General features: G+C 39.9%; 1 protein-coding gene and 1 long non-coding RNA gene across 14 annotated transcripts; both read right to left on the bottom strand.

Annotated features, from left to right (window-relative positions):
* Positions 1 to 42,501: 42,501 nt before the first annotated feature.
* chl1a (cell adhesion molecule L1-like a) lies at positions 42,502 to 118,637 on the bottom strand. 13 transcript variants are annotated; one of them, XM_054745819.2, is made up of 30 exons: positions 118,293 to 118,637; positions 118,138 to 118,205; positions 94,626 to 94,788; positions 94,432 to 94,540; positions 94,155 to 94,342; positions 93,940 to 94,062; positions 89,952 to 90,122; positions 89,715 to 89,735; positions 89,484 to 89,595; positions 89,215 to 89,396; positions 88,968 to 89,102; positions 86,939 to 87,079; positions 86,553 to 86,664; positions 85,927 to 86,090; positions 85,087 to 85,249; positions 74,525 to 74,649; positions 74,344 to 74,448; positions 70,278 to 70,475; positions 69,948 to 70,018; positions 69,621 to 69,843; positions 69,424 to 69,459; positions 68,866 to 68,981; positions 67,154 to 67,358; positions 64,909 to 65,031; positions 63,108 to 63,290; positions 54,225 to 54,338; positions 53,788 to 53,949; positions 52,437 to 52,607; positions 49,127 to 49,196; positions 42,502 to 43,350 (listed from the first exon to the last, which is right to left on the bottom strand). In XM_054745819.2, the coding sequence occupies exons 3-30, from the start codon at positions 94,705 to 94,707 to the stop codon at positions 43,149 to 43,151; spliced, it is 3,807 nt and encodes a 1,268-aa protein (XP_054601794.2). In that variant the 5' UTR covers positions 94,708 to 94,788; positions 118,138 to 118,205; positions 118,293 to 118,637; the 3' UTR covers positions 42,502 to 43,148. The 13 variants fall into 13 exon arrangements, with proteins under 13 accessions (XP_054601794.2, XP_070401251.1, XP_054601796.2 ...); XM_054745822.2 differs by adding an exon at positions 48,885 to 48,954 and having other exon boundaries at positions 43,266 to 43,350; positions 118,138 to 118,637; XM_054745824.2 differs by adding an exon at positions 48,885 to 48,954 and having other exon boundaries at positions 43,266 to 43,350; positions 52,482 to 52,607; positions 118,138 to 118,637.
* Positions 118,638 to 133,607: 14,970 nt separating this feature from the next.
* Positions 133,608 to 134,796, bottom strand: LOC129164692 (uncharacterized). The gene is made up of 3 exons (XR_011516735.1): positions 134,598 to 134,796; positions 134,348 to 134,447; positions 133,608 to 134,268 (listed from the first exon to the last, which is right to left on the bottom strand). It is a non-coding gene; the product is annotated as an uncharacterized lncRNA (long non-coding RNA).
* Positions 134,797 to 144,179: the final 9,383 nt, after the last annotated feature.

Genomic DNA, 144,179 nt, shown 5'->3' with positions numbered 1-144,179 from the left:
TAGAATAGAAAATCCCTTTATTGTTCCTCAGTGGGGAAAGCTAGACGTCACAGCAGCGATGACACTTATTACAGGAGAAAAAAGGAGAATAAAAATAAGAAAAATGAATAAACAAGAAAGCATAAATCATGAATAGATTTTAAAAATGCTGAATATACCACAAGTAATGAATACCACTGATGCCTTTTATTTAAAACTGACTTGTCGTGTGTAATTTGGTTATTCCACATTCAGTGTTAATGCAGAAATATGTTTGTTTCCAAATTTAAAGGTTCAAAATTGCATACATGTTGATAAAGAAAACGTGCAAATTTGCCGTCACTTTTTCAAAAAATATTAAGTTTGGCCCTCAACTCCGTCCCAGAGTTTCATTTCGGCCCCTTGTGAGTTTGAGTTTGACACCCCTGCTCTGGAGGATGCCACCAAAATAACTACAAAAGAAACAAACATTATGTCTTCATTATGCCGCTGACCATAACCATTACTGGTCTATTTCTTTCCCTATCTAAAAGTTAATTCCCACCATACCTCTATCTAAAACCAAGTATTAGGGTTTTAGATTATTAAATAAAGTGGACAATTGCATGGTTCCTACATTTTCAAAATGTTCACTGCCATTGACAACAAAAGTCGTCAATTGCATTTTTTAACAGGGGTTTTGTTTGATTGGAAACAATTTTGCACACCTTGAGTGTATACATCACACCTCTAAAAAATGTGTGTCATATGTGACATGATCACGAAGCAGGCAATCCATGAATTAGGAGATCATTTTGGGATGTTGCTATGCCTAAGGCAAGGTGCAAACTGGAAATTGTTCTGCTGCTCACATGGAAGGGAAAAAGCTAGAAACATACTGATTCTTTTGATGCAAGAAGTGGTCTTTTTTTGTAGTTTTGGTGTTTACAGTACGTGGTCATAGAGAGCAACATCCTGTGACTCTTCAAAAAATAGTAAAAATGCTAAAAAAAAGGCTAGCAGTCAGGGGCTTTCTGTTCTGAAAATGGCGGACAGTGAATGAGTTAATGGTTAAATGTGAAAAAATGTATCCATAATGTAGTGCATTCAAAATACACACACATGTCTGTCTTTCTATCATAGTGAGGACCATTCATTGACTACCATTCATTTTTGTGACCGTAGAACACCAAACTCATACCCTAACCCCAACCAATGTCACTGTATTCCTAATCTTAACCTTAACTAAAACCCAATTCACACCATACCACTAAACCATCTGGAAAGCTTTTTAAAAAAGTGATGACCTCAAAAATGTCCTCACTTTGAAAAATGTCCTCACTTTGTTGGTTAAAATCTCATGATGGTCCCCAGTAAGTGGTAAGTACAAGAACACATGAAAACACACTCACACACAGATGTTTGTCTTTCCATCATAGTGAGAACCATCTATTGACTCCTATTCATTTTTGTGACTGTATTATGCCTAACCATAATCAATGCTGATCTATTCCTTACCTTAACAAAAACTTCATTCACACCATAGCTCTAAAACCAACTTTTAAGCTTTAAAAAAAAGGTAAGGACCAAAAAAATGTCCTCACTTAGAAAAATGTCCTCACATTATAGGGAAAATAGTGTGGTCCACAGTAGGTAGTAAGTACACGAACACACACACCTGTCTATCTATCATACTGAGGACCCTCCGAAGACTTCCATTCATTTTTGTGACCCCACTATGCCAACCCTAACCAATGCTGATCTAATCCTAACCCTAACCTCAGCTAAAAGGTAATTCACACTATACCTCTAAAACCAACTGGTAAGCTTTTAAAAAAATGCGAGGACCAAAAAAAAAATGTCCTCACTTTGAAAAAGGTCCTCACATTGTGGGAAAAAATGTCAAAATTGCCCTCAGTATACTGAGAGTGTGTTCTTGTACTTAATACATATGTAGTAAGTAGAAGAGCACACACACACACACACACACACACACACACACACACACACACACACACACACACACACACACACACACACACACACACACACACACACACACCATTTTCTTACACAGTCCAGTCTCCATAATGTTGATTAAACTGCCTCTTTTATGTAACTTTATTAGTGATAGAAATGAACTAGTTACCATATTTATTTTTATGTTGTCTGTATTTGTGAAACTTTTGAAAATTAAACCATGTGTCTCAATTAAATTAGCTACATTAATATTTTAGAATATAAATACAATGTGTTAAATGAGCCAAACAGATAAAACTTAAATACAAAGCAATACAAAAACATAAACAAAAACAAACCCAAAAAAAGGCTCATATCAGAAGGTTCCTTCTAAACTTTTCTATATTTTCTGAGCTGAGTATATTGTATGAGACAGTACAAAGCTTGATAATGCTCATTTTTGTGCCAGGTTTCAGGCAGAACACGGAGAAGCAGCTGCATGAAAGTTATGCCATCAGGAAGAAGAACAACTGAAGAAGACGGAGTGCATGGAGGCGGCAAAGAAGATAAGAAACGCAATAAAGAACATCATCCAGTCAGGATGCTCTATCACTTCATGGAAACTGTTTTTACAAGCAGAAGCTCTGTAAAATACATTAAGTGAACGCCCATTACTTGAATTAAATGGATGAATGAATCATTGCACATTGTATTTTCATCTTTCTACATTTGCAATTTTCATTACTGAAGATGTGGGATGCAATGCAAACATAATATCTGCTGCAAATCAGGACTGCTGATTCATTTTTTTTATGATTTTGCCCAATATTTTAAGACATATTCCAACCTAATCTAACATTGTTCTGTAACTACTGCCATTCAAACCTCAAAGAAGCCCTAATGAGAGCAATGGGACCTAGCTGAGGCTATAATGGCAATTTTGGTTTGAAGGGAAGATGTGTTTTCTCTGTGAGGGACAAATTGACATTGGGATTGGTGGGATTGGGGGAAGGCGGAATGGGACTTGTGATGCATTTTTGAGTGGCAGAGAGTGGACTACCATCAATTATTTATCTCCCACACCCACCATTACGTTTGTAATGAGCTGGTTTAATTCACTGGACAAACAGGCTTACAGCAGTCATGTATCAATAAAAGTTAATTGTCCAGGCTCCTGGTTGTGTCTCACGGAGCTGCAGCACTGCAGTGCTGGCCTGATTGCTTCAGCATGGAATCCAATATGTTGAATGTCAATGCCGCATCAACCGAGGAAAGTGCTGTGTGTTGTGCAGACAATTAGGGCCGCCGTTCTGAGTCTTGGATTTCACAACATAAAGTGCACCTTCTACTGCTGGATCATTCTCTGTGACCAGGAGTATTATTCCAGCAATGGATCAATGTCAAATCAGTGTCTTTTTGTCCTATTTTACCATTGAGGTATTTTGCATTTTGTAATAAATCACAGGCAAAATAACAAGAACTGGTCTCAGATTTGAGTTTCACAAATTTGTGAATAAAACCTCATGAAACTTGTGAAATACTGGATTGCATCTTGTTATCATTGTTGGCAATTATCTAACAAAAAAGGTGACTCTTGGTTGGACATGAAGTGGGTGTACATTGAACTTTAATAACTAAAAATACAACTACATGGGAATAAATGGAACTGTGAATTATTTAAACTGATTTAACCAAAACAAAACAAATGAGACCAGGTGCATTAAAGGATAACTATTGAGTAATTGTGACAAAGGGGAGAATAAGTAGACCCACTTGTAAACCTATTTTCATTAAATCAAAAGACGAGTTTACTGGAAAAGTTTGGAGTTTTTCCTTCTGGTGTGGAATGGGTCTTTGCATCATGTGGTGTAGTTTAAATATCATGGAGTATTGTTAGAAAATGGCTGGCTGGAGCAATAGATAGACCAGTCTTTTTTTCTGAGTAATGAAGTCTTGATTTGCTTGCATGTGTACATTCCAACCCACATGTATGGTCACAACATTTAAATTGTGACTGAAAGAACAAGATCCTGGAGAAAAGTAAAGTAGCTGAGCTTAAAGATAAGAGGTAATATGCTATGTCATCCTAGTGTAGGATTGAAGCCACTGCTCCTTTTGTAAGGAGTCCCACATGGTGGTTTGAGGGTCTCTTGGTCATTTTTCTTTAGGGATTTTTCTCAGCAAAGCTCCCATGTGAGGATATCCAAGGGCAGAGCCAAAACTGGCAAGAGGAACATCTTTTCTCTGTCCTTGAGATCCCCCGGAATGAAATGAGTGTTGATGTGTTGCTAAGAAGAAGGAAGTCTGGGATTCCCTCCTGGACCTGCTATTTCACCTAAACTTGGTTGAAACAAAAAAAATTAAAAATAGGTCTCATTATCTTGAGATAACAATGTTAGTTTATTTATTTAAATTTGTTATTTCTAAATTGCATCTACCCAAAAATCCTCCATCATAATTAAGGATAATCATGCAGGCGTCCCAGTACTGTTACAGATCATCTCTAGTGTCATGACAGAAATCAAAAATGATGAAACTGGCTGTCGCACAAGAACCATATACCTAGTTTTCTTGAGTAGACTGGATATCTCTAGATAATGGAGCAATTAATCTGAAATCTTTTAAAAATCACATCAAACTTAATGATCACAGGTCCAGATGTCTTCACTTTCTTCCCATTTCAGAAGCTGTGAAAAGTACTGACTTAGTTTACATGAAATGTAATTAAAGAGACAATTATCAACAAAAATGTGTTGCATGTACTGATAGAACATGATTAGAAATGAGTTCAGCTTACTACACAGACTCTTGGATGCTGGAATTCCTTTAAACAACAATTTTCTTCAAGAGGAGGCAGGTGGACAGCTCACCAGTTCAACCCAGTATGAATCAGAACAGAAAAGCAACCATTACAATCACCAAATTATCAGATATAATTGTGTTTACACTGTTGGTTTAAGTATCATCTGGATCACACAAAAGCGCCGTAAGTTGGAATCAAGAACATTCTTTTTATGCGCTGACAGAACTGAAACTTTTCTCTAAGTCGTTCACTTTTTCATCTAGACCAACTATTTAACATAACACCCCAGACATCCTTTTCTTCTCTTTAATGTTTACGCCGCCATCTTCCAGCAGCAGCGACACAACCTCCCACAAGATTACAGAAGTAGACTTGTGTTTGACACAAATCTACTTCTGCAGAAATTCTCCCCGTCGCTTTCCCTTCCAGGCTGACAGTCAAAGTTGAAAAGTCACTGAAGGTTAAGACACACATATGTGTGCATGTGTTTGTGTGTATCACCAGGTGAGGTGCAGGATGTAACCTGGACACACCTTCAGTCCATTACAGCACCAACGGAGACACATAAGACAATCAAACACATACTTCTACAGACAATTTAGGACCACAGGTCAATTTTGTTCATGAATCTTTGAAAGCAAGCGTTTGCTGACTCTGGATATGTACAAACCCATTTTCTAGTCTTTTCATCAACCCCCTGCTGGTTGTACCTTTTTTCTTATCTTACATACTTCTACTCTCAAATATCTGAAAGTAATATATTAGCGTTTTTCCCTAAAAGAACAGTTCATTCAGTTCATGTAATAAACAGATCAGACAAGGGGATTTTTAATTTGCATCAATCCATAAAAACCTGCTCTGATAAAAAAAAAAGGAAACTAATCATAACATCCAGCCTAGAAACCAATAAAGCAGTCCCTATGAGAGGACTCAGAGCTGGAGTTGTGAAAGATTTACAGCTCAGGCTCGCACTGAAAACATGCTTCGATTTCATTCAATGCCATTCATATGATAAAAGATGTTGTTTGTCTTTTTGTGTAAAAAAAATACCTGATAGTCCGTCTGTGCCCGGCTCATTGAAAGTGACTGTAGAGGAAAATGTATTAAAGTTTGCTGAAGATTATTAACAAGTCTATTAAAAATCTGCCTATTATTCTGAGCAGATTCTCATCCCTGACCTTTTCTAACTATGCAGTCCCAAACATTGCTTTCAAACACTCCAGTTCTGATTCATACAAGAACATACTATATATATATTTGTTTCTAATACACTGATTTTAAATGTTTTATTTGTGTGTCCAGAGACTCATTTTTTCAACATGTGTTGTTAAATCCACAAACAACCCTCTAAGTCTATAATTACAGCAAAGCCACAAAAACGGTTAAGGTACTGGATAAACAGTGATTATGTGAACATGAATTGGTACCCAGGGAAGGGATGAGTCCTGGTTTACATCACAAGGAAATGTTATACTGAGAAAGGAAAGAGGATGTATTCATTCAGAAAGCAAAAATTGAGTTCTATTGTTGTTTTCCAGGTAACGTGGGGCCACATAAACCCTGTGTTTTTCTAAAGAAGACCAATACTTGAGCTGCCAAAGCACCAATGAAGAAAGAGTCTCTGGAATGAATTCCTCCTGTCAATCAAATGAGGGTGTCTCTGTTGAAAGCTTTGTGTTTGCAGTGTTCTGCCACCTATCCCTCCTGACTTACAAGAAACCTTTTGTGGCACTTTGTGCCTTATTGACCGAGCCTTTGGCTGAAACTTTTAAACATCATCATGTCTACCTGAACATCCATGCCATATCTGAACCTTGGCTTTTAATTTGGCGTTGCATAGAGGTAATAAATATGCTTGACTCACGATGAGGAAGGCTGTTGTTTTTTAAGCATCCAGGAAACATCAGAGAACATCTCAGCTAGTAGAAGCTAACTGCATTAGCAACCCCACCACACATCAGAACTCATTCAGGCTTCAGTTATTTGAGGAGAAGTGTAGATCAATGTCGCTTAGCAAATGGAATCAGTGGTAGTCATGTTGATGTTAGCCATATAAGATGTCCAAATATCAGGAAATAAGACTCTGCATCCTATCGTGTTAAGCTCTGCCATGTGGCATTCTAGCCTGGCAAGCTAGACTAAATAACAGTATTATTTAGTCTGGTAACACTCCATTGATGGTTCTTGGTCTTGGGCTGGTTCTACCATTATCTTTCAAACGATCACCGCATGCTACTGGACAATAAACAACGTGACGTACTCACCGCAACAGATGTCTGTAAACGAGGCAGTCTGCTGTTGAAAGGGACTGTAAGGAAGTTTGAAGTTTTTATGCTCGCTATCGCCACTCAGGCCTAACGCGTAACTGCAGCTTCAAAAGTGAGCTTGTGCATGAGGTGTGCATGCTGTACGTGCACACTCCTTAACAAAAATAACAGCTGAGACAGTCCTGTGTGTGTGTGTGTGTGTGTGTGTGTGTGTGTGTGTGTGTGTGTGTGTGTGTGTGTGGCCCGGAGGACAGAAGAGCACTGCAAATCAATTAAAATAATGTGCCTCTGTCTCTGCAGCTGCACTTTCGCGTCGGCCGGACGAACGTGCAGTGTGTGTGTGTGTGTGTGTGTGTGTGTGTGTGTGTGTGTGTGTGTGTGTGTGTGGCCCAGAGGACAAAGGACAGGAAAACACACAGCTAATTAATTAAATAATTTGGTTCTGTACCTTTCTCTTCAGCACAGCTGACAAAGGGTTAAGATGGGTCAGTCCTCCTGCATGCTCAGATCATTCCTTTCCCTTGCTTGAAAAATTGCTCCAAAATGAAAGTTGAACCCACATCTTTTTTATCAGTGAATTCAATGCCTTTTGGCGAGTCTCAAATAAAAATTTGGGTGTCTTATTACTGTAAAAAATATATCATTAATGTAAAAAAGAAACTCAAAATGCCAAAGTATGTTCACAACTAGAGTCGAATCCAGGTCTTCTGCTTGAGAGTCAGACTCCTTACTAGATGAGCTAAAGCACCAATGATGTTCAATCTATCTGTAATATTTATATCCTGGATGACAGCTGAAACAACATCAATCCAAAAAAAAAAAAAACGGTTTGGAGCGAAAATGGCTATTTTGTTGCTAATTTGCAGGAAATATCTAGAAGAAAGTTCTACAGAAAGTAGCTAAGGGTCCTCAGAAATGTAGCTAGGTTTGTCACTAGGCGTTAGGAACAGCGACAACGTCACTGAGTTGGCACGCCCTCTCTCTCTGCTGCTAAAGCTACGGATAGCAAATGCTACGAGCTATGCCTGAGTGTAAACGCTCATGAAGCAGCGTGCTCGACCCGAGCATATCTCTTTTTCTGTGATTTTACAGAAAAACTGCCAATCACAATAAAAATGCCAGGGCTCGTTCTACAGGACCAGGACATTGCTGGATAATTTATGAAGAAGAAATGTATTATTTCTATACATGTTTTGACTATCAAACTTCCTTATAGTCCCTTTGAAGAAGGCGAAAATTCATATTTTTTTCTAAATAAAGGACTTAAATACATCTATCTGCTACTGATTCTAATAAAGCCCAAATAGTCCAAAATTGATGTGAAAGCCATTTTAAAGAAGCTGTCACCATCTTGTTCCACTCTGTTGCATCATCCCGCCCACCAGACGAATAGAGGGCCCTGATTGGCCCACAAAGCAGATACAGCACTGTAATTGGTCCACAAAGCAGAGAGCACTGCAGTTAAAATCTGATGTTAGCCTAGATCTGGACAAGTGGGGGAGTAGAGGGAGGTGGAGTGTACAGTTGGTAAAGACAACTCTCCCTTGCCCTGCCTCCAACATGCCTCCATCTAAAAGGCTAGGCTATCCAGAGTTATCTCTATAGTTATGCTGCTATAGGCTTAGACTGCTGGAGGACACACTGACCACTTTCCACACTTTACTACTTTCTTCTACAATCTGCTCTTTAACTGTATTGTTTCCTGCAATTTCAGCTGTTAACTTTATTTTTTCTCTAAGTGTTTTTCTCCCCAGAAGAAGCTACAATGATATTCTGCTGAGCTGTGGTAGCCTCATGGAGGGGGCCATCATATTGAACACTGTTGCTAACCATTTAAACATTCTCCCTTTCCTGATAATAACACGTTACTTTCCTTGACATTGAATGTGCTACTACTAGTTTACCCATTTAATTATAGATTCACTAGGATAAATACAATAAAGTTTATCTCTCACCAAATAGAATATTTAGTGAGAAATCACAATGTAACCATAGAAACATTAACTGGTGTGTGTGTGTGTGTGTGTGTGTGTGTGTGTGTGTGTGTGTGTGTGTGTGTGTGTGTGTGTGTGTGTGCGCGCGCATCTGCTCTGTCTTCTTGATCCCCAGTGAGTTGTGGCAGATGGCTGCTTATACTGAGCCAGGATCCTCAGGAGGTTACTTCCTGTTAAAAGGGAGTTTTCCTCTCCACTGTTGCTGCATGCTTGCTAAGTATGAGGATTGCTGTAAAGTCAATGACACTAGTCAGTGACTAGATGCAATTTGCTGGGTTCCTTATATAGGAAGCTTTGTTTCTGATTGGCTTAATGAATTATTCTGTATTGGAATGTTTATGGGCTGCGCAGTGGGTTCTCTCCTGGTACTCCGGCTTCCTCCCACAGTCCAGAAACATGACTGTTAGGTTAATTGGTCTGTCTGAATTGTCCTTAGGTGTGAGTGTGTGTGTGCATGGTTGTTTGTCCTGTGTGTCTCTGTGTTGCCCTGCGATGGACTGGCTCTCGGTCCAGGGTGTACCTTGCCTGATTGCCCGTTGACTGCTGGAGATAGCCCCCCCCCCCAACCCCCCCACCCCACCCCGCGACCCTGCACGGACGAAGTGGGTTCAGAAGATGGATGGATGGATGGATGGATGGATGGATGGATGGAATTTTTATCATGTGAAGTGCCTTAAGACGACTCTTGTCAGGATTTGGTGCTATATAAATAAACTTGAATTGAACTGAATTGATTGGCCCATCATTGTGGACCAATCACAGCACTTTATAGGACTGAACCCCCTTTAGAGAGCTGTGACTGGCCAGTCAGAATGCTGCTACGGGCTGCGGAGGTTCCAAAGGAGCGTTTCTAGACCAAACTTTGCAAAGCAATGTAACGTATGAATTGTCCATTTCTGACCTAAAGGCCCTGCTCTGTTTGCTCTGCCCAAGCAAAACCATAAGATTCTGACACAAGCTTAATCTATAAGAGATGGGCCAAGGCCACTCATGCTCAGTGCTCTTATCTAAACTGTTGCTTCCTCGGACAGCACAAGAAAGAAGGAAGACAGAACTCTTTCTCTTTAAATAATAATCAAATAACTTTGTTAGTCCAAATAATCATCTGAAGCTCAATTTTCAATCAATCTGTGAAATGAGAATATTAATTACTTGATTATAATCCTATGACAGTATTTCAATAAGTAATATAACTTTAAATATTTACACTAGACCGATGACACGTAATGCTAAAGTCACATGACACAGTTCCTTTTTCTGATCGAATCAGAACCTTCCAGATCTGACGCGATGCGTGGATTTGTTGGTGTTTATATAATCCCCTTTTGTTGTCAAATTCTGATTCGACAGTAAATCAAAACATCCAAATTATAAAACTATGCCCCACGTCATCTTAACTTCAATTCCAAGCGTTCTAGAGAAGTTATTGGAGTGGCCAATCCGTAACTTTCCTCTTAAAGCCAAAAGAACATAACGAAAAGCTGGATTAAATCTGTTGCATGTTCCACCTGCTGCAACGGTTCCTTCAGAATAAAAGCTGAACCATCACGACCCCTTCAGGGTCTCGCTGATGCCAATAAACTGTCGTGACCTGGGAGTAACTCAAGACTGGAAGGGTCAGCAACCGCTGCATATCTACAGGCGTCTGTTCCAAGAGGGGCCAAGCTGGACCCCCGACATTCTGGATCTAAAAGGGGACTTCTGTTGGCATGCGTAGACCGACAAATGGCATCTCAATGTGTGTTATAATCTCCAAACCAAAGCTTAGAGTGAAACACCCTTTCACTCCCACTCAGAACTAATAGTCTCTCCGGATTTGCTGATTCTGAACATACACCATCCTCAGTCTCACTCCACCTTGGTTACATCATACACATAGTGTTTAGAGTTAGTCTTGTTCAAATTGTTTACAAATAAATCTTATTAAACTTTAAAACTTGACTCTCTCTCTCTTGTCTCTGGGTTAATGCAAAGTGTTATCTAATCCCTGCAATAAAAAGTTCTGATGTTCTGGTTAAAGAAATATTCAAAGATCCACCAAACTGATTTCATATTTCCTTTGGAATCTCACATTCGATGGGTCATTACTTAAGATGTAACTAACAAATCGTTACCGCAAGAATTTGGTCTAGTTTACTAGGCAATTGGCATTCTGCTAGTTCCTGGATCAAGGGCATCTGAACCTAAACAAGTGTCCCACACCTTTAAAAGGTGCCAATGTAAGGAAACCCAGTAGTGTGTATTGAGCCACAGTCATTTTACAGCAGTCCTTCCAAATCTTATGACCACATTTGAGAGATAGAAAAATAAATTACCACTAGAGGCCAATTTCAAAATCTGCACCTGAATAAATATTTTCATAAGTGCTAAAAAGCCCTGCTCTTTGCCTTCACCTTCCATCAAAAAAGAATGTCAATGCCCTTCTTGATAATACGAGTGCACGTAGTTGTATCTCTAAGTACAGCAATAGGCTGTAACAAGTTACACACATGAAGTGTGGTAAATGACCAGAATGGAAATGGAATGAATGTCAAAGTAATGAGTCAGTTTACATGAAATGGAAGGTGAAGATATTTTTATATGTCAGAAAAACCATTGACAATAATTTAATGATTTATCATCTTTTTATCCCCTTGGTGAAATAATTTTACTGCTTTTACCCCATTCCTGAGGAGCAGTGGGCTGCTGTTTATATGGAGCCTTGGGGCCATCTTCAGGGTTCAGTATCAAAATCCTTAGACGTGGCCTGTGGGGCCCAGGATTGAACCATATACATCCAGTCAGTGGTCAACCACTCTCCTCGTTCAACCACACTATTCTGGTTTTGGTTTCTCTGCTCTCCAACTCCATTACTTCACCAAACGTCAATTGATCAGAAGACACATGTTCTAGGGATATTTATTGATTTACAAAAGGCTTTTGATACGGTTAATCATAAAATGTTACTTGAAAAGGTAGAGAGGTATGGGATTAGGGGTGTAGTGTTGAGCTGGTTGACAAGCTATCTACAACAGAGGAGACAGTTTGTGAAGTTTGGAGAATGTTCATCTTCATCTTGGACATTGTTTGTGGAGTACCACAGGGGTCTGTGTTGGTTCCAAAATTATTTTTACTATATATTAATGATTTGAGTAGTGTAACACATACACTGACATTTGTTTTGTTTGCCGATGGTACCACTATTTTCTGTGCAGGAGATAATATTAGTGACTTAGAAAGGATGGTCCAAATTGAAATGTGCATCATTAAAGAGTGGTTTATTGAAAATAAGTTTACATTAAATATAGCAAAAACAAAATGTATGCTGTTTGGTATGGCTAATAAAACTGAGGTTAAGCTGCAAATAGATGGATGTGAAATTGAGCAAGTAACAGAACATAAGTTCCTTGGAATAATAATTGATAATAAATTAAGTTGGAAACCACAAATTAAACATGTATATAACAAGGTTGTGAGAAGCATCTACATAATGAATAAAGCTCAACAGTACTTGGATTATAAATCACTCCATGTACTTTATTATTCATTGATTTATCCCTATCTTATTTACTGTGCAGAGGTATGGGGTAACACTTATAAAACATCTATTGTACCCTTGTCTATCACACAGAAAAGAGCCCTGAGAGTCGTTCACAATGTTAGATTTAGAGAACACACTAATCCATTATTTATGTATTCAAAAATACTGAAATTTAAAGATTTGCTTCAACTATAAACAGCGACGTTCATGTATAAAGTTAATTACATGGAGGACGAGGAAAAGTTGTAAGGGTGTTGCATTTGGGGGGATTATATAAGCTACCAAAGCTTCTTTCCCTTCCTACTGAACATGTTCTACATATTTATATGCATATACATATGTATGAGTTTCTTTTTGAATACTTTTTGAATACTTTAATTTCTCTATTGATTTACATGTTCAATAAAGAAAGAAATAAAAAAAAAACAGAAGCAACAGATGGCATGTCTGAATCAAGAATTGTACTGCATGAGCTTTGGATGGAGGATATTTGAATGGAAATGTCTCAAAATGGCAAATTTTATCTCCAAAACAAGCCAAGACAAACAACAACACGCAAAATGGCAGAAGTGTGGTTGGAGGTAATTTTAGCACCTACCTGTGTATATTCAAAGTGTTCAGCCTGACATGCCATTGTTGTGATGGGCCTGTGTGTGTGTGTGTAGGTGTGTGTTGTACTACAGAGAGAAAAAGGCAGGGTAGACAAAATGTGCCCCTCCAGCCTTTGTAATTATCTGCCAATTTTCTACCCATCAGTTGCCTTTATCATCCCTTTCAGATCTCACCTGGGGGTCGGAGACTGTCACACCGCGACACCTCCATCTCTCAGAGTGTGCCGGATGCACTGTAGAAGTCCTTCCATTGACCTCTGCCTGCCAGCTCCCACTTCCCTTGCCGCTTATTTGTTTCCCTGTAACAGGAGACATTTGGAGATAAGGATAATTATCAGTCAGCTATCTCTGCAGCTATTTACGCAGCCAATGAAGAGGAAGCAGATGGGTGTTACTTTCTGAAGCAGAATCGAGATTGCATGATACATTCTTTTATTGCTTCTCCTTTCACAGTGTACTCATGGGGAGAAAATTGACATTAATGAGGAGGTGCAGAAAAGTATGAGTTGAAAAGGAATTTATCCATCCATCCATCCATCCATCCATTTTCATCCGCTTATCCGGAGTCGGGTCGCGTGGGCAGTAGCATAAGGCGAGAGGCCCAGACTTGCCTCTCCCCAGCCACTTGGGCCAGCTCCTTCGGGGGAATCCCAAGGCGTTCCCTGGCCAGGTGAGAGACATAGTCCCTCCATCGTGTCCTGGGTCTACCTTTAGGTCTCCTCCCGGTTGGACGTGCCCGGAAAACCTCACCAGGGAGGCGTCCAGGAGGCATCCTGACCAGATGCCCGAGCCACCTCAACTGGCTCCTCTCGATGTGGAGGAGCAGCTGGTCTACTCCAAGCCCCTCCCGAACGACCGAGCTTCTAACCCTATCTCTAAGGGAGAGCCCAGCCACTCTTCGGAGAAAACTCATTTCGGCCGCTTGTATCCGCGATCTCATTCTTTCTGTCCCTACCCAAAGCTCACGACCATAGGTGAGGGTAGGAACGTAGATCGACTGGTAAATCGAGAGCTTCGCCTTCTGACTCAGCTCTCTCCTCACCACGACAGACCAGTACAACGCCCGCATCGCTGCAGATGCAGCACCGATCCACCCATCAATCTCAGGCTCCAGTTTTCCCTCACTCGTGAACAAGACTGTAGAAGTCCTCCCATTGACCTCTGCCTGCCAGCTACTTAAAGGGGCATTATGGAAGTTTGACAGCCAAAACATGTATAGAAATAATACATTTCTTCTTCATGCATTCTCCTGCAATGTCCTGGTCCTATAGAATGAGCCCTGGCATTTTTACTGTGATTGTTTTTCTGTAAAATCGCAGAAAAAGAGAGCTGCTCGGGTTGAGCACGCTGCTTCATGCGCATTCACGCTCAGGCATCGCCCGTAGCATTTGCTATCAGTAGCTTTAGCAGCAGAGAGTGAGGTAGTGCCAACTCAGCGACTTTGTCGCTGTTCCTAATGCCTAGTGATGAACCTAGCTACATTTCTGAGGACCCTTAGCTACTTTCTTCTAGATATTTCCTGCAAATTAGCAACAAAATAGCCATTTACGCTCTTTGAACGTTGTTTCAGCTGTCATCAACGATAAAAAAGTTACAGATACAAAAGATGCTACTGGCGCTGTAGCTCATCTAGTGAGATGTTGGACTCTTGCGTAGAGATCTGGGTTCGATTCTGGATGTGAACATAATTTATTTAGAATTTATTTTTTGCATTATATATAAGGTATATTTTTTTACAGTAATAAGACGCCCCAATTTTTTTTGAGACTCGCCAAAAGGCATTGAATTCAGGGAAAAAAAAGATGTGGGTTCAACTTTCATTTTGGAACAATTTTTCAAGCAAGGCAAAGGAATGATCTGAGCATGCAGGAGGACTGACCCATCATAAACCTTTGTGGGCTTGGCTGAAGAGAAAGGTACATAACCAAATTATTTAATTAATTAGCTGTACGTTCTCCTGTCCTCTGTCCTCCGGGTCACACACACACGGGACTGTCTCAGCTGTTATTTTCGTTAAAGAGTGTGCACGTACAGCATGCGCGCCTCGTGCATGAGCCTACTATTGAAGCTGCCGTTACGCTTTTGGCCTGAGGGAGCAATCGTAAGCATAAAAATTCAAAACTCCGTAAAGTCCCTTTCAACTCCTCCACTCGGGGCAGGACCTCATCCCTGACCCGGAGAAGGCATTCTACCCTTTTCCGAATCAAGACCATGGTCTCAGATTTAGAGGAGCTGATACTCATCCCAGCTGCTTCACACTTGGCTGCGAACTGCTCCAGCAAAAGCTGAAGATCACGCTCTGATGAAGCCAACAGGACCACATCATCTGCATAAAGCAGAGACTTGATCCTCAGGCCACCAAAACGGATGCCCTCCACACCTTGGCTGTGCCTAGAAATCCTGTCCATAAAGGTTATGAACAGAATCGGTGACAAAGGGCAGCCTTGGCGGAGTCCAACTCTCTCTGGGAACGAGCCCGACTTACTGCTGGCAATGCGGCTCAAGCTCTGACAACGGTCATACAGGGACCTAACAACCTGAATCAGAGGGCCTGGTACCCCATACTCCCGGAGTACCCCCCACAAGGGCCCCCGAGGGACGCGACCAAACATCTTCTCCAAATCCACAAAACACATGTAGACTGGTTGGGCAAATTCCCACGCACCCTCCAGGATCCCCGTAAGGGTATAGAGCTGGTCCAGTGTTCCACGGCCAGGGCGAAAACCACATTGCTCCTCCTGAATCTGAGGTTCAACAATCCGACGGAACCTCCTCTCCAGAACCCCTGAATAGACCTTACCAGGAAGGCTTAGGAGTGTGATCCCCAAGTAGTTGGAACACACCCTGCGGTCCCCCTTTTTAAATAAGGAATTTATTAAAGATACAATTACTATGATATGCAATAACATTTTTTTAATTCACTGTGCAAATTATAAAGTCTGGCAAATATTTTTGATAGCAGTTCTTTACAAAGGATGCTTTATTCTTTGCATCAGCAAAGAGCTTGACATTTGCAGCCAGACTCTTGGGTTAAACTGATGTCAGTGGCCTCATTGTGCACTAATGCTGAGTTCACCAAAGCAATTCTCAACAAGAAAGTATTAATACTAACAATCCCTGAAATTATGTGACATTTAAACAAGGAAAAATCACCCATTAGGCAAGAACAAAGTGCACATTACTGCTCCAAACACCACATTCCATCCGTCCGGGTCACACAAGGCGACGTAATCCTACTGTAAGCCTTAATTATCTGATATCACTCATTTTAAAATGTCACAACTTTATTGCTCCCACAACATTTCTGTCATCCAAAGGGGACAGGATGTAATTACAAAATGTATGTTCAAACAAAAAAAACATGATGGAACTTGAGGTCTTCAGCATCACTTGATTTCCTAATAAAAAAAGAGGCAATTTTTTGTTTATACAGCAAATCTTGTTTATTCAGCGTCTCTACTTCCAGTGATCCTAATTTAAAAAAATGTCAACTGTCTACAGCATGAGCCTGGTTTCAGGTTAAAGTGAGATAAATGGTCTTATAAGAATATGGTGCTATTTTGGTGAGAGTCACTACTCCAATCAGTCGACCCAAAGAATCCTGGTTGTCCCTACTGAGGGGACTGACCAAATAGTTCTAAGGACTCCGGGAGGATTCTGATTTTTAATCTTGCTGCAACAGTAGTGAGATGTAGTAAGCAGTCCTTTGACAGCACCATTTGCCATCTCAAATTTCCTGTTGGGACCCTCCCCATCACTCATGACTGGTTAGTCTGAGACCAGTCGCACACTTCTTCATCTGAACCCCCTCACTCCCCCGATGGAGAACCTTGTCAGTGCAGTAACCAACCACCACCCCTTCTCTCAGACAGTGCCCAATCCAATACTCGCACTGCGGTCTTCAGCAAAGTGCAATTGGAGAAAGTGCACTGTAAGGCTTTGAGTGCATAATACACAAAAGTGCAAATAATTTCCTAATTGAGATGGGGAGCATTGTGTCATCGATCGCAACACATGCCCTGATGCTGGTTGCTGTGAAACTTGTCTCAAAAACCTTTATTAACAACTTTCAAACAAACAAAAAAACAATCATTTGGAATAAATTTCACTTCATTGCTGTTTTGTCTAAAACATTCAGAGCACCAGCTAATCATCCTAAAAAGAAAATTTCATTAGAAAATGCATATTTTAAGAAAAGGAACTTGAGCCTTTTCTCCCACAGCAATGACTTGTGGGTAATATCCTTGCTCGAGGTCCGCATCTCTGCGGACTTGGGTGAAGTGCAGATTAAGGGTGCAATGAGGTCAACTTCCGCACTTGAGAATTGGGACACCCTACGCACTCGCACCTCTGGCCGGGAATGTACAATTGAAGGGTGCAAGGGTGCAAGTGTGAGTAATGGGATTGGGCCAGAGAAACGGCAGAATGCTCACTTCCCAGTCTGCACCGGTCATTTTGCTTGGGGCTGTATGGCAACCTTGCAGCACCACTGGCTAGAGATGTACAAGTGAAACTCAAGGACGGTGCCGATCAGTCACAAATTTGGCTTTTTTTGTAGATTAAACATTTACTCTACAACTTAAGAGAGTTTAATTAAAATAGATGAAGACTTCAGAAACTTGGAGTTTTGTTTATCAGATGTTTATGAACATCAAAACAAATAAAACCTCAAACAGTTACAAGGACTGAGAGAGTGGTACCCCATGGTCCAAAAGCACTGATGGATATCTGGACATTCTCCAGACTCATTATCTTAACTTTGAAACATTTGAATTAAATGTGACAAGTTTGTAATCTGCCAAACTGTCACTAAGCCATTTAACTGAAATAAATTTAGATAATTTGAACTACTGCATAGATTGGTATTGAAAATACCTGACCAAGATGGCGCCGAGGATGGTCGCCCTGGTGCTAACGTGCGTCGTGTTTTGTTTGTTTTTGTCTGTTAATTGTGTGTCAGCGTGCTCTTACACCCGTGAAGAGCTTCTAAGCGTCAGATTATCAACACCGACGGACCTACTTCCAGTTTTTTTAGTGAGTGTGGCGGATTTGGTCCACTTTTTTATTAAGAAAGTGAGACGCCATAGAAGAGGTAAACATGCGGGAGTGCTCGTGCGTCTACGAAGACGCGGCTCACGTACGCCCTTACCTGGGATCTTTCTCTCAAATGTCCGCTCACTTAGTAACAAGACGGATGAACTGGCGTTGCTGATGAGACGGAACAGAGACTTTTCTTCCTCTTCTGTCTTGTGCTTTACGGAAACATGGCTCAGCGAGCAGATCCCGGACTGCGCGCTCCATTTGGAGGGATTCCAGCTCATCCGCGCCGACAGACAGCGGGTCTTATCCGGAGGAAAGACAAAAGGTGGAGGTGTCTGTTTCTACATCAACAATGCCTGGTGTTCGGATGTGACTGCGATTTCCCAGCACTGTTCTCCTGCCCTGGAATTCCTCTTCATAAACTGTAAGCCGTTCTACTCCCCACGTGAGTTTGCTTCATTCATTCTGGCCGCTGTTTACATCCTGCCTTGCGCGGACGTGCGCGAGGCACAACGTGCGCTCGCGGAGCAGATCCTAAGTGTGGAACAGACCTTGCCGGACTCTCTAGTTATTATCCTCGGGGACTTTAACAAGGCAAATCTGAGCCAGGAATTGCCTAAGTACAAACAATTTGTTAAATGCCCGACAAGAGAGCAGAACACGCTGGATCACTGCTACACCACAGTCAGTGGAGCTTATCAAGCCGTGCAGCGTGCTGCTCTCGGCTTCTCAGACCATGCCATGATTCACCTCATCCCCTCATATAGGCAGAGGCTGAAGCTCTCCAAGCCTGTAGTGAGGACTACTAAAACGTGGACCTGCGAGGCTGTGGAGGAGCTTCGCGTGTGTCTGGACACAACAGACTGGAACGTGTTTGGATCTGCCACAGACAACTTGGATGAATATACAGACACTGTGACGTCATACAAAAAATTCTGTGAGGACAGCATTATTCCAACTAAAACCAGGGTCACTTTTAACAACGATAAGCCCTGGTTCACACCCAAACTGAGAGAGCTGAGGAGGGAGAAAGAAGCAGCCCACAGAGCCGAGGACAGAGAAAGCTACAAGGGCGCTAAGTACAGGTTCTCAAAAGAGTTGAAGAAGGCGAGATCTCTGTACAACAAGCGACTAAAGGAGCAGTTCTCTAACAATGACTCCGCCTCTGTCTGGAGAGGGCTCAGGCAAATCACAAACTACAAGCCCAGAGCCCAACATGCTGCTGACGACCTACAACTGGCTGAAAAACTCAACTCCTTTTATGCAAGGTTTGAAGTGCAACACCCATCCCCCACACCCCCTACTGCACAGGTTTCTTCAGCCACTCTGGTGTCACATGCCTCCCCCACCACCTTCACCCATAGACTGTACATACACCTTCACCACTGTGAATAGTACAGTCCCCACTGACCACCCCTCCCCCTCCATTGCCATCTCAGTGAAAGAAAAGGATGTGCTGAGGCATTTCCGTAAGCAAAACCCTCGGAAATCCCCAGGCCCGGACGGTGTTTCCCCCGCAACCCTGAGACACTGCGCAGAGGTACTGTCTCCAATCTTCACGGACATCTTTGCCATCTCCTTGGAGACCTGCCATGTTCCAGCCTGCTTTAAGCTGTCCACCATTGTTCCTGTGCCTAAGAAACCCCATGTCACTGGACTGAATGATTACAGGCCTGTGGCGCTGACGTCTGTAGTCATGAAGTCTTTTGAGCGCCTGGTCCTCCCTCATCTCAAGTCCTTCACCTCCCCCCTCCTGGACCCTCTGCAGTTCGCATACAGAGCTAATAGGTCTGTAGACGACGCCATCAACCTGGCCCTCCACTTCATCCTAAAGCACCTGGACTCCCCGGGAACCTACGCTAGGATCCTGTTTGTGGACTTCAGCTCTGCGTTCAATACCATCCTCCCTGCTCTGCTCCAGGACAAGCTCTCCATGCTTAACGTACCCAATTCAACCTGCAGGTGGATCACTGACTTCCTGACGGACCGAAGGCAGTGTGTGCGGCTGGGGAAGAATGTCTCCACCATTCAGACAATTAGCACAGGATCCCCACAGGGCTGTGTACTGTCTCCTCTGCTCTTCTCCCTGTACACAAACTGCTGCACCTCGAGCCATGACTCCGTTAAACTGATCGAGTTTGCGGACGACACCACCCTCATCGGGCTCATCTCTGACGGTGATGAGTCCGCCTACAGGAGGGAGGTGGAACGGCTGGCGTACTGGTGCAGCAGCAACAATCTGGAGCTCAATGCTCAGAAGACAATGGAGATGATTGTGGACTTCAGGAAAGTCACAGCCCCATCTCTCCCCCTCGTCCTGACGGACACCCCCGTCACCACTGTGGACTCCTTCCGCTTCCTCGGAACCACCATCACACAGGACCTTAGGTGGGAGCCATCCATCAGCTCCCTGCTCACAAAGGCCCAGCAGAGGATGTACTTTCTGCGGCAGTTGAAAAAGGCCAAGCTGCCGGCCCAGATGATGGTGCAGTTTTACACGGCCATCATTGAGTCCATCCTCACCTCCTCCATCACTGTGTGGTACGCTGGAGCCACGGTGAGGGACAAAAATAGACTGCAGTGCATTGTGCGCTCCGCTGAGAAGGTGATTGGCTGCAGCCTTCCATCTCTCCAGGACCTGTACGTCTCCAGAACTCGGGGGCGTGCAGGCCGGATAGCAGCTGACCCTTCTCACCCGGGACACAGACTTTTCGAGCCGCTTCCCTCAGGCAGGAGGTTACGGTCCATCCAGACCAGAACCTCCCGCCATAAGAACAGCTTCTTTCCACCTGCCGTTAGACTTGTGAACAGCTTATAAATACACAACCATGTTCGTCTGCTGTACTTGACATAACGTCACGTTACCGGCCATATTACCATTACCTGCCTTTTTTATGCTGAATGTTTTATGCTAGTTTTATTATATTTTATTCTACTTATTCTATTTCTGAAATTCATTATTCGTGTTATATGTAGCACATTAGTACCGAAACAAGTTCCTAGTTTGTGAACTGCTTGTTCACTGACAATGGCAATAAACCTTTTCTGATTCTGATTCTGATTTATAGACATTTAATTTTTGTTTTAAAAGAATTATGTTCTTAATTAGCAAGTTTTGCTAAAAATAAAAAATTAAGCTCATTCTGTGAACCTTTTTCTTAATAAGATATTTCAGCTCAGCTTAAGCTTTTTCTTACTACAGGTATGGCATAACTGAATTCCCAGAATAAAAATATGATTTTTTTTTCTTATTTAGAAGTAAAGACATTTAACCACTGCGATGGACTGGCTCTCTGTCCAGGGTGTACCCCGCCTGATCGCCCATTGACTGCTGGAGAAAGGCACCAGCAACCCACCCCCCCACCCCGGCGACCCTTCGTGGACAAGCGGGTTCAGAAAATGGATGGATGGATGGACATTTAACCAACTTTCCAATTTAAGATTATATTTGTGGAAATCTAATGTGGAGTGAAATCTGTGAGATTATTAGCAGAATTCAGTACTATGTTTGGAGTTTCTGTGTTGTTAGTGTCATGATCTGCTGGTCTTTATAGGATAGTTTAAGTTTCCCTCAGCTCCCTAGTCAAACTCTGCACACCTGCTTCTCATTAATTAATCTGCTCACCTGTTTTCACTTGCAATCACTATCACACAGTTTAGAAGCTCCCTGGATGATTCATTGTCCTCCTAATGCTTGCTGCTGGTTTAACCACCATTTAGCTTGGTTTTTCTTGTCCTGTCTTCCTGAAAAGTACTTGGCCATTTCTTGTTCCTGGTTAGCCTCTAGATTAGTCATCGGTGCCAGGGGTCCAACGCCAACCAGTTCATGACAAAATGATCTTGAGTTAACATAAAATTGGGTATTTTAAGTATGCTCCCTGAACCAAATGGTATTTTGTTGCTGTTAATTATTCTCAGAGCTGAGATATAACTTTTGTAGTTGGTTCAATCAAGTAAGAAACAATTCAGTTTCTAGAGAATTTGTGAATTGGTTAAGTGAAAATCTAAATAAGGGTGGAAGCAAATAATTCTTGAAATCAACTTGTTCAAGAAAACAATACTTTTGGAAAATGTTTCTCAATATTAGTAACTTTCCTTGTAAGAAATCAAATTTTCAAACTAATGATTGCTAAATATTAAAATCAGCATAATCAAGTGCGTCTAAAATGCATAAGAAAATATTTTCTTAAGAAAATGTATCAATCTGTAAGAAGCAAAATGTTCTTAGATTATTTGTTGTTTTTGTTTAGAGGCACGCAGCAGTTAAATTTTGGGCTATTTTTAAAGAATTCTAATGTTAAATTACCACCACTTGAATAGCACCTTTCTGAGTCAGAGGACTCCAAAGTGATTTACACTGCAGTGTATAATTAATCCATTCACGCACACATATTCACACCCTGATGGTGATGAGCTACCGAGTAGCCACAGCTGCCCTGGGGCACACTGACGAAGACGAGCAACTTGTGCAACTTATTGCTTATTCCACTGGCAGATCATTTTACTCATAACAACAAAATTCACCATATTTAGGAATATTTATTTACTTATTTCACCCCACGGCCTTGCCAGGAGAATCAGGCATAGAGCATAGATGGATAAATGCCTTATTTCAAGTTTTGCTGATATTACTGTAAAGGGTTTGTTTTAAAGCTTTGTAAGTATCAAGATAAAAATCAAGAATAAAAGTTTAGGTTGTTTTTTATCAGAATCTGTCCAACTGAAGGTTGATGAAAGTCCAGAGAAATCCATTTTCACAAACATATGAAGGTCGGATTCTAAGAAGTCCTTTAAAATTAAAAAGCCACCCACAACCAACCCACTGCTTTACAATCCCAGCGACTGACTAACTGCCTTGACTCACATGCTTTTAACCACTCACTATACAGGATATTTTTTATTCATTAAAGTTTTAATAAAACAAATTAATTTGATCTTGAAATGACTTCAGATGATTTCTTTTAAAGTTTATTGGGGGCAGCAGTAGCTCATGAGTCAGAGCAGGCTGTCTAGCAATCAGAGGGTTGTAGGACCGATCCCAGCTCCCGGCAGAGAACTTTGCTGTTGTGTCCTTGGGCAAGACATGTAACCCACCTTGCCTATTGGCGGTGGTCGGCGGGACCAGTGGTGCCAGTGCTCTGCAGCCTCGCTTCTGTCAGGTTGAATGTGTTTGTTTAAATTACTTATTGTATTGCAAATTGCCTTGGGGGGTTATAGGACTCTATAAGGATACACATATATATGTATATATATATATATATATATATATATATATATATATATATATAGATAGATAGATAGATAGATAGATAGATAGATAGATAGATAGATAGATAGATAGATAGATAGATAGATAGATAGATAGAATGCCATTTACCATTTAGCTGCAGAAATATTTGAACCCTGAAAACAATTAGTATCCATTCTTTTTTTTAAACCTTTTATTTAAAGCACACATAATAATGATGTGTTTTCTTTTCAAATGTCATCATTTTGTTAAGAAAAAACTATTTAAAAAATAATTCACTATTTCCTGCACGACAACAAGCTGACCAAGGTAAGTCCTCTATTCTTCATGGTGGAACATCATGAGAAATAGTTCTGTATTTTGACCTGTGGACGGATTTAAAAAGCATCCCATCCTTCTGATTTAACTTTTGTGGCCCAAACGCGTTTTTCCTCAGCTGTAGAAAATAGTTTTCCCTTTCTTTCTTCAACTGAATATTATTCATCCTTCTTGTATGATGTGACTTCAAAAACAAATGAAAATCCTTCAGTGAGAGAATTCATCATTTCTAAATATACCCATGTCAAGGACATGTTTCCTTTGATGCTTGTTTTTGTTTTTGAGTTGTTTTTGTTGTTCTGTGATTATGAGGTTAGAACTGGGTCATGTGTGAAAGGCAGAATCATAATGTGGTGTATTTGTACTGACTGGACTCAAACGCATAACATCTACAGTAATCGGTGGTGAGGTAAAATATTCAACCAGCCTGTATGAGGTAGAAAACTAAATAAATCCAAATCAAGGAGCTGAGGTTGCAATATTAACTATCAAGGAAGGTGATGTTCCTTCGTCAGAGATGATGCTTTAGTTTTCATGCTGGGCTCACAATGAATCTCTCTTGTTGTTACAGTCACTAAGAATACGTGTCGCAGCTGCCAGAAGGGTGGATGAGAAATGGAGCGGTTGGATTTTTATAAAAGCATAAAACAGCTATTTATATCACCTCTGGGTTCAAGGTGGGATTTATGATTCCTTTAACCTGCCTCTCTAAAATGCACTGCTGTCTGAAGGTCAGACCACAGAAAAAGGCTTTACAGTCAGCAGGTTGGATGCAACAGCAAAAAAGCAATAAAAGTATTACGTTTTTGTCTGTTACACTTAGTGATAAAATCTTCCATAATAATCCTTTCTATATTTCTGTGAGAACAGAACATTTACATATGAAGGATTTCTACATCATGTTATATGGCACTGGTCGCTCAACTGAACCAAACATTGGATCTAAAGTGCTGGTTGGTCTTTTTAAAGCTTAATACATTTTTTTAAATCTGTTTTTTTAATTAAAGATGTGCACCTGCAGTACTTCATTTCTACACCAGATGGATAAAGATATGGATAGGGTTCAACACAGCAAGTGTGAGGAATGTACTCATCATATTGAAAGTTACAGGTCAAACAATACTTACAACGCAAATAATGCATAGTAAGATGCTGTTTATTCGAGTAGCGAGAAGCAGCATTTGTCTCTTGGACATTTGTTTCACATGTGACTGTATTTATTTGTGGTTTAATTATTATGGTGGTGGAAATGTGTGCTCCTGTGTGCTACTATTCAGAAATCTAAAAGCATAAAGGCCAAATTGCACTCTTGAATGGGCATGACCTTTCAATCCCGTCCAACAAAGATGAGTGAGAAACTTGCATGTCATCGAGATCAATAGAGCCAATAAGACCAGGGAGCACCTTTGTCACCCAACACAGTTTAATGCTGCAGAAATGCACGTAACCTGAGGCTACATAATGCATAGAGGAAGTCAAATATCAACTCTGAGTCCAAATGGCACAATGTTCTTTGAGACAAGCTCTTCTAAGATAAAAAGAAAGATGGTAGACACAGCTGTGTGTGTGTGTGTGCGTGTGTGTGTGTGTGTGTGTGTGTGTGTGTGTGTGTGTGTGTGTGTGAGAGAGAGAGAGAGAGAGAGAGAGAGAGAGGCACAATCCAGTCACTAAAATGAATGGAAGTCAATGACAATCCTCACAAATGAATGGAAGGCTGATGGGTCGATGGGTCCTCAAAGTATAATAAAATGTGTGTGTATGTAATCTGAAGAAATAATGAGGTTATGTAATGGTACATTTTTTTCAAAAAGCCTACACTTTTATTTTAAAGGTGTTTAGGGACAGCAGTAGCTCAGGAGGTAAAGTGAGTTGTCCAGTAATCAGAAGGTTGTAGGTTGTAGGTTCGATCCCACCTCTGACCAGGGAATGCTGCTGTTGTGTCCTTGGGCAAGACACTTAACCCGCCTTGCCTGCTGGTGGTGGTTGGAGGGACTGGTGGTGCCAGCATTCAGCAGGCCTCTGTCAGTGCGCCCCAGTGCAGCTGTAGCTACATTGTAGCTCATCAAGTGTGTGTGTGTGTGTGAATGGGACGATGACTGATTGTGTTGTTCAGCGTCTTGGAGGTTGTAGAACCCTAAGAAGGTGGTATGCAAATACATGCCATTTACCATTTATATTCTTAAATTCTAGTGTTATTTCTATTTTTCATAAATTTTGCATGTTGAAAAGAAAATTTGAAAGAATTTCTAAAATGCTGTTCAATGCTTGTTGGTGTTATTCTTTCATTCTTGAAAATATGAAAGTTCCACTGACACTTTCTTAGAAATTTAAAGTAACGAGATCATTAGACTTTCTATATTTTGAACCAAATTTGAAGAGCATTTCTTTTCTGTCTCACTTTATATTTCCTGTCTTTGAAAAAGTCCTTGAAAATTGTATTTGAAAGATTCCCCTGAAGGAGCATAGCTTCAACTCGGTTTGTCGTCAATAACAGCATTAAAATCAATTAAGTCTTGCAGATGTATCTACCTGCAAAGCCAACGCAAATCTTGAATTGTGTTCTGTCTGCAACCGAGCTGCTTTCTTTTCCACAGGCCCATTCTTTAGCAGATCAGCTGTTATTAAGGCATGAAATTACATTTAACTAAAACTGCAGCCTTTTTGGAAAATAAAAAATAAATGTCATGTGTTTGTATTGTGTAACTCGTTTCCCACTGTTTCCCACCCAACTAAACAAGAAGTGTCTGAAGGCAAGCATACTGCAGGTGTGTTTTTGTGCACAACTCTTCTCTCTGGAACAAATCCTCATGCTGCTTTTAATATACTGTCATCTCAGATCCATATCCACTCACTTCACGCATTCCTGGAAGCTATCTAAATAACTCCTTTGTATAAACACCAAATCCTAATCCTGTGAAATGGATCAAAACTGGAGAGAAAAAGCTACATCAGACATTAAAACAGCAGGGGAAAAGGAATACATTCAGCTTTGAATTGAATGAGCATAGAGGGGAAAATGGCACAGGTTAATAACAGGTATAAATCACATCGTTCTCGTAGCTTCAGGCAGCTTCTTGTCGATCTTTCTTTGTCGTTAGTCATCCGCTCTCAAAGAGCTGACAAAAACACAAACCGGTGAACAGAGGAGAATGAAAATCTCTGGCAGCCACTTTAACCTTGCTTCTTAGAAAATGTTTCATGAGGAAAGTGACCTAGAATTAAAGACAGACAGACAGAAGAGCATTGTTCCCGTAAAAGTTTAGTCTCTTTTCAATGCTTGAGAACTTACTTTTCTTATATTTCAAAATTGTAGCGATGCAGGTAATGAACACATAGAATCATGGAAGTTTTGACAAATTCATGAAAGTGTTCTATTTTTGTTTCCAGGATATACAACAAGGAAGCACCTGTTCCCTCTAAAGTCATGACACCGAAAGTGAGACAGCCATAGAAACCTGAACTGATAAAACACTGGTGTTATAGAAATGCGTCCTCGCATAGGGAATTGTTTCTTTATGTTCCAAAATTAGCTGCCACCTAAGTCAGCGCTCAACTCATCTATTAATTTTTCATGTTCAAGGATTCACAGGTAGCAAATTTCACAGCTCATCATGGCAAAGATTGAGTTTCCAGCAGGAGCCTGATGGAAACTCTATCGCTCCAGGGAAATGTGATCTCCTCTGGGGTAAACCTGAGGTTAATAAAGAAAATATGCAGTAGCTTTAATGGGTCTTTGGGTCAGATTCTGTGCTCTCACAATGTTAAGTTTCCACAATACAGAATCAGAAGAGATGAAAACTACATGAATTATGCATGAATGATGACCAATAACTCCACTGCTGCTGAAGATTTAGTGCTGTTATGCACAAAAAATCCCTGAATGGGATGAAAACAAGTTGGCTGTGTTGAACTTCTTAATGATTTTTCATCCAGTGCAGCTGGACATATTTATTGAGTTCTTTGATAGTCACAACATTTTACTTCAACAGTGATATGTCCTTCAGAGATGTTAGTACTCTGCAGGAAATAGACATTTCAAAGTCACCAACATGTTGAAATTCCATTTAAAACTTGGGAATGGCACAGAAATGATAAAATATTCATAAACTAAAGAAATATTTAGAGGTTTTAAAATGTCAGATATAAATTAGAATTGGTACAAGCTCTCATCAAGGAAGGAATGCAATACTGCAAAGAAATGAAAACATAATGATGTTCAAGGCTAAATATCTGCAGAACTACTATTCATGTTTTTAGTTATTCTGTTGACTAGTTTCTATAGAAAATACTTAACTGTAATTACAGCAAAATCGCAAAGATAATTTTCGGACAAACTCACTTAAAGAGGTGGGTCACATCTTGTGAAGTAAGCTTGTGAACAACTTTGTTCGGACAAACAGAAGTTATAATGAGCTATTGGCTAGTAGTAACAATTGGGCCAGTTGACAAACTATTACATTCTAAAAATGTACAATCAATTTATATAAATTAGGGCCGGGCAATAAATCGAAAATTCATTGTAATTGAAATTTCTGACACTTATCGGGATAATTATTCCCATGCCAACAAATTTGATAATAAAAAAATGAAAAGATGTGTGTAGGTTGGCAACGTTCATGTCCCTTTACGAATTACCACCTTGAGTCACGTAAAAATGTGACTCAATGTAATACACGTGGCAGCCCTATCTAGTGGACGACTTTTGTCTCTGCACATACCTGCAGTTATCGTCCATTTATCGTTGTCGAGGTGAAATCCTCAATATATCGTGATATTGATTGTAGGCCATATCGCCCAGCCCTAATATAAATGCTAGTTTATAAATAAATGAATGAATGAATGAATGAATGACCAATTTATTCAGTCAGCCATCTTAAGATAATATGTACAATAACATGTCATACAAATAGATACAAATACCATTTCTCACTAACATATGCATTCATTTGTATATGGTGTCTATTTGGTATCTCATGACTGAATAGGTTTAGGCAGAAGCAATAGCTGTTTCTCCTTCTCTGATACTATTGAGCTGCAAACCTCTAACACCAACGGTGTGTTGTTGCTAAGTATGTGAGCGCGTTATGAATTGAGGACAATGGGAAGTGTGGCGGTTCAGTAAAACTGACAGTCGGATGGTTGCTTTGGGTCCGAAACATGTTATTGGCAAAGGTGAATGTAAGAGAACCACTTTATGATACTAGTTTTTTTGTTTGTTTTTTGTTTATTTAATCCCCACAATATATGTATATCCATAGTTTGTTAGAACGTTTTTAAGAAGAAGTCAATATCATGTGACTTAGTACAAGGAAAACAACAAGCAGATCATTTGTTGTTTTAGTAAATGAGATTAAAAAAGATCACAAACAGGGCATCAGTTCCTTTCACCTCATGAATGTCAATGAAGGTGGGGGTGGTATAGGAGGTTATTTATAGATGAAGATTGAATGCACAGTTGGTCCCTCATCCTGATAGTGCCCCTCTGTTTGTCTTCATGTGGTGATGGAGAGATGTTAGAACTACAGAACCCAAGCTTCACACTCAACACCCAAACACAGGAAGAGGCAAATAAAGGATGAAGAGAGTGTGAAGAAGGCGAGGAGCAAAAAGGACATAAAAACAGGAGATTTGTAGGAAATACTCTTGCATGAGAAAAGCAGCGTGCAATAATTCAGAGTGCGTGGGCCTTGCCCCTTCTGTGATGCCAGATTAGTGGACACACACAGTATGCAGGAGTCATCACTGGCTGCCATGGATAATTACCATAAGGAATGTAAAAGCCCAGACATACAGGCACTACAGCAAAAAATAGCCCTCACGCATATGCAACTCCACAAAAATGACTGCTGACGTCTTGAAATAAATTTTAGACAAGACAATATGTGACACCAGATGATAGCTTCTGAAGTATTCTGCCATCTTCAGGACATTTGACATGTATATTTTCACTGTAATGATGATGGAAGAGCTTTAGCTGAAGACTTCTGACTCAAATTATACATATATATATATATATATATATATATATATATATATATATATATATAGTAAAGGGTTGAAATATTATCTTTGTGCTTCAGAGAACATGCATGCAGATGGCTTGCAAGGGCTTTTTAAGTGCAAATAATCACACATTCTGTTGAATAATGCATGCTTCAAAGGACTATTGCCAGAGATAGCTGGTTGTGTTGATGACAGTCCATCCTTTTTCTCCTCTGTTGATCACAACTCACAAGACTCTTTGTCTAGAAAAATGGGATGTCAAAGTGAAGACTTGAATAGAACATTCTGCTCTGGCATTCCTAGAAAAGTACTCTATGGTGCAGTGCAAGTAGAAATGGCACACCCCACTAGTCCAAACGCTGCAGGGATTGTGCCTTTGGAAAAGCCTGCAAACACCAGTTGCTTTTACAAATAATCATTTTGTTAATGTTTACTCTACATAACTACGTACTCAATTTTATCTTTTTTTTTACTTCCTGCTGTGTAAACTTTTCAGACTGACATGTTCAAATGTGTTTTTAAAATAAGCACATAAAAAAAAACTATGGCAGTCCTATATTGCATTTTTCTTTCAATTGTACCTTTTGAATAGGTATGCTTGAACAAACAATTAGAAAATGCTGATAATATGTATGTTCTTTGAGTTGTATAAATGTAGTATTTTTTTTTAATCTGGTGACTGCTTATCTATATTTTAGTCCATATAGTGATTTAATTGTACTTTCAAACTTTAGGTGGATTTATTCATGACTATCCATTTACATCCACTTATCCTGCGTTGAGTCGTTGGGGCAGTGGCCTAAGTAGAGGTCCCAGACTGCCCTCTTCCCAGCCACTTGGGCCAGCACCTCTGGGGAAATCCCAAGGTGTTCCCTCATGATTATGTAGTTACAACCAAGTATCATTGATAAGATTGTTCCTGCTCTTTCTTTTTTAATTCAAATTTTTATCATTCAAATTAACAGCTTAGCACATTTTAACTGTTTTGAGTAAAATCTAAGATGCAGTCTTCAAGAAAAAAGTCTAACTTACTCTGCATTGTATATAGCATCCCTTAAAATACCTAGAAATGTGCAAAGTGAATTTTGTTTTTTTTATCCATTTCATATGGAGTTGACTTTTTCTAATTCAGATTTTATAAGCATTTAGTTCATCAATCTAGTTATGATTACGTTTCAAGTAAATATGATGGGGAAAAGTTCTCTTCTCTGATATCATTACCTAAAACAAACACTTCTTACTTCAACTACTGTCATCAGTGTATGGCATAGAAGGAAAGAGGCAAACGCAAGTGACGTAAACCAATAATGGGACGACAAGATTCACGCTGAAGTTGCAAAACAGGAACGGAGGTAGAAGCAAATGGAAAAAGAAATAAACAAGCAGAGTACAAATCATAAAACTTATCCGAGTGATAAAGCCAGCACAAAAAGGACAAACTGGTAGAGTGAAGGTGCAATGGGTATAAACACACAAGACAATGAGAAACAAGTGGATAACATTAAGATGAGGCAGGAAAAATGAACAGGAAGAAAGCTTTAATAAAACAAGAGACATCTGTCTACATTATTATAACTTGCAAAGTAACCTTAAGATTTTGTAGCTCCAATCATTTTTGATACATTTACATCCTGTAAGCTGTTTTCTCTATAAAATAAAAACATCTCATTTGTGTAAGAGTGTCCAGTTTGATTTATGTGGTATACCACTAACAGGGAAAGTGCTGCAACAGAGAACCCCTTAAATATTTCAGAGAAAGAAATTGAGCATAAACACTGAAATAGGAAACAGAAGAACAAGAGGAGCATTTTCTTTCATTTAGTTTGAGTGTTGAGAGCCAGTAGTTGATTGGACTCTGTGAATTTGTGTGACAGCCTCCTGAACAGTTTGTTTGTCTGTATTTCATGGAGCAGCTACATCCAGAATGATGGAAACGGTGGCATTAAGCTGCTCCAGAGGCTTTAAAAGGACTTTGATTGCATGCTATAACTACCACCTACTGCATGTTGTCAAATTAGTACTGTGGAGACACGCTGGAGATGGGAACTTTCACTCCAAACACAATCATTCCGATCCAACTACAACAACCTGCTGAATAGGGAAACTTCCTTTTTTTTTGTGAGTTCTCACGAAAAAAAGAAACGCTTTGTTATTGCGACCAAGCTAAAGCTTTTCCGCACTAAATGAGAGCCCTCTGGTTAAAACTGTGATCTCAGTTTGTAATTGAGAAAAGAAAATTCCACCCTCTGCACGCAGTGAAGCAGATGGGAGAGTGACAACATGTGTTTTTGTGTTCAGTCTTATTTTCTTTTGTGGGATGGATGTTTTAGAAAAAAAAACTCCTGCTGAGCTACAGTACCTGCTGCGTAGGAGAGAGGGAATCACAGGACTCTTTAATAAAAGATGGTAATTACCATCCTCTAGTAAAATAACAAGAAAGATCAATCCACAAGTCTCCAGATTGGTTACGCAAGGAGGCTGCTAATTCATTACAATATGACATTTTAGCTTCATGATTACTGTTGTTCTAGGTTCTTAATGTGGAAAAAGCGCATACCTATATCTACCTGCTTTTATACCATCTAGCATGTTTACTTTATTAAAACATAAGCTTCCATAACCTTTTCTAGACTTTTCCTGCAATCAGAACTTATTTTTTTATCTCTGCATGGTGCCTAAAGACCGTGTCGCAACAGTGGCTCTCCCCTTCTATAGCACACAGCAGCTGACGGCAGATAATTGGTTTCTAAGGAGAAAAGTCACATTAAAGTACTGTAATTTTTAAAAAAAGGTGTAGAATATGATGCGTGCACTTTCTGAAGACACAATCCCACTTTGATGTTTGAGCGTGCCGACTTTGTCAGGGAATCATCTGAAATTGATGAATACAGAACCTCAGTGTGAGAGCTCAGCCCTTTATTGGAGAATGGCGGTCTTTTATTTAAAGGTCTGATGGCTCAGTGATAGTCAGTGTTTACATGCATATCTGAGCTGATCTAAAGTAATAAACTGGGAGCGTTTATCCTAGTTTACATGTACGTTAGAAAACCGCTCTCAAATGAAATGTGTTCCACTCTGCTACAGTAGGTGGCGGCATGCTGCCTTTCTTGTCAGCATTCTTCTGGTTAGCTTATAGCAACACAGTAAAGCAGACGAAGTTAAAACAGGACAATGGCTGAAGGAATGGACAACAACAACTCTTCAGAACAGCTCATTTGGTACGATTTTAATCAGAAGACCGCTTCTGTGGTCACTTCTAGGAGTTACTGGTTTCAGCTCAACTTAGCCGTTTACATGTAGGTGAAGTTGGGTTCCTACCACATTATTGGGGTGTTTAAAGACTAGTTTATGCATTTATTACATCGAGGCTGGATTACTGTAATTAATTACTCTCAGGAAGTCCACATAATGTTGTTAAAAGTCTTCAACTTGTCCAAAATGCTGCAGCTAGATTTCTGATGAGAATTATGAAGAGAGATCACATCTCTCATATCTTAGCTTCCCTACACTGGCTGCCTGTTAAATTCAGAATAGAATTTAAGATCCTCCTTCTCACATATAAAGCTCTTAATAATCAAGCTCCATAATACATCAGTGACCTGATTGTTCCATACGTTCCTAACTGAGCACTTCGCTCTCAGATTGCAGGTTTACTGATGGTTCCCAGAATATCTAAAACAAGGATGGGAGGCAGATCTTTTAGCTATCAGGCTCCTCTCTTGTGGAACCAACTCCCAGCTTTAGTCCATGAGGCAGACACCTTGTCTACTTTTAAGACTAGGCTTAAAACATTTTTATTTGATATAGCCTATGGTTAAAATCTGATGTTAGCTTGGATCTGGACAAGTGGGGGAGTAGAGGGAGGTGGAGTGTACAGTCGGTAAAGGCGGCTCTCCCTTGCCATGCCTCCAACATGCCTCCATCTAAAAGGTATCCAGAGTTGTCTCTGAAGTTATGCTGACTATAGGCTTAGACAGCTGGAGGACACACTGACCACTTTCCACATTCTACTACATTCTTCTACAATCTACTCTTTAACTGTGTTATTTCCTGCTATTTCAGCTGTTAACTTTATTTTTTCTCTAAGTGTTTTTCTCCCCAGAAGAAACTACAATGATATTCTGCTGAGCTGTGGCGGCCTCATGGAGGGGGCCATCGTCTTGATTCCAGAAAACACAGGGCTCTAGTCAGTGACTTGATGCAATTTGCTGGGTTCCTTTTATTATGTGAAGTGCCTTGAGACAACTCTTGTCGTGATTTGGCTCTATATAAATAAACTTGAACTGAATTGAATTAAGCATGATTTAGAAACAGTTCGCCTTTACCAAGACTAACGCTTTTACGTGTATTAAAAAACAAGATGTCTGTCTATTTAGGGCAATAGTTTGGTTTCTGATGCACATGTAAACGCACTGACTTGTGTGTGTGTTTCCATGTAGACACCAAAAACATGTCTATTAGTGCTCAAATGCATATGTGCAACAAGAAGAAAGACCAACTCGCTCACTGACTCGCTGACAAGTGATGCCGTCTTGACAAGCAAATATCCTTCCACTTACAGAAAAGGGACATATAGATGAAACTAGAATTTCACACTCCACCTTCTATTGAGCTGAATTAGGCTTCATCACAGCTGAGTAAGTATGATGAGAAAGGACAGCGAGAGGCTTTCTTGTAATCGTGCGTGTCAGGAGAGATTTCTCTCAGGCAGAAAATATGGAATTAAGAAGAGGAGTGAAGTGTGGATAAATGAGGAAGGCTGGGTTTGATGGATTCCAGAGGGGAACGACTGACCATTAACTGATGAAGAAGTACCTGTGTTGTGTCTTGCTGTATGTTGGAGAAAAGAAATGGAGGACATTTCAGGTCTCTTGAAGTCAAATGAGAGACATAAGGTGTGATGGAGTATAATGAAGGCAACTGAAATGAGATGATTTAGACTGAAAGACACAGAGGACACAGCTCCTGGGGGATGATGGCAGCTGCCAGAGTGGCAAAACTTACAGGAACGTGGATATTTTGAGTCCAGACAAGCTGAACTTGTTGGACATCAGAGATGTTAAAAGGAAAGTTTGACAAAGAGTTTTTGCACAATGAAGGGGGATGCTTGTATGTGTGAAGCCTAATTTATTTTGGTTGTTCTCATCACACCTTATGTGTGCTTGACTTCAGCCAAGTGCTAAGCAGCCAGGATACAAGTCATGTCCTCCAAATCTGAGGCTATGATTCTCAACTGGAAAAATCTAAGTTAGGAGTGAATATCTGGCTCGAGTAAAGGAGTTAAGGTATGATGGTGTGTTGTTGGAGAAGGAGGTAGAAATGGGATGACAGATCATAGCTTTATCAGGGCATTGCTCAGTCAGATTAAGTGGAGAAGAAGCCAAAGTTCATCAACCCTCACCAAGGATGACGAGGTTTAGCTCAGAGGTAGGCAACTTCCGTCCTCGAGAGCTGCAGTCCAGCATGTTTTAGCTGTTTCCCTGCTTCAATACAGCTGGTTTTATTCAGCAGATGATTAACAAGCTTCTAAAGACATCAATGAGCTGTTGAGGAGGTGATTCAACTGTGCTGGAGCAGGGAAACAACCAAAACATGCTGGGTAGTGGCTCTCGAGGACTGAAATTGCCTGCACCAGGTTTAGATCAAGAACCCTGGATACAAGTGATTGCCTGAAATAAGTTTCCTCCATAAGCTGCTTAAACTCAGGATTGTTGATAAGGTTAAATTAATATTTAAGAGACTCACTGCATGCAAAGCGAGATATTTCAAGCCTTTATTGTTCTACATGTGATAATGGCTTACAGTTTGTGAAAACCCCAAATTAAAAATCTCAGACAATGAGCCTAAAATATTGAACCTTTTCACACTATTGTCAAAGTTTCTAACTCTAATCAACTAATTAATCCAAAACACCTGCATAGGGTTTCTGAGCCTTTAGATGGTCTCTCAGTCTTAAGCCTGCCACGCATGAGAGCAATTTGCTGAGCAGATGGCATCAAAGGGCTGTTTGCTCAGCAGATATCTCAGTGTGTGCCTAATTTTCACTGAGTTTTCTGCCTCACGAGATGCTGAGGTGAAAATTAAACCACTTTGATAGTTTTCGCCTCACCGGGGTAGAGATGCTGCTCATCTGCATCAAAAGCCTCCAGGTTGACTTCCCAAAGAGGTTTGTGGGTATTATCCACTAGGAGGAAACCCCGGGCCAGACCCAGAACTCACTGGAGAGATGGATGAATGTGAAACATACACATTCTATATGAACCCATCGTTTTTGTACAATGGACACAAGAACCACCAAGACAGTACAGAGAGAGGGCTTTTAGAGAAAGAGCTCAAACTACAACAAAATGTGTTTCTGCTGAAAAATGCTGTTTCAAAAGCAGAAAAATCTGTGTATCAAGTTGAATTCCCAACAACCAATAAGTGCAAATGAACAGTTGGTGAATTGAAAACAATTTAAACAAAGTCTTGATCTCAGGTGTCTAGCTTTACATTAATGTGTGTATTTTTATCCTAAATGTGGACTTTTTTCCCCTTTAAACGTGATGGAAAAACTCCTGTGGAGACATGGTGTTTTTCTTTTCTTTCCACCCACATAAAAAAGCATAAATTGTGTCTATAAATCAATAGATTCCATTTCTGTGCTGGAGAACATGTTTTTGCTGTGACACATTGTTAGAAAATTCAGGCTTTTATGTCAGTGTTTCACCAGGATGTAAGAGTCGATTTTGTGATCACATAATATGAGACCAGATGATGCCTTTGACGCCAGTTCTGTTTATTTCCATTCACTATTCTCTTGTTTTTCACAAAAAAATTTTGGAAGGGATAACTAAAAAACTGAATGTTGTAGATTTTTTCTGTACCACATTTTGGCTTTTCAACAAGGGAAAAAGACGTCAGTGACCTCTAAGAACTTTCCAGGAATTGGATGTTCAGATAAGAGGCAGATGTTGCTGAGGGAGTCGTCATGGGAGTTTGTTTAGTTCAGATTATGAGTTTTCTAGACTTGGAGAGAATTTAAAACTGTCCCCTGAGGCATTCTGTGGGGAGTCTTATGAGTTTGAGATCACATTTAAAGGCCATTTGATCCTTGTACAACCAAAACAAGAGCTGCGTTCTCAAATGTATATTTACTAGAAGTGGAAACACTCGATTTAATAGACATTTGAGACACGTTTTACTATATTTGCTTTAGTTCTTATTTAAAGGACCACACATGTTCTTTTTTTACATTTTTGTATCCACAATAAGGGATTCTGCACACATTCCTCCCACATTTTGTTAATAATAATAATAATAATAATAATAATAATAATAATAATAATAATAATAATAATAGCCTTTATTGTCATTGTACAGGATACAACGAAACTGGAGTGCCACTCCCTTGGTGCGCAATACAATAATACTTCTAAATATAAAAGGTCCCCTAAAACAAAACAATAGTAAGTACAATATATACTGAATAGCACAATATATACAGAATAGCAGCTACAATATCATGTAAAAAATGGCATTAGAATAGCAGCATAATAGTTGCTGGTGACCTTGACAGTCGCTAAGCAGTTTTAATTGTTTTATGCTTATTTACTATAGAGATCGCCCTGGGAAAGAAGATATCCCTGAATTTGTTTGACCTGGTTTTATGTGACCTGTACCGTCGACCTGATGGTAATAGTTGAAAGACTTGATTGCTGGGGTGAGACTGGATAAGAATCCAGTTATAAAATGTTAAACTCTTTATTGTTCCTCATATTTACTAAATGTTGTTTTTAACTCAGAAACTTAATATGGTCATAGTCAGCTCAGACACAACTCATTATTACAAAAAATAAACGTGTAGTTTTATCTCTATGGGAAGCTTCTGTAACAAATGCGCTATTTCAAATTGTGAGCATCTTAAGGTTCTAAATGAATTCCATTATTTTGAGGCTACCGGCGGTAATTTGCCCACAAAGAAAAGAAGAAGCACATAAAGTGCAGCACCTTACTGATGTGCACCAACATAATTTGCATTTGGCATTCTCCCGAGAGGAACCTCAGCCGTAACCGAGACACAGAGATGCTTATACCTGCCTTTTCTTCAGCTTTTGACTTTCAGTGTGTGCTCATTAGTCTGACTGCTGCAAACGCATTTTTTAAAGAAAAATACAAGATGCAAATGTACAGCTGGATTGGCTTGTAACTGAAATGTAAAAGAGGGAAAGTTTTTGTTGTAGCATCGTAGATAAATGTCAGCTGCAGCTTTTGACAAACCATCACAACTTCTGTCAAAAATATGTAATTATGATAAATCAACACAGTAGCTTCTGCAGCGTAACACTAATGTCTTCACAAATCAAAACTCCTTCATCATACTTAATCTGCTTATCGCACCAAAGGGGTCCACGCTGACCCACTTACATTCCCACATGGTAATTTTTCATTTTCAAACCTACAGCCTGAGGTTTATCATATCAGATTTTTAAGAAATGTCAAACCCTCCGTGTTCCTGGGCTGCTTAGTGGTCTGGTTCTGTGTTAAATTACTTGACATGTTCACCAGGATCAGAAGCCCTAATGGATCCTGTGCGGCCCCTGTGTGTTATGCAAATGAAGGTGTTTTAATGAAGGTTTCATAAATAATTCAGGAGTGATATTTTGCTGCAGACACACTGCAGGAGCAGACGCACAGGAAAAGAATGATTTTAGAAAATATTAACTGCTGTTGGATGTTTTTTTAACTCTCTGATAACCAGAATTGTTCATCACTTTCTCATTAGCAAACACCTGCAAACTGAAATAACGCATTTAATTGGCTTGTAAATCACCGGAGGTGCACTCATTCTGTCTGCTCAGAGTCTCTCAGACCTCTGCCAACCATTTGACACTGAATAATATACAAAAATAAAAAAAAAAGGCATTATATGGTTTCAAGCTGAGTTTGTCTTTCCAAGACGTTGTTTGCACAACACTTGGTTGGAGAAACAAAAGAGAGCCGGTTTTTGTGGATCAACTGAATTATTATGAGAAATGCTTTGATGCACTAAGTGAGCAGGTGGAGTGTTAAGAAAAACATTTTTTTTTTTTCCATTTAGCTGTGCAAGTTAAGCGTGTAATTTTCACATGATGCACAGTTTCAGCAAACATTTATGTACGGGTGGTGGTTTGTGCCAAGATGTTGTTGTGACAGTCAAGCAAGGAAGGTGTGAATTATTTTTCACCCACGCAACACTTAAAAGTCTCTTATCTGATTCCTCAGCAGAAGTCAAGATGAAATCTTTTACAGGATCAAACTCGGGATGTGTTGACCTTAAAAGGGACCCGCACGGTATTCTCTAATGAAACACACATCTGAGTAGTTTCAACCGTTATTCATCAAGCTGAAAGCATCATCGTTGCCCAAAACTAAATCCGATGCAAGCTTGGTTTTTCATCACCTGCACCTGCTGCTTCTAACTTCCAGGTACAGAAACACCGTGCAGATCCAAACACGCGTCCGCTTTATCATCAGCAGATGTCTCCACAAAAAGCCCGGCTCTGTTCAGTGGCATAGCCATGCTGACTCAGTAACCATATTACCGATGCATGTCTCATTAGTTCCTGCCATGGCTGAGTGTCCCTGCTTCCTCCTGTTCAAACACACACGCTCACAAAAATAAATAAATAAATAACACACACATGCACACAGACATCCACTCAATTGCTGGCTGGCATTTGAGAGTGTCTGGGCTTGCATCTAAAGCAGTTTACTGGGAAAATAATAGCCCTCTAAAAGGATTCTCTGTATGCAGAATCATCCAATTCCATTTGAACTCTGGTGAGATAAATTAAATTTCAGCAGAAGGGGAGCCATGTTGGGATGAAAAGGGAAAAGAAGTGAGCAGAAACAAGAGAGAAACACATAAACTGGTTAGTGTTTTTTTTTTTTCAGGAGCCGCTGTGAGGGAGATAGCTTTTATTCAAGACATTTTCCATTTGGATGTTTTCTTTTTTGTAAGATAGACTCAATAGAAGCTACAGGTTGGGAAGTTTTAATTAGAAAATGCATTTTCGGCTGTTCCCATAACAGGAACCTGCAAGAGTGTCCAGATTTAAAGCGTCACTCCTGAGTATTCTTTCCAGATCTGGTTTCTCTAATGAAAAGCCATCAAAAGCAAGTGAAAAATAAATCATTTTCACTGGGTGAAAAGGTGAAAAAAAAAAACAATTATTATTGGCAGCGTAAATATGTTTCTGCCCGAAAATGTCTTGTTTTCTTACCTGGTTAGATGCTCGCGCAAAGAAAGTTTGTGTTTCAGTCTCAAAACCTGCAAAGCCTTAGCTAACATTGATTTCACTTGTACAGATTCCTCTGCTGTAATTTAGTTTAATGCTGTTACTTTAAAAAAAAAAGATCACACACAAGAGGAGATGGTTTTCCTTAAGAGTATCACCATTGACCTCTCTGTGAACCCACGAATATTCAATATTGATGAGATTTTCATGGCCATCCTGTTACCGCCGTTAACACACTCTGAGAATAAACTCTGAACCTTCCTCGTGTTTTTTGCAACGAGCCTTGTCCTTGTAGACTCAGTCGCTTTAAAAATTCATACAACTCTGACTGGAGCATGCAGCGTGTGTGAGCACCTTATCGATTTCCTCCCACGAGGCAATTTCCCCAGCACTTGGCCTGAATATCAGCTCCGATCAAATCGAATGGGAGGAATTGATCGACTTTAAGCTCAGGTTAGCATTGCAGTGGGTGCATCCTAACACAGCTTCAACCTGAGCACAAGACATGCAGCAAGCCTGCTTTACTTGATGGGATTCAGGTTTGGTTAACGTCCAGGTGATTGTTTCAAATCATGACCGTTAGGACTTCTGGGTCATCTGTGCATCCTCGAAACGACTTCAGTGCAAAATAAAAAGCTGCTTGTGCGACACTAGAGGTGGCCCTGACTAAAGGAATCATTTGCTGTTGTTTAGGGGATTTAACGTTGCACAGAGAAAGCAATTTTAAAACGGATGAGAGCGTAATCCCTGACAATACAGGGATTATCTCTTTAAATGACCTTTATCTTGCCATGAGGCATTGAGTGTTTCCCAGCTCCTTTCATCCAGGCTCTAGTTTGATGACAACAAGAATATTTATTCATAATTAACAAGTTATACAACTGCATGAAAAATGTAAAACCAAGGTGAAAATGCATTTTTATGAGTTGAGAATCAGTTTTGTAGCTTTAAGTTTATCCCAGTTCATGGTGCACGATTTTCCTGCTTGTTTTCTTTGTTAGCTTCAGCTCCCTGGTGTTTACTTAGCTCAGATCAAGTCAGGTGAACTAGTTTTCTTGATGTGGGGAAGGGATCATGTTTTATTTTTGACCAACGAAGCATAAACACTCAGATTTGTCTGGTTGCCATGTTAACTTCTGTTTCTTCAAAGGTACAAAATTCCCTCCTCCGACAATTCGATAAGAAAAACAAATACAGCTCTGGTTCAAATAATTGGAGACTTGGATCTCGTATGAAAAAAGATCAACTACAAAATATTTCATTATATTTCCTCCCTTTATATTTGGTTTGGTTTGGAATGAAGGTTTTATCATTCTTGTTGATCATTGTGTCTTTTTGACTGTCTGGAGATCAGATCCAATGATTTATGAGTGCAGCTGATTTAAATGTAAAGTACTCCCCACCCTTAATTGTAATATGAATCATTTGCAGCTTTAAATTATATTGCCAATGTGGCTGTGAAGTGTCTGTCATTATTTAAAAGCACTAAATAATGTTACTTCATTGGCATTTCTTTTATTAATTTAGGACTAGGGATGCACCGATACAATACTGGTCTCGGTATCGGTGCTGATACTGAGACCAGTATTGGTACCTGTAAATGTTAACCGATAACAATGCAGTTGCTTGAAAGTGGATTCACTGTGATTTGTCATTTTTGTTCCCCTAATATTTTAGTTTTATGATAATTTCTATTAATATATTTTATTTTTTATCAGTCTCAGTCTTTTCCTCTTCCAGAGAAGAAAATAAAACCTGTATTTCAATTGATTGCATTATTTTGTGTGTGTGTGTGTGTGTCTGTGTGTGTGCGTGTGTGGTAGAAGGACCGGTAACGGTAATCGTATCGGCGAGTACTCAGTTCCAAGTATCGGTATTGTATCGGTTTGGAAAAAAGTGGTATCATTGCATCCCTATTTAGGGCAAATAATAATGTGTAACATTTCATTCAAAAACTTTTTCTTTACCTCCTCCGATTGTCAAGCTCTGCAGACGCCTGTGTGTGAAAAGAGCAAAACAAATATGCTCGACTGGATTTGGTGAAATAAATAAAAATGATCAATATTTGAATGGAATGTTTAACCTTTTTTTTACACAAAAATTGTAATATGTTTTAGAAATTGCATAACCAATTTCCCCCTACATCAGCTGCGGGTTTTGAGCCTAACTAGATATTTTTTGTATAAGTGAACAGAAAGCATTAATAGAGAAGAATTATTAAAATACCTGAGGATAAACGGCAGTGCCTCAGTCATGCTGTAATCCTGGAATGTAAAGGTTGATAAATTAAAAAGGCCCAAAACTTTAAAGGAGGGTGATAGATTGGCTGCATTTTCACTTCAGAGCTGGTGGGACCATGAGGCAAATGCTCAGTTCATCAATTAGCTTTGACGAGTTCTACGAATAGTCAATTTAAGAAAATCCTAAGAGAGAGGAGCTTCAAAACACTTTTGACTTTATTCCTCTTGTTGCAAACAGACTCACAGCTGAAGTCTTATCAACAAACCAGAGATCAGATAGAAAAAGTTAAACATGGGTTTATTTCTGAGTTCACATTGTTCTTTTCATAGGTTAGATCCTGTTTCTTTAAAAAAAAGCCAAGTTTAAAAAAGAGATCTGCTGTGTTGATATAAAAGGAAGACAGTTCATAATAAAAAGTTATCAGTATAAACATACATTTTCAAATGTACAGGAAACATCTCAAACAGGTGAACAAATATTACTCATCTCTGACACGTTATTGGTCTTGCAGGTTTATCTTTTGTGAATGACTGAACAAACAAATATGGATTACCTGGATTTTTCATATGTAAAAGCAGAATTGTGTTAATATTTTTAATCTTTCATGTTTTTAAAAGTAATTTGATCATTATTGTTAGCATAAAGTCACTGTACAAGGCTTTTGATTGCGGCTGACAAGTATAAAATTTCAATAATAAATCATCAAACCTAAGTTTTTAGATCATTTGTTTACAGTATGTACAAAAAAATCATGTTTTTTTACACTACTATGAAAAATCTTTCCCCCCCTTTCTGTCAACTGTAAAAGCTTGCTAATACCTGAGTGTCTTTCTTATTCTACCATATTTATACTAGGTTTAATATCATGGCAGCGGAAATTCAAATGCATTGTTGGAAGATTTGAAGAAGGCTGTTTCAGCAGGAGCTTTATGCCGTGACAGTACTGAGTCCGTTGGGTTCGTTAATAGAGCCCTTGTACTTGGGTCCAGAATATTCACCAATAAATGAGCCATCCTCATTGAACTCTTCCTCTCCATCTGTGTAGTCAACCAAGCTGTCTCTGCTGATGCTGTCCTCCCCGTCTCCGAAATGCAAGCTCACTCTCTTCAGCGGCTTTTCATCGTAGTCACTATCACCGATTTAAAAAACAGAAGAGTGGTCAGTGATGAAAAAACATGCTACAGCAAGTAGAATTTTAAAGAAATTCATCTAAAACACACACACACACACATTTCTTGAAACAGCAGCAATTGTACACTGTGTCTCATTCATGGGTGATTAAAACCTTTGCTGCATCGTTCCACAAACAAATAGCTTTGGTTGTGCTTTTATATGCTACATCACTACAGGCAGAAGGCACAGGCGACTGCACAGCAGGAAAGGGAGCACACAGGAGGCGAGAAGGGCTTTCCACAATCACTTCACTAATTGCTAATTGCCAAGGCTCCAGGACAAAAGGCAATTTCAAATCTCTTTAGAGTCAGCGATGGAAATTGCCAGAGTGCAGTGAGAAAGATGTCGAGTGTTGGGGGTTTTATGTATTGGGTAGGGGCGAGTTGGTGAGGAAAGCTAGTATTGGGGGAGGGATCCATATGCGATCCCAGACAAACAGCCTGTCATTCCTTGTATTCCCAGGGGCTTGCACGTGAGCCGAGGAGATTAGATGCCAATTTAATGTTGGGCGAGTGGCCAAGTTGCAGGTGTCTCACTATGAGATGAGGGGTCACCTCAGAGCGCTATTTTATTCCCACTTTGGCCTTGTTATAAAATTCTTTTGAACCCTCCATTTGAAAACATAAAAATAAACCATCTCTTCTTTCTTCGTCTCATATTCACAACACAAAGCATGGACAAAGACTCAGGTGGCTCATACAAGATAGCACCACTCCAGGCGTATTACAGTTGACACTTGTGTTAAAATTGAGCACAATATTGTGAGAGGGATTTAGCCGTGGTGAAAAGAAAATCTTACAAACTGGGTCTCCTTCATGTGGACTTTTAATAACAAACCTTATCTGTCCTACTTTGTAAAGCCATTTATGATGCAAGCCACATAAGGTCCACATTTCACTCCCTTCTTTCCCCTCATCTTTTTCTTATCGAGCCTACTTTCTCTGACGACTCTAGAGCACTGAAGATAAGTGGCTGTTATCTAAGAGCAGTGAAATGCCACTGCTGCCGCCGCCCGCCCGCCCACAGCGACTTTGAATACGGTGACAAAACGGGGCTGAGAGCCGTTGAGCCCCAGCTCATCCAAGGCCTTGTTTGGTATCAAACCCCAATCGGAATGCAAAACTGTTCCCTTAGTTTTCCAATCAGGTAGAAGGGAGGAGATACGGGCACATTAACTGGATGGAAACGAATCATATTTGTCTTGCCACTGACCCGTGTTGACTTGGTTTGGATGCAGCACAGAAACTTTAGGTGTAGGCAGGTTTTTGTTCCTTCCACTTTGTTGTTCATGTTGAATTCATTATATTTGTCATCAACGTTTTACCAATTTGCACATTACAATTAGAAGATGGGGGCATAAATGTGGGGGGAAATGCATAAAATACAACAATTAAAGCGGCAAAGGAAAATAAAATTGCATCACGGTTTCAGCTAACAGCATATGACACCAGCTGTTCTCATAATGGACAGAGGGGTAAAGCTGTAGATGGCTGTCTGCGAACAGAAATCACCAGAAACATAATTACAACTTGTCAGCTCCCCAGACACATGGCAGACCAGTGGGTGGTCTATTGCCTTTAGAGATTCAAAGGGCATAAGAGAGCCCTGAATCTAGCTCTGAAGCCAGCAAAACAACATCATAGTAAGGTTAAGGGCACTCTGGGGGTGACAATGCAGCAAACAGCCTCATGAAACCAACCATGAGAAGCATTCTAAACATTTAGCTGGAGTCCAAAAACTAGAAAATGCTCACAGACCAATTCCAATGCTTCCCCAGCGTGGTGGGCTCATAACTGCTCTTGTTACGAGAGCCAAACGTTTACTTCCCCCATTTATTTATTTATTTATTTATTTATTTATTTATTTATTTATTTATTATTTCTACAAGTGAAAGAAACGTTTTAAGGGATGAACTTAGTTTGAAGAAACAAAGACCATTTCTTTGTTGTTTATTATATATAGATTTTAGGAAAACTCGCAAATTATTTGTAAATATCTGTGTAATATTAAAATCACAGCCGTAGAGTCCAAGCCCCAAATAAAGACCATGACTTTTTAATCACACTAAACATTTAGTTTTGAACATATCTGTTTTCTTTGCAAGTTTTCCCATTGGTGATTATTTTTCTGCATCAGCCAGTATTAGTGGGACGGATTCAACCCTTCATGAAATGGAACCAAGGACCAGAAACGTTGCAAAATTGCCCGAAGGCTGCACTCTGATCACCCTTCCATCTATAAAATAGCTTGCATGGGATCCTTGCTGCTGTTAATTTAAGATGACCATGAAGCAGTTTAGAACAAACCCTGTTGTGACTCGCTGTTACAATTACTGTGCTGACGTTAATTTCCTCAAACCAAAGTTGTTCAGCAAACTTTCCATCAGCTGGAACTATATTCACCAAAATGTCAGAACTGGCCCTTTAACAGACTGCAGTTTTATCCACACTAAACACGTTTCGTCATCTGACTGAAAACCATGAAATATGCTCATTGTGAGGCAAATCGAGATACATGTGTTTATAGTTTATTCCTACAATTTCCTGTATAACAGAACTGGAGTGTTGGTAAGAGCCACAGAAATGAACCTGGCGGCAGTCACACAATTGTGAGTAATCGTGTTCTGAACAATGTGATAACAAGCAGAATCAAAGTAGACAAGGTTATTTTGGGGGTTTCTGGTCTAACAATAATACTATTGCTACACTAGTGTTGCAGTGCTGTCAAACAAAACAGGATGCAGCTGATTTGCAGCAGCAAACCACTGCAATTCATCAGCTATTTCAAATGAAAGCAGTTGTCTGTTTGCTCAAAGCTTTGGTGATTTTAACCCATTTTCTATGCAGGGTTTATTGAATGCAAAATTCTAAAATTATATAATCTATAGTGGAAGCTTCCCATCATTGTTTGCAAAATATACACCTGATTCAATATGTGAGTACAGTTTTAGGGTAAATCCTTTCTTTTTTTCTGGTTCTGTGATGGTTGAAGTGATAGTGGGACAATTGGATGAATGCAGAGCTTGAAAGTATACATTTAAATTACATTTCTGGGCAACATTTTTCAAACATTTTAAAAGTTATACAGAATTAATCACTAGTGTGAATCCATTTTTAAAAATTGGAGAATATAAAAAAAGCTTTCAGATTCAGGTTATGTGACTAAAAGTCAACAGAGAAATGACTCATCATTGGAATCATTTTATGAAATTGTATTATCTCTGTCTTCTCCAAAGTACTAGTAGATCTAATTACAGGCATATTCACAGAATCATAATTATCTATAATAACAGGGTGGGGGTGACTTTTTGGGAGCATCATTTAATGCACTGGTGGATGCTGCGCACCTAATATGAATGGTAAAAGGTCATTTTTTTAAATTTAACTATTGATGCTTTTCTACGGTTTACCATGGAAACAAACCAGTAGTGAAGAAAATAAAGACCCTTTCCCACTGACCAAAAAACTAACATCTGGCTCATCAACTACTCAAGGTTATTAGTCAGCTCCAATTAGCATTCGCAGGTGCACACGGCAATTTCTACTGACTGTGCTCTGGCTTACTTTTTCAACACAGACAACACATTCTCACACCCAAGGCGTCAAAATATGATGCGTGTGACCAAGTGTCATTATATGACGATTCGGGATGCCCCAGCGCGTCAGGAGACGATGATCAGGGGCACACTGGGTCACGCGGCTCCGCTGGCGTCACTGCTTGACGCGCGCGGTCACACGGACATTATTCGACTATTTAACCTTCCCCTCACCCCAATCCTAACCTTAAGGCCCATAAACTGTGACCTTAAGGTTAGGATTGGGGTGAGGGGAAGGTTAAGTAGTTCACAAGTAGTTGTAATGTCCGTCCCACCACCGGCGTCGGATACCGGCGCTCTGGGACGCTGCGTCAGCTGTTTGTCCCTGATCGTCGTCTCCTGACGCGCTGGGGTGTCCCGAATCGTGACATATTGACACTTGGTCACATGCGTCATATTTTGACGCCTTGGGTGTGAGAATGTGTTGTCACAGAATGAAATTGTAAAGTGCCTTGAAGGGGGTGGGCGTTTAGAACCCTAGAAAGCACCATATCAAATGCAGCAACAACAAGAGACTGCATTTAGCCATTTGTTTTGATGTTGGTAATACATTTGAAAGAGCGAAACAAACACTAAAATGTGTACTGCTGAGTTGGACTGTGGGCAGTTTGCTTGGTCTGAATAATAACAGATGTTGGATTGCAAATTATAACCATTTCAAATAATTTTATCAGGAAATGTAAGAGAACAAAAATGTGTTTTGCAATATTATCAAGTATGTAAACAATACAGTTTATGCAACAGCCCCCCAGTTTAACGCATCCTGACTCTTTAGCCAGCTGAGTCACTTCCAGGTCATAGTAATGTCGGTGGCATTTTCACGGGATTGCTGCAGGGCTTGCAGCAGATAACTGTCAAAAAGATAATCCAGGCCAAATATAAGACACCAAAACCAAATAAAGACAAAGATTCCACATGGTATGTATCCAACTAAATTCAAAAGTATGAAGGTGGGTTAACAAACCTCTGCTTTGGGTTGCAAAATCATGTTTGAAAGAGTTTTTTTGTTTGTTTCTAAAATAACTACCTAATAAAGTAGTGCTGCTTGCTCACAATGCTAGTAAAGAGTAAGCATGTATCAACCTGAAATAACCTGTGGCATTAAAAAAAGTACCTTAAAAGGTTAGGTGTTCTTCTGTATTTAGGTTAAAGAACATTTAATAGTTAGAAATATTTGGCAATACTTGGTAAATAGGTGGGATCTTCAAACTTTTAACAGAGGTCCATCTCCTGAGGTTTTTGGTCCATTTTAACCAACGTTTTCACGACAGCTACAGAAACTTGTAGACTTTTTGACAGAAACGAACACATTTCTGAAAGTTAGTCAGTTATCTAACACACAACTGTAAACACCATCTCAAACACTACATTAATTAAAGGTTGAATATGGAACACGAACACCATACCGACATCTAGTGTGTGGAGGTTGTAGGTGCAACAACAGAACATGGTTTCCAGCCGTCGGGAGGCCAGGTTTGCTGCAGGTACGCTTGCTGAGCAGACTGTTTACCATATTTGGCAACCCATAGTGGTGCCCTCTATTGACTGGTTGATGCCCGTTAAAATAAATATTTAATTAATTTTAATTAAAATATTACTTTTACAAAAAAATACTTACTTACTTCTGCACACCTCTAAATGCCCCGTGGAGGTATTATTTTTTTAAATGTAGCTTTTTATTACATTGTTCCATATTCAACATTTAAGCATGCCAAATACACACTATCAAACACGTACTGACACAAAAAGGTAGTTGTGACTAATTCACTCTAAAAAGCAGAAACATGCATACCACCAGAATCTCACCACAAAGTAAAGGCACTTAATTTGAGTTCAAAGGGAACAAAGCTTAAACTGAGTTCTACTCACTACTTTTTAGCACACCGTGTGATTACCTAGCTCAGTAAATGATGGGAACACTGGCTTCCCGGGTGATCCTGGGAAGGGTTATGAATGCTTGGTTTGCTTTTAGAATGGGAAGGAAAAAATTACTGTGATTTGTGACCAATTTGTTTCTCATTCAAAAACATCTTTTCCTAAGTGACTGTTAAAGCCCACAACTACTGCTTGAACATGATTTATGCAGGGTTAACAAGTGATTTCACTACCACGTGTCTGCACAGAGAAATCAGCTCACCCATAGTCAAGCAACTCGTCGTGGATTCCTTGTGATTCTACGTCAGGGTAGAGATCCTCCTTCTCTTTCACTGCAAGAAGGGGAGAAAAGATGGCTCAGGGTCATTTTTTTCAAGAACAGCACTTTGTGTGGAAAAGTAGATGCAGTTTGATTGCATGCATCTAAAATCCTAAATAAGATTACTGTAACTGATAATACATTTAAAGCCACTTATATTTGACAAATTCATACAATAACACAATTTACTCAACACCTTTCCATAAATGCCTTCATTTGTGACCAAAAATAAGATTTGAAAATAAAAATAGCACAATTGTTAAATTTGACTTCTTAAGCACTTCTTTCAGCATTTTCCATGAATATCCTCTCTTCTGCATACGTGTGCTAAGTGCTGTCTACTCCTTGTGCAAATATGCTTTAAAAATACCAGCTGCTTTAGAAAGAGACAAAGGAGGAGATTGGCAAAAAGAACTGGATGGGCAAGGGGGAATCCAAAAGTAAAGCTGATGAAATATTCAGCACTTCATGTCAAAAGCTACTGCAGGCATGAAGAATAGCAGCTATAGTGGGAAGACGCAGCAGAACACACAATAAAGGGAGACTTTGCAGGTACAAACCTTTATGAGAGAGTACCTGGCTGTGATGCTGCACAGCGGAAAAGCACAAGAGAAGAGCCAGGAGGGTTTGTAAAGGTGAGGGGTGGGAAGGAACAATGCTGGATCATTCTTTCTTGTCTGGCTGGACAAGAAATGGAATGACTTGAGCCAAGTAGAACTAACAGAACCATACAAACTACAATGCTAGATATAGAGCTGGAGTACAGCTGCAGGTGTCACAGGCAAGATGAAGGGATGGGACCAGAGACATGGTTAGGATGTGTGAACATTACAGGCTTTAACCATGCCTAGGAATTTAATAATTCTTATGATTCATTTTTAATCTTGGTGTGCAAAAGTTAAAAGCCAGTGCTGATGTATTGGTCCCCTCTAAGAGCCAGACTTTACTCATCAAAAATCATTTTCATTCTTCAGACTTTCTAAAGTCCTTTTTCTGTTTTTCTCTGGTTTATTTTTCTCTATTTTTGTCATATCTGATCCTTTTCATAGAATCATTTTTGTTGTTTTTAAAACTCTGACCTCTGACCTACCCAGAAACAGAAAGGCATCTAAACTCAGGAGACGACGCAGCATAGAGGTGACACATAACACATCTTACACAAAGACATCATTTATTTTACTTTCTTCTTTTGTCTTTTACTTATAAACTTTTTCTGTTTTCAAAAGAACTGCACTCTGTTATGATTCAGTACAATCACTAAAAAGAAATCAAGCAGCCAAAATCCAAAGAAAATCAATAATAGAACTTCAGAAAGTCCGGATAACTATTGGTCCAGACTGTTTTGACCTTTAAATGTTTGAAAAACGAATCAATGAAAATTATTTATCTTTTCAGTTCTTTCTTCTTTTATTGATTTGCAGCCATAATATCAATTTTCTTTTTTTTGCTTTGAATTCATGTTTCTCTAAAATGTTGAGCAGGGGCCTCATTTATCAAGCTTGCTTACGCACAAAACGGGGTCGGAAAACTGCGTAAGCAACTTTCCACGCAAACTTTGGGATTTATGAAAGAAAACTTAGTGGAAAAATGTGTGCAACTTTAAGTTGATTAAGGACCTGGCTTACGCACATGTTGGACATGGAGAGCACCTGCAGTGCTGCTGCTGAGAAGGATAAAATTAGGAAATCCTGCAGCATTATCACTTGTACTGCTTAGTTTTCACACAGAATAAGACCCCTCCAAACGCACGCGCACGCACACACATGCGCGCGCACACTCACACATGTGCGTGCGCGCGCACACAGCCTGAAGCACAGAATACGGAATGCAGAATATCAGCAGGGGGACAAATGAGACAGAATGTCATGCGTCTGTGACAGTGTGTGTCCAGTCACTGTGACCCGATTGATCATGCGCCCTGGATACTTGGACAAGGGAGATCTCCGTTTGGGTGACTGGTTAGCGCATGTGACTTTCACCTGGGAGTTTGGGGATTGAATCCTGATTGGACCATTTCTTTATATCCGCCACAGATCTCTCTGAAGAATTCACAACACTGACGGCTTCAGCAGCACTGTGCCACTCTGTGGATTTTCTCTTATTTGTTTTGCAAAAGCACGTCCTTTCATTTCTCCACTTCACCCACAAGTACCTCAATTCCTGCTTCTGTGAAATAGCGCCTCCTTGATCTACGGTCGTGATCGAAGTGCTGCAACAAGCCAGCTTATGTATATGCATGAGATCCACAAGGCATTGACTATTTATGGCAGGAAGTGGGCGTGGTGAGGGCGGGATGTGACTAAAATGCAGCTGAGAAACATACTCGTTAGTCTCCGATTTATGAAGCGGAGATTGCGTGCAGCTGTGCGTACTCCATGTTTGATAGATCACAAACCTGCTTGGCGTAAGTACATTTTTTTTGCTGAGCTTAAGTACGGTTTTAGTAAGGATTCTACGCAATGTTTGATAAATGAGACTCCAGAACATTAAAGAAATAAAACATTACAGTTGGCTCATTTCAAGGAAAACTAATTTGGTTTAAAGTTTTACATGGTGCTCATAATTACTATTTTATATTGGGCAAATACAGTATAACAAGCTGCATAAAGACCCTCCTCTTTACCAACCTGAACGTGAAACAGCTTCTCTTATAAAGCTGCCGTGCAAAATAAACATCTTCACCTCCCATTGCCTGAACTGCAGCTCTCTACCCTAAGAAAAAAATTCTAATATCTGCGGCACCTTGAGGCAAACATGCTTTGACAGCAATTAACCTGTCCGATCTGAGCATGCAGTTGCGCTTGTCGCAGTGTGTAAAATACACAGGGCCAGGCAACGACTCTCCATTCTGGTGGGTGTTATGAAGCAGGTGCTCTTTTCATGATACAAAAACAAATTTAAATCTGAAACTGCTTTTTATTTATTTATTTATTTATTTTTTACAAATTTCATATGTTCTTAGAGGGTAAATGCATGATTTGAACTGATATGCATTGTACATTTTCTTGTGTCTTGATATCTGAAGCTATACAGAAAATATCCGGGTCTAAAAAACCATGGATGCCCAAGCCTAACCATGCCAATGGTTGGGGTGACCTACATGCATAAAACGCTAATACTCAGGTTTTGGGTCAGATGGTGAAACAATCATTCTATTTTTTTAAAGACCTTATAGATTTCCCTACAACAAATTACATCTAGCATATTTTATCAAGCTGCAAAGGAAACTAAGCCCTCGTCAAAGCTAACTGACCTTTTTCCATGGGGACCATGTCTTGATGCCGGGATGGCGGCGTACCTGCATACTTGCCACCTTTGTTTTTCAGCACAAAGCATGCCATGATCGCAACAAGGGTGAGCAAGGCCACAGCACACAAGGTCCCGATCAACCAGCTCTGAGTCGTAATGGCGCCCTTCTGATAATCTGAAGACAAAAACAGACAAATACTTCAACACATGACATTCTTTTTGGAGAGCAAGCTTGTACTCTCTAAATCCTTTTGCCCCAATTTGATTGAATGGACGATTAACAAGTTACATCAGAACTTGGCGATAGGCTGAATAGGTAATTTAGTCATGGAATCAGTTGTGTTGAAACAGGAAAACAACTAAAACATGCAGCACAATGGCTGTTGAGGACCAGGATTGGTCATGATTATAACTATAAGAGCATAGAGCAAATAAGGTGGGGTTCATTTGTTTAATCAATACATTTACAATGGTCTCGGATAGGAATGAATGTCTTGCAAGCCGTACTCGGAGGAAAAAAAATGCCCAGAGACACTTGGATCAGCACAGACCAGTATGTTACTGCAGAGAGTGGCAAAACACAGCAGGATAAAGAGTCTTATTTCCTGATATTTGGACATCTCGCCTCGGATTGGATAACAGCAATGGGACTCTAGTGCTGAGTTGCAACGCAAATATTTTCTCTCCACAAACAACAAAAACTTAGTTTTTCGGTGGGGTGGTGTTGCTAATGTTAACAGTTAGCTTCTAACAATGATAAATAACTCGTGCTTGTATAGCTCCTTTTAGAATCAGAGGGCTCCAAAGCGCTTTACACTACAGTGTATAGTTCATCCATTCACACACTGATGGTGATGAGCTACAATGTAGCCACATCTGTCCTGGGGCAAACTGACAGAGGTGTTGTCTGCCGATTCCTGAATGCTGAATCAACAGCCTTCCCCGTCACAAGCCAAGATGGGTGAGTCCATGAATGTTGACAATGTGACGTAAATCTGCCCGGCTTTTCCAATCCTAGAATGTCACCGTCGATTTTCTATCTTAAGCTAATGCAGGAGATAGGTGTAGGAGACTATTTTCATGTTGGGCCTGGAAAAAAAAAACTCAGTGTGACAACTTATGCAGATTATAATCAGAAATAATAATCAAAAATGTTTTTTCAGAGTTCCACACTTTAAATAAACACATATCATTTCGTTTTTTTTCTCTTACCGCTCAGATAAAGCATGCTTTCTCTTCCGAGAAGATATTAGGAACAAACATTCTCATTCAGCACAGTCACAAAATCAATGTAGTGAGAGAACTTTGACCTTTAGGCACTAATCTATACTGACAGGGACTCTCTCTCACCTCACCTTTGACTCTGGTCTGGATAACATCTTCAAAAATGCTAGCATTAGCAAGTAGCTTCTTGTCCATGAGGCGCACAGTGTACACCGTCCCGGGTTTTAGCCCATCAATAATGTGGAATTTTTGGGAAGTGTTTACCGCCTCTGAAAAGTGCCAGTTACCATCACCTGAACAGCCAAGGAGTGCACAGAAAGCAAACATGTTAGCTTTAAAAATGGAAAAGAAGGTTGGGGTGAGTGGTTGTCAGGAAAACAAAAAATGTTTCTTAAGCTATGAAATATTTTTCCGCACTATGACTAACTTTAAGCATGTCCTAATAACCAAAGAAATGATGAAAGCAGTCACGAAACTTGCATATGCTAGTTGTTAATATACTTATGTGTGATGCCTCCTAAAACTCCTATCAATGTTTCGCAAGGCGGGGACAGGAAAAGTAGCTTACGGTTATTCATATAAGCCACATAAAGCTGGAAGTCCTCCTGCTCCTCTCTGGTAGTCCAGCTGATTTTGGCAAAGGTGTCACTCACGTGAGAGCTTATATTCAACAGAGCTGGAACTGATAAGGAGAGAGGGAAAAGGAGGAGGAAAAGGGAAACCATGGAACAGGGAAAACGAGAAAGAAGACAGAAAAAGAGGATTAGCAGGAGCAAACAGGAACCCCCGTAGCCAGAGAACAGTGAAGCTTGCAGAAAACCTTTTCAAGAAGACCGTTCAAAAGCCAAATCTGGGGCCCAGACCTATTTGAGAGGAGCTGGATTTGGGGCTCAGGAAGAGTGAATGTATAGACCTTTGGAAGGTTTGACATCTAGTCTTCATTTTGCATTAAACAAGGCTGATATTGCCCAGCAGCCCCCCACCAAGGGTAGACATGAGAACAGATTCAAATGACTCCACATCTCGGACACTATTGTGACTGGAAAGTTCACAGATACCACGATGAGATCACTGGCTGGGGGTGCGTGGGAGTGAGCAAGGATATATCTAAAGGAAAATGAGAACAATTGCATGTGATAGAGATGGGATCAGATGGGGAGCAGTTGAGATCTGCAATGAAAGAAACGCCTCAGATGTGAAAATTCTGTCCCAATGCTGTCAGCAGTAATACATGGTAAGGTGCAACCAGCGAGCATCGTGGGTTACATAAAGTCAGGGACGTGAGAGCAAGTGGGGGGATTGTGTTAATGGTGTTTGCAGCACTGGTAAAGCTAAACTGAAGAAACCTAGACTGGGAATTTTTAGTTACAAATCCCCATGCAAACAGTCGATTTTTCTTTAGCAAGATTTTGCTTCTTTCATACTGGAGGACAAATTTTTGCAGAGGCTACACCAACTGCACACCTACAACCTTGTCTATCTCGAGCACCATCACTTCAGCACGGACTGGCCGCATCATCGGCTGCAGGCGGTGATACATACTGTTTAGAACAGGGACCACACCTGGAGACTGGGACAAATCTTCAGAGGAAAGCAAAGATAATGGAACACAGTGGAAGATTACAGATATGTGGAAAGTCAGCTCCAAGGTTTATAGACCATGTAGGCACCAACCCACATTTAGAGAGAGACGGTAAATCCTCACAAACACCAGCGTGCACTAATAAATTACTTCATGAGCAATATTTTCTTCCCAGTGATGCTTTAAATTTGGAGGGCGGTAGGAAGGCGCACTGTTCGAGGGCAGGATGATGAAAACACATTTGTTCTCTCTTTTGTAAACCACATATTGTGCTTTTTTTCTAACTAGGTCTTTACACCACCATAAATCTCACATTATTATTTTCAGTGGGAAATAGATCTGGAGCTAGCTGCAGTAGCACTTCTAGACCATATTTTATAGACTTTTTTTTTATTAAGACTAAGAAAATGCGTAACTCGTGATAGATGTGATGTGATTTTTTAGATTATGTGTCTGGTCAGAGCTAACCTCTGTTTCTCCAAACTGAGGCTATTCAAAGAGCTGTTTACTGCATAAGACATGGACTGTTCATAAAGCTTCCACAGAAACCATCTTTAAAGCTCTAATTAGCTCATTTATTTCCCTTTTTTACTTGCAATGGTCTCCAATAGGGCTGCAGCAAACGATTTTTTGGATCATCGATGAATCGGATGGGGTCTCGACTCGATTAATCGATTAAATGAATAAAATGGGAAAATTTAAATCAAATCAAATCAAACTTTATTTATGAAGCGCTTTTAATACAAAAATATTACTAAAAGTGCTTTACAGATTAAAGACTCCACATATCCCGCAAATGTCATTAACTAAATTGCTTGATTAAAAACTGCTAGGGAAACATTTTTTCTCTCCTTCGTTTACTTAGTTTAACAACAAAATATTATTAGAAAATAGTTCAATAGCATGCAAAAGAACATGCTATCATCTAAATATATCCATAATTAAACTATGATCAGACAAATCGTATGTATTTCATTAACATGTTCAGTAGTCGCTACTGGAAAGGCTAATGACATTTAATTTCTACTGCAAAAAATGTTATGGTGACACATGCATACATACACACACACACACACACACACACACACACACACACACACACACACACACATATATATATACACACATATATATCTACACACACACACATATATATATATATATATATATATATATATATATATATATATATATATATATATATATATATACCGTAAATCCTCTAATACAGGCCGGTATTCAATTAAAGGCCGGGTCTCCAATTGTGGCCGGTGTCAGAGTTAGTTTAGGTAAATAATGGCCGGTCTCTTATTGTGGCCGGGTGGAACGTAGTAACAAGCAAGTATGAGCGTCCCGGTGGCAGGGTTATAGTCCCCAAATCAACCAGCAGGAGGCAGTAAACGTTCACGCAGACCTTTATTAAGCTTTTTCTTCAACGCTTTGTAACGCTACAGACACGATCCTCTATCACGCTCCTACCACACAGAGTCACGGTGTCAGTTAACCATGCTAATTCAACCCGCTCCACAGAACACACATCACCTTCCCTGTGGCTTACATAACACTCACACAACACGCAAATCAGCACATAGGAACTAGCAGAATGATAGGAAACACATATGACACAATACCCAGAATGCACCTGGCTTACAACCCCAGCCAGGTCATTACACTATCAAGTTCAAAGAGAACGTGCTGATTATGCTGCAGAACACTCTGGAGAGCAGCAGTAGGGGGTGTATGAACTAGTCAACTTCACTATAGTGACTTTTTATGCCTGTCGTCGACTAGTCGCTGTCACGTGATAATGACCGGCAAGATGCAGCCCTCGGAAAAGACAGCAGCCTGCTGTCAGCAGGTGACAAGCTCCTGCGCTCAGGGGGTGGGGGTGGGGGGGGGGGCAACGCGCTGTGCCAGACCGTAGGCACTGACACGCGATCGTTCATGTCGGTTCATTTCCTTTAATGTTTTCTGTCTTTTATTTGCGCCTGATGTGTATCGCTGCTGTGGAGCGGGGCGCATCAACTTGTCCCTGATGCGGCCGGCAAGCAGGGAGCGCTCCGCTGTTTTCGCGGTCGGTAGATCTGCCTCCTGAGCACGGCCACAGTAACAATCAGGTGTCGCCACCTCAAAAACTAATTTAACACGCGATCGTTCATGTCAGTTCATTTCCTTTAATGTTTTCTGTCTTTTATTTGCGCCTGATGCGTTTGCTGCATGCTGTGGAGCGGGGCGCTGCGCGCATCACCTTGTCCTCCGACGCACTGATCACTGATACGGCCGACAAACAGCGAGCACTCCGCTGTTTTTGCGGTCGGTAGATCTTTTAGAACTGCAGTTCAAAGGTAACTCATGAGGTGAATATATATGAACCCAGGTAGCAGTTTTTCTTTAGGATTGAGAGGAGATGCAGGAAGATAATAAACAGGCAGGACAGAAAAATAGTCAAAATAAAAACAAGTTAGTTTTTGTACCTGCTGTTGCAACAAACAGACACCATTGAAGGTCATCAGAAGTGAGGAACAGAAAATGAAATAATTATTTTAATGTTTAGAGCAGCAGGAACTCCGAGAGGCTGCAGGCGCATCAGTGAGTTTGCGGCCGCTGCGCAGGGGGAGGGGGGAGAGGGCTAAAGCAGGGGGAGGGGGGAGAGGGCTAAAGCAGGGGGAGGGGGGAGATGGCTGAAGCAGAAACTACCGTTGTTAAAAGAAATGTGTTTAACTTTGAAAATGTGGGCGCAATTTTAATTGTCAAAAACTCCAATGAACATTAGTTCATTTTGCTCAAATGGAAATAGAGGCCTGCCTCTAATACTGGCCCTCCTTCCAATAAAGGCCTGGAGCTTGATGAGCTTGAGTCAAATAGAGGCCCGGGCCTGTATTAGAGGATTTACGGTATATATATATATATATATATACATATATATATATATATATATATATATATATATATATATATAATATATATACACATATACATATACATATATATACATATACATATACATATATACACACACACACACACATATATATATATATATATATATATATATAATATATATATATATATATATATATATATATATATATATATATATATATATATATAATATATATATATATATATATATATATATATATATATATATATATATATATATATATATATATATATATATAATGTACAGTTTGGTAATAATCCAGTTTAAATTATGTTCACAGATAGGTACATTTGCAAATTGCATGCTACAGTGGCTTGCCAAAACCTTGCTGCCGTGTTTAGCCGAGCAGACTCTAACCTGACAGCGGTTCTGCTCCGTAGCACTGCACTCAGCTAAGAACGAACAGGATGGTGAGGACTCTTCTTCCGCTTGTAGAGTTTAGATGTTCTTAATTTCACAACCATCGTGTTTTTTTCCAAACTCCACTTAATCATGAGCCTGCTACCCACTAGCATTAGCTAATCTGCCCATATTTGCACTTTTGATCCCAAACAGTTTCTGCCTTTGTGTGTTTGCTGGTTTCACTGTTTTTCTCAACAGCACCTAGATTAGCTCACTGTGCGTCAGTAAGCAACTTACTGTTCTAAGTGTGTCATTCCTCATCAAAACGCTGGCTTTCTCTCTCGTTCTGATCTGCCTCAGTCTGCTCTGTTGCCGCCTAAACATGAGCTGCGCACATTGACTGTTAAATAAAGGTTGAGCGACATGAAGAAAAGTTGCACAACACAACGGATCAATGACGGAATGCACTGCCAACACATTTCGTCTTCAATTTTTATCGATTTTATCGATTTGTTGTTGCAGCCCTAGTCTCTAATAGAAACGAATGCCTTGAGAGTCTTTTTCTGTGAGGGGGAAAAAAAGTTCTGGCACTTTCATAAAGTAGAAGTTAGCCAGAGGAGAGGGGAGCAGTAAACAGCAGGAATTGGAGTTTTACTCATTATTCATGATATTCAGATATCTCACCACTGATTGGATAACAGCAAAGCGACTCCTCCAATACCTGCATTCACTCTTTAACTTTGATGTTTTATCTCCACAAATTGCTAACGATTGGCATCTACTAGTAGAGAAGCTCTATGCTCTCTCCTGACCGCCTCATTGTGAGCCAAGATGGGAGTCCATGAATGTAAAGTTACAGTGTGACGTAGATCTGTGGCTAAGGCAGGAAATAGGGATAGAAGACTTTTCATTTTCAGATTGATCAATCATATTATAAAAATAACAAGAAAAAAAGCTTTTCTGTGAACTTCCCCTTTAAAGAAGGGATGGATATTAAACAGTACATGCCCAGTCTGATTTCACATGTAAATAGCAAGCTTTGCCTTCTGCTCTTTGCATGTTTTTATTCGAATTGCTGAACAACAAACTGATTACAGATAAAATCAGAACTTGATTGTGGTAATTATACCTTAAGCTTTTTCCATTTACCAACATAGTCAGCCCTCTGTTCTTCTGGAACGTGGTTATCCCATGAGAGTTTCTCATAAAGGTAATTTTGTTTCTAAGTTCAGCAATCCTTTACTTCTTTAATCACTTTTCTTTCATTGCTTTTAGCTTTTAATCTAATGTTTCTTTTGTCTTGCATTCCAGCCACTCTTACTGAATTATAAACTTCACAGAACACCAACAAAGACGCATTTCACATCTACCTCGGTCACAAAACTGAAATCTAAAAGGAGCAAAGATCACTAATTCATATGCATTCATTTTGTGTCAGTGTCACTCTGTTCCTCCATGTTTATGGCCCTAGATTTATAGAGATCCTGCTCCATAACACTGGCATCCATAAATCTCTGCACTGCATTGTGACGAAGGTGCCCCGAGGATGATTCTTTGAAACAGAACTATTTTATCTCCCATCAAGCCTTGACCTGACCACATTTACAAACAATACACCCAGACATGGACTTCCACTGATGCAGTTTCTGCATCTGCAGAGATTCTCAGAAACCAAATGTTTTGGTTTCATAGCCGACAGAAATGTGCTCATGCTTCTTTTTTGTTTTCGAACCATTACACATCCCACAATTTGGACAAAATCTATAACAACTATACCTCCTTTCCTCTCCCAGTTATTGAATTTAGAGAATCTATTAAGTTCATTCTGATAAAAATCATGTGACCCACATAATTCATGTAGACTTTAGATAAATACGTTTGCAGTCTGTAAGGGATGAAGCAGCAGCTTTATTTGTCAATCAAAACTGTAGAATTGGAATATCTGTAAAATGGATCCGAAGTTTATTATGCTGATTTTAAGGTTGATATAAACAAAATTTAAAAAAGCTTTTGGCTTTTGTCCTATTTTTTTACTGTAATTTGTTATTTATATAATTATTATTATCATTATCATCATTATATTATTATTACAATAAAAGCCGTTGTTTTTTTATGACAAAAGCATCCCGTTTCCTTCCCAAAAAAACAAAAGGAAAGACATTTCAAACTAAATAATTAAAATGTTTTATTTTTTTCTAAACCAGCATATCTTATTCAGCTGAAAGCTGTTAACTATTCTCATAAATGCACACATTTTCCCTCTACTCAATCGCAGGTTTTTGAACTTCTAATAAGAATTGTGATGTCACAAACGGGAACTTTTTCAAATGGCTCATTTTAGGCATACAACCCCTACCACCAAACACTGACAAAAAAAGGATGGATGTCTGTTTTTCATGTTTAAAGTGTTTTTAGAGGCAGTAGAGACCACATAGCAGCACAAGGAGATGCAAAAGGTGACACCATCATTGGTAATAGTCGACCCAAAGCTGCATGATTTACTCTGTGAAATTATTTCATTTGTATATTTAAATATACATTTTTTTATTACAAGATAAGATTTTTTTGTTTTATGAAAAGATTAGGATTCAAAATCCTGTAATTTTGCAACTATCTGTAGGAAGATAATATTTCTGACATGAGCAGAAATAATGACTCATGTAATCTTTATGACTGTCAGACAGAACAGAAGGAAAGCCACAGGTGGCTGATTTCTAAATGACTTCATAATGGGTCAGTGGACTGGCGGCAGCAGCATGATGCTCTGTGGCTGTCTCAGAAAACGTATGAATCTTGCTGTTTCAAATTCTGATCCTGCTGTTCGTAATATGTAAACTGATGAATTCCAAAACAAATTCTATTTCCTCCACCTTTTACAAATAAAAGGCAGATTTTTCACTTTTGCTTAAACGTTCACATTATAAGCATACAGTCGATAGCACATCGGTGGAGGTTTACCTATAGCAGGGGTGTCAAACATGCGGCCCGCGGGCCGGATCCGGCCCACAAGCGGGTTAAATCCGGCCCGCGAGATGGTTGTGTAAACTTTATTTTCATACTTTACAATGTAGTTAAAATAAACGTATCTTTGTGAGCAAGTTTTCTCTGTAATGAGTATAAATAGAACAAAGCTGCGCTCAAGGCTCACACAAGAACTTGAATCACATCCTGAAGTTAGGTGCCACTCAGGATGTGACTTCTGATATTGATGTGCCAGTGAAAGCTAAGAGATGTAAAGTAAAATGACTCAAATATACTTTAAGTGCTGCATGAAACTGATCTTGCCATGTGATCTGTAAGCTCTTTGAATCACTAAGGAATGTTTTTATTTGTTGATTTTTTAATTTTTTTCAAATTTTCAAGTACACTTCAGGTGTTGTACTTGTACTACATTGTCCTCAGGCTCCAGCCTTGTTTTATATTGATTGTATTAAAACAAAGAAAACAATCTGAAGTTTTTTTATTTTTTATTTACCGGTCCGGCCCACTTGGGACTAGATTTCCCTCAATGTGGCCCCTGAGCTAAAATGAGTTTGACACCCCTGATCTATAGAGAGCTACGCGGTCATTGGCTCCTTTTTACATGTGCAAATCAAATCATGTTCAGATTCTCTGAAATTTCATAATTTCACAACACATGGTAACTTTACAAGTATTGACATTAAAGGTATAATATGCATGTTTATTGTCACATGGTTACCACAGGTTTTATTCAGTCACATGCAAACTCTCAACACTGAGAAGAACAAAGACTTTGGGTGTAAAATTTAAGTAAGAGGCAAATATTTTACACCATTTGTTTCACAGAATGGGTTTGGCTGCTAGCAAGACACACTAAATCATTTTTGAGAGCGCTAGTCCAATTTTATAAACCTTTGACTTCATTGTCAGGAAGATCCATAATTTTTGATTGAAAAGAAGAACACGGGTTAGTTAGAAGGAATACTCCCAGAAAAGGTCACGGTCTGTAACGAGGCTAATACACAGACACAAAGGGCAAACATTTTTATTCACTCACTAACAAAAAATGTCTGTTTTTACGGGTTAGGGAAGACATATTCTACATGCTTTCACTTGTTTTTTGAAATGCCATTAACAAGCTTAAATTTAAAAACACAGAAAGCCTTTTTTTCAAATTATGGAAAATATTTAAAAAATGTTATTTATTAAAGCATGAATTCAACAAATAATTATCTAACTTTATTTAATTAGATTTTATTAATCTTTTATAATATTGTTACTGCAAATAATTGCTTCAAGTTGACGCTTAGAAAAATGTTCATAAATACTTTTTTGTTGTTTAAAAAAAATTAAACACAGGAAACGACCAACAAGTAAACAAATGAAAGGGAATTAGTGAGTCTGGCAAGATAAAATAAAAATATGAATTTATGTTCAGTTTAAATTGATTAATAAATATCTTATTTTAAAATAAGTTGCCATGTAAAAATGAATCAGATCTAATTATTTTTGTTCAAATGAGCTGAAAAAGTGTCTAGCATCAATGGGTTTACACCCGTTATTTTTATCTAATTGTTTCTTCCTGCTTCACCAAAAGCAAACACTAACATCCGTCCTATTACCTGTAGTGGGTGGAGTTAATATCTCCTGGGCCAGTGGAGGTCCACAACCTGTTTGAGTGCAGGCGCTGAGGTGGAAGAGGTAGCGACTGCTGTCCTTTAACCCGGAAAGTTTCCACTGGGTGATGTCAGCCCCGGTGACGTTCGTCTCCTGGGATTCAATCACCTCCAGTGACGTCTCGTTTACTACAAACAAGTAAGAAAGAGGTCAGGTCAGTTTAGCTCACATGGAGCCCCATGATGGATCAACGCCAAAAGAGTCATCAGTGTTGGGTCATGTTGTATGGTAATGCAACGCAACTATAATGGGGGTCAATGTTGGAGAGAGAAGGGAGGTTAAGAGATGCCACGCTAGATCATACGGAGAGTGAATGTAGGAGATACGCGTTGTGACAGGTAAGCTGAGGAGGAATACATTAAGACGAAAGGGAAGGAGATGAAAGAGAAGGAAATGGAGAGCTCAAGAGGATGGGGTGTAAACAAGTGGTGAAAAGATGAAGAGACAGAGACGAGAAACAAGAAATGCAAGATAAATTAAAAATGACCAGGCGATAAGAGGCAAAAGCTGATGAAAAAGATGAGAAGATACAAAAGACAAAGCAGGGCTGAAAGGAAAAACGAGGTACGAGAAAGTACTAGAAAGAAAAAGTAGCGTAGTACAGCAGCACCAAACATGCATTATACATCAAAGTAAAGTATGTGTGCTGACTGGTGAAAGCAATGCGCTCATTTCCTGAAAGTCTCCTCTGTGATGTCACTACTGTGCAAATGTTGGAGAGGCAGGTGAAAGCTGATGTGCCAGAACCTTTGTGCCAAATGGAACAAAACGCTGCATATTTTATTTTTCTGGTGACAACAGATTGCTCATTCATTCACCACATTGCTGTTTCACAAACCGACTGGATGTGCAGTCTGCACATATTCCGTAATTTACTATATTTTATTTATGCAATTAGGCACAAAAGGGATTTTAAATGCACGGTAAACCAGTCCAACCAAAACGCCCACAGACGGCTCTGTGTGCGAATAACTGTGTAAAGTATGACATCTGATACAGGGGGGGCTGAGAGGGGGGATGGGGGGGTGTATACTGAAGAGCTGGCCAGACTCCGTGGGTGCAGATGGAGGAGGTGAAGGGCTGTCTCTGCATTCGCATTTCAGACAAAAGACTTCAGAAATGTCAGCAAATGAGAGCGCAGGCTTCGACAACATAACGGGGGCTCAGCACTCACTGGTTCACCCTGACACTGCTGCAGGATAAAGGTGCTTCTCGCATGATGAAGGGAAAAAAAATCTACATCCTGCATGAGGAGAGGTGAATGTCAGTGGAATTTACACAACAGACACAAAAAAGCATAAATGTTTCTGCAGGGAGGAAAAAATCTGGCGTCCAAGGAGAAATGTGATAAGACACAATGAGGGAACTGTTGAACTAGAATCTGAAGCACAACCAGGCTGGTTCAGTATCGGTGTTAAACACTGCCACCAGCTGTCCGCTGTGATAACGCACACAACAGGAGCAAAAGGGAAGAGAAGGTTTGCAGATTTTTAAAAGACCTTAGAAAAGGAAACAAACCTGTACGTGTGAAGATAAACTGCAAGATCACAGATCTGCGTCCCCCCTTTACTTTCCTACTTCCCTTTTACTAACACAACAAACCACTCAGGCTTACACTTCACCAACAACACCTCACACAGCACAGGAAGCTAAAACAAATTTAAAAAATGCATGAATAAACAGGAAAAGTCACGTAGGTTGGAAGATTTAGAACGGGCGGGTAGGGCGGGTAGTGTGAGTACATACGGAGGTGGTAGTGCAGGATGTAACCAGACAGGAAGCCGTTCATCACTGTAGGTGGTCCCCAAACCAGCAAAGCAGAGTCTTCCTGGTAGTTGGAGATGGTCAATATGGGCACTGACTCTGGAACTGCAGAAAAGGTAACATAATGACGGCTATTCCTGTGTGACCATACATGCACTGAGAAAAGCCAGAAGAAGACAAAGTAGGAAATGATAAAGACAGCCTAAACATTAAAACAGAAGAACAAGAAGACAAAGATGAAGATGATATGGAAAAAGATGGAAAATGAAAGAAGAGACAAAGAAAAATATGTGCAAGGGAATAATAAAGAAGAAACAATTATACAAAGAGCTACAACAGAAACTTATCACATATTTCCAAAAACTGTTGGTACCGGTGCACCGTTTCAGGAACTTGAAGCGACCCACATCACAGCCGAGCTTCAGATGACGAGTTTTGGAATCTTATTTCCTGATGTTTGGACTTCTCGTCTCGGTTTGGATAACAGCGACGTGACTCTACCACTGACTTGCAACGTTGATGTTTATCTCCACAAATAACACAAGCCTGGAGGACAATCTGCCATGTGGTGGAGTTGCTAATGCTAACGGTTAGGTTATTATAGGTGGGACATTCTCTGCTGTTTTCTAGCCGCTAAACCAACAACAGCCTTCCCCCGCTGTGAGTCAAGATGGGTGAGCCCATGAATGTTGAGTGACAGTGTGATGTAGATCTGTCAGGCTTTTCTAATTTAAACGAGGTTTCAACATCTATTTTTTATCAGAAGCTAATGCAGGAGATAGGTGTAGGAGACTATTTTCATGTTCAGCCTGCATGAAAAACTCAGTGTCTGATTATAATCAGAAATAATCAATAAAAAATGGGTTTTCAGTGTTCTACACCCTTGGAGGAAAGACACAGACTGTGATGGTTTCTGACACTGTTGGCACTGATTATATAAAAAATAACTATTATTCCATATGCTCATGAATATATCTGATCCGATGGGATTAAAAAGACAAGTTCTACATTTCTGGGTAGAGGATTTACTGGCCTGATTTTCAAATACCACAAAGAAGTCCGGTGTTTATAGAAAAGTCTGATTAGATAAATCTGTTCTCAGTGGTTGTTTAGATCAAATCCTTTCAAACAGGATTAGTTTTGCATTGTGTTACACTAAGTTGGCAGAGCAGACATTTTTGTTGCCTTTAGGACCTAAACAGCCCCCAGTTCTCCTTTTATTGTCTGGATCAACAACCCTCTTCATTTTATGCGGAAAGGTTGTGATCCCTTTAGAATGTTGGACAGTTTCCATCTATCTTCTCAGTGGACGGTTTATTTAATAGCCTTGCCACCTCTGTTTAGGAGCTTGGTTCTGCTAAAACAAACTGGGGCAACCACTGCATGCAGCCCCCTTGTTCAACACGCTTCTCTAAACGTCAGGTGGAAACCTGTGGAGAAGAATCACAACCAAGATGGCTGGAGTCGTACAAAACTACAGGTAATTGAGAGTCCAGCTGAACAACAGATTGGTTTGGGGGTATGATCAGACTCCTCCTGCTGAGGAGGATCAAACCAATCAGATTATGCTAAAAAAATGTTGATGTGATATCTTTTCAGCAAATATGTTTTATGTATTTAAACACAAAAATATAAAAGTTCTGCTCAACATTTATCACAGAAACTCGTTCAAGAGAAATCAACAGACTGATGGTGGATACCTATATATTATATGAAATGTGTGCTACACTGATGTTGGTGAGTTGGAGTTCAAAGGTGGGAGCTTTGATGTGCTGGAGCTTAAATGGCAAAAAATTTAGAAAAGTCCTTTTATTCTGAAAAACTGTAACCTAGGTGTAAATACTCTGCCTCCATCCTTTAATCTCAGCATCTGAAGGGCACATAGCAGGTCAGAAAAAAGAGATGCAGTCGGACAAAATGCCATTTGGGCTTTAAAGATAAGCTATGAGAATATAAAATCAATATGGAATCTGACAGAAGTCCACAGAACTGCAGTGAAAACACATGTAAAGATGTGGAGTACATCACCTGTGTGTACAGGTGGGAACTAAACATAATAGTATTGGCTTGGATAAAAAAGGCTATGAATACTTGACTTAAAATTACTTTATTTTAATTTAAATATTGTTTTATATTGAATTTAGTTTTTGCTTTGCACCCAACCCAAATAGGCCAATGAATAAAAAAGCATGCATGGTCTTTTTTGTGTTTAGTGATGGCATCTTACCTCCCTCTGGAGTATTAAAGGTGACCGGATCACTCTTAGGCCCTTTTCCCTTCTTGTTGAATACGCTGACAGCAAGTTTGTACGCTGAAAAAGGTTTGAGCCCCGGCACGATGACATGACTCCTGTTTCCAGGAAAAGACATGGTGTTGGACACGTTTACAGTCTTGTCAGGATCTAGAAGATTTGTCATCCTCATACAGTAAACCTGTGAGGTGGAGCAGGAAGAACAGGGACATGGATCAGGATAATTTACAAAACAACAGAGACACTCGGACACATTTAATGGCAGAGAGATGAGACTAGGTGCAAGCTTCAGACCTGCTGGGCCAACCCATACAGTACTTTTACATACATTTAAAATGGCAATTTGTTAAGTAATTAATTACTGAAAGTCTAACCCACCCTTTTAATGACCACTAGGTGTCACACTGTGGCTGCAGAATGTAATTTACCGGTAATAACTTCAAACTATTCATAAATAAACTCGCTGGAAAAACAAAGCTACATCTGTTCTTGTCAGTTGCCTTCTTATTCTTTGACTTAATTATGGAGTATGATTTTGCATGGTTCACATTGCAAATGCATGCACAGATTAACTGGCTGCTACACCAGTTTCAAACCAGAACACAAGAGGAAGCATGCAACTCTTTTTTTTTTGTTTTACACTAAATAATTTGTTTGCTGCTGTATTTTCAATTTTTTTAGATATTTTAACTTCAAATCCATCTCTAAAATGTAAGACTTGACCACAAAAACACAAAGAAAGTATCATTGATTGAACCTGTCATGCAGAAACGGTGCAGTTCTGTTTCTACACAATGTTTCACTTCAGCATGTCGGAGCAGTGAGGTGCAGTGATGAAGACAACTGTAATAATAGTCAGTATTGACACTACTGACTTACAATGTAGAGAAAAAAACCTCTCTGCTTATAGACATATTGTTTGTTAAGTTTAATACAAACAAACCAGTTTGGAAACTTAGCAGCAAAGATTATTTATTTTATCTTTAGGTGAACACAAGGCTGGGAATATGTCCATACATCATAAAAAAGTTTAGTACCACTTTACAATATGGGTCCCTTTATTAACATAACTTTGTGCTTTATTACACATTAATAAACTATTTAACAAAGTATTAACAACTGCTTAACTATATCATGTAATGCATTACAAATCAGACCCCACACAAGCCCTTTGTGCTAACCTTATGGACACTTAATCATTAACAAAACCCAGAACGTTAAAAAAGGGACCATTTGTTTATTAATGCTTAATAATGCATTATGTGATGTTAATAAAGGGACCCTTTGTTTAATAATGCTTAATAATGTTTTACATAATGTTAATAAAGGGCCCATATTGTAAAATGTTACAAAAATCTGTTATTGACATTAAATTTTGTCTCTCTAGTCATAATCACAAGAAAAAAAGAACCAATTTTTATTCTGCATCTCTTAAAATAGAACTCACTACAAGAACAATAACAATTTAAAATAAAAGAATTAATGAAAAAGATCAAAATAAAAAATTGTCGATAAAGGAAAAATATTTGATAAAAATTTTTAACTAACTAAAAAAATATTTTAAAAAGTAAAATCACAGGATCCTGACGAAGCCAGGTTTGACAGAAAGAACCAGCCTGAACAGAAGCTAATTATATGCTGGCTTTAATTACACAAAACAATATTATTCTCAGTTCGTAAGAACTTACATTATAGCCCCCGAGATGACCTCTCACTGTGGCTGCTGGAACCGGAGTCCAGCTGACTCTTACAGCTGTGGAGTTGATCACCTCCACCGCTACATCCCGTGGTGCTGCAGTAGGAACTTCAAACAGAAGAAAAAGTTAGGAAATACACAAACTCAGCACTGAAAACCTCAAACTTTCTAAAACCAACACACTTCATGAATAATAAATTACAAAATTCATAACAAGGTCCTTTAAAAAAGGGAATAAATATATAAATAACCTCACTGTTTGAGGACTAGACTGAAGCACATCAGATAAGGAGAAGTGGATGGGTTGGCCCAGCAGGTCTACAGCACATGGCATGGTGTTATCAAATATATCTCCTGCAGCTTGTGACTCAGAGGTGGGAATCTGACATATCTATCCTATACAAAGGTTATCTGCCAGCTGCTACATTTAACAAAGCTGTTTTTCTTGTATAAGTCAAGAAGGTCAGAGGGGAAGAAAAGTCACCACTGCACACCTGAACAAGGTTATAACCTCAGGGAAAAGCAGGAGGGAAAAAGAAAAGAACTTAACCTGACACACTTTCCCGGCGACAATGCCAAAAGTGAACTGAGGATGCAGTGGGGAAAGATAACAAAACCAGTTGAATATAAGGAAAAGAGAAACCATCAGCTAGATGTGGTAGTTAGGCTTTGGGGTTCGATGTTCAGAAATGAGCTACATGTGAAGATGTCAAAAATCAAAACCATCATGTGAGATTTAGAGCTCACCATCTTCTCCAGAGTAACCCGTGACACTTTTTGGTTTTGGACCTGAGCCGAAGCTGTTCCTGCTCTGAACTTTGATCTCATAAGGAATAAAAGTGGGCGTGTTCTTCACGGTCAACCTGGGTTCCTTGACCATGACCACCTTCCAGTCATCTTCCACGCCCAGTTTTCTGTAGGTCACTATGTATTCAAGGCCATTGCCATTGTACTCAATGGGTGAGAGAGGCTACAAAACAGAGACATGTAAATGACCTATAGGCAAGGCTAAAGATGTTTCTAACATGCACATCTGGAGATGTTTTTAATTAACTGCATAAATGAAGCTCTTACTTCCCAGCTGATGTCCATTTGATGAGGAAGACTGCCTTCAATTCTGATGTTCTCTGGGTTTTTGTCCGGTGCTTTCAAGACAAAGAGTTTTTTAATTATATTGTTTCAAAAAAGTCTCAGTTTTTGACGTTCTTTTTTTTTTTCACTACCAGCAAAGTTCTGAAGAAAATGCTGTAAAATTGCAAGAAAACTGTTTCATGACTTCAGTAAGTATTGCATCGTTTTATGACTGACTTTTAGAGTGACCTCAAGAATTGTTTAAAGGACAGATACTTTTAGAATTGACTGTTAACGTAATAAATAAATAAATAAATTAGTAAACTCTCTCACCAGCAGGGGGTGTAGTGTATCTCTCTGTGGGCTCACTGGGTGGTCCAGGTCCAATGGCATTGACAGAATATACTCTGAAATGATAGTTAAGGCCTGCGGGTAGGAACAGATCAGCTGCTGTCTGGTTACCGGCCACTTTCTGCAGCTCTTTCCAACTGCCAGGTTCCCAGCGGTCCTCCTCGTACTCCACCACAAATTCTGTCCACAAAGAGGCAATTTAATGAAATGCCACTGCTGATTTGCTATAAAAATTTATATATATATATATATATATATATATATATATATATATATATATATATATATATATATATATATATATATACCTCAAGATGAAAAAGCAGTTTGTTTAAAGTAAATGAGCGTTTTATTATCAATCCAATGTCTGAGCACGAACCGTCTACTCTGGACCATCAAGTGTTGTCATGAAGCAAAAATAATGAAGTTCTTTACAAATGTGTGTCCTTGTTTTATTTGACAAATGCATGTCTAAAAGTGATATAATCTAGCGATGGTGTCATGCATTTCCAACAGTATCAACAGCTGGTGGCAATGTACCAAGAAATACAGCAATACTAAAGCAAAGGTAGGAGTAAAACCTGCGCCGCTTTTCCACAGAGGTCAAAATATGACGCAGATAAGAGAAGACCTTCACTTAACCCTACATTCTCTCATCCTATTTATTCGACGTGAATCACACAGCATGTAGGAAAACCCAGGTGCATGCTTTTAAATCCAATGTTGAAGTTTTGAGTCAGACATGTGACATTAAACTCTAAACATCTCTGCTGATCTAGCTAGGACGTATCTTACGTTTGCTATCCAAGCATAATAAAAGTAAATGGACTGTGTGAAAGAGAGCATGGATTCAAAAAATGACAAAAGTACCTCTATACATCTTGTTTGTTAAACCTTAAACATACAACACAAATCTTTTCTGATTTTTCCTGACAAGGAAAAGCAATCAAATATAGAAAAAAATGTTGCTAAATAATGCATTGTTTGCACTTAAAAGAGGGTATGTGACCATTTCTAATTGGCTATAATGCACATAAATTCCATTTATTCAAAGTCTGTAAGAAAAAGAGTTTATATATATTTTTGACAATCCAGTAATTAACAAATAAAAGAGCCTTACGTTGAAACTAAAATGATAGGCAAGATTCCCTGCCAGGATTCTCAGCACTAAATGTTTATTTGCTTCTCTTGTCAAACCACATTAGTCAAAACTCATCAATGATCACAGGAGCAGAACCTGCTAACTCGTAATGGAAAACAGTCAATTTTAGTGATTCAAGTAAATAAATCACACTTTAAAGTGATAAAGCTGCAGCTGCTCTCAATCAATACTTTATTCACAATAAAATACTGAATATTTTATTGAATAATTCTCCTGTCCAAAACGTTAAATGATACAATAATGTTATTAATGCAGTACATAAAAAATACATGTTTCATAATATCCCTTATTTAATCTTTATGTTGATTTCTTGTGAAAAAGTTTTCAGCTAATTTAATGATGAAAAATAGCAGATTTAAAGTTAGAGTATGGAACATTTAAATAAAATGCTATATATAAAAAAATAATACCTCCATGGGGCATTCAGAGGTATGCACAATGAATGTACAGTTTCTCTTTTAAAAGCTAAATAATAATTTAAAAAATTCTATCGGGCACGACACTGTGTTTTTGTTTACATCTAACAGCCACTAGAGGGCACCGTTGTGCTAAAAAGTCCGCTCAGCAAGGCAAGGCTGGGACTGTGTAAAGTGACACACCTGACAAGTAAAGCTGCTCATTCTGATCCCAGAAGATGTTCCAAGTGTAAATACTGTTGTAAAAAAAACTTATTAGTAGAAATTAGTCCTTATCCTGTATGATTTGTGAACACTGAACATGGTGCTCGAACATGTCCGCAGTGAACCAACATCCCGACTGAAAAAATTAGTCCTGATGTTGCAATACCACAGTGAACACCAGAGTTTGCCAGTGTCAGTGTTCCATATTCAACCTTTAAGGCTGAAACTAAATATCAAATAAATCTAAGCAAAAGCTACACAGTTAGATGGTATGATGTTTTCAATAAGAAAAAAAAATACTTTAATACCAAATATGTGTAAAAATATAAGATAATGCAGATTTTTTTTAATTGACATGTCTGTGATTACACTCAACACATCAGAAAGGTTTTCAGTCACTGTGAGCATGTATACGTTTTGTAGGCTTTTAATGATAGATTCAAATTTTTTTTAAAGGAGAAATACAACATCCTTTAAATATTTTAATAATGATAATCGGATTCACATGTTTGAATAAAAGTGCTTTCTCTTCCATGCATGGTCAAAATCAAACTCAGACTCAATAATAAATTCAGCTTAATCCTTTTTATTAAGCAGTGCTGAAAGTTAAAATGTCTTCACTTTAAGGCCAGGATTAACGTCTCATTAGTGATCACGATTGACAGCAGCTGCTAGCTTCCTTCTGCCAAGATGAATGCTTAGTTTAACAGAACCTATTAGACTGACTTATGTCACCTACAGATGAAAAGAAATTGGTTAAAATCTTCAGGAAATTCTCAGGAACCACTCAAACTTATGAACTAGAAACTAACCAAACACCAACATCGGTATCCCAGTGAAGCCAGAAAAGAAGCTCCTGCTCCTACAGAGACACCACTGAGCTCAAATGAAATCTGCAGCTGCACATATGAATTAATTAGTCACCTTCTGAAGGAAGGTCAGACAGGACAAAGAAAATGTTATAACTATCATGCATGGTGGTGGTAGCATCATGCTGTGGGAAGTAAACAGAGGCAGTACTGTTTGGGCCAAATGGTCAGATTAATGCCTCAGCCATTGATTGTGGTATTTTTGGCTCTCAGTTATGAGCATCGGCAGTTTAACCTCAGAGTGATGGTGGATAGTGTACTTTGTTTTGATGGTCACGTTAATGGTGTAGTCGCTTCCGCCTTTCATCATTTGCAAAGATTGTCCCAGGTGAAACCACTCCTGTCATGACGTGATCTCGAGGTGGTGGTTCATGCTTTTATTACTGCGCACCTGTACTATTGTAATTCAGTCCTTTTTGGTGAAAGTCAGGGTACTATAGTCAGGATTCAGCTTGTGCAAAACGCAGCTGCAAAGTTTTAGAAGGAAAACAGAAGTTTGACAATGTTACCTTAATTTTGGCTACGTTTCATTGGCTGCCTGTTGTTTTTAGAATTCATTTTATTCTTGTATTGGTCTTAAATGCTCTAAATGGATTGGTGCCACCTTACCTGGCTGCCCTACTATGGCCACAATTCCTGGTTCGGACACTTTGTTCGGAGAATCTTCTGTTGCTTTCGGTTTTTGTTCTGTCTATGTTGGTTTTTCTGTTTTTTCTGGATTTTATTGTCTGTGAAGCACCATGGTGACATGTTTCATGTCTGTAAGGCGCTATACAAATAAAGGCTGAGTTGAGTTGAGAGTTGAGAAAGTAGTCTAAAAAGGTAGGACTACCACTAATCTCTTCATCTGGAATCATCAATTACATGGTTGAAACAAACAGAACAATAATCCTAAACACACTTCAGGACCGATTACTTTTTTACTTCATTGAGTCAATTTGAAGCACCAACCTCAACGCTGTAGAAAATTTGAGGATCACACGGATAATCTGAGTTCTAGCCAGGAAACTTCGGATGAACTTATGCGTTTGTGTCAGGAAGATATCAGTCAGAATTGTAGTAGCATGATAATATGGCATGTATTCCCCTGGTGAGAAACTTCTGCTCACATCTGCATATAGTCTTTACTGATTCTGATTCCTTCACCATCATTTATATTTTCTTCTCCTCACAAATACAGTCAAAAATTTGCTAATTGCAGCTTCATAAATAAAGAATCTCATCATTTTAGGCCGTGAACTAAATGTAAAATCAAACTGCATGAAAAATCACAGTGCACAAGCAGCCCCTCCTGATCTCTGGTAAATGTTGCTCCCTTATAAATTATTCAGCTCTACACCCACTCACAGCCAATATCAAACTTCACATATTCCACTTTCTTCGTTTCAAACTTTTACCTGTTATGGACACATTGTGATCACTCCCAGGTTCCCAAGACAGAACGATATTTCTTTCACTCTTAACGTCAGAAATCTTTAACATCGTTGGAGCGTCGGGAATATCTGCAGCACCAATCAGATCAAATCTTTTAAATAAGATATTTTGAAGAACTTTACTGTGAAAAGGGTTTAATCTTACCAAGTACTGTTAGTAATGCAGAGGCAGAGTCCTGATCTAGGTTGGTTTTGGCGATGCATGTGTACCTTCCCTCATCTCTCAGGTTCACATTCATGATCTGCAGCCAGCCACCAGTCACATTGTATCTGAACACATAAGATTTTTGACAGCATAGTAAGAAATCTAAGGATAAATTTAAATGTAGGTATTTGGATTACTGATAAAGGAAGTTCGGTGAAAAAGTAGTGCATTTCCTGATAATTCCTGCAAAAGTGCTACAACTAGTTTATAAATAAGCATATGCGTGGCCTCTAATAAAAATTGAGTTAATTTATCAGTATTTTTGTTGTTTCTTTTTGTAAAAAAAAAAACGCTGCACAACACAATCATTTGCAAATTCACACACTGGTGGAGCTGAGCCCCGATGTTGCTACAGCTGCCCTGGGGCACACTGACAGAGGCAAGGCTGCCGAGCACTATGGCAAGCCAAATGAGCATTTATTCTGATATCAGGATATCAGCCAGAATTGTCATGAACATGTAAGCCATTTCTGTCCACTAGTTAACTAGTTAGACATGTTTGTGTCAACTAGTTAAATATCGAGGGTGAAAATGTGCCCACTAGTTAACTAGTGACAGCAGAAATGCGCACTAGTTAACTAGTGAACACATTTAGGCTTCAGTAGTTAACTAGTTGACACAAAAACTGCTCACTAGTTAACTAGTAAAAGCAGAAATGCATACCAGTCAGCTACTTGAAGGTATTTGTCTCACTAGTTAACTAGTGACGGTCAAAATGTGCACACTAGTTAACTTGTGGTAGACATAAATGCGCACTAGTTAACTAGTGAACATATTTTGGCTTCACTAGTTAACTAGTTGACACATAAATGGCTCACTAGTTAACTAGTAAAGACCAAAATGCATACCAGTCAGCTAGTTGAAGGTTTTTGTGTCTCACTAGTTAACTAGTGATGGCCAAAATGTGCACACTAGTTAACTTGTGGTAGACATAAATGTGCACTAGTTAACTAGTAAACACATTTTGGCTTCACTAGTTAACTAGTTGTCACATAAATGGCTCACTAGTTAACTAGTAAAGGCCAAAGTGCATACCAGTCAGCTAGTTGAAGGTTTTTTGTGTCTCACTAGTTAACTATTGATGGCCAAAATGTGCACACTAGTTAACTAGTGAAGGCTTAACTCCTAACTAGTTAACTAGTTGGAGTAGGTCAGTGCCACTAGTTAACTAGTGAACCATTAATGGCTCACTAGCTAGCTAGTTGATGGCAGCAGGCTCACTAGTTACCTAGTTGATGCATCCATTGTCCAAACTAGTTAACTAGTGAGGACATAAATGTATACTAGTAAACTAGTTCAAGTCTACATTCACACTAGCTAGCTAGTTGCGCAGAATTCTAATTAGGAGGTGGAGAATTTCTCAAATTAAGACTCTCTATTGGCTCCCTGTGTCAAAATAAAATATGACAACCAATCACAGTGCGGAATTTCGTAAAATCCCACCCCAAACATTTGCATGCGGCACACAAGTTAACATGCTTGCCAGAGGAACCTCAGCTAGTGAACTAGTAGTGGCTTCAGTGTGACACTTACATGTAAACTTGTGAAGGCAGAACTGCTCACTAGTTAACTAGAGAGGGTACAAATGTCCACTAGTTAACTAGTGAGGTGCAAAATAAGTGTCACTAGTTCACTAGTGGGCCCCAAATCGCCCACAAGTTAACTAGTAAGGTGCGGATATGCTCACTAGTTAACTAGTGAGGTGCAGATTTGCTCACTAGTTAACTAGTGCGCCCTAAAGCGCCCACTAGTTAACTAGTAAGGTGCAAAAAAGCATCACTAGTTAACTAGTAAGGTGCAGATATGCTCACTAGTTAACTAGTGGGCCCCAAAATGTCAACAAGTTAACTAGTAGGGTGCGGATTTGCTCACTAGTTAACTAGTGAGACACAGATATGCTCACTAGTTAACTAGTGATGTGCGGATTTGCTCACTAGTTAACTAGTGAGGTGCAGATTTGCTCACTAGTTAACTAGTGTGCCCTAAAGCACCCACTAGTTAACTAGTAAGGTGCAAAAAAGCATCACTAGTTAACTTGTAAAGTGCAGATATGCTCACTAGTTAACTAGTGGGCCCCAAAACGCCAACTAGTTAACTAGTAGGGTGCGGATTTGCTCACTAGTTAACTAGTGAGGCACAGATATGCTCACTAGTTAACTAGTGAAGTGCGGATTTGCTTACTAGCTAACTAGTGAGGCGCGGATTTGCTCACTAGTTAACTAGTGAAGTGCGGATTTGCTCACTAGTTAACTAGTGAGGTGCGGATTTGCTCACTAGTTAACTAGTGAGGTGCGGATTTGCTCACTAGTTAACTAGTGAGGTGCGGATTTGCTCACTAGTTAACTAGTGAGGTGCAGATATGCTCACTAGTTAACTAGTGAGGTGCAGATATGCTCACTAGTTAACTAGTGCGCACAAGACGCACACTAGTTGCTGTTTTTTGAGCAATCTAGTTTACTTGTTATGTAAAAATGTGTTCTTACTAGTTAACTAGTGACAAATTTACCTTCACTAGTTAACTAGTTGACATATTTGGCCTTTCTAGTTCACTTGTAATGGGACAGGAAGCACTCACTAGTTAACTAGTGAGCATATCTGCATTATAATTTTTTCTCACTAGCTTATAGAGGGCAAACTGAGCCTTACATGTTAAGTAGTGAACACAAAACACTGTCACTAGTTAACTAGCTGCAGAAAAATGCCCCTAAAACTAGTAAATTTGTGGAATTTGAATAAATACACACTTGGCTGGCATTCTGTGTAACATGTTAACTAGTTCGACCGCTGTACAGCTCACTAGTTAGCTAGTGAGCAAATCCGGCCTTTACATGCAAATGAAGAAATGCAGAACAGCAATGTGATTGGTCCATGTAGGACTGAGAAACAGAGAAAGTATGGCGGACTCTGTTCAGGCTGTTCTAAGAGAAAATTTGATAAACTAAGATCGTTTGAGCACATAAATATGTTTTGACGATATTTGTAGCGAGAAAGTTGTGGTGTATTGCTGTAATCGTTGTTCAGTTAACGCGTGCAGTCTTTAGTTTTCAGTTATTAGTCTGAAAAAGCCTGGAGGCGGAAGGCAGCGGCAGACAGCATGTCTGTTTCTGTTGACAGGAAAGTGCAGAAACTCCGCAGAAATCTCCGTCAGATATATTGTTTCACATTTGTACGGAAGCGACAAGTTTATAATAATAAAAAAGGCTCGATTTTACATACGTTGCTGTAAAGCCTGCCAGCACTCATATATTTTAATAGTGTTTTAAAGCTATAAATTTGCGAAGACATTTAGAACCTGATGCTGGTGGTCTAGTGACTAACGCGTTCGCCTGCAATGGTGAAGGTCGCGGGTTCGATCCTGGTTCATACACTTTAGTTTTGTACATTATTTCACTTCTTTTCTTTTGCATAATTTTTGTATTTATGTCAACAAGAAACAAAATACGTAACGGATTAGTGGGCAGAGTTACACACACACACACACACACACACACACACACACACACACACACACACACAAAACATGTAAACAAGTATTTTATGAGTATGAATCTGATTATTGCCGACAGTCGATATTTAAGCATGTGTGTCCCCCTTCCTCAATCCATCCTCGCAAAATAAAATCATCGGCACAGCACAGCAGGCTTTCTCTTGATCCAGAACTAGCACTTCGAAATTGATCATGTCCGCGGCCATCTGCTGCACAATCAGCTGCTCGCATCGCGGGAAACATTGAAAACAGCTTCATGAACTGAGACACAACAGGGTTAACATCGACAAAAAAAAAATCCACAAATAAATCTAAATAATTAATGCCATTTCCGTCTTTTTCGTTGAAATATACAAATAGCAGATCATAAATCTAGAGCAGAAAAAGCTGCTGCAGGAAGCAGGGTTTGTAGTTATTCATGCACCAATTCATCAATGCGATTATTGATCAAGATCAGGTAAACTGATATTAATGTTGCAACATTTCATTTGATCATCTGAATGATACCATACAACTGAATGACCTGTTGAGTCTCTGCATATTCAGGTATTTACTACGGAAAACAAACAACAGCAGGCAGCAGCAGGACTCCCCATGTTATTTCTCGGGTCGCTGGCCCGCGGTCGTCGGGGCCGCTGCGGTCAGCTCTTAGCCGGGAAGCCCTCGTTCGGCTGCGTGGGCTGCTTCACCGTGGACCAGCTCCCAGCAGCCGCTGGTTGGGAGAAACGCTCTGGCTGCAGCTCCGATCAGACCCTACCAACACCTCGCCACAGACAGCACCGCATTAAAAGCCCACAATTACGACCCGCTCCCCAAAGTTACAGTTCTCAAGCACTGATGAACACATACATAACCCACAACAGCTATGAAATGTGTGTTATTTACGGCAAAAAGGAGATATTTTTCAAGCCGACGTGCCAATGTTAACCGCAGTTGGCTTGGAAATGTGCTGATTTTATTATTTTTGTCAATTAAAATCCCCCTTGTTTGCTCTTACGTTTTACGAAAACGCAATATTAATTAAAGCACGCTTTAGTGATCAGCATGTAAAGCAAAGAAGAAATGTGAACATTTCAACCCATTTCGAACTAACCAGTAATATGATTTCTTAACACGGTGCAGCGGCAGCATTTAAAAACCAAAATATAGTTTTTACTCTCCAAAAAAAGGAGAAGACAGTCACGGTGCAGCAACCCATTTTAGTCCATTAATCTCCACAATAAATATCCAGACAGATAATTTCTAAGGCCTCGCTGTAAACTCCAATGTCACCCAGGACCAGTCTTAAAGAGACAACGCGCTTAAAGGGAAAGTGTGTAGATTTCTGGCAATAGGGGGTAGTAAATACCAAAGTCACTGCAAACAAGCTGTATTTTTTGTTCAAGTGAGGACCTTACTAACTAATGCTCATAAAGCCAACAAAACCCTCTGGACTATAGCTGTAACTCTCAAATTAGGATATGAGATTAATGACTCAGGTTCACGCTCCAATACATTAATTGTTTGAGAAATGCATCTTTTTATGTTGAGTGCCATCCGCCAAATAACACACAAGAAAAGGAAGAAGAAGAGTGTTGTTGCACAGTTTTCAAAGGAGTCAAAAACCACCAGCAAAACCATAAATACAGCTAAATAAACATAGAATCCAACATGGCGTCCTCCAGAGAGTCGGACCCTCGCCTGTGTATTTTATTACTATGAAGGGTACATGAACTGATTAGGAACACAATGTCATAGGGTCAAAGGTCAAGGTTGTGTGAGGTCATATATATATCAAAAATTGCCTGAACGGGTTGAATAATTTTGACCAAATCAGAGGTGATAGCTCCCTATCAAAGGTAGATAAACTGATCAGGTCACAACCTCATAGGGTCAAAGGTAAAGGTCGTGTGAGGCCGTATATATGAAAAATTGGTTTTTGTGTGCAATATCTTCTGAACAGGTTGAAATACTTTGACCAAATCGCAGGTGAGAACTCCCTATCTAAGGTAAATAAACTCATGAGGTACAAAACCTCATAGGGTCAAAGGTCAAGGTTGTGTGAGGCCGTATATATGAAAATTTGGCTTTTGTGTGCAATATCTCCTGAACGGGTTGAAGGATTTTGACAAAATCAGAGGTCATAACTCCCTATCAAAGGTAAATAAACTCATCACATACACAAGTTCATAGGGTCAGAGGTCAGTGTCATGAGAGGTAATATATATGACCAGTCAGGCATATCCCGCGACGCTCTGCATCGATTTGCAGGGCTTTCTTGTTTCTACAGAGTTTATGTAGGGTGCTGCTGGTTTGGGGTGTTATGTCAGCAGGCAGAGTTTAGGAGTCTGACAGCTGTGGGGAAGAAACTGTTTCGGGACCTGGTAGTCTTAGTCCATAGGCTCCTGTAGCGCTTCCCAGAGGGCAGGAGGGTGAAGAGTCCATTCGATGGGTGACTGGAGTCTGATGGTTTTCCCTGCCCTTTTCAGACACCAAGAGAAAAGGAGAGTAACTTTATTTTGTTTGTGTGATTTTATTTTGTTGTGTGACTACTGGTTAAAGTTCCCTGTTCAATTCATTGCTGTTCCCTGTTAAATTTAAAAAAGAAAAAAGTCTAAAGTTTTGTTTTGACTGGAGAGAACTAAAAAAGGTTACACTGTCTTCTGGTACTAGCTCAAAATAACAAGTGGTGATCGCTGCAGAACCACAAAGGCGGAGCTGCACCAGAAGGTGGAGCTGCACCAGAGTCAGCCCCACCCATTCCAGAATCAGCCCCGCCCATTCCATTAGAGTCAGTCTAATTCCTTCCAGTTGTCAGACTTGATAGCATTCTGGAACCAAAGAGGGTGTTGTAGCTAAAAAATGCGAGATTGAGGACGGAGTTGAGAAGTTAATTGAACAGTTTTTGTAAAGGTTCCATATAATTAAAAATCTAACTTTTGGAACTTTTAATGATGTTATATTGTCATTTCCTCATAAGAAACACGCCAAAGCCATTTTTAGCCTCATTCATGCATTTTCCTCCCATCTCAGCTTCAATTTGGTCTCCTCCCCCGAAGCGGGTCTGGTCTTGGTTCTCAAATCTGGATATTCTGTGAATTTTCTGACAAATTATTTCTGAAATGACTTCTACTGAGACACCGCCAATAAACCATACATCCCATCTCAGAGACACACTGGGCAGCACAATTACATGTAACACCACTTGATTTATAACAGATGTGGTGGTGTAGTGGTTATGGAGTCAGGTTGACATGCTGTTTCGCCTCCCAGTAGTGTAAGTTTTAGGTAGTTTACAACCTCTTTTCTTCATTTCTAGCTACACTTGCCAGTACTATGTTTACAACAATTTACTGGTATACCGTTTAACATATAATGTGTTTATTTATTTATTTATTCGTTTATTTAGCCAGTGTGAGTCCATTTGTGAGCAGAGTTTCAACTAAAATGCTGTTTAGGAACGACCAAATTCAAAGAACTTTTAGCGACATAAATATTTTGCTGAAAATAAACATTACAACTAAAATATGAACAAATTGAATGTGGCTAAATAGACTGCTGATGACCCCACCGAGAATCGAACCAGCATCAGCTGAGGGGAAAGCAAAAACCAACTCAGACGATTTTACCACTAGACTACCAGAGGCCATTCAATAAACCGAAGTGCTGTTAGACACCAGTTTTATTAGACCAGCTGTAGGCAGATATTCGCTAAAAGAAACCTTTTCATTTCGAGATATATTCAGTCTTTGTCATGTAGCAAGTTATATTTATCTTGTTTAATTGGAGCATAGAACATAGCATTAACGACTGTAAACTAGTAACAGCCGTAATTCATGTGGGTCAGGTCAATTTGCGATAAAGTTGAAAACAAAAACGGAAGTCAGTGGGCTAGGCTGAGTTTGCGTGAATGGGCGGGGTGCAGCTCCGCCTTTGTGGTTTTGCAGCAAGCACCCTCTCCAAAATAACCACAGTTTTTTCCCTCAGTGTCATTTGATCTATTTCTTGGGAAGATGGATGGATGGATGGAGATAGCCTTTTTCAATACCAAACTTTCATTACCAAACAAAAATGAACTACAATAAAATTACTGGCACACTAAATTCCAATGGGACTTGAACTCGCCAACTGATCTCCCTTACACGACACCAAACGAGGTGCTTTACTTGATTTGGGAGGGGGGAATAAAAGCAGTAAAACAATAAAACTTTGAACATTACAACACAAAGAGAAAATAAATAATGTTACAGCAATTGCGGAATGCCATCTGCGGGATTCGAACCCGCCGCAACGACCAACCAGTAGGTGTCAAACCATGACTAATGAGTGCAAGCCTTGGCGCTCAGGGACACCCATCAGTATGTGATTGAGAGGCCACAGCACATACGTTTTAGACTGGGTGGGATTCTTATACCCAACAGGAGTCTTCTGCCCGCCTTCTCATTAGAATATGCATAATTTGTGTTTCAGGCACTAGTTAACTAGTGAGCTGCTGCACTGCCACACATGTAAACTGGTGAAATTTCAATTGTTCCACTAGTTAACTAGTGGACAAAAATGGTCAGCTTGTATGTGTTTTTAGATGTAACTAGTTAACTAGTGAGCAAATCCGCACCTCACTAGTTAACTAGTGAGGTGCAGATATGCTCACTAGTTAACTAGTGAGGTACTAGTGAGGTGCAGATATGCTCACTAGTTAACTAGTGAGCATATCTGCACCTCACTAGTTAACTAGTGAGCAAATCCGCACCTCACTAGTTAACTAGTGAGCAAATCCGCACCTCACTAGTTAACTAGTGAGCAAATCTGCACCTCACTAGTTAACTAGTGAGCAAATCCGCACCTCACTAGTTAACTAGTGAGCAAATCCGCACCTCACTAGTTAACTAGTGAGCAAATCCGCACCTCACTAGTTAACTAGTGAGCAAATCCGCACGTCACTAGTTAACTAGTGAGCATATCTGCGCCTCACTAGTTAACTAGTGAGCAAATCCGCACCCTACTAGTTAACTAGTTGGCGTTTTGGGGCCCACTAGTTAACTAGTGAGCATATCTGCACCTTACTAGTTAACTAGTGATGCTTTTTTGCACCTTACTAGTTAACTAGTGGGTGCTTAAGGGTGCACTAGTTAACTAGTGAGCAAATCTGCACCTCACTAGTTAACTAGTGAGCATATCCGCACCTTACTAGTTAACTAGTGGGCGTTTTGGGGCCCACTAGTGAACTAGTGACACTTATTTTGCACCTCACTAGTTAACTAGTGGACATTTGTACCCTCTCTAGTTAACTAGTGAGCAGTTCCGCCTTCACAAGTTTACATGTAAGTGTCACACTGAAGCCACTACTAGTTTACTAGCTGAGGTTCCTCTGGCCAGCATGTTAACTTGTGTGCCGCATGCAAATGTTTGGGGTGGGATTTTACAAAATTCCACACTGTGATTGGTTGTCATATTTTATTTTAACATAGTGAGCCAATAGAAAGCCTCAATTTGAGAAATTCTCTGCCTCCTAATTAGAATTCTGTGCAACTAGCTAGCTAGTGTGAATGTAGGCTTGAACTAGTTTACTAGTATACATTTATGTCCTCACTAGTTAACTAGTTTGGACGATGGATGCATCAACTAGTTAACTAGTGAGCCTGCTACAATCAACTAGCTAGCTAGTGAGTCATTAATGGTTCACTAGTTAACTAGTGGCACTGCCCTACTCCAACTACTTAACTAGTTAGGAGTTTTGCCTTCACTAGTGAACATGTGGACACTTTGAACTGTCACTAGATAACTAGTGAGACACAAAAACCTTCAACTAGCTGACTGGTATGCATTTTAGCCCTTACTAGTTAACTAGTGAGCCATTTTTGTGTCACCTAGTTAACTAGGAAGCCAAAATGTGTTCACTTGTCAACTAGTGGGCATTTCTTCTGTCACTAGTTAACTGGTGTGCACATTTTGGCCATCACTAGTTAACTAGTGAGACACAAAAACCTTCAACTAGCTGACTGGTATGCATTTTGGCCTTTACTAGTTAACTAGTGAGCCATTTTGTGTCACCTAGTTAACTAGTGAAGCCAAAATGTGTTCACTAGTTAACTAGTGAACATTTCCGTCTCCCACTAGTTAACTGGTGGGCTCATTTTGACCCTGACTAGTTAACTAGTGAGACACAAATACCTTCAACTAGCTGACTGGTATGCATTTTGGCCTTTACTAGTTAACTAATGAGCCATTTTTGTGTCAACTAGTTAACTAGTGAAGGTCAAAATGTGTTCACTAGTTAACTAGCGTGTACAGTTTGACCCTCACTAGTTAACTAGTTGACCTGTTGACAAGATATCAGAATTAATGCACAAGCGGCTGGCCAAATTGGGCAAAGTTAACAAGTGGGATTTTTACATTCAGTAGTCAGCTAGTACGAGTTTTTGTACCTTACTAGTTGACTAGTAAAAACTAAATGTGTTTTAACTAGTTAACTAGTGGACATTGATCTGTCCACTAGTTAACTAGTGAACACACTGAGCAATACTAGTTAACTAGTAAGATATGAAACATTTTAACTAGTTAACTAGACAGAATTTAGGCCTTACTAGTTAACTAGTTGACATTTAGGCTGTCACTATTTAACTAGTTGACACAAACATGGCTAACTAGTTAACTAGTGGACAGAAATGGCTTACATGTTCATGACAATTCTGGCTGATATCCTGATATCAGAATAAATGCTCATTTGGCTTGCCAAAGAGCACAGGCGCCATCGGTCCCTCCGACCTCCACCAGCAGGCAAGGTGGGTTAAGTGTCCTGCCCAAGGACACAACAGCAGCATTCTCTGGTAGCAACAAGGCTTGACTAATAACTGATGAAGTCATTACTGGTAGCTAATTACCATCGCTTTACATTGTCAGCAAAATATTTTCCTTTTCTTTTTTGATCTTATTTTTTATACTGAGTCATTAACACACAGATGAGAACGGTGAACAAAGTCGCTGTTACAAGCACAAACAAAACTAATAGAAACACTATCAAAGCACAGCCTGTTACCTGGGATCTTCCTCAGAAGAGAGTAAGATCTCCTCATCCTTCCTCCACACCACCTCAAAGGTGTCCCGCAGACTTTCATCATACTCCACCTGGCACATCAACTGGGCTGAGGTCCCACTGATGATCTGCACATCCTGAGGACGACCAACTATTTTGGTGACGTCTGACGATAAAACACAGGTTAGATTATTTGTCTTGTGAAGAAAAGTGTTCTCTCTTAATCTCAACATGCTACAAAGAAGAAAAGCTGAAGTTGAGCAAATAGTAGCTTTTTGTAGTTTGTCTTTTTAAAGGAGAAAAAAAGGCTAATTTTTTTTGCTTGCAACAATTTAAGCCTTTTGTTTTTATCAAGTCTTATTTTTCTCACATTCTGCCTTTGTTAGCCAGATCAGCAAAGACCGATCTCAAAGGAAACACGTTCACAGAACAGCACAGATGTTTCTAAAATGAGCACTGAAACATCTTTAACAAACACGAGACATCAACAATCATACCAAGAGCCAGTTTTATCAGGCTGCATTTGATATTTTTTTATTTTTGCTGCGTCTGTTAATAAAATCTATTTGAAATTACATTTAATGTATTTTTTCTAATAACATATAATTAATTCATAACAAAATATGCTTGCCATAATCAAAATGTTTACCTTCAAGTTATAATTTTAAACTTTTCATGTAAACCATTTTAACCCTATGCAATGAAACCCTGAAGCTCCTTACATAACCTACCTCTAACCCTGAAACAGCATCAATAATAATACTATATAAAAAATGCATAAATTACACTTGTTTTTTTCAGTGCACAAGTAAAATATTCCACGGTTCATGTTTGCTGGAATACCTTTCACCTCCAGGACAGCAGTGAGAGTCGACGTTCCCTCCGTGTTCCTGGCCTCACACACGTACTCCCCACTGTCGCCTTTTTCTGTGCTGTTAATTTTCAGAGACTGTCCATTTTCAGAAATAAGAAAACGTTCTCCACTGATTTTTCTGTCCTCTTTGATCCTAGAGGGAAACATTAAAAATATATATGAATCATCTTGTTCCTATAGACATGTTAATTATCACAGGAGCAAATCCAACATTATCGTTCCTTTAAACAATTACAGTTTGATTTCTAAGGAATTCTTAAACGCGCAGCAGCCTACAGCTGAGCAATTAGACCAGCGGGAGTTAGAATGAAGAAAAATGTGCTGTTACTGTGATTTAATACAATCAGACATCAAATAAGTGTTTTTGTGAAGCTAAAGGATTTCAACATCTAATTGCCATCGTGTCAGACTGTTGTGAAAGATAAAATAATGCAGTTTGATGAATCTCATGGGTAGAAAGATTATCTCATTAGACAAACATAACAATCAGACACTAAAACCAATTAGATTAATCAACTCTCTCCTGCCACGTATGTGTTTTTGAGCTTCATTCCATTTAGGATGTATGATTTCAAGCTGTTTTTACTCTACTTACCAGACGATGTCAGACGGTGGAGAGCTGAAAACACTGCAGTCTATGACGGCGTCCCCTCCAACGATCACTGCGTACCTCAGAGAGTCCTTTGTCACCATGAGGGGAGCCATGTCTGAAAGCATGTCGAAGGTTTACAGAGACTCAAATGAGAAGTTATAACACTCAGCTGAGTCACAGCCGGAGGCTAAACCCGCTAATTCTGTTCATTTCCACCAAATTATGTAATACCCATAATGTTTTGGTTTAATTGGCTTTGCTGTAAAAACATGTTTTGTGTATTTTGGACTAAAGTGAAGTCCTTCCCATCTGTTTGGGTTATTTGTTAATATAGAATTATGATTCCCATATTACAAAGTAGCTTTTAAAAGCAAGCATCGTATACTCACTCATGACCAAGACGTTTATGTTGGCCAGAATGGTGCCATGACTGTTGGAGGCCTCACACTGGTAGACGCCGCTGTCCTTTGACTCGGCTTTATGAAGCATCACCATATCATCAAGCACTCGCCTGTTGCTCTGTGGATCATCTGACAGAAACAGTGTCAATAGGATCAAAGAGACCACCATGTTTTCTCAGGAGAAAAGCAAAATCAAAACCATTTATTATTGCAATAGATGCAAATATTTAACTCTGTAAATTCTGTTGGGTTGTTTTTCGGGCTCCCGTGTTTACATTTCCATTTCTATTACAATTTACAATAAAGGTCTCTTCATTAACATATTAACATCACTTAGTGCATTATTAGTCATTAATAAACAAAGGGTCCCTTTATGAACAATACTGTTTACTAATACATGTCCTTAATATTTGGTAAGTCAGGGGGATCTGCTTAAGTAATACATTACATAACATGGTTAGGCAGTTGCTAATGCTTCATTTAATAGTTTATTAACACTTAGTAATGCATTAAGTAACATTATTAAAGGGACCCTTACTATAAAGTGTTACCTTCATTTTTATTCTTTTTTTTTCTTAGCTTAATTTTTCATTTGTTCTCTCAATTTTATTATAATATTTTTAAATGTATTTAAAAAAATTAATATTAAGTGCCTTGTGATCATAATGACATAGTAACGACATAGTAATGACATAGTAATGACAAAGTAATGACATAGTAACAACATAGTAATGACATAGTGACTGTCATTTCAAAACATGTACTAGTAATACTTTCTGACAAAGAACCCCAACTACATTTATCTTGGTCAAAAGCGGACATTTAGTAGTTTCCCCGACCATTTAACCTTACCCCTATTTAGTGTTTTCACATGGGTGGAGAGGTGGTGAAGAGGTCAGACTATCCGTTCTTTCAAATGGAGATTTTTTTTAAGGTCAAACAAGAGGCATGAGCTTGCAAAGAATCACACAAAGCAAAATGATTTCTTTCACTAAAGAGTTTTTTTTCACAGCTGCTGCTATTCACACATAACACATGTGTTAGTGTAGTACAATGTATACTGTGTTATTGAAAAGTATTTGCACAATTACAGATTTCTTCTGTTTCTGAATTTATTTATTTTTTTGGGTGAAACTTAGATTTTTAAAATTAGCAAACAAATGTAAATAGGCAGAGTAAAAACAAAATACTGTTCAAACTACCACATGTGAAATTAAGAGGTCACTTCAATAGACCCTGTATGACAAATGAAGTATGCCATAAGACAGTGAACATCAAATGGCAGCCTGCGGGCCACATCCGGCCCACCAGACCTTTCCACCCACCCCCCAACCCCCCTACCCTTTGGGTCCTAATGACCCTGAATTGGGGGACTGAAAAGTTTAACAGCAAGATTCATGTCCCAAATATGATTAAATGTCTACGTTCTCCAAACACAACTAAGACTACAATCAAAACTTTTTAGATGGAAAACAAAGCCATTTAAAACATTAATAAACGAAGATACAATAACTCTTGAACTAGATTTTAGAAGAGCATCTGGCCCTCACCGTGTCTGGTGAAAATAAAAACTCTGGTCCTTGAAAAAGTTTAGTTGAAGACCCCTGCTATAAGATCTCAAAAAGCAACACATCATGTCTTGTTTTGAAAATTCAAGAACAAAAGACACGTATGAGGGGGACAGATATTTTTCATGGGTCTCTGCATGGTGTGGTTGTTGTGGTGATAACTGACAGCATCTGTCCACTTTTTAAAGTATTTTGACTTTAAATTAAGGGTTAAAAGTTAGAGTATCAGTAACACTAGGAACCTCAAACATTTGGACTTTAACACGTTTTTATAAGAATCCTCCACAGAGAAGCCTTATTAAACCCCTAATGTTTACAGAAGATACATTTCCATTGTAATTGGTTTCACTTTCTATATCCATTCCCTGTGCCCCACATTATGAATTCAACATAAAGTTTAGTGTCATTCTAAAACAATGCCCAAACCACAGACATGTTTTATTTCTTACCTTTGAACATTTTTCCATTTCTGCTCCATGTTATGGCTGGCGGCGGTATCCCACTCACTGAGCACCTAATGGCAACATCGGACCCAACCACGGCCAGCTGGCTCCGAGGAGGCTCTGTAATCCATGAAGGTGGTTCTGGAAGACGCCAAGTTAAGTCATGCTGGCTTCAGCCGAAACAAATCCAATCTTTTAGGAAGGGTTAAGGATATGTACAGAAGTAGCTTCTCTCACAGTGATGCTCACTAACCTTGCACTATGACATCAAAGTAGTGCACGGCTTTTCCAGCAGAGTTTTCCGCCATGCACATATATTTCCCCTGATCATTCACATCCACATTACTGATGCTCAAGTGTTTGTTAAAGTTGGTCATCTTATGCCGATCGCTCAAGTTTTCTCCCATTTTTATCCATGTAATTGCAGGAGTGGGGCTACAACATGAAACAACAACAAATTAGAACACATCAAGAGTTGATAGTGGAGGTGGCACAAATAACAATGAAAAAAACAACACCTACAGTCCTCCTGGAAAGCATTCAAGCTCCAGATCTTCTCCTTTCATCAACACTTTCTGACTCTGAACACCAGATGGCAGCAGAAGGCTAGGTGCCCTAACTGGGAGGGCTTCAACTGTGTAGGAAATGAGGATAAATGATCAATTTAGATCAATAAATACTAATTAAATTACAAATCAAATGTTCAGTTAGCTGATTATCATCACCCTTGTTTGGGGTGTTGGTGTGACTTACCGGAGTAATTGCCGGGTTTGACTGAAACAAGAAAAAACATTATCAGCAGTGACAGCTTCTTTGTTTTTCCAAATTATTCAGTTGAGTCCACCAAACACTGATCTCAAACAGAATTAAATAAGATTTTATGTTATTATGAAACAAACATTTGGCGGAGGTGTTTTTGGTTAATATTTTTGATCAAATACAAAGTTTCAAATTGAGTTGAGAAATCCAAAAACAGCCTTAGCAACCTACATTTCTCGACCTTGACAGACATGGCAGTTTTCTGGACGATGGTGCGTATACTGGAAAAGGCAGCAACGCAGCAGTAATCTGGCCGGCTGTCGTTCGATAAGGCATAAGAGAAGAACAGGTCGCCGTTGGTTCCCATGGAGATTCTCTCATTCTGCTCAATGTGACGGAGATCTGGAAAACAACATGTTTGAATTAATAATGCACCATACCACTAATGTTTGTTTCTTTTTATTCAAACGGTAAAAAAAATCACCTGGAAAACTAAAGTTAGATATAATAAAGCGAAACACAGAGTGGTAAAACATGTGATCAATGAAATGGAAATGCCCTCAAGAGTTTCCCTGTATAGACCCAGTGAAGAGCATGATGAAAGCAGCGATGCTCTGTGTTGTTCTTTGGTCAAACCAAATTGAATTTAAAATATCGCCATAAGGGCTGGTTGTTGGTTCAGCGTTAAAAAAAGGATAAAATTCTGATTCCAGTTGAACAAACCTGAAGTTGGAGAAAACTATTCTTTCTTTCTTGACCTGAATAAATTGTTAAAACGATGGTGAAGATCAAATCTTGAAAATTGTTTTGCTTTGCATAAATATTAATTAATTCATGTTCAAAGCATTTACTGTCACGGCAATTTAAATGTGCTGATCTTTAACAACACTTGAACCGCATTTAAAGCAAGTGTTGTGCACAGTTGTTTTCATTCTCTGTGCCAGCCGGTCGGTCCTCCAGAGCACTCAAAGGACTCTCGTGCGTTTCTTTATAACATCAGTTGGGTTTGATGGTGAGAGCTGAGGACCTTCGAGGGGTTGGCCGGAAAATACGACTCACGTTGATGAAGCACTTGAGGTTACCTTTTACACAGTAAATCACTTTCCTGCTCAGATGGGGAAAAAAGGCAGGTGATGTGAAGGAAGCTTGTTTTTTCTCAGGTGTAAAGCTTTATTGTTACTGATAACTTAAATTAGAGCCAACAGATTGCTGGGACATCCATGTGTCTCTTGAGGAAATGCCTCACTACTGTTGGTACTGGATTTCATCTGCAAGGACCTTCTGGAATATAGCTATTACCCTCAGAACATCAGTGTGAATCCAAGAAATGGATTTTTAAAATGGTATTTGATTAATAACTGCAAAAACGGTTGCTTGTTTGGTTTTCTAACACGAGCCAAAGTGCATTCCCTGAGTTTGGAACAATCCCATAAAAGCCAAGCATGCTAAGCTTCTGCAGCAATTAGCAAATGATGATTTAGAAGAAAAGGCAGCAAGCCAGGATGTGAAGTTTTGTCTCATTCCAATCATTCACCTGCATGCTCGAATGCACAGAGCCAAAAAGAGCAGAGGCATTGCAAATATTTCTCTAAAGCTTCAGGCAGTTTGAGACCAATAAAGTGAGTTTCATGTCAAATCTCTCAAAGTTTCTGAACAGGCATCTGCTGCATTTCAGTTTCCACAAGACACCACAGACTTGAAATGTGTAGCATAACTGTTATCATAATGACATACCTTTGAATATTTTGTTGTTTGACAAGCTGCTCCCTTCAGGTTCATGAATATTGACCAATAATGTTCCATAAACCCCTAAACCCTAACCCTCTCCTAAAACCGTGTGGGTTTTCTACAAAACTTGACACAAACAGTCAAAAACGACCTTAAAGAGGTGGTTCAGCTTGTTTGCAGTGACACTCAGTTAAATTAAACTCTCACCAGCTGTAGATAGTGCAGTGATAACCACAAATTAGAGATTCTGACCATAACAGCCTAACACAGCACAGACAGGCAGTAAGTCATCTTTAAGGTTTGACATTTCATGCACTTGAATGTAAATACTATTATTAAAATCTGCTTCTGATTCAAACACATGGAAACATTAATCTAACCACCATTTAACCTCCTAAATCTTTTGCATTTGCAGTGAATTATTACATGTCCCTTCATATTCTTACTGAGTTAGAAGTCTTTAAGCCATAAATCCTCTTAGAAATGTTGATATGCTGCTGTAGCTTCAGGCTTGAGAGGTGAAGGCACACACGCTTTGCATCTGGTTTGGAAGGGACGTACATGCAAATGACGTGTTTACTCTAAATAAACTCAGCATCACACCTCTGTAGCTGACTAACAGTATAAGATGGCAAATGAACTATACGTCTTATTGCTCTGCTGCTGTTCTAGTTGATAAAAATTAAAAGCATAATTTCACAGAATAAAAATTAACCTAACAAAAATTCACCATTAGACTAAAGTAATAAATCCTTCTTTAAGGAACCAAAACTTTAAGATTTGGAGTAAATGTCTTCAATTGACCCCAGATTTCTTGTAAATAAAAGCTTTGTCATTTCGTAAAAAGATAAGTATCAGAAGCTAAAATGAGTGCATGTGCAGAAGATTTGCACTAATGTAAAAACACACACACAAGGTACAGTAAAGTATTTAGAATGGAGGTCTGACTATTAATTGCAGATTTAAAGAAAAACTGGATGTAAAACTTGGAGCTTAATTCTTCTGATCTGTAACTCACTAGAGACTGTGGCACTGAGGTCCTCTAAAGTTTACAGCACTAGTAGTGGTCTATGAGCAAGTGCTACGTACATTCTAGTACCTTAGACTGACTGGATGACGACAACCCAACAACTCAAATGTCCAATCAGAATGTGGATTGTTTTGTTGTCTTCGATTTCATCAAAACTCCAACTTCAGACCTTGATCTTTAGACCTTTCAGGTAACCTCACACCGCAAGCAAAAAACACACACACACACACACACACATCCTCAAACCTCCATTCATCCCTCCCACCCAGCTTTTGCTGTCCCTCCGTCTGGTGATTAAACTTTTATCCTTTGGGGGATATGTTTTTTTTTGTTGTTTCTATAAAAGGATCTTTTATGATATCAATGTTTATGTTTCTCACATTGCATCACGGGAGTGTGTGGCAAGAAACTGCATATTTTGCCTATAATTTGATTGCTTGGCAAGTTTTGGAGGAGGAATTAGTGAAGCAGATGGATCATTCTTGCTGTGTGGTTGATTGTTCGGCCCATGGGAGGCTTGATAAAACGTTTTTTTTTAGGATTTCCTCCGTAAACGACTGTGAAATACGAAAGAGATGACCGCGGGAGACTCAGGCTCTATGAAGAAAGCCTGAATGGTTTGTGACCCCTTCTTTCCACCAGAGCCGTCAGCAGCACGTTACTGCAGCAGCACGTCATAGCTGCTGATAGGAACCGCTGAGGTCAACAGAACCTTTTACACCGGAGCCGTCAGCAGCGCGAGTCGGCCGCGTCTCAGGAGCAGCATGTCGCGGCCTTTACGCGCCGGTTCTATTTTCTACGCACTACGCCTCTGAAACGGGTCAAGTTCGACATTTTTGGGGAAGGAAAGACAGGAAATCAGATGCGGAAACGGAGCGAAGCTCCCGAGATTTTCAGAATAAAGAAACGTACTGCCTTCCGGTTGCTTTACTTTAAAAAAAAGTTACTAACTGTGCGGCCCCGTGAGAAGTTATCATCTAGCTAGCGGTCTCCTTTGTTTTTCAGGTCCGTATTGGCGATTATAAAACGGACAGAACATAAAACACAAACCTTTTGGAGCCATGTTGTAGTTTTCTCCTGCTTGTTGTTGTGTTTACTGACGAGTGACTTCATGCTCTGTCGGTGACAGCTGCTCCTCTGCTGCTTCGCGTCTCATGGGAAGGGCCAAGCAGCAGCTTACGCGAGCAAGACGTGCTGCTGCAGTAACGTGCTGCTGACGGCTCCGGTGGAAAGAAGGGGTGAGGCTCATTTTGTTCATGGTAAGGCCTTGTGACTAAGTATTTGTTAATTAGAGAAAATGTTTTAAAAAACAATCTTGAAGCGGAATGCGGCTCGGATGGTCGCCGAGGCAAAAACCCGGGCGTGGGAGGAGTTTTTTTTCACAAATTGCACACTGAGTCCAACCCTTGCAAAAGTGCATCCAGCAAAGAGAAACAGGCAAATGACTGCATGATGGCTTACCAACAGTCATCCAGTAGAGCAGACGTGGGGGCACACCTTTGGGAGGGTTGCACTGCAGAGTGATTGGCTCTCCCTCTTTCACAATAACAGGATCAAATGTTTCCTTTGGGAACTTGGGTGAAACTAATAAAAACAAACCTTAGTTATTACTCTGATGTGGTGACTCAGACAAGACTCTGCCAAGAGTTTCACTGGTTTATGTAAATGTGGCCAACCTAGAAGAGTGATTTCAATCTCCTCCGTCATGGCAGTTCCCAGCTTGTTGGAGGCGAAGCACCGCCATTTACCCACAAACTGCACAGAATGCTTTTTGTGAAATGAGAAATTTCCATTTCTGCTTCCGGTTGTGATTGTTTCTTCTCTCGGGAAGTCGAATTCTTGACCGTCCTTTGTCCATCGGTATCTGTTGAAGTAAAAATATGTGACAAGGCTTCAGTAGATGTCATGTTTAGTTCAGTTAGAGCTGTAATTAGATGCACTGATGTCTCTTACTGTGGTGGTGGGTTCCCTCTGGCTTCACAGCTGATAACTAGTGCATTGTCATAAGGAAGTATAATTACAGGACTTGGCGTGTGCCTTATTATAGTCGGAGGCTGCTCAACTGTAACAAAAAAACATGCACGGCAATAATAAATCCCACTCAAAACAAAAAGCACAATTATAACAACCACGCCTCACTCTGCTACCTTCCAAAGGAATATCGAGTCCTGCAGCCTCGGAGGTGAAAACCAAAAGCAGAACTAGCGACAGGCTCCCTGCTAACCTCATCACACTCTTCTGAAGACGCTGGAGATCAGGAGAATGTGCAGATTAAATGTTGTCACTTGGAATGTATAAGGCACAGGGAACCTGAAAAAGTCAGAAATAGAATTTTACATCACTTCTGTGCAATTTTTTACTTTAAAATAAATATATTAAATGCAGAAATTAGAGTTTCAAGCATTTCAAATGGTCCCATTAACCACATCGTCTTATTTAACCAAGCAGTGTTGCTATTGGCACACTAAGTTAGTCAGAGTTTAAATCTGGATACAGTCAAGAGCTTTAATGGTAATTTAAAAATAAAAGTCCATATACAATTCAAATGTGACTAGGGTACGAACAAATATGGAAACTTGCTCACACACGGCACATTTTAAATTATGTTTTTTTCCCTTGTCCCTCCAGGTTCTCCATACTATTGCATTTTGTTACTAAGTTATTTCTATGGATTTTAAATTGTGTCAGACTTTAATGTGTTTTGCGATTCAACGAGTTTCCATAGACTCCAACGACAGAAAAAAAGGGAAATGTTAAGACCTTGAAATAAAAAAGGTGCTTTTCTGAAAGCGTTTCTAAAATTGGCTCAAGATAATCATATGCATCCGTCATAAGAAAGAGAAGCAGAAACTTAACTTTATCTTTAATATTTTTATTCATCTCATTTCAAAGGTAGAGTGTAAAAATGTTTGACTCTTTAGCACCCCAGAGTTCAGACTGGACACTTCAGCTACGATAGCCCACATGCATCAAAAAAGCTTTGTTTCATTGTGGCGATGCGTGCACAGCTGTGAGGGAGAGGGAAACACCGTGGCACTGACAGGCACTTCGGGGTGAAGCACAGAAAACATATCATATCAGCTTTCAACCATCTGCATGTTTTATTTACTGTTTCTGCTGCTTCCTGCAGTCAGCATCTCTCAGGGAATCAACATCCCTCTGCCCTTGTCTTGTGATTATAGAAACAGGCCTGATTAGTCATTTGCAACAGTTGCATCTTCTTGCTCCACTGCTGCCGCAGCTGCTGTTTCTACTACTTCTACCATGTCTTCCACTACTGTCGTATAACCTGCCTCCCTCCTCCTCGCAGCCATGCACGCATCACCACAGTCATCAACAAATTCCAGCTTCAATGCAGCGATCACGTGCTTTAGACTAGGGCTAGCAACCCAACGGGAAGGAGCAGGGTATCCCCAGACTAAAAAGGCTGCCTCGAAGAGAATTGGCGCCATCTTTTGCACACATTTTGGAGGGAAAAAGAGAACTTTCAGTTTTGTATGTCCCTTAACAGCTACTGTATTTCAAGATGGCACATGACTATGGAGCGTGGACCACGGTTTATGTAAATAAAAATGTAAAAGTTTAAGTTCTTCGGAATATTTATTATAGATGTTGGTGAAAAATATGAATGAAAACGTTTTTGTCTCTGAAATTGATGGTAAACAAGACAAATATTCCAAAATGTGCCTTAAAATACTATATTTTATTTACAACTTTTTAATTTATCAAGAACTTTTATGGGCTCGACACACGGGAGGCGACAAACGACCGCGATCAGCGAAATTTGTCGCTGTCGCTTTTATTACCTGACACACGGGAGGCGATCCGCGGCAGCGGCCAGCGGCAAAGCCGTCTACGCGTTCTGTTCCATGGCGAAATCGAAACTTCCGTTGTTTTGTTTGGCTGTGTCAGGTTGGAGGGAATTAAGGTTATTTAAGCGGTTCAGAGTTAATAAAGTGGTAGATATGATGTTTCACAAGGTGCTGCTAGAGTTGTGTGAAATCTTACTTCTGATTTTACTACATAAAACATAATAATAATCAACTTTTCCTCCATGTTTGCTCGGAGGTGTACGGAGCATCCTGTCCGCTCATTGGTCAGTGAATGAAACCTCCGTTGGTTGGTCCTCGTCCGAGCGACAGCGATGAAAAGTTGAAAATGTTTCAACTTTCTGGGATCGCGTCGCTGGGTCGTCCGTGCACGACACGTGCACGAGCGCAAAATTTCACATGCACGTTTTTCACGTTTCGCTTGGTAGGAGGGAGACCCGCGATTATCGCTTTGTCGCGCATGTCTCATTGAAAATGAATGGAGGAGAGGCGATGTCGCCTCCCGTGTGTCGAGCCCATTATACTGTTGAAAGCAAATGAAACTAGGGTTAAAATACCCCATCCCATAATGATGCAATATATAACCAGTCTTTTTATCGTCAGTTGTCCCTTATTGTTTGCAGGTTGTAGCGCAACACAAAGAAAACTTGTCAGGACATTACCATGTGAACTGCAAAGCCGGGCTGGTGGCATCGCATGGAAGGCAACCCAAACGACACAAAGACTAAGCAGTTGTCTGTCACGATCACTAGATCCAAGATGGCAGTTTATAAATTGGACTAAGCCTTTCAGTGTTTCACAGCTTAGTTGTCACAGTACAGAAACCGGTGCCAAAAGGATTCACCCTCAGCCTAATCCTGCTATCAGGAGAATGAAGCTGGGGAGTAGCAGCAGCCGCACAAGATGATGCTTAACTATGACTGAGATTGCCTCCGAGTTCTTCTGAGGACACAGACGAGGTCAGTGTAACAGTTTCAGAGAAGATTCAGGATTAAGCTGCTTGAATTCGGCATCAATTAAACAAATTAAGAGATTTAACATTATTTTCATTACAGACTTTGCGATTTTTTAATGCGATCTGAAAAAAATAACTTTTTTTTTGTTACAGAGTATATTAAGTCTTCTTGTAGTTTGGTGCCACTGTTAAAAAAAATGTCCAAGTGTGAGATGCTAAAGTTAAGATTTATATCACAGCAAGAAAACTTCAGCAGCCCAGCAGTGTGTGCAGCAAAGTCCTTGTAAGGTGTTAAGCTCACAGTCCTCATGAGCAGCATGACCTATTATGAAGATCCCTTCTGATCCAAACAACACAGCCACAAGCGTGCAGGGAGTTTTCATTCGTGCACAGCAGATGCCTCGCTTGCTGCACACACCTGAATGTTGTGGGTAAATGACAAGGCTTTGTAAGCTCGTGTAGCTCTGCAAACCTTCCACTTCAGGTAAATATGCAAACAAAACTGACTATTTTAAATGGAAAAGGAAAAAAAGATTCATCAGAGCGTAAAACGAGGTGGAGTGGATATGTAAACAGTCTACAAAGCATTTGTTTTTGGAGCTGAGGGATCCATTACCTGAACACATGGCAGCTCGTGGTCACAAATCCACAGGGATTGTGTTAGCTAAGCCTTTTGTCGGCCAAAGCACGAAGAGTGTCACTACACGACTAATCCTTACCAACACATGCTGTCACAATGACCCCCGTAAAGCTCTCTGCTCCCCTAACAGCGTTCCTCGTGACCAAGAACACATTTATCAGGAAAAAGTTTGGGAAAGTTTCCGTAAAGCACATGTTCCATTATATTGGTCTACCAAAACACACACACACACACACACACACACACACGCACGCACGCACGCACGCACGCACGCAAATGTAAATAAAGAGAGAAGTTTTCATAAGGTAACTGATACTTACAGCTTTTGAGTCATTTTACATCTTCCACATCCACCAGAGGCCTAAAGCCAAAGTTCCACAAGTCCAAAACAATCAGGAGGTCATTCCAACAGCTCTTTCTGTATGAAAACACATTTCTGACACGTCCTTCCTGGTCCACACCACGCAGCTCCTCTCCTCCTGCACAGACACGCTTGCTCCCCGCCCCTCCGCTCACGCTGCTAAAGAAGCAGCAGCAGACTCACTGAAGCGACATATGTCGCCAAAGCCTCTCACTTGGCAAAGAGCCCCTCAAAGCCAATGACAATGATCAGGACAAAGGATGCACAGCGGGGGTGGGCTGCTCAAACAGCATTAAAGATTGGGTGGAGAGGAAGTACAGGCATGTCTTTCGCTCTAACTCTCATCTTTTTTCCTGGATTTATTCATCCTTCCTCACTTTAAAAGGCTGATGCCCATTTACACCCGACTAAGTAGTTCTAATGCATTGAGTCTTAAGAACAAAAAAGCGGAGTGGAATCATCTTATTTCTGCACATCTTTTGTGTAATTTCATTTCTATTCAGAGCTCCAGGGTATTGACAGAAAACATGCCTGAAATAAACAGGATCTCGTTGACTACCGTGCCCATTTTATAAGCTGTTTATCAGCATATAAAGTAGCTTTTTGTCTTGGAATTTTCATTTTAGACTGTACAAGTAATCCAACTACTTAGAAATTAGGGATGAGTACTGGTAAAATTTTGGCGATACGATAAGTATTACGATATATTGCGATGCACTCAGTCAGATGTTGCTATCGATTTTTTAGACTGAATTTATTGTAGGAATATTCAACAAACAGTCAAAACTGATACTTACCATGTTTAACGTGTTAAGCATCTAAACCATAACAGGGATTTATATTTCAGTGGTGGAAACAAAACCCATTGCACACTGCTGCCAACTAGTGGTCAGCGTTTGAATTGTACCAAAAGAAAAGAAATGAAACAAATGTTTGCATATAAATTCTTCCAAAAATTAGATACATGGCATTTGAATATCTATATATCGCAGGTAAAAACAATCACGGCATATCGATATTTTCTTACTTCCCTATTAGATATCCACTTTTATTTTGAAGTTTCAGATATTATCAATGTTTAGGGATTTCTATGGGTAACAGAAACTGCAAAAAATGGCCTCCACATCTCCAAAATTACATGAAAACAGTAAATGTTTGGGTGAATCAATATTTAATGCCTATTTAAAAGAAAAATATGTCAAATTCACTGTCGGGATGAAAAAAAAAAGTGACAACCGCCTTTCTGTTCTAATCAAGTCACTTTTGTTGTGTTTATTTACAGATAAAAATGTGGTCCTGGTTGGAGCAGTGTACTTATCACTGTCTGGCCAGATCAGTAACGTATTCAGACATGTCTGCTGTTTAGACTAAACTCACTGCTAGTGCCTGAAGCAATGCCTGGACCTAATTACGCACTTCATTTAAGCCTGTTGTCGTCACTTTAAATTGGCGTTCTTCGTGTTTAAAGGAGCATAGGTCCTGTAAACTTTAGGAAACCTCTAAAGTCCCTTTTGAAATGGCACATGTACTCAGAGCTGCACATACACAAAGGTACGCATGGATTAAATAACTGATAATTGCAGCAGATTATCCGCACAGCTGTCCGTTACAGCAAAGGCCAGTACATGTTCAAGTACTGAGTTTGAACATCTCTGGCAACAGACAACCTTAGTGAGAACACAAAATTGTTTTGTAACTCTTGTTTTCCGCTGCAGGTGAAGGACAGCTCCACATTTCTCTGTGGAATACCTCAAAGGTTTCTTCCTTTTTGGGATTCAAGTCAAGCAACATACTTGGCCGAGCTACACAATTAACTTGCTCTTTCTTTGAAACGTGTTTGATTTTGGCAGCGAGAAACAGATTGTTATAACATCAAAAGCTCCGGCAAAGCATCTGAGGACTGACAGCCATCTTGTAAGCTGCTATTCTGGTAAAACGGTACATTTGTATGGTGCCACCTCTGCAGTCTTGACACCAATCGTCTTTCATGTCCAAACTGATGGACAAAAACCAGTGTTTTAAGTGGGCTGGTATGCACTTCAAATGTTTTACTTCTCAGCGTAATGGGACTTTTTTTCTAGAGTACAGAGTGTACAGAATGTTTTTCAGTTTATTTATAACTTGAAATCTCAGAGATTTCTGCAAGAAAAAAGACGTCCGTTTTCAAGTAAACACCAGCCATCCATAGGCCCCATCAGCATCCTCATTACCAAAATGCAGAAGACGTGCTCCAAGAGCAGCTTCTTAGTATCCAAGAGGACGAAATCTCTACAATGCACCCAGGACACGCTTTAATGCCATGATGCACACTGCTGCTGTGCATACAGCACTGTGCTGCTCTTGAAAGTGGGCATGAATCTAAAGGAAACATTTGTGGGCACAAACACTCCAGCTACTGCTAATCATGAGACAGAAGAGAGGATAATTTTTTTCTGGATGAGGACTGAAGAGTTCATTTTAAGCAGCACTGATCATCCGTTATTAAATATCTTGTTTGAAGTCATTTTCAGAATTTTGATTGATGATCATCTCTACAGATCCACATGACATGACATAAAAAAAATAAATAAATAAAGATCGACATGTTGCATTTGGTCAACATATAGACGACTGCATAGAAGTTTATGAACCATAAAGCTGCAACTTTGGAAAACAAATAGATTAAAACATTTTGTTCATGCCTCTAACAAAGTTAATATATATATTGTGGAGATTTAAAGAAAACTAACAAATTAATGAAGTGGTTCTCTCGCATTTGTCTAAAAACCTCAGCCGATACTATGGTTTGGACCAAAAACAATTATTGGACCATCCAGTCGTCGGTCTAGCCAAACCGCCGCACTAACTTCACTGCATCCTCCATTCATTACGCCTTGTGTATTTAGCAACAGCCTCTTCTTAAAGGTCAGTGCCCTAACAAGCCCCTCATTTGTTTCTCAGTTCTTCAAGCACTTAAAAAAAAATAAAACACATCTAAACACGCACGCTGGGAATTCACCCAAACAGCTCCCTGTCACTTCAAACGCACCAGAGCAAACCGGCGTTTCCAGTTCCGTGTAAAGAAACAGAACAACACATTTACATTGTGTTGATACATATAGGCAGGGCGGGCTTCAGGGGAAGCGTGTGAGCAGTAGCTCAAATTTTCTAAACCAAGACACACGCCAGCGATGATGTGATTTAAAGTTCACACAAGCATGGCTCGTTTTGACTAAGCAAACTAAAAGCATTTGAATTATTCTGGTAGATTTGCTGTTTTATCATCTAATTAAATATTTTATCAGCAAATGTTTTGCCAGCTTTCACCCCTCCATTATTTGTATTGTGTGTGTGTGTGTGTGTGTGTGTGTGTGTGTGTGTGTGTGTGTGTGTGTGTGTGTGTGTGTGGCTCATCGACGCTCATTCAGCCTGGGGTTTAACTGCTTCCTGCGCTGGAACACCGTGATTAGTGGAATGACGTGAAGATCTGGCCTGGCACGCACACAGCACGCTATGACAGCTACAAAATCCAAATCCACAGGTTTGGCTTACACTGCTCTATATGTTTAATCTCTTTTTCCAAATATAACATATGTCACAGAACATCTGGAGTTAGAATTACACCAAAACATGATTTTTGTTTTTACGCTAAATACTCAAAGTGCCTTTGTGAGCACAGACTATAAAAACGACATGCATCACTGTCAAAAACGTCTGCTGAATCTCCGGAGTGACAAAAAGCGGTATTCAGGAGCTGAATCAGTTCTCCACAGCCAAAAATCTTTAGAGACGAGGAGTCACACTTGACTTCCTCCTCCTTGAACACTGGAGCCGTGAGAAGATCTTGTCACACTTTCTGCTTCTCTGATTTGTCATTCATCACAGAGAGGTAAATAAAGGGAGCTGTTAAACGTTGTGGTCTGAAATAAGCTGGTAATTAGTTTAAGGAATCACCTCGAAGGCCTAAAACCTCTAAAACCTCTGAAATTTTACCAAATTCATTTTTCAAATCAGCTGTTTGTGTAGAAGCAGTAAAAAATAATGGACGTAATTTTGGGGGGGACAGGGGGGACATGTCCCCCCCCCACCCCCCCCCCCCACACTTTTTCCAAAGTCAAGTTTTGACCCCTGCACTTTTTACCATCCAAAGACAACATTACGCTATATTAAACTCACACTGGTTGAGCTCTTGGACCAAGCGGAAAACAACCGTTTGTGTTGAAGCCTGTTTCCCATTAGAGCATACTGTAAAGACCCCCCCCCCCCCCCCCCCGTGTCCCCCCCACTTCTAAAGTGAAAATTACGTCCATGAGTAAAAATATGTCAAAGTCTTCATTAAAGATTTAACATGTTGGGTAATAGATGACAGAATGTGTTTGTTAGCAGCAATTTGTCAAAAACATTTATAATCCATAAGTAAGTCTTTATGGTATGAGTTGTTTTGTAAACCAAAAATGATCTGGCAGTTTTGCTTGTCAAATGCTCTTTAGTCTCTTTTGAAGTTGTGCATTCGTTGTTGTTTGTTTTCCGTAGCAGAGCTGAAAGACAAATTCAAAAGCCGTCAGACAGAAGTTTATGAAAAACGTTAAAGAGTTGGAGCGTGGACAAAAGAAATAACAAACATACTTGTTGTGGAATGAAGAAATGACTTTTGTTACAGCTGTGATGTGCAGCATGGAAGAAAATGCAAGGCTTTGTATTTATGAAAAGAAAAGAAGACCAGAGCAAATGACTTGGTGAGTTTTGTCAAAGTGATTTTGTAAAAATTACCAAACAAATTCCTGTAAAATACTTTATAGATTTTTTTTCCTATTTCAGACCCCCTTCACCCAGGATGTGAAAGGAATCCCCCAGAATGTAGTTGGATTGTGACAAACGTTAGGCTTAGACTGAGAGACACAGAAAGAGAAGAACTCTGCTGGTTTGGGTAGGTGGTACGGATGCCCCTGGATAACTCCCAAGGGAAGTGTTTCAACGGGAGAGCCTCAGGCCAACCCAGTACATGTTGGAGTTATTATATCCCCAGACTGGCATGGGAAAGCCTTGGGATCCCACTAAATGAAGCTGGCAGAAGTGGCCAGGGACAGGACAGACTGGACCCAATTATCTGGACCCAGATAAAGTGAAGAAGATGAAACAAAGAAAACTTTATATATTTTATTGATTCATGTAACAATGAAAAAAATAACATGTGTGTCACAATCCAACTACATCCTCAAAGGGATCCAAATCTTGAGTGAAGGGGCCCAACATACACTCTGTTGATCCAGCTCTGTTAAAGTTGTGCAATCCCCATTATTCACCCACAAGATGACTGTAGCTTGAGTAAATTAAGGTACAAGAAGACACAAGTCAGGTTTCACTGACAAATTGTTTTCCTTGGAGACCTCAACATCCTGGGGGAATGCCTGAACAGGATTTGCAAATACCAAGTTTGACATAGAACTATTTTTACTGATGGGGATCAAGTGGGCAGTGTTGGACCTAATGTATCCAAGTAGAAAATCTTTAAAATTCATTGTGTAGATTAAGAGCTATGCCTAAAACCACACTAACCTAACCCACCCTAACAATCTCAATGTTCTAAACACTCCTACTCATTTCCCTATAAAACACCAAAAGCATAGTAACAAATGTCCAGTATGGCACGAGATTAAGACGTGTGAAGCTCAGTCTGACACTTGGTCAGACACTTAACCCACCTGTACTGTTGGTGGTGCCTGTGTACAGCATACTCACCTCGCCAGTGTGAGCAGCAGCTGTGGCTACAACGTAGCTCATCACCACCAGGGTGTGAATGTGTGTGTGAATGGGTGAATGACTGATTGTGTTGTGGAGTGCCTTGGGTGCTATATCAAATACAGGCCACTTACCATTTACCAAAGTGTAATTAAACTTCAGTTATTCTAGATGGCATGCTACAAAAGTCAGTAAAAGTGATTTGTTGGTGAGTATAAAATAATCAGACTGAGAAGATGATGTTTCATCTGCCCAGTTTTCTTGAATTGGCAGCAAATTAGCTCTGAAGCTGTCGCAACATGTCAAGTATTATACTCATGAGTCATTTCAATGTCCACCCTCAAAGCAGAACTTAATTATGTCTTCAGCAAGGTTGGAAAATGGCTCAAAACACGAGTCAGACGAGAAGCGACATTTTGAAACTGAAAAGTGCTCTGGCTGGGTAATGAATTAAAGAATCCAGACATCAACTTCTCTTAGCAGCAAAGCTAACTTGCGCTAGTCTGAGTTATTATATTTGCAAAATCACAAAAGAGCCACTTAAATAAAAGTGTGATTTTGGATAGTTTGCCATCCTGCCACCAGAGTTTCACCTAACTGACAAAAAACACAGTCACAGCATTCAATTAGCAGATTTCAGTGGAAAAGCAAGTTTTATGTCTTCATCTACTTTCCCCTTTTTCTGTCACATCAATGCTGTGGCTCAGAGCCAGTGGCACCTAAGGAGATTTATCGCCTTGGTAGATCTAAAATACCATACCAACAACCATAGAAGCTGTAGCTTTCACCAACCTGTGTGAGCAGTAGTATCACCGCTGTCGTGACAGGAGGTACCCCTGTGAATGTGTCAGGGCCTTGCTTCATTTGCATTTCTGGATCACCATGAATTAAAATGTTTGTTCTGGTCTGTGCGTCCAACTGAAAAGGGTCCATTAAAGAGTGTTTTATGGGGCTCTACCGAGTTAGAGTCGGAAGTTTGGGAGCTGGTGTGTGGAGGGAAATGCCACTAGAGCACAAAGAAAAATGTTAAGAGGCCCAGGTCAAACCACAACCTGAAATGACTCACCGTTTGACTACTTTCAGCATGTCAACAGGTGCGGCTTGAAAAAAATTGACAACTGCAATCATTAGAAATACTTCTGCAAATAGTCCATGACTAAACAATGTGGCTGGTCCTACATGTAGAGCCAAGTATCAAGCAAAGCTTGTAAATCAGAGAAGTGCAACATGCCCTGTAGTCTCTGCGGACTAACAACTCCTAAACCTCAATTTCTCACACACAAGTTCTCAGAGTTGGTACAAGAGCGATATCACAGGACTTTAGTGATATTTCTGTAGGGATTTGTAGACATTGCAACTTCTAAATTACAGAAAAATCCACTTTTCTAGTAAGACTTTTACTTTTCAAAAAGTGGTAGTGACAAAGAAACCAACTGAGTTAAAACAAAGGGGGGGGGGATTAGGTTGTTGGTACCAGAAAGGCTGGTCTGGGTAACTCAGAAACTGGTCTACTGGGATTTTCACCCACAACCATAGAAAACATCTAGAGAAGCAGTTGTGTGGACAAAATAAGATGGGTTTGACATGATAAGAAGGTAACAATAGGTAACATAACCACTCATTACACCCAGAGTCTGCAGAACATGTTAGGCATGAGTCCAACGTATACCAAATAAAGTGGCCAGTGTCTGTAGACATAAAACATCTTCTTTCCATTGCTCTAGCCAATGCCATTTAAATGATGAACACTTGAAAGGTGTATTACGTAAAGTAGAGCTGGTATGTGAAAAAACGTATTCAGTTTTCAGGTGAAACATGATAAAGCTGAACTTGGTGAATCCCCCTCAGTTTAAATCCCTCTCCGTATCATGGAAACTCCATGTTTGGAGGCACGCTTAGCCTATTTTAGCTGTTCTTCGCCTGAAGGATAGTTTCTTTATGTTTCTTGTTGAAACACCCTAGAGGTGTTCCACTGGACTGGGGTGAGGTGACATGCTGGGTAAGGTCAGATTTCACTTTTCTTCCATTTAAGCTCTTGAGCGATGATGTAGGGTAATTATCTTAGTGAGATGTTTCTCTTCTTCAAAGCTTTTACAGACAGGGAGTCTTTTTTCTGTAGATCCTATATGCTGCATTTGCCTTCACCCAATACATTTTGTTCTGATGCAGCTTCATGTTTTATTCATTATGTACTATTTATTATGGAATTAGTATAAAAATGTTCTGCACCAGTCCCAGATGAATTAACTCATCCTTTTCTCATTTGTCTTAAAAACAGTATACAGTTTGGTCTTTTAGTATGCATGTTTTACTTTTGAGATTGAGGCTAAAATCAAGGAATATCCCTTACAGGTTGGCAATTTAAACGCCCGTCATGCCTTCCTTGGTGTCAAAGAAACTGCTTTCCTTTCCCTCAAATGTGAAGTACTTGAGGGGTTTTTCTACTAAGTGGTTCCAGAGTTCATGTGGAGTCTGCTTGCCTAGAAACAGTTGTTTTTATTTTTCTGCTCCAACTGCCAAAACACCATCTGCAGCACCAGAAAACAATTCTACAGTAGCAAAAACCTGTTTTCAGAGGTTAACTGGACATGTTTTTAGAAATCTGTTAACATTTTTTATGTTTTCTACTGTTTTTTAACACTTTTAACACAAGGTTTCAAATAATAGTTCCTAAACGTACTTATTTAAGGAAGAAAATAATAAAAATAAACAAAGGTCGTGTGTGTCGAAGATACAGTACTGTGCAAAGGTTTTAGACAGGTGTGAGAAAATATAAACAAAGAATGATTTCAGATTTTTTTAATTTTATTTATTTATTTTTTTTTACCAATTTACAAAATGCAAAGTGGATGACCCCAAACATCCAAGTCATTAAGAATTTTCAGCGTAAAGAAAGAACAAGAAGGGATGGTCTGTCCCCACAGAGCCCTGATCTGGCATCATGCACACTGACCGACATCTAAGTCGATCCAGGTTGATCTTATGGTAAGTTGGGAGTCTTTATCCTAGTTTACATGCACATTAAAAAACCACTCTCAATTGAAGTTCGTTCCACTCTGGTACAGTAGGTGGCGACATGCACCCTTTTGCTTCAGCATTTTTCCCAATAGATTATGGCAACACAAATAGTAAACAAACACCAGCAAGAGTGAAGCAGACAGAATGGAAACGGGATATGCACAACAGCCGAAGGAATGGACAAAAACGCTGCAGCACAGCCTGTTTGGTATATACTGTTTGATGGTAATAGGCATGTTACTTTGTGGTAATATTATCAAAAGACCTCCTCAGCAGTCTCGTCACTTCCAGAACACGAGGGTCCAACCAGTTCAGTTGTGCTGACCCGTTTTCATGCAGAATGTATTCGGATTGCTACTGCATTATCTGGGTGCTTCAGTTTGATTTTAACCAGTTCAACTACAGTCAGACTTGCATGTTTTAAATGCATTAAAAAAAACTGACATAAGTGTTTTTTTACTTGGGTTTTCTGATGCGCAAGTAAATACACCGATGGATTACTGGGATTACGTGAGGAGACAGAAGGATGTGAGGACGCCTACATCCTCAAAATATGTATGGTTAGTTCTCCAAGAGGTCTGGAACAATCTACCATGTCATAAAGCACAAAGGCAACTTTCTTCTCCCTCAAAGCAATAAATAAAAAGCAGAATAAAGAGACCCATTTACTGTGATAAGTGCTAATAAATTCTATTCAAAGAAAAGATAAATATTTATTTTTACCATTAAAAAATATATTCTGATTCAAGGGAAAAACAAAATTATATGGTTGCAGCTATCATGAAAGATTTCTAAATAATAATAATAATAATAATAATAATAATAATAATAATAAAACAATATTAGGATTTTATTATCTGAATAACCTCCACAACAAAGTCGTGAATAATTCACCTGGAAAACATGTATCTGAAATAATTTGGACTCGTATCTTTTTTTCATTGGAAATATTCCTTTCAGACTCCCAGAAAGATGTCATCTGATTTGCGCAGATGCCAACAGAGATGCATATCAACATCTGCTTTAGAGGTTTCACCTCCATCTTATAAAAACACGTCTGTGAAATTACAGAGAAGAAAATCTGTACGAATGAGCGAAGCTGAGCGATTTAAAGGAAGAGACGTGAAGCATGAGGAGGGTGGGATTTGAGTGAGTGGAGTTTATAGGAGGTGATATCTGTGGTTCAGGCCAGAGAAATCCATGGGAATTCAACTCATTAGCATATGAATCAAATTCCAACAGACTCCAGTTCAAATCCTGCTGTCTGGAATACCAGCAGTGGATGAATGAAACTATGAGTGTGAGGGTCAGACCTAATAATTGCAGATTGTGCCAAAATGTAGTGGTCAAGGATTAGCATAAATTATAAAACATATGATGAATGTAATACAAAATGGATTAGTGTGATAGTATGAATAAATCAAACATCAGTTAAAACAGAAGAAAACAGACTTTTGTCAATCCATCCATCCATCCATCCATCCATGGCAGCATTTTAAATCAAGCTAATATGAAATAGTGTGTTTTTGTCACAAACTCTATGAATGACTGTGCATATTTAACATGAAGACATTTTGTATTTAACTGTGCACACTTGTACAGTATTTTTTTTACATTTCTGTCTTGTGGCTAATAAACAACACACGATCATTTATGAAGGGACATTTTCAAAAACAAACGAGACACAAAGATGTGGTCTAGTTCAAATTTTAAACACGTCCCAGGCAGCAGATGTGCACCAATGAGCTAGAAAACTATAACAAATAGTTATGAAATAATATATTTTAAACATTTTGCCTACCTTGTATCAAATACCTGAAACACATGCATGAGAACAAGCATATTTAAGAGTAGATTTAACCAATAAATATTTCATTGGAAATCACTTGAACCCACTGACGTCGTTAGGTCCGTTTTAGGGGGGCTTCAGCCCCCCTAAAATAATCACAAGCCCCCCTATCATTTTGGTTTATTTTATTTTTTCAGTTAACTTTTTTTATTTGTTCACATCTACATGCTCAACACAATCACGACACGTGTAGTTGGTACATGAGTTTTTTTTTAGTCTGAAACAGAAATAATAATTAATGAATTACTGGGAACTACACCGTCGCACACAGGAAGTATCAAGAAAGGACTTCCTCCCCTTAAGCCCGGCAGCTTTGTTGACAAGTCAGGGGCAGGGGTTATACAGCAAAACCTTTATATCGATGAGCAAACCCTGCTCAGCGCTCTTGTAAGTCACTCAACATCACATTAGGGTAAGACAGCAACAGCAGCACACCGTTAATATTTCAAGGTTATAGTTCAGACAAGAGAGGAAAATGTTACCGCACCGACATGCTAATGCTAACTCCGCTAGCATGTTTACATGCCGCAAACCATAATGAAAAGCCGCGCCATAGTAAAATGGTCGGAAAACTCCCCTGAAGTGACGTGATTAACGAGCCAGCCAGTTCATTGAGTGACTTAGTGCCACCAACTTGAGCGTACAGTAATGAGTCTGCACAAACAGAACCTGCTCTGCGCTTGTGTGCAGGAGCTGCAGCCCTCTGTGGGCTCAACTCTGTCTCTGCGATGCAAATCTCTCCCTGCTCTCCTCAACAAGTAGCCTCTCCAACAGTCAGTCACAGACAGCTCTGTTTTATCCAATCAAAGCATGTCCAGGAAACACTGCTTTACAGAAAAACACCCATTTAACAGCTAATTGAACTGCTTTCTGCTGCTGGTTAGCTACCAGTCACCATCCACTGCCTGCAAGATACTTTGTTGTAATTCATGTGTCATGATTAGGATGACCATATTTGACTTCCTGAAAAGACACATTGCCCATTCCTAAAACTGTTAAATTGCACTATTTTCAGTTAAAGAGGACTTTTAATTTCAACATATAAAGTGTTTCTTCTCTTTTTGGTTAGACATAAATGAGCCCTTGATGTGTAAAAGGAAGTGAACAGTGGAAATGTCCCAGGAAAAGAGGAGGGTTAATCAACCTAAATAAATATATCTTAGGTGTGTTCTTGCTGTGTCTTTCTAATTCCATGCTTTCGTTCTTTTTAAACACAGAAACAGTTTTGTTTACCTGTTTTGTAGCTACAGTTTCGCCGACGGCTGCCGGCTTCTTCAGGCTGACGCTGAAGAAACAAAACTGTTTCTGTGTTTAAAAAGAACGAAAGCATGGTAAATAAATATAATTATATAAAGTCCTCTTTATCTGAAAAAAGTGCAATTTTCCTGGCAGTATTTCCTGGACATGCTTTGATTGCATAATGGAGAGCTGTCTGATTGGCTGACGGAGAGGCTACATTGCTTTGTAAATTGCAAATTGAGCAACAACAGGGAGATTTGTGCAGGCAGAGACGGAGTTGAGCATGCAGAGAGAGGGCTGCATACGACGTTGTGCTCTTGCAGATTGATCACTGCACACTCCAGTTGGTGGCACAAAAATCACTCCACACTAAAAACCTGAATCAGAATATGGCCGAATGTGTATATTATTGACCATTTTTCTATATTATATATTTTTTCTATAATATATATATTATATTATAGGTACATATATGTATCTATAATATAGTAAACAGCCAGTTTTATATATGTCACATATATTCAAAAGCTACATCAAAACATATATTAAAACCTATATGTTTATATGAATTCTTTCCATGTGGGTTGTCAATTGCTTAATATTTCCTATGTTTACCTATGGGAAAGAAAGGAGATATTGTACTCGTCTAACTTTAACATAAATTTTGGCAGCTTAATGTGACATTATGGAAAATGCCATCATCATGAGCAACCAAACATAGGCTATATTAGGCTAACAGTTGTCCATATTCTGTACCATCTATCCACCAATAGCTGTTTCAGTTATTGTGAGTGAAAACTAAATGGCTTAGTAGCATTTTTTTTGGCATTAGAAATTGAAAATGTTTTTCAATGTGTTGGCTAGATGGATATACGAAGATGTTTTTAAGAGAGTGAGTCAGGAACAGGAGAGAGACCAGGTGGTTGATGCTGGGGAGATCTGCATGGTCGAGGTCAGTGATCTACAGAGAAAACAGGGGCGAGCGCACCGTTATGAGCATTTTTCTGAGCACAAAGTTCCCAAGCAAAATTGAACAGTTTTCTATTTAGGAGTGAACATGTAAGATACCTTGAGAAAAAAAACTATAATTATCATGTGACCTGCAACCTTATGTCAAGTTGTATCTGTATAGTTGACTTTCTGTATTATAAGTTCTACTACTTGCTGGATATTTTCATATATACTGTTATTTTGTCTTGTAATAGTTAATTATATTCTCCTTTATTCCATATCATAGCAGTGTTATTCATATTAAAACTGTCAACTGCACACTCATTTGGCAGAATAAAAGTTTGACAATTATTCATTTGTTCTTTATTGTCATATTTCAGTAACATTTATAATTAAACAAGTTGTAATTAAACAAATTAAATAAATGACTACAACATTTCCCCCTGTTAAGTGCAGTAGACTGAAATGAATAGCGTTATTTGGAAATATAACATATCAAATTTTTAATGGACTTACATAAAATCTTTCTTCAACATAGACCCCACTAATGAACTGATTAAGTGTTATTTTTTATAAAAAGAAGAGAGAAAATGCACAAAAGTAGGAAAGGAAAGGAAAGTGATAAAATAATAGGTTTTGTTAGATTTTCTTCAGATAATGAATTAATTGACAAAGTTTTTGCAGGGTGTGACAAAAAACGTTCGAGGTCAAGCTCCTGGGGCTAAGCCCCCCCCCCCCCCCCCCCCCCCCCCCCATATCTCAATCCTAGTGACGTCCATGCTTGAACCACAGACTTTCCTTCTCAGAGACAGTATACAAACCTCCAAACCACAGTGATGCGGTGGATTAAAAAAAAATCTAACTGTAACTGCACCTTTCCCTTGTCCTAACATGCTGGTGCAGGCTTAAATAGTACAAATAATTCTCTGATAAATATTGAAGATTTGGGGATATCAAGGTTCCATCCAAGAGGGGAATAACACAAGCTGTTTAATAGGTGACTTTCATTGTCTTCTAGACGAAGGGACCTTGAAACGCAGCTTAAATCCCAGCCTTAAAGCTTCAGGAACATGTATGAACTTGGAGAAATTGCCTCACGGCAAAGTTCTTATCCGCTTTCCGTAAAAGCAGAAGAAACCTTATCATCAGGTTTGTTAAAAGAAGTGTCAGCTGAACTGCAAGATTTATTCTGATTGTTTAACGAGGCTGTGATAACAGAGATTTAAATGAGCAATGAATCAGCTGGATGATCCCAAAGGGAGGATGTTTACAGCACATCCTGCAAACTAGAACATCCTGTCACCATCAAGATAAAGCACAGCAGATCTCCCAACTTCTTTCTGGATTTCTGTCTCAAGTGTGTGTTGTTAGAGAAAGGGGCTTTAACACTGAGGAAACTGTTCAAACGCAATGAAGAGCATTAAAGAGCCAAGAAAGCCTGGTCCTCCCTCACCAGGAGGACCGTAGCTTATTGTCTATCACAGATCTAGTGAAAGAGCAGCACAGGAGGTAAATCCTCTAGAAGGGATGAAGACGTGACCGCCCCTAAAACACATCCAATTCACACAGGGTTCAAAGCTATTTGTGCCCCCTGCGGGAGGCGTTGATTTCACCAAACATTTGTCGGCTGGAGCGGTCGCGACCTTTGCTCTGGGTGGTGAGGAAGCACTGCGCCTGAAAGGGCAAAAAGACAAACTCCATGGCAACCAGAATGCTGGTATCTACGCTGGCTCTGATTCAATGGAAGTGAAGTTTTTATCCGCAGGGAGGGTTTAGTTCCCTGATGAGGGAAAGTTTGATGCAAACAAAACCATCAAGTGTTGGAACAGACTAGATAAAGATGCACTTGCTTTCTAACAGAGGCACCTCTATTTTAAAACCTGGCTGTTGCGAGTTCCTGTGTGTCAGTGGCTGCTGTAAATATTTCTGAGGTATGCCAAATGTGGACTGGTTGTGCTTGGGAGCAAAGTGAGACATTCTCTCACTGAGTAAAGACATCTGAGCTAGGGGTGGACTGATATATCGGGCCGATATTTACCTTTTTTATGTAACGGCATCGCCGATACTTGTCCTTAGTAAAGCCGATTTAAAGTCAGGCACATCCTCGGGCAGCCTGGTGCTGTGGCAGAATTTAATTTAAATGTATCTTATGTTCACTATAGCATCTGCATAATAAATACTCTTTCAAACTTTAACGCTGAGCCGTGCACAAAGTTAGAATTTCGCAGTTTAGTTCAGAGTTCAAAAACTGATTCAGCTTCAGAATCTTTTCAAATCAAATATTATTATTGAAATGTTTGCATAAAAATAAGGTGGAAAACGTCTGGATGTAGGCCATGAAAATTGGCCCATAAAAATCGGCAGTACACATCGGCTGACCGCATCGCTGACAGAAAAACAAATATCGGTCGACCTCTAATCTGAGTCTTAGTTTCTCCTCCATAGTCATCTTCTGACTAATCATTCTATTACAGAGAGAGAAACCTAGAGAGAAACGTGAGTCCAGTCCAGTCTGGACATCTGATGATGCGTTCTGACACATCCTCTCTGACAGCCATCGTCTTCCTTCAAAAGCAGACTCAGAAGGCCTAATTTATTCATGTATGCAGCATCGTCAGATTATCAGATTGAATAGCTTTTAAACAGCTAATCCACAGGAGCTCTTTCTCTCACACCACGGATATGTAAAAAATGTGATTACTGCGCTTCCCTGGGAAAAAGCAAACACTTATTCCATCTCTGCAGGAGTACTTTGCAGCCTTTTCCATTTGCTTAAAAGCTCTTTCTGCATTTGGTTTAACAACCTCATCTTTTGGGATGATTCGTGGACAATTTGACAGCTAAAATGTAACGTATCGTTCAGCAATAAGCTGTGTTTTGTTGCCGCTTCTCCAACAAAGTCCTTCACACGTGATTTAGATTAACAATGTGGGTCTATTAAACTGCTGTGAAATGGTTTTCTGTTTCTATGAGGGGGCTGGTCTCTTTTTTATGCTTTGTTCTTTTCTAAATAAGAGGAATCACCAACTCCAAGGCCACATCAACAACATTTTGACAAAAAATTGTGTAAAACAAGAATTTCATCAAATACCCCACTTTGAAACATCTGGAGGAGGCAGATGTGAAACATTAGTTTGTAATGGAGTCTATTTAACCACTTAGTTAAGTTTTTTCATGCAGTGGCTTCAGGCTTTAACTGCATCTTTGATTATGGAGGTTTTTCTTTTCTTTTTTGTTTTTTTGCTCTTCCGAGTGTCGCCCTGGTTAAGTGGCTGAGGGACTCACCCCCTGCCTGCTAAGGCTCTTAAACTGCACTAGCTGATCTTTGTGGATAACAATGAGCCTCTCCAATGCTGACAACAGCTAAATATACTCCGTTCTGACAGCAACGTATTCAGCAGCACTTCAAAATGTACCTGGCAAAACAAGCTTCTGCATATACATGCTGGAATGTTTACACTTTATTGGAATACGGGAGGCGTGTTTGTCTCTTCTCCACCTCTTTAAATGTAAGGTTTACCCTCGAACTGCAGCAGGCACCAATTACACAATTACAGACGTTGCTGAGGGGCAGTTAGCTCCAAGTGGCTTTGACAGATTTTGTAAAAAAGGTGGGAACGGCATGCCTAGCATGTTGCAGCATATGCTGCATGTACCTGTTTCTGGGTGTAGGACCTCTGGGAAACTGGCAGGAGGTGAATTACTGGAGCCAGGTTACGTTTATCATTCTCTCTTTGACTTTGCTGCCAGTTGGAAGCACTTTGGTCAGGCGACTTTGCATTTCAAGTCGATCTTTTCATATAACTTTTATATTAAACAAAAATTTGACGCCCTTTATATGATTGCTGTATGAGTCACAGTTCGTTCCCAACAGCTCAAGCCTTCCTGTGAATGTGTGGGTGTCCTCCCACAGTCCAAAATCATGCATGACAAGTAAGCTGAAGATTCAAATAGCCCTAGGTGTGTGTGAACGGTTGTCTCTGAGGCCCTGTGACAGACGTATGACCTGCCCAAGGTTACTTTACTTCTTGTACATTGATCATGGAGATCGACTGGAGGTTGTTACTTCCCTCAGTGCTTCAGTGAAGCAGGGGTTTAAATGTACTTCATGATAAATGAGGTGTATAACAATAAATATCGATTTTAATGATGCATTTGTGAACACAAACCCATCAGGGCATGTTGATATTATAAAAACTATAGAGACAAATCCGCTGAAGCTGTCCTCAGCAGAGTTAAACTGACCGGACAGAACCGGAGCAACAACAGACGAGAAACGCTCTTAATTAAACTTAAGTCTGAGGTGAAGAATAAGGACACATTTTGTGCCATTACTGTGTTCCACTAGTTCAGATTTAGTTTGGTTAAAGTAATTGAATCCCTCTTTTGAAACAAAAACTAATAGTTCGTCATCAAGTTTTTATAAAGTGTGTCTAAGATGTGAGTGAGTAAACATGGACTGTTTATTGTCTCTACTGTGATTTTTGTATCGACCAGAATAAAACGCATCTGAACATCCCTACGACTAATTTGTTTATTTCCAGAAACAGTTTCTGTTGTGAACCTTTTGACCAGCTCTAGTCTCCATAAAGAAGATAAACTGGACCCATTTGATCAATTTGCTACTAAATTTTCCATAATTTTATGTGATAGTAAATCATCTCATTGTTCTCGGTTGTCATTTTTAAAACGTGTAGGAGTCTGACAACATTTTGTTTATCTGCGTGAAACAGTGAAGATACAGACGACTGCATGAGACATAAACATTCTGGACCTTTTCCATCAGCTGTGGGCTGATAGGGAGAGAAAAAACCACCAAACGTCAAACAGGACTGACTGCAACTTCACCATCAGTGACATTATCCTCAGCATCCTGATAACCGGCCAGACCTACGAGGGAGGTAAGATTTACACGCCTCTGTGTCAAAAGGACAAGTGGCTCAACCTTTTATCAACTAAAAACATAGCAGGATTCTGCTTTTCTTTAAGAGGCTCAATGGTCTTGGCAAATAACTCATGATGGATTAATACCCACAAGTTTTTATTTCTACCATATCAGCTAAAAATATTGTGCCATTTCCTGTTTGAATCCACTCTCTGAGTATGCCCTCAAACCTTTTTAGACCTTTAGGTTGTTGTTTTCCCTGCCTACGTTATCAACAAATGCCGATCACTTGGGGACGGCTCAATTCTCATTAATTTTGTATGAATTTTTACTTGAAGAAACCCTCCCAGCAGGGTGTTCCTGAGGAAAAAGGGCAGTGTCCGATGGGATTGGGAGAAGGGAGTTCAAATCCCGATTGGGTCATACCAAAGGTTATAAAAAATGGGACCCTGCTTACTCAGCTTTAAGGGGTTAGATTGGGGGGTTAAACCACTCAAAAGCTCCAGAGTGCAGCCCCAGCTGCAGCTCACCGCTCCCCACAGGGATGGGTCAAACGTGGAGGACAAATTTTACCACACCACACCAGTGTGTGTGACAACTACGATACTTTAATTTAATTCTGAGCAATTCAACGAGCTTTTTGATTCAAGTGCAGCAGCTAAAGTTTGGGAAACTACAGGTTTCTCTTAGACTTCACCTGGTAATTGCTGTTCTGACATTTCCATGTGGGTCCACACTGGTAATTTATTCTGGTAAAAGAGAACTGTCAGTGAAACTGACAACACCCTCCTAATGGTTGAAAGGTGAGCATCATTTGCGGTGATTTAAATGGCAGTAAAACAATCTAATGCCATGTTTTCATGGGAATACAATCTTATAATGTAATATTTAAAACCTCAGAAGGAATATTTATACCAGAAGATGTTACTCTTCATCCTTCCATTCTAAAAGTTAGTATAAAATCTCAGAGATCACCCAAAGATTGGCGTGAAATATTTACGACCACCAGTTTTAGGGCATTTTTCGAGACGAGAGGTTTGCAGTTTTTTTATTACACCAAACAAATTTCTAAATTATTACAAAAATGCAAAAATTAATTTAGTGTTCAGTCACATTCAGCGTACGCTCTTTTTTGTGTGTTGGGTGATGAAAACTATTGTATAATGTTTTCAGAAGTCATAACATCGATGACATGACAAAATTTGGGATTATTTCAGAGTGGTTATTCTATAAAACTTGTCTAATTTCAGTGATTTATCATAATTTTACAGTTTTATGATTGTTTTAATAACTTTCAGTCACCACATTTAAAGTGAAAGTCCCATTAATTCATCACACACTGGTTAAACTCATCTCCACATTCGACCCACCCCCATGGGGAGTGGTGAGCTGCAGCTACGGCTGTGCTCAGGAACTGTTTGGTGGTTTAACAAGCAGGGAGGCATTAGTTCCCATTTTTAAAGACGTTTGTATGACCTGACCGTGACCTGAATCCCAATCTCCCAGTCCCAGGGTGGACACTTTACCACTAATTTAAATACAACTATCTGATCACTTAATACTTCACTATAAAGTAAACAGAATTTGAAGGAGATCTCACAACAAACACGATACAGGATGTGCACCAAGCTTTATCCTGATCTCTTGTGACAGTTTGATCTTCTGTAAATTCGATTATTAAAGCTTGAACTAAAACATCACCCCAGGGAGCAGGAATCCCAAAATCCCTAATTATCACATTTTAGTCAAGTTGGGTCATCCAGAGACAGAGGCTGACCCATTTTTGTTGCCATGACGTGCTGAAACACTCAGCATGGACAGGTCACCTGACCACCAGCACTCCCCTTCACTCTCAGACAAAATGTCATTTCACTAAATGAGATGTTTTAAGGTGTTCGGAGGTAGAAGTTCTGAGTTTAAGATGAATATGATATTAATCCGATCTAATCCCACATATTAACTTGTATTATTATGGCGCTCCTCCTATGTAGGGGATAACATTATAAAATCCGTGGGTGCAGCAGGCTTTTTTACTAGTTTGGGGATTTTATGAGGATTTTGCGCACTGGCTCCAACCCACCAGGTTCATCAGAGCAGCTGCAGCTGACACAAGTTTTTATCTGGCGGACTTCTGCTGCTACTGACCATTTTTATGCGTTGCCTTTAATTTAGCTAAAAGTCTGGATAAGATGAAGTAAAAATGCGATACTCACCCATACAAGCAGAGCCGCTCGGGAGTTGCAGGAGTCGTCAGCCCTGCGAGAGGATTGTCTAAAGTTGTCTTCACGAGAGGTTTAAGAGCAGAGAACTTTTTTAGTCCGCATCGGGAACTAGACAGAACCCCCGCTGTCCTCTCACAAAACTTTACCTTGATCTCGGTGCGTAGTTTGGTTTGCCTTCTTCGCCTGAAACTCTTTTTGAGTGGCGTGCAAAAGTGCGCTGTCAACAACTGCGCCTCGGACTCAAATCTCTCCTCCACAAGGTCTCTCCTCTATTTTGGAAGCTCCGGGGGTCAAAGGACAAGCAGCCGAGGGTGGAAACGACTGTTGTCACTTACCATGACCGGTATGTGTTGGCTTTGAGGTGTGGAAGTCAAAAAAAACTTGTGCGTAAAGTTAAATGTCTAGGGGTGAATATTCTTGTGCGCGTTTTTCTGTGCGCGACAGCAGCGTGACGTCCTTCCCTCCCCCTACGGCGCCTTTACCGCGTGTCTACAAAACAGCAGCCTCATAATCACCTAATCTGTAACCACCACAACGTTTTTATGCTCGTTTAAGGGTGTTGCGTGGACTTTTTTAGTGAGTTTGCGCGTAAAAGTGGTAATTTTCATTAAAATGTGCTGAAGTTCCACTAATGTCGGGGCGGTGAGACGCCTATGGGGCGCTGAGATTGCAATACTCAAGAAAAGTTAACTAACAGAATAGTCACCCTGAGCGTCTCATAACAAATAAAAGTGACTTTTGTACAGTATGTCAAAATGTTAGATTACTCATCCAATCTAATATACATGTGACTGTCATCTGAGTCATCCGTGTGTGTGTGCGTGCGCGCGCGTGTGTGCGTGCGTGTGTTTACTTATTGATTATTATCAATATTCAGGGACAAGCAAGGCAGGAAATTAATAAATAATCTACGTTGAACAGACTCGCCTTCAAAGGGACTTTGAGACTCTAAGCTATACTCTCATTTACTAACTTTGCTTGTAGTACTTAGTCCCCTACATCATATTTTTATTTGATTCTGAATATTTACATTTAACCAATAGTGCGGTTTTACTTTATATAATTAGATTTCATTCTAAAGCTTTATTTTGATTGAATTTCAAATTCATATTTTTGACTTTATATTTCATTCTAAATATTCATATGCTAATATTTTATTTAGATTTAATGTTAAATATTTATATGTATCATTATTCAGATTTGTTTTGAAATCTTTCCATTAACCTTTGCATATTTAGATTTCTAAATGTTGGAATAAAGCTTACACATTTAGACGTTGTTAAACAATTTTTAACTTTACTAAGCAAAAACTTCTCAACGTCAGTCGTCATTGTTATATATAAATCCAATCCAATTTTATTTATAGAGCGCATTTAAAAACAGTATGTCAGTATGTCAGCATATATATATATATATATATATATATATATATATATAGAGAGAGAGAGAGAGAGAGAGAGAGAGAGAGAGAGAGAGAGATGTTTTTGCATGTATTACTCCACAATCCACACCTCATACAGAACTGAGCTGCACTTGTCCACACCTATCTAAAAAGTTAACTCTAAATGAATCCCATAAATACAAACAAAGAGTGAAACATCCTGCCAGCTGATGAGCTTTTGTTTGAAATGATTATACGCGTAGATGGAACATTCCTTTACAAAAACATGTGGCATTCCAGAGGCGTGTCTATTACAACAATACTAATGCTGGTTAAACATACACAAGTCAAGTCTATATTTTATAGCCACACCTTCTGTAATAAACACGCCACACTGTGTTTAGGTGTTTCTTCTAAAGGTTGCTGCAGGATTTCCATCATGTCATCACTCACATTCTGCCTCTTTGCATAATTACTGATTTAATTGTGCTCAAGTTCAATCAAACAGGTTTTGACTTTAGCTGGAACACATTTGAATAACAGAAACTAAAGTAGAAACATCTCTGGTTGTCGAGTTATGATTGAAAATAAGAAAAGGAAATAATTTGAGTTGTTCAAACTAAAGGCAAGAGTGTTGAAGTATTTTTGATATCCACTAGTTAAAATTCACATAAAACACATATGTAGAAGGGAGTAAATATATTGTTGCTTTTAAGCTTAACACATTACCTTTACTTATGACCAATAAGCTGTGATATTCTATATAAATATAGGATATCAACATTATTGGTCTTTAAATGTTTAATCAGAAGATTCTAGGATTCTTTTATAAAACAAGACAAGTTAAATAAGACGAATGTGATGGATGACTATAAGTGGATGGGATGTGATGTATGATGATGGAATGGTGTGTGTTTATCATTATCAGAATCTTGTATCTAGAACAAACTATGTTCTGGGTGTGAAAAGAATTTGGTCTGCATTAGTTGGGTCTTATCAAAACCACATCAGACGCAATCATGCTGTGTCTACCTCACCCTTTTTGGAGATCCTCTTCACGGATCCGTAGGTCAAGGAGGTCAGATGACCTCTGGGCACCGAGGTTCAGTAGATTAACCGCAGCACCGACTTCTTCTGTCCAGAGATGTCACCAGGCACAACAGGATGGAACTAGTTTGCGTAGAGGACTCTTTGTCACGATCTGCTCCTACCTCTCTCTGACTCCTACTCTCTCCTGCCCCTGATTAGTTGTTTATTGGTCTCACCTGCCCTTTGTTAACCTGCCCATGTGTTCCTGCTTGTTTCCCTGTGTAGTTATACCTCCCGTCTTATATGTGTCAGTGTTGGATCATTGTTGTGTTGTGTCTTGTTGTTTCCTGCCGTATCCTGCCATTAAATCCATTTTTATGTTATCCGTGCCTGCATTCATGCCTCCTGGTCAGCTCCACCACACATGGTCCGCCGCCACCCACATCACATCATGACACTCTTAAGGAGTCGGAACTGTATCAGTTTTGTTCTGCAGGAACCGTTTACTGTGCAAGCTTCAGCGTGTAGCAGGTTTTTGACAGCTTGTCAAAAGATGCTCTGGGTTGAGGAGGTTTTGCTCTGGATGGCTGGTCCGAAGCTTCCTCTAGAACTAATTGAATCACTCAGCAATTTTCTGTTTTAATATTCCCATATTATGATTACCTGGCCAATCAGGACGTGCCATGTTAAGAGGTGTTAACAAACCAACCTCAGAACATCACGCCTTCTTTCAGATATAAGGTTCTCTGATTTGTGGGTAAGAACATATCTATGTGCATGAAATTACTTTAACTTTATCATCTCGTCATGTGTGTAAGTGTATGGCTGATTAGCTTGTCAAGTCACGTACGCTGATTATCAGACAAATGGATCATTGCAGGACGATATTCATCTCAACCTTATTAACTTAGGCACATATTAATCAAAACATTTAATTTAACCATATTGTTCATTTCATTTCATGATTAATTAACTCATATGAGCTGAAAATGTTCACTTTTATTCAGAGGCAGGAGGAATCCTATAGAAGCGATAAAGAGAAGCTTAAGGCCTTGAAACGAGAACAGTTTGTTGACAATATGTTATCATGTGTTCAGAGCTGCAGAATCTTCTGGCTTGTTGGGAGATAGAATTTAAAATCCACTTTAGAGGATGGAATTGTGTCTGCAGATGACCGGTGGCATGTAGGTCAATATGTAGGTGAAAACTGACCATTTCTGGACGTTACACATATTAGATCCTCAATGTCTAATCAAAGAATTAAAAACAATTCTTACTCCTGATATTATTTCAGATTTCTACCTCAGAATCTTTATAGAATAAATTCACAGAGGCAGTGCAAAGGCCTTGTTTTAAAATGCAAAGCCTCTTCTGTGTATTGATTTCTGCATCTTTTCTTATGTTTTAGTTTCAAAAAACATTCATATTCCTCTATATTTCCACCAATCAACAGGGCAGGAGAGCAGAAGATTAAAAAGCTTTCATCTGCTAATGTCTCTCTTTGTGAGAACTAACCAACAACAGAACAGAAAATACTTCAATTACCATTCAATCCCGCCGTGAGCTTCGAGGCCTGCTGGTTGGCATGACCCCTTCATAGTAAGAGGCACACGTAAGTGCAGTAGGAGTTAGTCCCCACACCCCCCACCCCGATGAGGCCTTTGTACTGCACTGACCTGTTGTCGTGACCCTGAGCTGTGCTCGCTCAAACTCCAGACACACTGGTCTTACCAACCAGGGTTCCTATCGTCCCTGAATGTGATCAAACTAATTCTGCTGTAGATGTAGAGGAAGGATTTCATTCTAAATAGATTTTCATTCAATTAAAAAAACATGCAGAGGGAATTCACACTTGTTATGATTTTAGCATGAACGCTAACTGTACCAGAGACTAGGGAAATCTGGTTGCCATGGCAATAGATGTATATTTTATTGGCAGTCTTTCATCCTGAGGTGTAACCATGCCACCTAGTGATGTCTGAGGTTACTGTGCACCTCAGGGAGATTGCAACAAAAACTTGAAAAAATACTTTCAGGACTGAAAGATTTAGACTCGTCTGACCTGATTTTATTGTTAAAATAAGTAACAATATTACATTCTAACCCTTTATGCAATTATGTATTCTGTGAGCAAAATATGTCAAATGAGCACAATAACGTATTTTTAAATTAAATATTGAATAAGAGACAATTTTGTTAAGAATAGCCTGGATAGAGGAAGATGTTATTTTCTGAATGTAAAAAAAAAAAATAATAATAATAATAATAATAATAATAATAATTATTATTATTATTATTATTATTATTATTATTATTATCATATTAACAGAAGTGTCAAGGATTTTTTAACAGCACACAATATGTTCAATTCCTGAGCTATTTTTTTGTTTCTATGCTATCAGAAGAATAATAGTTAAGGCATTCATGAATATATCATGAGAAAATATGTATTTCCACCACATTTAAATGAATATGGAACAAATGGGTTTTTGAGACACACAGATGGAGAGTGACTTTGCTTCAAGGTACAAAAATTGTTTATATCTTCTCAGAGCCAGCAGCTGTTTGCTGCAGCATAAGGGGTTAAATGTCGTTTATTGATCCTTTTAAAGCCGTTTTCTCATTTTACTCCCATCATGAGCGAGATGTTTCTACATATTTAAACTCTACTGGTTTGACATCTCATTTATTTTTCAACTTTAGTATGTTCCTAAAAAAAATCTTATTTCTGACTTTTGAAGGAATTTTATGATTGATGCATTAATGAAAGACTCAATTTTCCAATTTAAATACATTTAGCTTTAAAATATAAAAAACACTTCACTAAAGTTAGATTTTGCCTTTGAACCCTTTGCCAGCCATTATATCTTAAATTTACATTTAAATAGCGCAATGAAAAGATAAGTGAAACTCCTTTTTCTAAGTGGAAGTTCTATTTTTATCTCTAATGATCAGAAGGGTCTCCCTGCTCACTCGTAGCAACTTCTCTTAAAAGTATGAATTCTCAGTTCATCCAAACCTCACCAAGATAACACAAGTTGCAGCCAATTGATGAGAGACTTGTTTGAGAATTTGAACAGCCTGCGGCTCAGAAAAGGAGAACTTTAAGCAGAAGCTTCAATAAAAGTTGGTGGGATGAATTTGAAAATGGCTTCCCATCAACTACCTTCTTTATATAAATGAATGGTAGAAAGAGTTAGACAAGGATTTAAAAAAGGAGCAGAGGGGAAAAAGACCAAATTAATGGTTACATATATAAGAATGAGCATTTAAAGTAGTACTTTACATGTTTTTGTAATGAATATAAATACCCTGCATTTGATATAGGACATTCTAGAGTCCTGGAAACCCCCAAGGCTCTTTACAACACAATCAGTCATTCACCCACTCACACACACATTCACACGCTGGTGGGGATGAGCTACAATGTAGCCACAGCTGCCCTGGGGTGCACTAACAGAGGCAAGGCTGCCGAGCACAGGCGCCACCAGTCCCTCCGAACACCACCAACAGGCAAAGGGGGTTGTCTTGCCCAAGGACACAACGACAGAGCAGGGCTCAAACCTGCAACCATCCGGTTATGGGGCGAGCACTTAACCCCTGTGCCACCATCACTCCTAAAGAATATGCAATATAAAAGATTATTTCTCGCATATCAACTCTCTTTTTTTGGATGCCGAATGTGACTATTGGGCGATTAAACATTAGAATTCTAATCATGTGATGAAACACCGTGACTGAAATGTACAGAAGATTATTGACAGTTCAAAGGAATTTAAAACTTTAGAAGATTATATCACCTTAAAAACCTCCATGTCTCATCTGTGTGTGTATCTGCATGCGTGTATGCATGTGTGTGTGATCATGTCCAAAACACACAGAGTTATTAGACGTGTCGCCCTCTGCTGCCGACGACACAGTCCCACGCGTGATCGAATGTGTAGACCCCATCGTCTCTGTGAGTCATTGTGCACAGTCTAAAAGTTCATCCATAGCTTTCTTTACAAAGACCCAGAGGTGTGTGTGTGTGTGTGTGTGTGTGTGTGTGTGTGTGTGTGTGTGTGTGTGTGTGTGTGTGTCTGTGTGTGTCCAATTCTCCAAAGCTCTTTCAGGTCAGCTCAGGTGTTCTGAGGTGAAGCATCTGATTCAATCAGCTCTGAAGGCGTCAAACTAACAAAAGGCAGCCACAGACAAAGGTGTGCAGATAAAGGAGATGATGCAGCTGCAGAGCAACGCTGCTGCTGCTGAAGACGAATCCATCAGAGAATACAGAACATGTGCCAATAAAGAGTTGTTATGAATATAAGAGCTGATGTTCATACACACACAACACCAGGTGCTTCATGTAAACTATCTGTTACTCCGCCAATGGATTATCTCCTCCAATACTTGCGAGCCATCAAGATAACGGCTCTGCGGCAGGCGCTAAATGGAGATGTACTGGGAATGAAGGGGAACTGATAAGTGCAATCAAAGACAGCTGCTGTCAGTTATTGACTCAACACCCAGAGGTGTGTGAGTGTGTGAAGATGCGTGTTGTATCAGTGTTGCAGAGGAATACCAGGAGTTTCATCATCACCACTTAATAGTATTACGGGCCCCTTACCAGACTATTGGTGCCCAGGGGACTCACTGAAACAGAAATGTTTATTAACTTTAATATGAGTACGCTTTGGGATGTGATGAAGGGATGCTTTTGTGCTTTGTTTTGTTGTTCTCTGTTAGGTACTCAATCTCAGCACACACACACAAAAATAACCACGCTCACAATAGAGATCTAAATGTCAGGGTAAAGAGAAAATGAGATGACGGAAATTATCACGTAGGGTAGGCCTGGATAGAAATACTTAATTTAAGGTATTCCTTTTTAATGAGGGGGTTGTGTGGGGCAACGGGCAGATTTTGATCTAAGAGAAAACAGGAAATGCAAGGAAAATAAATAATTTGATGCAATAGAATATGTCTGCATAACTGGTTATTTTCTGCAGACTCTACTTAAAATAACATTTTCAAAAGTTACGATACAAGCCTCTCACTGATGAAAAGTTTGAATAACCCATAAAAACTATGTATTGTTCATTTTAAGTCCAGGCTGTAGGGAGATCCAAATGATTTAAAACAGAGAACTGAAAATCAGACAAGCCCAAAAACAGAAGGCTATGCAGCAGGATAAACAAAGGATCTGGCAGAGGCTAATGAAAACTAAGGAGTATACATACTGGGAGGGCTGGTGAATGAAAGAAAACAGGTGGGATGATTCATAATGAGAGAGTCTGGTCCCGTAAATTCAACATGCATGTAGGGATATAAAATTATATACATTTACATATTTAAGGTGGCGATAAACAACAATAAAAAACACCAAACCAACGTTCAAAGCTAAACCCAGAAGTCACATGTTTGGTAAGAAATGCTGAGTCAGACTGTGCAACTTATTAATTGAACAGAACATGTGGAAACAAAACTGTTAAACTTTAGTGAGGATAAAACTTTGTAGAGGGGAAAGATATGTTGGTTCAAATTTACAAAAAATCGTGTGACCTCTGACCCAGCTCTCACCCTGGATTCTCATGTCAGTTCTCTTGTTCGCTCTTCCTTCTTCCATCTCAGGAACATTGCTAAGCTGAGTCCCATTCTGTCCCGTTCTGAACTTGAGACAATCCACACCTTCATCTCCTCATGCTTAGACTACTGTAACTCTCTTTTCACGTGTCTTAGCAGAACCTCCCTGAACCGTCTACAGATGGTTCAGAATGCCTGTGCTCGGCTTCTGACCAAGTCCTCCAAACACACCCACATCACCCCGCTTCTCCTCCAGCTTCACTGGCTGCCAGTCAACTTCAGGGTTCATTTCAAGATCCTGGTTCTGGTCTATAGGGCCTTACATGGACAAGCACCATCTTACATTGGTGATCTTCTTAGTCCCTACATCCCCAGCAGGTCCCTGAGGTCCAGTGATCAAAGCCTACTGGTTGTGCAGCACACCAGGCTAAAGACCAAAGGTGACAGATCATTTGCTGCTGTGGCCCCCAGACTCTGGAACTCTCTCCCCCTGAGCCTGAGATCAGTGGACTCAGTGGTCTCCTTTAAAAAGCAGCTCAGGCTGGTTTTTGTGTGACCTTCAGTTGATTCTTCATCACTACCTTCTCTTCGTTCAGCTCTTTCCTCCAATTCTGCCATTCCTGGGATTACTTCTCTTTTATTCGTTTTCTCTTTTCCTTTCCTCATATTTTTAAATCACATTTTTTTACTTCTCCCAATTTTGTGATTTTTTTAATTCAATTTTTTTTGTTCTTGTGAATCACCTTGTGATTTTTATCTGGAGAGGCACTAAATAAAAGATCATTTCTTCTTCCTCTTTTTCTTTTTCCAATGTTTTATTCTACTATTTCCATACATTGTAGTTTTTTTTCTCAGTTCAAGTTCACTTCATGCTTCAGTAAATTTAAAGGACTAAAAATATTCTTACCAAGTGGCTAACCTGCCCAGTCATTGAATTAAGTCCCTTTTTTTTTTTTGTATTTTAGCTCAAATTTTGATATTAAAGTTGCATAGAAAACTTGTTAGAACAAATAAAACTTGAAAAACAAACAACTAAACCCAATCGACTGGTAGTTTACACTTTTTTTTCTCTTTGTACACGCACACATCAGTTAATTAGTTACATAGATATTCAGTTTTATGTTAGTTTACTAGTCAGCAATTTAACCAGTAATTGAACCTTTATGCTAATCAAGATACTTCAATAATTCATGAGTTTGCCATCCCGAGGACAAGTTCAGCATCTGGAAACAGATGTGTCCACCCTCAACCAGCGAACGATCATCTATAAAAGCTTGAGCGCCGAGCCGAATTGCCGTTGCGCGTGGTGGCCATTATGCTCAAACTTAGCCTTTCCTCTTCATTTCTGCATCATTTGTCCCCTAAATAATGTGCAAGAAGTGCATCGTTGTTGCCTGTCACCAGCTGTTTGGGGTTAATTGTGTTCTTCTAATTTGCTTGAGCTTGCTGAAAAGACCTTTTTTTGTGTGTGTTACAAATTGAAGTCGAGGCCTAACTGCGACTAAAATACTAAACAAAACCGAGGTCATTTTTGTTTTAACACTCAAGTTGATAGCTCTTGGCTTATAATGTATGTTAAGTGCAGGAGAGTGTTGAGTCATTGACAAGCGGAGTGAAAACATTCATTAGGAAGGAAGTATTGAAAATCCATAGAGCAGTCTGCATCCTGGACGTATACATACCTCAAACCTCAGTCACCTGGGAAAGAACGTTTCATTGAACCAAGGAGAGCATTGTGTGTGAACAGCAAACCCTGGAAACGGTGGTGCACATCGTGTTGGCTGAACATTCATGGAGCTTCTCTTAAGAGGTGTTGTGGAGATGATTCCCATTGTTTGTTCCATTACACTGCAGGGTTCACACACGTTTAAGCCTCTAATGCTCTCAAAATGAAAGCAAACACCTCTTCCAACTCTCTGGGTTTCTCTGAAAGGAGGCAAACATTTCATTTAAGGAGATGCCCTGGTGAGTCTCGATGGAAACCGGGTTTGATCTTTTTTATGACAAATTTCAGACTGTAGGGGAAAAGGCGGGTTTACATCTTGATGAAGATGGTTAATAAGTTTTTTTTATTAATTTTAACGAACAAATTAAATATTAAAGGTGTGGGAAACTTATTTAACTAAAGGGCAGGAATGTCATTGATCAGCAGGGACAAGTGATGCTGCAGCAGACAGACGGATTTGGAGTTTTATTTCCTGATATTAGGACTTTTTGCCTCCGATTGTTCTTCAAAATTGACGTTTCATCCCCATAAATAACACAAGCCTGGAGGAGCTTCAGCCATGTGGTGGAATTTATGTTTATGTTTATGTTTATTCATTTAGCAGACGCTTTTATCCAAAGCAACTTACATTTGATAAACTACAGGGCATGTTGTGATCTGTGGGGGAAACCGGAGTACCCGGAGGAAACCCACGAATGCATGGGGAGAACACGCAACTCAACGCAGAAAGGCCGCAGCCGAGCCGAGTTTCGAACCTGCAACCTTTGTGCTGCGAGGCAACAGTGCTAACCACTGCACCACCATGCAGAGTTGCTAATACTGAGGGTTAGCTTCTGCTAGCCAAGACATTTTCTGCTGTTTACTGGATGCTGAACTAACAACAACATTCCTTGTCATGAGTCAAGATGGATGAGTCCATGAACATTAAAGCCTGGGGCACACCGGAGACAGACGTGCTGCGTCGCACCCGGGCCATGCCGCGGTCGTGGCCGTCATTTTAAATAGAATACATTATAGTTACTGAGAGTGACTACACGGGGAGTGCAGAAGTGCCGCGTCCCAGAACTGCCACGCCGAGGTGCGGAAGACAGGCGCCAGTTCTATTTCAAGCGCCACGGCTGTTTAGTCGCTCAAACACGTCTGCAAGTCCGATCACGTAAAAACAAAAAAGTCCCTGCGTGATGGTTTGACTATCTCGCGACTTTCCAAGAAGCGCTCAATGACGCGCCGTGGTGCGGCGCGTCCTGTGTGACCATTTGATCCCATATTTTCACCATCTATTTTCTATCAGAAGCTAACGCAGAAGATAGGTGTAGGAGACTATTTTCGTGTTCAGCCTGCATGAAAAACTCACAGAAATAATCATTTAAAAATGGGTTTTCAGAGTTCCACACCTTTAACACTCACATTTTCTTGTTTGGCCTCCAAGTCCTAAAGCAGTCAAACATCTTGTGTTATTCTGCAAATTCAAAGATGCCTTTTTTTTTCTTTGTAAGAAAGTAATCTACAGTCCCAAAGGAGGCAAGTTGGTATTGTAGATGCATCAGCTTTATTAATTGGATGTTAGAGAAAAACATTTAAGCACACGTCCATTAAATTCCGTTTTATCTGTTTGGCACCAATAACAATTAAATAATGTCTCAAGACACTCCAACCCCTGAATCCCCCATGAGGAAGCACTACGGCAACACATAAGATCAGTCAATGGGAAACTGGTGAAATGAGAACTAAAATATTTATGGGTGATGAATATTCAGCTGAGAGTACTGTTGTATTCTCAGCCTTTCCTTACAACAGTTTCAATGGTTTAAATATTCATAGCAGTTTAAACAAATGGAAGTGCCACACAACCTAAACACCGAGCATGTATATGTGAGTGTTAACATGTCACAAACACAGACCCCCAATGGATGTGGCTTAGAGGCAGGCTTGAAATTTTTTTGCATGTTATACATAAACAAAAATAAATATCTAAATATGAGAGTTGGTCACCCTTTCTGTCAGAAAATTCATGGCAAGCAGCTCACGTATTTTATTTTTACCAATCTTCTCTTTCCACCCTTCGCTGCTCTCCTAGCCTCCCCTCTCCTTACTAAGAAAAAAAAAGAGCATTTCTGCAGTTTTGATTCGTTTACCACTTAATGTGTTGCCACCGGCAGAATTTATGCTCAAGTCAACTGCAAGAGAAATGTCTGCACAGATTGGCAGTAGGATGTTGTCTGTTGCATCTCCGGCCACCTGCTTCTGGCATCGAGTGGTGAGGATGTCAAAAACACCAGGGAGTGCCCAGAGGTAGAGATGCTGATGATCAATAAACTGCTGTTAGAATATAGTGTTAAGATAACTCTGCTGAGCTGATTCCTGGCACTGGCTGAGAAGTGTTGGCTATCAACTCAGAGGTAGGTGTCAGTTCTTACAGACCACAAACACGGTTAAAGGGGCCCTTGAGAAATTCACATAAAGTTCCAAATTACTGCAGGGGTAATGTACTGCTTAAGAGACTTTCTATCCTCTTTAAGTTGCCACTTATTGATGTGGAAACTTGCTCTAAAAGTGTGATTTTTCCACATTTGTGCTACTGTACTTCTGCAGAAAGCACTTGCAGGCATTTGGCAAAGATACCCCCCTCAGACTGCTCCTGGTGGATTTTTGGACTTTATATGTTGCATTATAATAAAAATAAGCTGAATAATTATGGTGCAAGTGTAGCTTTATCGCATGAAGCATTTTGATACCCCAATAAGGCTTTGGTAAGTAGTCATATAAGTGCAGTCCATTTGTCATTTAGAAATGACGCACTTGTGTAAAATCGCCTGTGGTTTTGCAAAAATGATCAATGCCAAATGACCATTGCATCAAGCACATTGTAAAATTATATAATGACACACAAAGCATCTGAATAAACAATGTCCACATGCAGAACCCACTGCTTTAGCTACCTGTGGTGACAAGTAGACTCTCAGAAATGCAGAGAACAAATGCTAACAGCCCTACAAACGGCTATCTGAGAGACCATTGAGTTCACAACAAACTGTAGTACTGCCGACTATTACGTCTCTCTACTTCACTATGTTGTCTTTTGTGTATCTTTGTAACATAGTTAATTATGAAGGGAAACCTCTGTGTTTTTCAAGCTCAGGTCAAAATTTCATGTTTAATGTTTCATATTTTAACAATCAAATGCAAGATTAGCGAGGTAAAAATGTTTTGTTGGAAAATTGTGTCATAGAACTGTTAGAATTGTACCGCATGTACAAACTAAGTCACACTCATAGATTCTGCATTAACTAGTTTTAAAGCTATGAAACAAACAAAAACTAAATCTACAATTATTCTTTGAGTAATCTGTTGCCACATTGGCTACAACCAGAAGTGTGGACTTGAGTCACATGACTTGGACTCGAGTCATTATTTTAATGACTGCTGACTTGACTTGATAAAATCTATAAAGACTTAAGACTTGACTCGGACTTGAACGCCAGTGACTTGCGAGTTGAATCGACTTGCATCTGTTGACTTGATGATGACTTGAGCATATTTGGTATTTTATCTCAAAAGTGGCACGACATGGACAAAAATCATAAATGGTTCTTGGTTCTGGGTTAGATTTACTGCTAAATGCTGCAGCACTTTGTTCATAATCAGTTTCAGTTGCACTTTCTGCTCGTTTGAGCAAATGAAGCTTTAAGAAGCTTTATTTCTGGAATTTATATATTATCATTGTCATTAAATTGAAGTTGGACAGATGACCTGATTATGACTTGAAATTTCAAAGATAAAGACTCTGACTTGACTTGGACTTCCAATTCATTGACTTTGGACTCAACTTGGACTTGGTTGTCTTTGAATTGGACTTGACTCAAGACTTGACTGGAAAGACTTGTGACTTACTTGTGACTTGCAAAGCAGTGACTTGGTCACACGTCTGGCAACAACCAATAAACAAATCATTACCAACCCCTTAAACTTGCAATCTGAAATGTTCCCCTTTCAGGAATTACTTATGATTTTTTTTTAGAAATTTGTAAATGACGGTACATGTCATTGTCAGGATCTGCTCCTACCCCCTCTGACTCTTAGGCCCTGTCCACACGTAGCCGGGGATCTGCCAAAACGTAGATATTTTTCTACGTTTTGGCCTGTCATCCACACGAAAACGGAGTTTTTTCACACAAAAACGGATCTTTTTAAAAACTCCGGCCAAAGTGAAGATCTGCGTTTTCTCCGTTTTGGGTGTCTGCGTGTGGACAGACAAAACCGGAGTTTTAAGGTCCGCAACGTCACTTTCCGCGACAAAAAAAATGCTGACATCACATGTGCGACCTGTGTTTACACTAGCCGACAGCATGGATGCCCTCAGAGCTGCGCTCGCTTTATCAATTGTCCAAGCGCTTTTTGCTTGTTTGTTTTTGCAAGCGGATTACTGCTCCTTGCGGAAGACCACAGACGAAGGACGAGGTTAAGAACGGAGGAAGTACTGCCGCCTACAGGTCTGGCATGTCCTTAACAACGTATTTATCCGGGTATGTGTGGACAGAGTTTTTTTTTAAAACGAGGTGGTGTGGATGCAAGTTTTTGGAGGGGCGGATATTCGTTTTTTTTTTTAAACCGGCTACGTGTGGACTAGGCCTAACTCTCTACTGCCCCGATTAGTTCTTTATTGGTCTCACCTGCCCCTTGTTAACCTGCCCATGTGTTTCTGATTGTTCCCTGTGTATTTATACCTCCCATCTTGCATGTGTCCCTTGTCGGATCATTGTTGTTGTAGTTTGTTGTGGTGCCTCGCTGCTCTTGCTGTATCCTCTATCATTAAATCCATTTTATGTTATCGGAGCCTGCATTTCTGCCTCCTGGTCAGCTCTACCACACCTCAACGTGACAGTCATATTATGTACTGCAATATAATGCAGGCAGTACGTCTTTTTATATTTTGCTGAGCCTACCCCTAGTCCCGTTGAGTTTCATGCAGTATGAACTGAGATCTGGTCAGCACTAGCCATCAGCGATAGACTGCCACTTACGTACAGACGTCAATCACTGAGCATGCTCGTTGATGCCGAGTTGGCGACCTTTCTCGTGGACAAGTAAGTTTTTAATATACAAATATATAAAAACACAACATAACATGAGCATAATTATTTTAAAACAATGTGTTTCCGCTCTGTTTGTCGGTTACATGACCGCGTTCATGAACAAGACATGTTTCTTTCAGCCAGAAATATGGAAGTGGAAACCATGGCTTAGTGTGATGCATTTGTCAGCCACTAGATGTTGCCATCAAATAAAAAATAATCTGGATTTCAGTTTTAATTTATTATTAATTATTTGATGCAATGTCTCATGGGAGATTTAAAGTGCTACGCTACATTCTGTGCTAAAATGCTAAAGCTAAAAAAATGCAGATTCTGCTATGATTCTTACAGCAGACCTACAGCTAACAGCTTTATTTGTGTTTTTGCTTTTGAAAAAATAACTTCCTTTCAGCTTTTTGTGTAGCACAGAAGGCAATCCTGGTTCTTGAGTGCAGCTATCCAGCATGTTTTAGCTGTTTTCCTGCTGCAACACACCTAATGAAGTCGTCGAATCACCCGTGTTGACCATATCAAGCTCTGCAGAAACCTGTTAATCACCTACTGATTAAAATCAGGTGGGTTCGAAAAGAGAACCAACTAAAACATGCTGGATGGCGGCACTCGAGGACCAGGACTGCCTACTCCTGTTGTAGTGTTACTGTTGTGTTAAGTTGCAATGATGGCTCACTGCTCCATTATTCCTAAACTCTACATATTCACATATCGTTTGTTGTGTATTTTATATGTAATCAGTGACCGTTAAAGCAAGTGAAACTGCTCATCCTGTTACAGCTCAGTGTTGTGCTGAGAAAACATTCTGGCATCCTCATGCATGTTACTTTGACACTTGCCACCCACATAAACATTTTCACAGAATAATTACACCTCCCACGTGGCAACCGCCAAAATTTCATGGTCAAAATGTTAAAGCTGATTGGTGTAAAGTAAACCAAAATATGACGTGTACAAATGATAGAGCTGCATGTAAAGGGGAAATGCATTGAGCGGACATAGTAGTTATTACATTCATAATAATGCTAATACCAAAATGCACATATCTGACAAGCCAGTTTTATTGCATGTCTGTGATGGACACACAGATGGACTGGTGGACTGATTGTACTGGATTCCCCCCAGGTCACACCTCACAAGATGGCTCTATTTGCAGCCCGCTTCTGCAGCCAAGTAAGTTTCTTATTGACAAAAAAAGAGGATTTATCTCAAAGTGGATCTTTCCCTTCAGCAGCCCTGAGCATGGCTTCCTAATCAGCATCAGTGGAGAGTAAGTTCTTGATCTTCCGCAGCCACGAAGCTGCAGCGTGCAATAAAATGAATGTCGGCCCATTAGTCTCCTGTTGAAAGGAACTCAGCTGATGAACCAGGGCACCCAGAATAGTCAACAAAGAGATGGAGACAGCTTAATGCACTCACTGATATGAGGGAGGAAAAGAGAATTAACCCCCATGAGTAGCTGTGTGATATGTTGAAGTCAAACTTAGAAGACTCAGCCTTGTAGGTGAGAACACGTTTTCTATTAAAATAGTTAAAAGAAATGAAGATGTGAATAAACAAAATGTACTTATGTTCAGAACAAATATAAACATTTGAACCAATCATCAATTCACCCGTTTCCTCCAGTCACAATTTTCAAATTGCATTTCATTCACAGATGGTACGTTACCATTCTTTTTTTCTTTCTGTGCGTTTGTGTGCATGTCTGTCTTTTCACCTCCTCTTCCTCATCTTCAAAGCGTGCTCCTGCAGCCTGCAGAATCTCCTGTCAGGTGAGCAGGCAGAATTTGAGCAGTGTTCTCTGATCAAAAAACATCATAATTAACATCTTAAATCCCATCTGAAGTGTGCCCATTTGAGATATCCTCATCTGCTTTGTGTGGAAATTGCTTTGCTTCACTGCCTGTTAACCAACCTACAGAGTGAGCAAATTAAGTGATATTTTCTCTGCAAAACTGGGTTAAACATGGGGGTCGCTGCATTGTGCAGAAAAAGGAAAAATTTAAAAAGCGCACATGCTGCAACTCTTTTTGTAACGCTCACCCCAAATCAAGTCAAAGCAGAATAATTTTAAGTGAGCACTCTGAAGGGTTCAGAATTAAGACCTAATGACTTTTGCAGCTTAGGAAAAGCATCCAGTGCACAATGCTCGTCACTTATATGCATGCCACGAGAGCACAAACAGAGACAAAGACACACTCGCATACGGTGAAGGAAGTAATACCTTTAGGGGTTTGCTGCTAAGACGGGTAATCCATGAGCCTCAGGAGGAGCAGGATAATATATTCCTTGAGGAAGCTTTTCACAACAAGCATCTAGGATCAAGAGCATGAATAAATTACAAGCATAATTAAAGGAAATGTCAAATGGCTGCTGTATAGAACATCATTAACAATGTTGTGACCATGTTGAAGGAACCTGGGCTTGAGCTGTGGATGATGATCAATGCAGGTCTAATGTATTTTCTATTCAACGGGGGAGTACTGCATCTAATAAAGTTAAGCTTCGCTGGGGCTAAGCACACATATTGACCTGTGCTGTGTGTGTGTGTGTGTGTGTGTGTGTGTGTGTGTGTGTGTGTGTGTGTGTGTGTGTTCAGGAGGAAGGGCAACATGATTTAAAGAGGGGCTCAGTGTTTGTCTCTAAGGGAAAAAGTCTGATGCAGGCATGAAAAGAGAGACAGACAGAGTGATACAGAGTAGTTTATCTGAAAGAGTGGGCAAGTGTGACTAGAAAGAGAAGAAGAGAACTAGAGCTGGAAGCAAAAGCAGTTTTCGGTCTCTGGAAATACGAGTTTCTTCTTTTTTTTTTTTTCCTTTTTTTAACAATGAACCGAAACTGTCAACAGATTCTTATCAAAAGTGGAAAAGCATCACCCTTCAGCAGCTCTCCCGCCTGTTTCAGTTGGATTTAATCATGATTTATAATTAAGCATTTTTTTTAACACAGGTCATACTGTCTCTGAGGAATTTAGAGTCTGAATAAAACAAAAGCGTCCTTCCTAATGCAACATTTGAATAGATGAGGTAAAGAACCTAAAGATTTACCTTCTGAGGAGCAGTCAAGCTAGAATCCAGGATGATCGAAAAACAAATTTACCCACTTCCACATGAGATGAGATAATTAGCAACTTCTGGCACTCTGCAAACATCAACACCACAAGAATATTGCAAATACATTCATTCAATTCAAAGAGATGGTTACTATTTTTATTCAAATAGATCAAACAGATTCCTGTTGAAGGTATTTCCACAGAAACCCGTGCTGATGCTTCAGCCTGCTGAGTGTGCTGGACTAACCCCAGGTCAGAGCTCACAAGTCGGTTTGGTCAGACATGTGATGAAGATGGGAATTAACCGCGGCCTCAGTGCAATTATAGACCAGATCAAAGTGGAGAAAGTTTTTAAATCAACGCAGCTCCACGGAATGTTCAAATATATCCACAGATAAGTTGTCTTGTGTGTTTTGTTATGATTCATAATGAAAGTAAAGGAGACAGAGGTGAAATCTGGGGTCAGAGTTGGAGGGCAGACAGTGGGAAATCTGTGAAAGTCAATGAAATATTCTAATTAGATGAACAGCCTGGGGCTTTCCAGGTCAGCGTGAGCTCTTTCTTATTGTCAAAGGATAATAAAGTATAAAAATAAATTTCAAGTTTCAAGAAGCAGCAACAAAAAAATTTAAATAAATAAATACAACTATGAAATGTAAAAGTTGATATTTTTCTGCATGTCTGGTTTGTTTCAAAGTTTCTCAATAACCCCGCAGACCCGTAATCTTCATGCTCACATGTTTACTCATAAGCTCTGGTAAAACCTCATTTTCCTCTTCACACCTTTCACCAGGGGTTTTTACCTGCTCCATCTCCCACGACAACCAGGTGTTTTTCTGCACACAAAGTTGAGACAACATTCATGAATGCTGGAGTATATTTAACATCCTACTTTGTGGCTCCGTGTTTTGATCCTCTTGCACCTCTTTGTTTTTTGGCACATGTGTACTTCACTGCTAATGGCTCTCATCAACCCCACATATTGTAAATGGCATGCAGCCACTCTTGCCTCAAAAGGGTGCACCCAGCTTCCCGCTGTTCTGCTGCGTGTTTTAAACAAGCTTCTTGTGACCATAAAGGTAAAGTGAATAAAAGGGTAAAAACCCGCTTGGCTGAGAATAAATAACATTTATTATTCTTAGGAAATCTTTTGAAATTGCTTAAAAATGTCAAAATAAGGAAAAATTTATTATAAATACAAAGAAGTACAACACAGAAGATAATAAAACTCTGGTTGCATATTGTAGATCTAATTATAAGCCTATTTCCAAGCTTCCCTCTGTCCAAAAAATCTTGAGAAATTTGTTTACATTTAATGAAAAGCTTTTTAGAAGACAGTGATGTCCCACAGGTCTTTAAACCAGGATTTAAACCTCTTCATAACGTCAAATCTGCTTTGTCAAGAGTTTTTAATTGTGCTATAATGGACTAGAGGGGCTAACGCTTTCGGTTTTGACTGTTGCCTTTAACATGGTGGGCAACAATGTTATTTTATCTCATACAGAGAACTGTAAGGATTCATGATTCTGCCCTGGAGTGGTTCAGGTCATAGCTAGAGTGATGTTTTCACTTGTTTTCACTAGTTTGTGTAACCAAAAGCCTCCTAGGGACAGAGACTGCAAATTAGGCCCGGTTCACTTGGCAAGATAATTATACCAATGTTTGACCCAAATCTCCCTTTCCAACAGTCTTAAGGATGCACCTGTTTAAAATACTGGTTTAGAGGAAAAACGAGCATTCTCCCCATTGAATGTCGGAAGCAGTATCTCAGGAGGTAGAGTGGGTTGTCCAGTAATAGGACTTGGGATCATGCGTGATTACACATAGCATTCTGGGATGTGCGCAGACATGTTGATGGCCTTACGAGAGTAAACAAACCATGAAAACAAACAGTATGGCGCAGAGGAGAAGTGGATTTGGGTGAAGGGAAGTGTTAAACATGTTAAAATCCCAAAAAAGGATGTAAATTTTTACAGGGATACGTTAAATGAAGACACCGAGGGCCGGAACGTGGACAAAATCAGCAATATAAACTTTTTGAATCCACATGAAAGACCCAAGACGAGCACTGACGACAACTTGTTGCCACCGCAGTTCTGCATAATGGATATTTTTGGTTTTCTTGTTTGTGGTGTGACGGATATAAACGTTCAGATGAGAGGTAAATGTTTCATTTGCTGTTTTTTCTAGGAAAACAATCAAAATCGTTATCCACAGAAGAAGTGTAGCAGGAAAAGCTGTGTTGTGTGTCAGCGCGTGCATTAGCTTACTGGTATGTGTGTAGCCTATGTGTGTGTGTGTGTTGTGTGCGCATGTCGCGGTTGAAGGAAAGAAACGATATATTAAAAAAAACGTACACCCTTTGTAACTTTCCAGAATGAAAATACTCCAAGCGAGCCGACGAGACTTCGCTATGCTAGAAACTTGGTCTCGTGGCTGTGCCCCAATGCAGGAAAATGGTGGACAATTTTACCCGTTTTTCACCTTTATTCCCCTGGCGATCGCGTGTTTCACCCTATAACAAAGCAACGGTTCACCACAGTTGTGTAATATAACTGATCAAATGAATAGTAGGTTAATTTAAGTCGCAAGAACGAGACTGAGCGTGGTGTTTACAGTAGTAACAAACAACAAGTAAGGACTCGCATACCAGACCATTTTATTTATCCAGCGCATTTAAAACACAGGCAGGTACAATAACAATAAAATTATCAGTAAATAAGATAAAGTAAAACAATAAAAGTCAGAACCACACAATCAAAGAACAATTAAATAAATAAGGTAAAATCCACTACAACTCAACTCAGCCTTTATTTATAAAGCACCTTACAGGCATGAGCATGCCATCAAGGTGCTGTACAACAAAAGAATAAAACAATAAAACATATAGCGCCGCAGACATAATTAAAACCACAAATAAGAATTTCAAAATATAAAACATTAACAATTGCTAACCCACAGAATTAAAAGCCAGATCATAAAAAGTAGGTTTTCAGCCTCATTTTAAAAACTGCTACTGATGGAGAGCCCCTAATAGTTAGGGGCAGTGTGTTCCACAGTTTCAGACCCACAACACAGAACGCCCTGTCCCCTCTCAACTTCAACTTAGCCTTAGGAGCCACAAGCAGCAGCTGGTTCTCTGAGCGGAGTGACCGGGCTGGAACATATGGTAGCAGCAATTCCGTCAAACAGGTTGGAGCCACACCATCCAGCGCCTTAAACACCATTAAAGGAAGTTTAAAACGAATTCAAAAATCAACAGGTAACCAGTGGAGAGCAGCCAAAAATGTTGTCACGTGTTCATGCTTCCTTTTGTTGTCCAAGAATCTTGCTGCAGCATTCTGGACAAGCTGCAGCCGGGTTACAGTACCCTTACTTACACCAAATAAAACGGAATTGCAATAGTCGAGTCGTGAGGTAATAACAGCATGATCAGCAGTCTCAAGGTCACGTCTAGATAAAAACAGCTTTACTTTAGCCAAACGTCTTAAATGATAAAATGAAGAGGATACTACAGTACCCACATGAGCATCCATGCAGAATGCACTGTCCATCTTCACGCCAAGGTTGACTGCTAAAACACCCAAATAGGCGTTCAGTTCACCCCAGTCTACGTTTGAAAAATCAACATGTCCGCTCGGATCAAACAACAGTGCCTCTGTTTTTTTCCCATTGAGACACGGGAAGTTTTCTGCCAACCATATCTTCATTTCTGCCAGACAGTCCAAAAACTTTTTTATCGTGTGACCACATCTAGAGGTAAGTACAAATGGCAGTCGTGGGCCAAAGAATGTTTGTGGGTGCAATTGTTTTTTGCCATGTTGCCACACACCACACACAATATAACCAAAACTGTTTTGTCTGGTGTTTTGGGAGTCTGTTGTGTTTTGAAAATGGTCCAACAATTTAATAATCTTGCTGTGTGAACCAGGCTTAGAGCAATAAATATTAAGGTGTATGGTATTTGTTGATGCCAAACACCTGTTACTACACAAATAAATAAATCTGAACATTGTCTGTTCATGCTCTGATTCATTTATCATGTGGGGTTCTGCATGGCTCAGTATTTGGTCCTTTTAAAAAAAATCAGTCTGTTTTAAAATGTAGGTTTCAAACTGGATGGCAAAGTTGATTCTGCTTTCAAATCGATTATTACGTCCTCTAGCTCGCTAGGAGTGAAGAGGTGGAGGGAGTAATTAAAACGTGTCAGGCTTAAGTAATAACAAAGTCATGTGTCACTATAAACAAGGATTTTATTACAAAACTCAAGTGGACCAAGTGTATTTATAATAAAAGGGGATATTTACATAAGAATAAACAAAGGAGCTATTTACATAAGGTTTAACAGAAAACGCCAGGCCAGAAGGGGCTGGGAACACTAACCGAAATAGTCCACAAAAAGCCCAAAACTTAAACGGAGCAGTCCTGTTTGACAGAGACTCTCAGACAAATCCGAACCTAAAATTATCTCACAGAACGAGTTTACTAAACAAAGCTAACGATCAGTCGAGCACGCGAGGAGACGAGAGATGCAAAACCACCTCCGTGTCCACAGTGTCCATGTGACATCCTTTCACCAGCTGTGCGTGATTAGAATCACGCACAGCTGGGCACCTAGAGAAAGATGCCGGGTGAGGACGGTGCCACTGAGGCCATCTGGTAGCCGGAAAGGGGAGCGTCTGTAACATCGATCTTCTGTAGTTTTTTTCTTTTTTAAATCACTGAAGGCAAACAACATCTTGTCAACAAAAGACTTTAAAACAGTCATCTATCATTTCATTACATTTCAGCTGGATTACTCCGGATCCTTCTGTTAAGATCTAACTTTCATGCCGTAACTGGCACACATGAGAGTGTTAACATTACTCCTGCTTATTGCTCTGGTTCAGAGTCCATTTACTTTAAAATAGTTTGTTTTAGTCTATAAATGGCCTTCTATACCTCTGAATTATTGCACATATCTTCCATTTCTGAAGTCATTTTACCAGCGGGTCATGAAAATGCTGAATTCACAATGGAAACTCAATTGAGACACAGGTTTTGCCAATGGTTGATGCCATTTTGTGGAATTCTTTGCCGGCAAAAATTAGAAATTAGAAATATCTCCTCATTAAAAATATTTAAATCAATCAAGACCTGAATCTTTTTCCTTTTGTCATGCTGTGGGTAAGAGCTTTCACCCAGGACATGAAGAATCACATCAGAGGGACGGTGAGTAAAAATATGGTGGTTTATTTACAATGAGAAAATAATAACAGAATAGGCAAAACTAAACTAAAGGCGCTGCTTCAGATCAGGATCAGGAGGAGACCGGAATCTACGGGGAAATAAGCAGAAGGTGAGCGAGACCAGAACCAGAGAACCAGGGGACAAGAGTCTGTGACTGAGAGAGTTCTTACGGTCAGGAATCGGAACCAGAGCGGAGGTGAACTGAGGAAGGTTCGACCAGATGAGGAGTTCAGAGCGTGAGGCAGGCGGGCAGACGTGGAGAGAGGAGTCCAGAGGATCGTTGAGCGGCGAGACGTGGGAACAACTCCAGGCAAGGTAGGTGATGCACGAACAGGATACTGGAACGGAGTTCAAGGTTATAATCATGGAATCACAAAACAAGCAGGCAGGTTCAGAGGCTAGAGAAATACCCATGTGAGAGTATCAACCGGCACTGGAGTTGAGTCGCACCGCTCCTTAAATCCTCTCTCCCTCAATTAGTCAAACACCCAACAGGTGTGCCGTCTGCCGCGCCTACCTGCAACACAAAACAAAACAGAAAAATCCACCAGTAGGTGGAGGCAAACCGTTACAGTGCCCCCCCCCCCCCCCTCAAGGGACGCCACCCGGCGGCCCAGCAGAGGAGGAGGAGGCGGAGGAGAGGAAGCACGGGAGGCCTCGAAGTCATCAATGAGGGAGACATCATCGATCCAGGACCCAGGCACCCACTGCCGGTGTTCGGGGCCGTAGCCCTCCCAGTCTACCAGGAGTTGCCGGCCGCGACCCCGCGGTCGAACATCCAGGATGCGACGCACACGGTAACCGACACTCCCGTCGGCGAGGCGGACAGGCGGAGGAGGAGCGTCAGGAGGGCACAGAGGGCTGGACACCACCGGCTTGAGGAGGGAGACGTGGAAGACCGGATGCACCCGCATGGAGGGGGGCAACTCCAGGCGGACAGAGACCGGACCCAGGACTTCGGCCACAGGGAAAGGACCCAGGAAGCGAGGAGAGAACTTACGGCAAGATCCATGAACCTTGATGTCCCGGGAAGAGAGCCAGACCAACTGACCCGGAGTGTAGGTGGGTGCAGGCCGCCTGTGGCGGTCAGCAATCCGGCGATTGCGCTCCGCGGTACGCTGGAGCGCTGCACGGGTCTGATTCCAAGTGCGGCGGGCTTGGCGCAGGAACTGAGGAACTGAGGTGGAGGAAGCAGAGTCGGAGGGAAACAGAGGGGGTTGGTACCCAAGCGAGACCTCGAAGGGAGACTGACCTGTGGATGACGACATGTGGGAGTTATGGGCGTATTCCACCCATAATAATTGCACACTCCATCCGGCAGGGTTGGAGGAACAGATGCAGCGCAGCATAGCCTCCAGTTCCTGGTTCATGCGCTCCACCTGCCCGTTAGTCTGAGGGTGAAAACCAGAGGTGAGACTAACCTTGGCTCCCAGGTGTTTAGCAAAGTCAGTCCACACTCGGGCAACGAACTGAGGTCCATGATCAGAGAGGATCTCGCTGGGTAATCCATGCAGGCGGAAAAGGTGTTTGATGAGCAGGTTGGCTGTTTCGGTAGAAGAAGGAAGGGATTTCAGGGGAACCAGATGACAGGCTTTTGAGAAGCGGTCGACAATGGTGAGTATGACGGTGAAGCCCTTAGACAGAGGAAGACCAGTAACGAAGTCCAGAGCAATATGAGACCATGGTCGATGGGGCACAGGCAGAGGTTGGAGAAGACCCTGAGGAGGCTGGTTACTAGACTTGTGTCTGGCACATACCTGACAGGCACTGATATACTCCTTAACATCCCGGTACATGGAGGGCCACCAAAATGTCCTTCTGATTAGAGAGATGGTCCTTCCCAGACCTGGATGAATGGAGAACTTGGCGGTGTGGGCCCAGTGAATGAGTGGGCCCCGGGTGCTGGTGGGAACGAAAATCTTATTAGGAGGACCGGTACCTGGGTCGGGTTCCTGCCGTTGAGCCTCCAGGACCTTGTTGGTAATGTCCCATGTGATAGAGCCGACTATGCAGGAGGCAGGGATGATGGTGGAAGGCTCCACTTCCCTGTCGGAGGCATATTGTCGAGAAAGGGCGTCTGGTTTAACGTTCTTTGAACCGGGTCTGTAAGAGATGGTAAAGTTAAATCTGGAGAAAAACAGGGACCAACGGGATTGATGGGGATTGAGTCTTTTAGCCTCCTTCAGGTATGATAGATTTTTATGATCTGTCCAAATGGTAATCGGGCGTTCTGCTCCTTCCAACCAGTGGCGCCACTCCTCCAAAGCCAGCTTCACCGCCAACAACTCCCGATCACCAACATCATAGTTCTGCTCGGCTGGGTAAAGACGCCGGGAATAGAACGCGCAGGGATGGAGAAGCTGATCAGAGGGTGAAACTTGGGACAGGACAGCTCCAACCCCGGTGTCAGAAGCGTCAACCTCCATGGTGAATGGAGCTGATGGATCCGGGCGAGTGAGGATGGGTGCGTGAGCGAATCTCTCCTTCAGAGTAAGGAAAGCCTGGTTAGCCTCCTCAGTCCATAGAAATGGTCTCTTGATGGAGGTGAGCTGGGTTAATGGAAGAGCTATCCGGCTGTAGTCTCGAATGAATCTGCGGTAAAAGTTGCCAAAACCTAAGAACCTCTGGAGCTGCTTACGGGTAGTCGGAGTGGGCCAGGACGAGACAGCAGCGATCTTATCAGGATCAGTCTTTAGTTTCCCATGTTCCAGCACAAAACCTAAGAATTTCACTGAAGGAACATGAAATTCACATTTCTCCGCCTTAACGTACAGCCGGTTCTCCAGGAGGCGCTGGAGCACCACGCGGACATGTTGGCGGTGTTCAGTCAAGTTTTTGGAAAAAATGAGGATGTCGTCCAGGTAAACTGTCACGAACTGGTTAATGTAATCGCCCAACACTGAGTTGACTAGGGACTGGAATACAGCAGGTGCGTTGGTGAGACCAAATGGTATTACTAGATATTCGAAG

Source organism: Nothobranchius furzeri, chromosome 15 (assembly GCF_043380555.1).
Source record: "Nothobranchius furzeri strain GRZ-AD chromosome 15, NfurGRZ-RIMD1, whole genome shotgun sequence".
Lineage (NCBI taxonomy): Eukaryota > Metazoa > Chordata > Actinopteri > Cyprinodontiformes > Nothobranchiidae > Nothobranchius > Nothobranchius furzeri.
This window is presented reverse-complemented; position numbering and strand designations above follow the sequence as displayed.

Excerpts from the sequence above, each read along its gene's own strand:
- chl1a (XM_070545150.1), bottom strand. The coding sequence starts at position 94,707 with ATGAGGTTAGCAGGGAGCCTGTCGCTAGTTCTGCTTTTGGTTTTCACC. Across the intron at positions 89,103-89,214 it reads CTTTGATGTCATAGTGCAAG|AACCACCTTCATGGATTACA; the intron begins GTTAGTGAGCAT and ends GGCGTCTTCCAG. Across the intron at positions 86,091-86,552 it reads CCACCGTCTGACATCGTCTG|GATCAAAGAGGACAGAAAAA; the intron begins GTAAGTAGAGTA and ends GTTTCCCTCTAG.